Raw genomic sequence first — 121,896 nt, forward strand, 5'->3', positions numbered from 1 at the left:
TCTGCTCCAGGTGTTCTTCAGCCCTGCTCCTGTCCTGCGCCAGCTGGAGAGAGCACAAGGGTATGGGCATGGCACAGTCCCCCCCAGCCGGCCGAGCAGCCCCTCCTCCCAGCACCCCCCATGCCCCTTCCCCCCCAGGCCATTCCCAACTCCCAGACAGGAGCCCTGTGGGGCTGAGGTTGAGAGAGAGCCACAGGCAGAGGGGTCCCAGGCATGCTGAGACCCCTCCATCCTGCTGCAAGGCCCACATGGGCTGGGGTGTCCAGGTCCTGGGGCTTGTCCTCACCAAGCACTTGCAAATCCCCTGTGGCTGCCGGGTCTGCACCAGGTGCTTGAGTTTTTTCCACTTGAGGAGCTTTGCTGCAGCAAGGAGGGCTTCCCTGGAGACCTGCAGGACAGCAGAAGCTGGGAGATGGCACCACGGCCTGGGGAAGGAGACCTGGCGTCCCCCTCCTTTGGCTTTGTTCCTGGGGTGATCCTGGCCTTAGGAAGCTGGGACATGCCCTGGCCCAAACACAGAATCATAGAATCACAGAATCCGTTTGGTTGGAAAGGATCTTTAAGATCCTCGAGTCCAACCGTCAACCCAACACTGCCAAGGCCACCACTAACCCATGTCCCTCAGCACCACATCTACATGGCTTTTAAATCCCTCCAGGGATGGTGACTCCACCACTGCCCTGGGCAACCTGTTCCAATGCTTGACAACCCTTTTCGATGAAGAAATTTTTCCTGATCTCCAATCTAAACCTCTCCTGGTGCAACTTGAGGCCGTTTCCCCTCGTCCTATCGCTTGTTACCTGGGAGAAGAGACTGACCCCCACCTCGCTACAGCCTCCTTTCAGGTAGTTGTATAAAGCTAGAAGGTCTCCCCTCAGCCTCCTTTTCTCCACACTAAACACCCCCAGTTCCCTCAGCTGCTCCTCATCACACTTGTGCTCTAGACCCTTCACCACCTTCGATGTCCTTCTTTGGACTATTCTTTGGACATCTGGGGGTCTCTTGGGCACAGCCCTGGGGGCAGGGATTGAGGCTCAGAGCCCTGGCCTCCAATACCTGAGAAGCCTGTAGGGACGCGCGTGGCCAGGCCTCGGTGGCCACGGGCTGCTGCTGAGCCCTGCTTGGACCAGGGTAGGGCACGTGTTGGAAATGTCCATGGTGTTACCAATACTCAAAAATCAAATAAAATTCAATCTTAATAAGACAGGTATACTGGGAAAAGGGGTAGTGTGTTTGCTATAGAGTCTGTAGAGTTAGCCACAGGTTGTTAAATTTTAACAGGTTACCGTGGACACCCCATTAGGTGAGTTACCGGACCTTTTGTGCTGTTAAGAGACCGTCATGGACGCTAGTTGAATACAATAGGGTTAGCTGGACTTCTTGCTTTGGAACCAGCTAGAACTGGTCTTGAGGTTTGACCAAGAGCTAAGGTGCTAATACGCCTGCACAAGAAGGAGAGGTGAAAAGTGCACAGCGAGGAAGACATACGGCCTTCATCGCGGAGACCCCGGCCCACGACCACCAGAAGAAAATACGCATGTGCAACTAGGAGGAGTTAAAGGCGGAGACTATGGAAATGATTTCTTGGAACTCATTATAATAAAGACCACCTTTTCGGGGAAAAGTTATGCATATGTATAGGAATTCTTAGAATTATAATGAATATGTAACATTTTACTACACAAATACAGAATGATTTCTCAAGGGAGGTGCGCACGGCTTTGGAGGGGCTACCCCCCGTGCTGCCCAGCGCTGCAGTAAAGGTGTGCCTGCTTCTTAATGCTACATTGGTGCTAAGAGGTTTTATTCCCGATTTCGGTGACAATGGCAGCTTCTCTGCCCCTGCTCGCACTGGTTCTGCAGGGACCCCTCCTCTGGGCTGCGCTGGAGGAGGGCTGCCAGCTGCCACCAGCCCTCGCCCCTGATGCCCAAGCCACCCGTGTGGTGTCAGGACGCCCTTCCCCGTGTCACTGGCCAGCTTTGAAATCTGTACCTTGGCCACGCTGCTGGTCTGGTCGCTCATGTGAAAGAAGAGCGGGAGCAGGCCCCTTCGCACTTTCTTCTTCATCTTCTTCTTGTCACTCCCTCCCACTGACTTCACCACGTCTCTGAAGAGGCCCATGGAGAGCTCTCGCAGCTGGCTGGACTCCTGGTAGGAAGGGGGAAAGGTGGACTTGAGAAACAGCAACTCCCTGCCCATGATGAGCAGGGGCGTTATCGTGGCTGATGTGAGGGGAGATGCTCTGGGCTCAGATTCTGCAGCAGGGAGAAGCTGTGCTGGTCACCAAAGCCCAGAAGCCATCCCATGAGAGCCCTGGGGAGCAGACTCTGCGCCGAGTGCTGCTCGCAGGGCTGGGCTGAAGGGCAGCGTGTCCTCTCCCAGTGCCCATCTGTGGGGCTCAGGCTCCTACATCAGCCTTACGTTGTCAAAGAGGGGCAGGAGCTCCTCCACCAGCTCCACAGCGATGGCGCTGGCCTCCTTCCTCTTCAGGTGACCCATGATGTTTTGGAAGACCACCAGGGCCTTCATCTTGATATCGGTGTCACCGCTGCGGAGCACTTCCGTGATGAGTGGCAGGCCCACCAGCATTTTCCTCGCCTGTATGAAAGACAGAGTTTAATTTTTGTGACGCGCTCCGTGCCTGGAAAGCTCCCCAGGCAGCCCCCAGGCCCCACCGTTGCAGGGAGGGCGTTTGGAGCAGTCACCCCACCGCCTGGCTTCCAGCCAAGGCCAAGGCACCGCCTTACCCCCTGCCCCATGCCTCCCCTTGACAACATCCTGCTCACCACGTCAGGTCTCTCTGACAGCACGATGAGGCCTTCGAGGAATAGGGAGACTGTCACCAGGGTTGGATGGCTCTGATCTCTCTTGTGGGACTCGCCACCAAAATTCTCTGCCTGAAGCTCCCTGGAGGCCGTCGGCTGAAGCAAACACAGCAGTGAGATACTGGCAGAGCCTGCAGGGCTCATGGAGAATGACCAAGGCCTTTTCTGGTAACTCACAGCCAAGTGAGCGCTGCAGGCGTCCTTCGTGGTCGAGGTGATCAGGCTGCATGACCGGAGTTGCCTGAGGAGCTCCTTCAAAACGTTCTCCAACGTCTGGGGTGTGGAGAACATCACCTCCCACGTGGCCCAGGCAGTGCTGCAATCGGAGCACTCTGTCAGCAGGGCTGCCTCGGCCACAGCAGCGTGGCCTGGGACAGCCCTGCAGGACGCAGAGCCTGCCCCTCGGTTGGGATGCCCTGGGCAGCAGGAGAGGGCTGAGGTGGTGGTCCCCGTGGGGCTGGGAGGAGCGTGGTGGCGGGGCTGTGGGCTGGCTTTGGCTGGAAAGCGTGGTGGGAAGGAGGGCCCTGCTCCTCGGGGTGTCCTGCAGTATTCCTTGGGTCTGGCAACCCCCCTCCCCACAGGGAACAAGGCCTCATGGCTTTTGGGGCCAGTACCTGTCTCCTGGTGGCGCGATCTTCGACAAGCTGGTGACCGCTTGCATGGGGTAATGGTTGGTCAGCAGGAGAAGCAGTGACCCCATGCTCTGCTGGGCTGGTGTCATGGTGGTGCCTTCTAGGGTTTTGTGGATGCAGCCCATGATCTTCGGCACCTGGAGGGGACACGGGTGAGGATGGTGCTGCCCTGGAGTGCAGCCATTTCCTCAGCTGCCCTTCCCATCCCTCTCTGCTGCCTTCAGGTGGCTTCAGGTGCCCGAGACACCTGGGTTGGGAGGGAAGGGTGGAGGGAGGAACAGGGCAGTCCAGCCACAGGCTACTTACATCCTTCAGCCAGAAGGCCGGGTCTCTCATGAGCACATCCAGCATGGCTCTTACTGTATCCTTCTCAAAGATGCTGGAGTCTCTCAGCGCCTCGATGGCCACAAGGACGATGTCCGTCCTCTCAGAAGGTTTGAGGTAATTTGCAAACCTCTATGGGAGGAAGGAAGGGAGAGAAGACATGTCACACCGAGTGCCCTCGCGGCGCTGCTTAGCTGGGCAGTGCTAGCAGTCCTGGCGAGAGATGCCCGGCAGTGCTGGTGGCAGTGCCCGCAGGAGAGCTGGCAGCGGGGGCTGCCGGCACTGCACGGGGGAGGATGAGAAGAGAGGGGCCCCGGGGTGAGGGAGGGAGGTTGGGCTTGTGGGCACCGAGTGCTGGTGTACAGCGAACCGGGGCTTGCTGGTGGCCAGGAGGGCTGGAGCTGCTGCTGGGACACTGGAGCGCAGCCCTCACATGTCCCTGCTCGGGGACAGCAGGAACCCTCTCAGGAGGGACAGCCAGGCCACGCCAGCACCACTGATTCTGGATGCCTTTGCTCATGCAAGTGCCCTGCTGATGTGACGGAGAAGAGTCCCAGGAAGGGGGGAGCTCATTACCAGGTCTATGGCGGTGGTCAAATGCAGCAGGGAGGTGGTCTCAGGTTCCCAGTGCAGCTGTTCTGCTTCATCCTTTGGCATTGACCTGCCTGAACAGCGGAGGAAGCACAGAAGAGTCAGTAAGACACGGCAGCTCTGCCAGTAAGCTTACCAAAGCGCCCCGAGATCTGCTTGCAAGATGGCAGGACATAAGTGGTCAAGGAGATTTCTGGAGGGCATCAGGAATAGCTCCTTGCTGCAAGCACCGGAGGGGCAGGCGGGGTGATGCACAGATGGGTCTGCTCTTCGCTAACAGGGAAGACGTGGCTTTGGGACATGGTAATCAATGGTAGCTTTGGCTGTGGGATCCACATATCAGCGGGGTTCAAGATGCTGAAAGGAGGGAGGAAGGAGAGCAGCAGAGAAAAGATCCTGGACTTCAGGAGAGCACTGAGCTTCTGCAGCAAAATGACAGCTGGGCTGCTACGGCAAGCAGCTCTGAGGGCCGAAGGAGGCCAGGAAGAGAAGCAGAATGATCAGATGATGTCTGTTTGCAGAGGGATGAAGGCCACCACAACTTCTCTTACTTTTTTGCCTGCTGATGAAGCTTTCAAGGAGCATTAGAGCACCATAAGCTGCAGACATCGTTTCCTTGGAAAATGCAAAAAGGAGGAGACGTCCCAGCAGCTGCCCCAGGACTGGGATCTGGATGTCTCCATAGCAGACAGGAGTGTACATGTCTCTTCCAAAGCAGCGACAGACCTGGGTGAGGGAGGCAGAAGAGCAGAAGGGTTGAGGGCAGGCAGCTAGGGCCAAAGCCCTGAACCCAAGAGCAGCTGCAGGCTGCTCTGGTGTGCAGGGAGGGGGCGATGGCCTGGCTGGAGGGTGCCTGGCTCCCTACCTCCAGTGTGAGATGCTTGTACAGCAAACTGCTCAGCATCCTAATCCTGTACAGGGCTCTCTCCCGCACAGCTGCACTCTCAGAGTCAGTGACGTTGATCAGCATCTGGGAAGAGAGAAGCTGCTGGTGTGCCCCGGGAGCAGACACCCGCTCCAGCAGAAGCAGCACTGCTCAGCTCCTGGGCTGGACTCGCACAGGCCATCAAGGCTTCCTCTCATCTTGAGCAAAGCCTGTAGTGGGGTTCCTGTCCCTAAGGTCCCTCTCAGGCTTGGGAGAGATCCCCTGGGCCAACCCTGTGGCCAGGCAGGAAGGCAGATGCCACCCCCTGCAGCCGCTGTGCTCCAGAAGAGCCCGGAGGGCAGCCCCTGGTTCCCCAAGGGAGGTGGGCACCCTCCCTGCTGTATGCTGTCTCCGCATGGCTCTGGGGTGGGACCATCCACTCAGGAGTGGACAATCCCTTCCCTCCAGGGTGAGGAACAACCCCACTTATTGCATATGCCAAACCTGGAAGATGTTCTGCAGCTCCTCGCTGACTCTGGAGGCAGGAGAGCTGAGCACCATCGTCTGGAGCATGATGTCCATGGCAACCAGGGTCTGTAAGGGGGACAAGGAGTTGTGGCAGTGTTTCCTGCTGTCCCTCCCACCCCCACGAGACTGATCTGAACTCCCAGAGCCAAGCGAGGACTCCCACGCTGCCTTGTGGTGCCTGGGAGAGACCCAGGGGCGGACAATCTGCTGCGTGCAGAGCAGCCTGCAGCCCTGGCCACGGCCAGGCCCACGGGAAGTGGGGAGAGGGATGAGGGTGGGAAAGCAAAGCCGAGCCCCTGCCCTGCCTTGGATCTCGGGTGATACGGCAGCACGGGGTGGCCAGGGAGCAGCCCAGAGGGATGGGGGCTCCTGTAGCTCACCCAGCACTTACCTTGCCGTAGAGCTCAGTGTCCATGTTCTGCATTTCCTCTTCTGGAGGAAGGCACAAGACACTCGTGAAGCAGACACGTAGGAGGTTATTCTTTTTGCCCTCCAGCGCCGTCTCCCCTGAGCTGCAAAGAGAGAGAGGGGCCAGTCGGCCACTGATGCTGGGAGCAGTGCCCCGAGGCCTCGTGCAGGTGGACGTGGAGCTGTGGGGCAGGGGTCTCCAGGAGGGATGGGCAGGTACCTCAAGGCGGCGATGGCAAGCATGGCTTGCTCCCGCAATGCTGTGCACAGTTGGTCCCTGGGCTCCTCTTCCAGCAGCACCTGCAGAGCACAACCGGGATGGGACCTGGCAGCTGCCAGCACCCAGTGCCACCAGACCCTCACCCTGCCCAAGCCCTGTCCTCACAGGGTGCCAGTGCTGGAGGGCCTTGCCCCCTTCCCCAGAGCTGTTGAGTGTCCCCCCACCTTGATAAAGTCTGCCAGATCGTATCTGTGGCAGAAGTCATCCAGGCCCTCCGACAAGCCACGGCGCTTCGCAGTTCTGCACAGTTTGCAGATGCTCTCTAGAAACTTCATCTTCTGTTCCTCCTCCTGGCAGCCCGGGGACAGAGAGACAAACAGGGAGTGTGAGAGGGGGGGACACACGGCCAGCGGGACCGGAGCACTGGGGGTGCAGTGCCGTGTGGGAGTAGCAGCTCTGCCCGGCCAGCACACCTCCAGCAGCCCGGCAGCAGGCAGCAGAGGCCGGCACAGCCGCGCTCGACACGGCCAGGGTTACCTCTCGTGGGCGGCTGACAAAGGCCACGATGAAGTTCATGGCGTCCTGCTCCTCTTGGTACACAGGCAGCCAGCTGGCGTCTACCAAAGGGGGAGAGAAGGGAGGGCTGTAGAGAGGGTCTGGTGGCAGGAGAGCAGAGGAAGGAGCCCTGCCCTCCGCCCAGCCCCGTGCCCGCTGCCCTGGAACAGCCTTCCCGTGCATGTCAGGGCTGGAGGGTGCCCGGCAGACGGGCTGTGGTGCTGGAGCACGGCAACGGGGAAAGGCCCTGTGCATCAGGCTGAGGAACTCGCTCGCAGACGGGCAGGAAAGGTCCCCGTCCCCCAGCATCGCTGCCTCCGGCCAGCCCAGCTGCCTCGCGCTGCCTGTGCCCTGGAGCAGGAGCCGGGTCCCCTCTGCTCCCTCCGTCCCTGGGAGAGGCTGTGCTGGGGCCAGCTGCCAGCCCTGAGCAGCCCCGGCATTCGGGCAGCATCACGCCCACCACCCGCGGGACCCCCGCTGCCAGCGAGCCGGGGAATCGTGACCCCGGCGTCGAGCAGAGTGCGCTCGCTGGCCCCAGCCCTGCCCAGACCGACGGGGCCCCTCACTCACCGATCTGCAGTGGCTGCACCGTGGTCACCTCGTGGGGCTGTGAAGGAGCGCTGCTCTCCTGGGGAGCCCTGACCACCTCCCAGGCCACCCTGGGGCGGCTGGGGGGTGTCCTCTCCATCCTGCTGGACGGAGGAGAGGGCTGCCCTTGGGGGCTCCTCTCCAGCTCCTCGCTCCTGCCCTGTCTCTCCTCCATCCTGCGTGACAGAATTAAGGGGTAGGAGTAGGGAAGGGGGAAGCTTCAGCGAAATGCCTCGGCTCTGGGGGGCTGCCGGGGGCGGTGGGGAAAGACGTGGGCTGCGCTTGGAGGCTCCTCGCCAGCTCCTCGCTCCCACCCTGTCCCGTCGCCGTCCTGCCGGACACTGCGGGCTGGGGCCGCAGCCGTGCTGACCACGTGCGGTGCCGGGGGGGGTGTCACCAAGTGAGGTCACAAAGGGCCCCAGCGTGACCTTTGCGTGCACGGGCATGGCCATACGATCCATGGCAATGCCAACCCCACCCCATCGCGCTGTGCACGGGACACGACATTCCAGGTGATTCTCGCCCAAGTTGATGGTGCTGGCCGTGTTTGGTGGTAGGTCAGTGGGGCTTGCACAGCCTCGAGGCCTTTTCCTTTTCCCACGCTGCCCCCAGAGATTTCATCAAATCATGGAATTGTTTCGGTTGGAAAGGACCTTTAAGATCATCAAGTCCAACCATCAACCCAACACTGCCAAGTCCACCAATAAACTATATCGCTCAGCACGGCATCTACTCATCTTTTAAATCCCTCCAGAGATGGTGACTTCACCACTGCCCTGGGCAGCCTGTTCCAGTGCTTGACAACCCTTTCAGCGAAGACACTGTTCCTCATATCCAATCTAAACCTCTCCTGGGGCAACTTGAGGCCATTTCCCCTCATCCTATCACTTGTACCTGGGAGAAGAGACTAACACACACCTCCCTAAAACCTCCTTTCAGGTAGTTGTAGAGAGCGAGAAGGTCTCCCCTCAGCATCCTTTTCTTCACACTAAACCCCCCCAGGTCCCTCTGCCGCTCCTCATCATTCTTGTGCTCCAGACCCTTCACCAGCTTTGTTGCCCTTCTCTGGACTCGCTCCAGCACCTCAATATCTTTCTCATAGTGAGGGGTCCAAAACTGAACACAGGATTCCAGGTGTGGCCTCACCAGTGCCGAGCACAGGGGGACGATCCCTGCCCTAGTCCTGCTGGCCACACTAGTTCTGACACAAGCCAGGATGCTGGTGGCCTTCTTGGCCTCCTGGGCACAATGCTGGCTTATATTCAGCCACCATTGACCAACACCCCCAAGCACTTTCCAGCCACTCTTCCCCCAGCCTGTAGCGGTGCGTGGGGTTGTTGTGCCCCAAGAGCAGGACCCGACGCTTGGCCTTGTTGAACCTCATACAGTTGGCCTTGGCCTATTGACCCACTCTGTCGAGACCCCTCTGCAGAGCCTTCCTGCCTTCCAACAGATCAACACTCCCGCCCAACTTGGTGTCATCTGCGAACTTACTGAGGGTGCGCTCGATCCCCTCATCCAGATTACTGGGACCAGTTCTGTTCAATATCGTTATCAATCATCTGCACAAGTGACCGGCCGCCAACTGGAGTTAACTCCGTTCACCACAACTCTTCGGGCCCGGCCATCCAGCCAGGTTTTTACCCAGCGAAGCGTTTGCCCGTCCAAGGCATTTGGCTCAGGAGGGCAAGAAGCCGGGAGGGGACTTGGCCAGGACAGATGAGATGGGGCATAGCCCACACCGTGGGACGTCGTGCTCAGCAGCATCCGCTTGACTGTCCCCCAGGAAGGAGGAACCTTTGGGTGATGGGGCTTGTCTTCCAAAGCCACCACTACGTCTGAGGGAGCCCTGCTTCCCAGCAAGGGCTGGACATCCGCCTGCCAGGGTAAGCGGTGAATGAACTCCTTTTTTTTTTATTGGTAAATTTGTTGCTCGAGGACACACAGATTACAGCTTCAGTGTCCTGAGGCACGTGGCATTATCTCACTGTGACACTGCATCTTCAGATGCCTTTGATATCAGTCTCTTATTTCTGTAATGCTGCACGAAGTGTAATGTAAGTGGCCGATGGATGAATTATGTGAATGTGTCTGGTCGAGTCATTTTAATTAATATTGAGCAACAAAATGGTCATTTTGTTTTGAGGGATACGGTCAGGTCGAGATGGGCCCAAAGTGTAGGTTTTGAAATAGCTTTTACAAAGCCCGTGAGGAGCTGGTGACCTCAACTCAACAACATCCCCTCTGCCAACCTCATTGGTCGCATGATTTTTTCGTGTGTGTGTGTGTTGTTTTGATACTTGGCTTCGAAAGCAAAACAAAGAGAAAACACATTAATAGCTTCTATTTATGAAACCTCAAGAAATGGGATGGGAAAGTGTTGACACGAGAGTCTTATCACAGGCCTCTGTTATCTCACTGCGGATGTTCTACGTGTCCAGCACACAAGACTAAACAACCGTTAGTAGTGTGATAGATGTGTCTTCCGACACCCCAGGTGCGAGCCACTTGAGCGTGTTTACAATCCTCCTCGACAATCTTCCGTTATATCCCCCCACACAACAAGTATTTTTCCTCCCTGTGGACAGTTTCCAGTTATGAGAACACAGAAGAATTTTAACAGAGTTAAAGACAAGTCTGATACTTTCTGTCTGAATAGTTTAATTTAAAACCTTTGTATGCCATAGCAAGCTTGGGTGTCTCAACATGATTCACAGAAAAGTCATACAGAAAAAAGGGGTTTCACAATATATCGTCATTGTCTTCATACCGTCACAGAATCACAGAATCACAGAATGTCAGGGATTGGAAGGAACCTCGAAAGATCATCTAGTCCAATCCCCCTGCCGGGGCAGGATTGCCTAGACCATATCACACAGGAACGCGTCCAGGCGGGTTTTGAATGTCTCCAGAGAAGGAGACTCCACACCCTCTCTGGGCAGCCTGTTCCAGTGTTCAGTCACCCTCACTGTAAAGAAGTTTCTCCTCAAATTTAAGTGGAACCTCCTGTGTTCCAGCTTGCACTCATTGCCCCTTGTCCTGTCAAGGGATGTCACTGAGAAGAGCCTGGCTCCATCCTCATGACACTTGCCCTTTACATATTTATAAACATTAATGAGGTCACCCCTCAGTCTCCTCTTCTCTAAGCTAAAGAGACCCAGCTCCCTCAGCCTCTTCTCAGAAGGGAGATGTTCCACTCCCTTAATCATCTTCGTGGCTCTGCGCTGGACTCTCTCTAGCAGTTCCCTGTCCTTCTTGAACTGAGGGGCCCAGAACTGGACACAATACTCCAGATGCGGCCTCACCAGGGCAGAGTAGAGGGGGAGGAGAACCTCTCTCGACCTGCTGACCACACCCCTTCTAATACACCCCAGGATGTCTCACCTGTAAGAGCTCTAGCCCACAAGTCCTACTTTTTAGACCTTCCAGAAGAGGGTTTGCTGCTAATGTGCACCTGGGGAGAAGTACTTTCAAGCTATTACACTCGTACCCTAACTGAGAATGCCTTGCATCCTTCTCTGATGAAAAAATGTGCTCTAAATGGCCCAGGAAATTTGAGCGTGAACAGAGGGAAATGTGAGGAAATAATCTGAGTGTGAGAGGAATTCTTCAACTCAGTCGTGAAAGCATTTGCGCATAAACGGCCACTGGAGAAGCCTGCCACAGAAATGGAAAAACTCGTGGGCAAGAGAGCTGCGCACAAGTCCCTGTGAGCCCCCTGCCTGGTTGCTGGAGGGAGCAGATGGTCCCTTTACTACTGCACTGCCTGGCCTGGCACAAGAACCCCCGTCTTCCCTTGATGCTACGAGGCTTTGAGCCGATTACACGTGAGTAGACTCAGGCCCTGTGTCACCACCAGTCAGGCCACACATAGTGTCACTTCCCCTGGGGCAAAGCCCAGCTTTTCTGCGCTCAGTGTCCCGAGCACTTGGGCAGATCGCCTCTGACCTTGTGCCGGGGGTGATCATTGTCTCGTGTGCCCTCTCAAGGGCTTGACTATCTTCCAAACCGCTCCAGACTTAAACACAGGCATTCCTGTTATAGAAATTTTCACATAATTAATGTAAAAGTTCTTATGAGTTAGAGAGACAAGAATCAATAGGGGTGAAATAGAATAGTGAATAGAATAATTAATATAAGTCTATCTGAATAAACACAGGTGGGCTTTCACAGTCCACGAATATTGTTCTCAAAGCTCCTTGTGTAATCCTGACCTAAGACTGAACAAATCATCAATCAAAGCTTAATGAGTAGCAGGAGTAGGCCTAGAAGTATTACCTTCTGATGATTTTAGTAAAGGGGATGTATGGTTAACCTTTTCTTTACCTTAAAAGAAATATAGGACACTTAGAAATAAAAATTAGTACAGATAAGGTTTTAAACATAACTTCAGTTGTTTTTAAGGTTGAATGTTTAGGAGACATTGGGGGTGGGAACTGGACTCTGATCAACCTGGATCAGGACGGGACGCTGATCACGACAAGAACATTAAGGACGGGGTGTCGGCCGGAGTCGGAGCGGAACCAGAACATAAAGATCAGCTAAACAATGGAAAAGAATGGACTTTTGTGGACTCTTGATGAAGGAAGAAAGAGGAATTGAAATAGTTAGTGGATTGTTAACAGAAGCTTATGAAATGTTTATGATGTAATTGATTATTAGTTTCTATATAAACCGGTAGTGAATTTGAGTCAGGTACCATTCACTGCGGTGGTGGTCCAACTCTGAGTTGTTAATAAAACCAGCAAACCCAGAGACCCGGACTCTGCCAATTTTCTTTAACAGAATTTGGCACCCCAGATGGGACTCTAGGACACTGCTCCGATTCTCTGAGCATTCCCGTCTCCAACGCCTAATTGCCGGCATCAAGGGTGAGTTCACCTGGTGGTCTTGGGAGCGGGTATACTCAGACACTAGGAGCCCGTGTGTTTAAAATTGCTGAGGAATTTTTGAAACAAAGGTACCCCGGAAATTAAGGAAAAGGTAAAATGGGAATTGGACCCAGCATTGAAAGGGGGACGCCCCTTGCTGAGGTGTTGGAGAACTGGAATAGAATCCCGTTGACCGGGACATGTGGGAAAAAGAGATTTATTTTGCTGTGTCAAGAAGAATGGCCATTTTTAACTAGGGTCCGAGGTGGAGGACCTAGAGACATCTGACCCTTTAAAGGGACCTTTGATGCGCATAAATTGAGATTCTTAAGGGTAATCCTCGAGGATGAAGGGAGTCAAGATATTGATTTTTGGTATATTTGGTATTATTGGGCAAATGCAAAGAAAGGCAAAAAGAGCCTAAACAAGTGAAACCTTCCATTCCTTCAGCGCCCGTGCTGGAGGAATCGAATTCTCTCACTGACAAGGGATTTGGCATGTATCCCATGAGGTTGGAATACATCCCAAACCCTAGAGCTGGACCTGGAGCTCCACCAGAGGTTCCACCAGTCCAAGCTGTTGTGAGACATGAACCTTGGAAACAAGGAGATTTAGTAAACTGGCAATCAAAATGCCACGCATCAGAGAGGATGCTGAAAAATGTGCTGAGATGCTATCTGGCATTTTTACTGATTATTCTCCAAACTGGAATGATGCAAAGACCCTCATGAGAGAGCTCTTTACAGCAGAAGAGAGGGAAAAAACCTTACAAAAGGATCGGGAAATTGCACAAAGAGGTCAAACTCAAGGGCTACAGCCCTGGCCCGATCAAAACCCAAACTGGAATTTGGCCACTGAGGATGGCGCCAGACTCCAACGAGAAGCCTTACAGCAACTGGTGGAGGCTGTTCGGCAAGCTGGCGAAAAAAAAAAAATTACTAATTGGACAAAGGTAATGGAATGTAGGCAAAAACCTGATGAACATCCCAGTGATTACTGGAGTCGGTTAAAAGCTACTCTCCTGAAATATGGAGGAATGACAAGGGACAATTTTCAGGAACCCCTTGCAATCAGTGTATTTGTGGATCAATCTGCACCTGATATTAATAAATATTTCAAGAAACATATGCCAGGGTGGCAAGGCGAAAGCCTCACAAAGATTCTTGGTATTGCCACCTTTGTATATGATGGGAGAAGTGAAGAGCAAAAGAAACAAGATCAAAACAAAGAGAGAAAGGAACGAGAGAGAGAGATCAACCTTTCGGCACCGCAACTACTCAGAATTACCAACACGGCAGGGGAAGAGGTTTTTCACAAGGCTGTGGAAGGGGAGACCGAGGAAGACAAAGATTCATTCCCTCTCGAACTGATACTCTGGAATGTTTTTTTTTACTGTGGTAATTTAGGGCACATCATCCGGTATTGTCCTCTGAGACCACCTTCCAACAACGGTGGGAGAGACGGAGCGGAAAGACGGGGGCGTCCACATTCTCGCTGAGAAATGTATGGATCGGGACTCTGGGATTAAGGTAGATAACGAGGGACTTATCACAGCTAAGGTAAATGGCATTCCTGTTAAGTTCTTAATAGATACTGGTGCAACTTTATCATTGTTAAATTTTCATGTGTCACAGCTATCTGATGAATTTGTAAAGGTTACTGGGGTTTTGGGTGAAGAGAAGTTGCCGCTTTCTCTTCCCCTTCCTATTGTTTTTGATGATCGTTTGATATGAGGTTGATTTGTTATTTTGCCAACTTCTCCTATTTCACTATTTGGGAGAGATTTATTACAGGAATTGGAAACATGCATAGATTTAACTCCCAAAGGAATTTGATTGATCATAATGGAAATGCAAACTATAGAAATTCAAGAAGGTGAGCTTAAAATCCCAAAAGAGTTAAAGAATGTACCTTAAAAATTATGGAGTCTCTCCGGAGATGATATTGGACTGTTAAAATCTGCAGAACCTGTAGTGATTAAAACAAAAGGAGGGACTCCCCCATCTATTAGGCAATACCCAATTGTGGCAGAAGCTATCCCAAGTACTGGAAAACAAATAAAATCATTTTTGGAAAAGGGGATTTTAAAAGAATGTCAAAGTTACAAAGATGGGGATCCAGAATATAGATTTGTATTTGTAATTGTTCCCCATCCAGTAGTACCTGATCCAAATTTGATTGTTACTCAAATACCTATTTGGGGAAAATTTTACACTGTATTGGATTTGACTGGAGCTTTCTTTAGCACAGCTGTGGCTGAGGAAAGCCAGCACATATTTGCCTTCACTTGGCAAGGGAAACAATTAACCTGGACTCGGTTACCCCAGGGATTTACAAGCTCACCAACTATATTCTCCCAAATTTTGAAAGGGAATTTGGCTGATCTGTTTTTTCAGTGTAAGTCTGAATTGATACAATATGTAGATGAGTTATTGTTAGTATGTCGTTCAAGGAAGGATTGTGTTACAGACACTCGGTATTTGTGTAATAAATTGGTTGTAAAAGGTCACCGAGCATCTCCATCAAAATTGCAGTCCATCAAATGGGGTCTGGAGAGGCAAAAAGCTTTTACAACTCTGAAAGGTGCCTTAATGCAAGCACCAGCTTCAGGTTTACCAGATTATAGTAAACCTTTCAAATTATATTGTGATGAGCAGAAGGGAAATGCTAGAGGAGCTCCTGCCTGCTTGCCCAGCGTCACGACTCTTTGTGCAACGCCAGGGCGGGTCTGGCCCTCTCCTCCCCTCTGCTACCGTCGGGCGTGCGGACGATGCCGCTTGCAGGGAGACGAGCGCGTGGAGGGGAATGGAGACTCCCCGACCCTCCTGCGACACTGTGGCCACTGTCCCGTTGAGGGGACCCCAGGCCTGGCACGAGGAGGGGGCTGGAGCCCAGGGCGCACACACAGGGGGAGCCGGAGGGCAGTCCCGGTGCCCGAGGGGCAGCCTTTCTCTCTGGCAAGCAAAAGGGCCCCCCGGCATGCGGCCTTCTTGGCCTCATGGGCCACCGTCCCATGAGCCACTGCAGCTTCCGTTGGCCACCAGCCGTCCGTTACAGAAGCAGGCACCCCTGCGGCTGGCCCACAGCTCGCCGAGCAGCTGCAGCTTCTCACAGCAAGCGTGCTCGGGAGAGGAGGACCCGGCAAAGCGAGGCGAGGGCCCACATTGAGTGGGACGAGCGAGAAGGGGGCACTGGAACCACTCAGGATGCCTCCACATCCCTAAAACGCAACTGGGCTGACGGGGAGAGCAGCACCAGTGACAAGCAAGTGGTGGCTGGCTCTCACCCCAGCACTGATGTCCAGCCCATGGAGGTTGACCCACAAAGGCTGTGAGCCCATGGAGGTGGATCCACCAGTAGAGGAAGAGCCCATGGAGGTGGATCCACCGGTAGAGGAAGAGCCCATGGAGGTGGATCCACCGGTAGAGGAAGAGCCCATGGAGGTGGATCCACCGGTAGAGGAAGAGCCCATGGAGGTGGATCCACCGGTAGAGGAAGAGCCCATGGAGGTGGATCCACCGGTAGAGGAAGAGCCCATGGAGGTGGATCCACCGGTAGAGGAAGAGCCCATGGAGGTGGATCCACCGGTAGAGAAAGAGCCCATGGAGGTGGATCCACCGGTAGAGAAAGAGCCCATGGAGGTGGATCCACCGGTAGAGGAAGAGCCCATGGAGGTGGATCCACCGGTAGAGGAAGAGCCCATGGAGGTGGATCCACCGGTAGAGGAAGAGCCCATGGAGGTGGATCCACCGGTAGAGGAAGAGCCCATGGAGGTGGATCCACCGGTAGAGGAAGAGCCCATGGAGGTGGATCCACCGGTAGAGGAAGAGCCCATGGAGGTGGATCCACCGGTAGAGGAAGAGCCCATGGAGGTGGATCCACCGGTAGAGGAAGAGCCCATGGAGGTGGATCCACCGGTAGAGGAAGAGCCCATGGAGGTGGATCCACCGGTAGAGAAAGAGCCCATGGAGGTGGATCCACCGGTAGAGGAAGAGCCCATGGAGGTGGATCCACCGGTAGAGGAAGAGCCCATGGAGGTGGATCCACCGGTAGAGGAAGAGCCCATGGAGGTGGATCCACCGGTAGAGGAAGAGCCCATGGAGGTGGATCCACCGGTAGAGGAAGAGCCCATGGAGGTGGATCCATCTCCTGCAGGACTGACGAGGCACTACACCACCACGGCCAGGGTGCCTCCAACACCATGGTGACCAGAGCTCCACAGTACCGCCGGGGGCTCTCAGGGGCCCTCCAAACAGCCAGCTCCCACCAAGCGGCGCCGAGAATAGCCCCAAGTGGACCAGCCACACTCACAGCCAGCAGGCTCATCAGGAACATCACCTGGCTGTCAAGACACAGATGAGCCCTGCCTTCCCACCCCCACACCTCATCAAGGCGGGGCATCTCCTCTGCTCTCAGCCCTGGGGAAGAGGCAAGGAAAGCGGCTGCCATCTTCTGCTGGGACCTCAGCGAGGGGCTGCCATCTCCGGTGGGCTCCAGTGGGCTTTTTTTCTGCAAAGCATTGAACAAGGAAGTCACTTAAAATAGCAAAATCACAGAAACCCTTTAAAACTACTTCTAATACGATTTTTTTTTAGCTTGGTGTGCTTAGCTTCCTAATTCTCCTGCTTCCAGAGACCTCATTTGGAAGCAAAGGAAGTCACATCAAAATAATCCCCGTCCTTGCAGCAATAAGAGTCTCTCTGACTCTGCTCTGGGTCATGATTTTTGTTCAATTTCTGTGTTGTTAAATACATAAGTAGGCTGCACTCAAAGCTAGGAAAATCACATGCAGCTGCACTTACCTGTCTCTCTTGGCTCAGTACCATCCCAGTTAATGCTCAACTTTAAGCATTTTCATTGCTGCACTTGAAGATCATCAATGTGTATTTTTTGGCAAGAAAAAAAAAGACTTGGCAACAAAACTAATATCCTCGTGTTTTGTAGGCAAGAATACACATAAATTTGAAACAGGCAAATACATTTTGGATAATAGTTACGTTACATTTACTGTAACTTTATTAGATGTCTATTTTTTGAGTTTTAAACTAATTCCCACTGTTATTTGCATTTTGCAAAGCGGATGACTTGCTACAGCAACCAGCCTTAAAGACTTTCTAAAACCCTAGGTGACCTCCATAATATAATTTAACTTGTTCAAGGGACTAAGCTTTTTTAATAAACAGTTCCCTTTCTTTTTGGACTTGATGAATACAGGATTGTCTCTTCTGTTCATTTTGTTACTATGAATCAAACAAAAAATTAATAGTTGGTTCAAAACGGATTTCAGTCATGTTTTGAAAGGCAAACAGTCATCATGTCCTCTCCTTTACTCAGGATTTAGCAACTTTTTTTTGCAGTAGTAGCAAATGCATGTGTGTATGTACGCATGTACATGTCTCAAGCCATAAAAGCCTTTCTCTTGTCATATTTGACAGAGATTTTTTTCTTTCATGTCACACTTGCACAGAGAGAGGAATTATTTCTCTGAGACTCGGATTCACACATCCTTTTTGTTAGCATAGTGGTGCTGGTGCATGGATATCCACCTTGGCAGTGGTAGCAGCTACTCTAATCTTTCAACGGTGTATGTCCTCAGTGGGTATGTTGCCAGTCAGCAGAGAAATCTGCCCTGTCTGTGCCGCTCTTTTCCATCTACAAGATGGGGATAATACCAATTTCAGGACAGAAAGGGAGAAGGGAGTGAGGCAGTCCCTAGCCGAGGGCAGTTCAACCACGCAGCACCTCTTTTCCACCCACCAACCACCACCATCCACAGCGGGCTTGGATTACACAGGGCATAAAGATTCTTGGGTCTGTGCCGAGAGCAGGACGGGGTGCAGCAGGGAGCAATTCCCAGGGCTTCCTGGGCAGAAGTCGGGGGGTTCCCGGGCAGGAGTCAGCTCATTAGGCCTGGACAGACATATGTGCTGCTTGTACAGCTGTAGTTCTCACTCTTGTGTTCAGGTCCGTGCATTATCTGTGTGATTCTGTATTAGGCAGGTTCTTTTTTCGGAGGTCTGTCTTTAGACACTAGTTTGCTGTGACGTAGCAAAACCAACAGTCACAGGTTCTTTGTCTGTTTGGCTAATAACTGGCTTCTGTAAGCTTTATGGGTGATAAATAGCAAAATAGAAACTCTGGCTGGACCATTTTTTCAGTTTCTTCCCTGAAGCTTTCTGTGATTCTTGATACTTCAAATCATTTTGGTAGTTTCTAGGGAAGAACTGTCTTAACTTTCCTTGCAGCTCCAAAATCAGTAGGCACCAGTCTGGAGGTACCCAATAAGGAAGTGTTAAGTGCAGCACATAAAGTTTAACATGTTTTATAAAAGCAGTAGAATTTACAAACATAAGATACTTACAGATGGACCTGACTGAAATAAACGGGGCCGCCCTTCATTCCAGCCACACGCCAGCAGTGACACCCCAAAGGGACAAACGCCGCTCCAGGCAAAAAGAACGCCAGGCTGAAAAAATCACAGTTGGTGTGTGAGATGTACTCAGTGAAAACTAAAGGTGACTAAATTATTTTGGATGTGTTAACCTTTCCCCAAATGCTTCCCACCAACCCCGAGCTGTGATCAGGAATAACTAGTCAAGCAACAGTATAAAAACAAAAGTGTGCTTCCTTGTCTGACACGTTCGTTTGCAAGATATGAAGACCCTACTTTACCTGCTGCCAGTCAGTGCTCCTCCCGCTGGCCCACTTTCTGTGGACATCCTCCACTGAAAAACTAACTGCCTTTTTGACACAAAAAAATCGAAGCACCAGGTAGTTGTTATTCCTTACATTCAAACAACGTAATCTTTCTAAGCAACTTCAAAATTCAGCAAACCACATACCCAGGTTGCATGTATTCCTGCATCACAGAAGCAACTCTCTGTACTAGCTGAGCTGTTGGAATGGGGTCATGATAAACCAATTAAAATTGCTGGCCAGTTTCCGAGCTCTGTGCACAAGTACTCTAAAAACAAAGACAAAATTAGTATGTCAAGGAAATTCCAACCAGCTGTTACAACTAGAACTCAAAACTCATAATACTGTGCTAAGGAGTTATACACCTGGCATAACACCAATGTAAGAAAACATAGACTAAGCTGGCTTATCTTTATCAACTGAGTAATCTCTGAAATACTTAAACTGAAACTAAGGCTGAATTACACGGCTGTTCATTCCCTGCTCATTCTTGAGACAGAAGGTTATTTGACAAGGTATTGAATATATTAAGAAAAATAAAGTGAATTTCATATACAGTGTAATACACTATAATATTACGCTATACACTTAGAAAGAAACAGCTGATTTCTGTTTCTTAAATTGCTTGTATGAAAATGCACCTAAATGGCAACCAAACAAAATTTTTCAATACCTGTAATCTGGACCCATACCACTGTACGCCAAACCTGTATGTTTGGTAATTGGTTCTGCTTTGTGGACACTCCTTTCACCATAAAGAATGGTTTCTGTTGCTTCTCAGTTGCCAAAACCACTCCATTTGCAGCTGGAAAGGAACAAGGTTGTTTGGTGTTTTTTTTATATTAATCTAAAATGATGGAAAGCAGTCAAAACACAGAATAAGTTTATCGGACTGTAAAGAATTTTGCTCCTCCCTTTTTAAAAAACCCATCAAGTTTACAATCACATTAAACAGAGATACTTTGGTGAATCCACCAACACATCATTTCTCATTTTAAATAATCACACAGCTCCCATAATCGCATTCTGAATATTCTGAAGCACACATTGATAACTGAGCAGTTACTTCAGCTTTTTGTGTAATTTCTATATAGATGGACACACAGCTGGAGTTATTTACTTAAGAGACAGGAACACTCAAAAAAAAAAAAAAAAAAAAAAAGACGTCTACTTCTACCAGCTGAGTGTCTCCAAAATCACCCAAGCAATTTTCTTCTCCTAGCATGAAGCTCTATGCTCCCTGAGTTGCAGAAAAAAAATAGGAAATATTAAACCCACTAAAACATGTGAAAACCCACCGAAAGAAAAACAAAATATGTAATAGAAGGCAGGACAAAGAAAGACCCAGCACATAGTCCAAACTACTTTAGTGAAGGATTCAGGATTCTGTATATCATTTGAGAGAAGTAAAGTAGTTATTTTCTGCATATACCTTTAATCCCAACCGATGGAGCTCCTGCAGCCACTGCAGCCAAAGCATACTCCATCTGAACAAGCTTTCCAGAAGGACTAAAAAAGAAAATGCAGAAGTAAGCCTAACATAATTCCGATACGCTCAAATCTTTCTGACAACAATCTGATGCTAACTTGCTTTTTTAATCCTCTTTACACCCAGCATCAGCACATTCTAATCAGAATTTTAAAAATAAACAAACCCCCACAAGTCTGAAGATTCGTAACAGCTTCTAAAAGAACTGGACTGATTCAGCACAGAATTCACTGCTGCACAGTGCTACTGGGGTACTCACACAGCACCTGCCCACAGCCGTGATGAAAGCTAACGTGTCTTGGGTAGGGAGCAGCGACTGGGATGCAGGCTGAAGGAGGACAAGTCCATTCTCCAACTTTATACCATTTTAAGCAAGTTTTCCACTCAATGAGAAAAATCTTGGGAGCGTGCCATGACTCTCTACTGAAATGGCATTATACGTGAGGCTTGCAAAAGTTTTCAAGACACTGATGTTTGCTGAAAGGTACGAGCAAAACACAGCTCCCTTTTTGACTGATAAGCACACATCAGGTCAACAGCACAAGACAGAAACAGCTCCCATTCCATCCCCAGGTATTCCTGGTGCAGAATCATCAGAACCGAGCTGCAGGCGTCAGGCTGACAAAGTAACTTGTCCAGAATGAGGGGGATCAAGGGGTCCATCCTCGATCCCCAGGGAAAAGGACAGCACAGAGCCAGTCACTCATTGGACAAGTGATTTTGCAAGTGGGGTCTATTCTCTGGGCTGTATTTCAGATACTGCTGTTATAATAGATGCAGAAGTAAAATAGAAAATTATGTAACTCAGTGGTTAGAGGAGTTAGAAAAAACAAAGCAAGCAACAAGCAATTTGTGTAGTTATTTATACACTGAGCAAACAGCGTATAAAGGTGACAAAGTAATAATTCTAGCTTCTCCACTACAAAATACTAACAAACCAGAACAATAGTTTCCTATGCCCGCAATTAAAATATGCGGAACATTAGCAAAATATTAAAAAAGTAAGCACCAACTAAAATAAATAATTTTCAGTACAAGGAACAGGTGAATAAGGTAAAGCATAAGTAGGTGTATTCCCTTCTGTGAGTATAAAATCAAATGGCTTCAAGTTCCAGAGCATGCAGTGCTTCTGTACAGTACAGGTTTGCAACTCCCTTAGGAAACCATTTCCAAGAGCTAATAATGACTTCAATCCACTTGAGAAAAGCAGGCACGTTTGGCTGCATCCATCCATTAAGAAGATTCTTTTCCTAGTTTTAGACTGTGAACTGCTTCACTTGCTTAACTGCAACAAGCCTCTAGTAACTTACTTTGCAATTACACAGCCTTGCTCTCCTCTGAGATTAAGGGGGCACTTTACCAAAAGCAGCACAAAGATTCTTGCATTCAGTTTTTCTTTTTATCTGTACAATATAATTCTGGATAGCTTAACAGTTTCATCAAAAAAAGAATGGAAAGGAATTTCCTTTTCTCTGAATTAATCTTAAGTGCATGTATCAGAGCAACACGTTAACAGATACCACTCCAAGAGCATATTCATTCTGGGTGTGCAATCCTCCTGCATCTAGGCTGTGCGCAACACGAAGTGCAAGGAGAGCAGCGCCTGCAACGTGCAGCAGGGGGGAAATAAACTACTTAAAACTCACTTCCAACTAGCTCAGAACTACAGAATTACTACCCAGCCTAAAACGTGTGTGTGTATGCGGGGACCCTCAGTTTGCGAAGCCGTTTTACCAAGCACTCGCCAAAGACAAGACGGACGTTAAGTTGCCCCCACAGCGACTCCGACTTACAGCAACGAGAGAAGGTACAAGCAGCGACTGCACTTGGGCCCGCGGTCAGCGACGGCGATCAGGCGGGACCCGGGACTCACCTCCGCCCCCTCCTCTGTCCCCGGCCGCGCCTGCAGCCCTTCAGCTCACGAAGGCTCCTGGCAGCTGAGTGTCCCCCTCAGGCAAAGCCGCCTGATCCCCGTCGCCTTCCCCACACCCGCCCCTTCTGCCCGGGTCCCGCCACCGCCGCTCCCGGCGCTCACAGGCCCGGCTCTGCGCACCCGCCGGGGACGCGATGACTCTGTAAAGTCACCGCTCCGTCCTGCCCCGCCGCCGGCAGACCGCTCCGCGTAGGCTGTGCGCCGCCTGCCCACCGAGCGCCCCGGCCTGCAGCCCTCTCCCCGCCGAGTACCTGAACGCGGTGACGGTGTCCGCCATTTTGGAACAAGCCCCTCCGCGCCCCTCCCCAGCCCCTCTGCGCAGGCGCAGCCGCTCCTCCCGCCTCCTGCGCGAGGACGCAGCTAGCGCGCTGATTGGCGGGGAGGCGGAGCGTGGTGGGAACGCGATTGGCGAAGAAGCCCGCGTGAGGCATGCTGGGAGCTAAAGTCCCCGCGCTCCCCTCTCGCCGCGGCGCCCCCCGGCAGCGAGAGGAATGCTGGGAAGTGAAGTCCTGGTCTCCGCCCCTGTTGCGGCGGAGGGGAGGTGGAGGGGGAGAGCGCGGGGCTCTGGGGACAGTGGTAAGCTTAAAAGACATTGTAATCTTCAAAATACTTTGTGACAGGTACATTCATCGTGTGTGACAGTAGTCTCTGGTTAAATAGTTTAGGTGCAAGCCAGTAAAATGTGAATTTTAGCTAACAGTATAAATGGAGAAGGTCTGTACTTTCTGTGCATCTAATTGAGTTGATAGGTCTTCAGTCTTCCAAACATCAATATGCAAAATGATTTAGGTATTGACTTCATAGGCTGTTTTTAGTAGTAAGCATTTGGCATAGCAGTACATTACAGAAAAATTACTTTACATAGAAGAGTAAATTTTGAAAAGGCAATTGAATATCTCTGCTATTTCATTCAACATTTTTAGTACGTTGTGATTGTTTCCTGTTTCTTTTGTTGCTATTGTTCAAATTACAAAGTTTCCTATTTTCCACTGTCCTTTTTAGAGGAACATAGACATTTGTCCTGAGTGCGGAAACTTGAAACAGAAACACATCCTTTGTGGCTATTGTTGTGCAAAAGTCAAAGCAGAAACTCGACTGATACAGATGGAAATACATAAAAAGGAAGGAGGACCGTTTAATGCTCCAGCTGTAGAGACTGTCGTCCTTTGTGATGGAGAAAAGCCCACAAAAAAAGATGAAGGCAAGTGGATCATTGAAAGAACCAGGAAACGTCCATCTTGGTTTGTTCAAAATTGATGCTGTAGAACTAATGCGAACAAAACCAGTTGCTACAGCAACAAAGATGATGATTTTCAAGAATGTTTTCCTTGTTTTATTCACTCAATGTTGATACAGAAAACCTATGAACTTTTGGGAAGCCTGCTTGAATTGCACGTCATGCATTGTGATTTTGCAGTCGGGTGTTGTTTCTATAGCACGCAGTGGGAAATGCTTCTCAGTGATACATCACAGCGGTCAACAATTAAAGAGAAATCAGAATCTACCTTGGGTTTGGACATCTGCATGCAGTACACTGAATAATTAGTATACTGATGTTCTATGCTGGTTTTGTAAATAACTTCTTTTTAACAAAGGGAAAACATTCACAGATGTAAAATAAAGTATGTTACGTTTCCCAGGGAAATCTGCCTTCTGTTTTTGGCTGCTGCTCTTTTGGAGGGGGGGGGGGAAAGGAAAAAAAAAGTTCAAAACCAATGTTGATTAGATACAAAGGGTATTTATAAGGAAATATCCGGTTACCTGGTTATGAAGAAAAAATTTCTTGCACTGATACCAAGCACAGTAAAACTTTGGTTCAGAAGAAATTTGTATGAATGGAGGATGCAAAGATGGGTTTAGAAAAAATCTTAGCTTCAGTTGGGATACGTTACTGGGCATATTTGTCTTTGCTTCAGGATACAACTTAAGCTCTAGAAGACTTCTGAAAAATTGATGTGTTTAGTAGCATAGGGGGGAAAAAATCCACTCCAAGAGGATGGTTAAAAAATGCTATTATATAAAAACACCTGTCTAGAAAAATGAGGTGAGGGGCCAGCAGACGGCTGCAGGCTTGTTGTGTCTTTTCCTCGGTCTTCAGCCCTTTTGACAGGCGGGTGCAGAGACAGGGCATGTTGCTGGTGGAAGCTGCTGCTCCCTGCAGCCTCACAGCACTCCTGGTCTGTTTTTGGTGAGCAGATTTCCCCAGGGATAGGTCAAATGCAAGACCTGTGGGAGAAATGAGTTGCCCAGATCCTTAACTGCATTTTAAAACTTGCATTCTTCCCAGCTGTGGCACTGCAGCTTTTCTGTCCGGGGGTGCAGCTCATGAAGCACTGGGGAAGAGACAGGGGAGGAGAGGCTGGGATAAGGGTGCTGAAGGGTGTGTGTTCCCCAGGGGAGGGGGTACAGCCGCTGGAGCAGCAGCGCTCCCCGTGCTCTTGTCTCCGTGTGCGGGGAAAAGGCGTTAATCACCCCTGCAGGGACTGTGGCGCTAGCGGAGAGCTGGCGGGAGGGCTGCAGGCCCGAGCGAGGCGGCGAAAAGGAAAACAAGGTGATTTTTCTGCCTCCACGCCCGTGTGCAGTGTGCGGTGAGCCGGGGCAGCTGGCGGGGGGCGGGCTGCGGGCGGCGGTGTCCCGGCGGGACCAGCTGCGGGGGGCCGGGTGCTGTGGCGGGGGGGGTTCGAGGGGAGGCGGCGGACGACCCCCGGGGAGGGGGCGGGCAGTGTCGCGCCTCGGCCCGCGCCTGCCTGGGAGGAGCGCGGTGGGTGCGGCGCGGGGGCCTGAGGGGCCGGGGAAGCCGGCGAGGGCGCGGCCTCCGCCGGGCCCCCCGCGGCCGGCAGCCACCGGCCCCTCCCCAGGCGGCCGGGGACGCCGCCGCGCCGGGCGGGAGGCGGCGCGCTGAGGGGCGGACCGGGCCGGGCCGGGCGGTGCTACCGGGCGCCAGTCGCGGCGTGTGGAGGAGGAGGAGGGAGCGCGGCATGAGCTGTGCCCAGGCCGGCATTGTCCAGGTACGAGGGGCAGGTGCCGCCCGGTGAGGCGGGGCGGGGGGGGGGTGTCAGCGGCCCGGCCGGCGGGAAGGGCCCTGCCCGGGGCCGGCGGCACCTGGCCGGCCGGCGAGCTGCGGAGGGGCCGGGGGTGTGCGCTGCCGTCCGCGCCCGGCTGCGCGGGGGCCCGCCCTTGTGCGGGGGAGCCGGCCGGTCCGTGCGGCAGCGGGACCCCGCCGTGCCCGTGAGCGGTGCTGCGGGCAGGGGGCGGCTGGGGCGGTTCGCTGCCTGTGGGGCGTACGGGCCGGGGGGTCACCGGCTCAGCTGCCGGCTGGATTCCACCAGCGAACAATAGTGTGGAGTTAGGGTGAGCGACGTGCCGGCGAGGGGTTGGCATCGTTTGGGGTGCGGATACGCGCGATGAGTCCCGCGCTGAATTCTCCGTGGTTCCGTCCCTTCCCTGTGACAGCAGCAGCCCCCAGGTTTGGTTCTTGGCTCCTTGGCAATGCAGCGAAATTTAAAGCACAAACTGCCTTTTCCCCCGCTCTGCTGCTGTGAGCCAACCTTGTGATTTCACGTGTTGGTTACTACCTTGTGTTACTATGTAACTGCATTTTTTTGTTAGCAATTAAATAAAATAACTTATTATAAGCGTGCTGAGAATATTGCCTGTAGCATTGTCAAATACTGCTTTTTTTCATTTTGCACCTTCATAGACAGTGGGTTTGTACTGACACAGTCACATACGATTCGTTTTGTTGTCTCTTGCATCGGTTCCTGTGTGTTTCTCTATAGTTGCAGAAGAAATTACTTAGCCTGGGTTTAGATTTTTGCATCCTCCTGCGGTGGTGCCTTTTTTTTAACGCAGAAGTGCGTAGTAAGGCTGTGCGGCAGTCAGCGAGGCCGTGCTCCTGCCCACGTACTTTCCAGCACTCCCTGCTCGTTTTGCGGGGCACAGTCAGCAGTTTGCTGTGTGAACAGGGCAGCAGTCAGGGGCAGGGTGACACTCTGCCAGCGGTGCCATGCAGCAGGGGGTCAGCTGTGCCTTCTGATCAGCGCTCATACGAGGATTGCAGTTATTATGGTAATTTATTTTAGCTTGGGCACTGCAGAACATCAAAATAGATCAAACAGCACAAACTTGAATTCCGTAAAAGGCAAGGAAAGCTTGGAAGCAAATAGAGAAATAAGTTACGGGAATTGGAATTGGTCAGCCTCTTTGGAAGGTGGTGTGTAAGGCTGATGTGGTGCACAGGGGCGTAGCATCTGATTTAGTTCCTGTGCTGATCACACTTTCAATTCATTTTTATGTTTAGTTTTAAGTGGAAAATTTAAAAACATTTTTGTAGAAAAATGCATAAGCTGCAGTTCTAAATTTATGTAAAAATTCACTGTGATGTTTCTATAAACCTGCCATACGTTCTTTATTTTAAATAGACAGCTTTTGTAAATCACTGAGCTCTGCTTAGACAAGTGGTGTCTCCATGGTTGAATTTATGAGTGGATTTGAATAATAAATGCACATTTCAATGAACATATTTTCATTAAAACTGTAAGGTTTATTTTACTGCACTTTTAAATAATGGCTTATTATGGAAGCTATAGTTTAAATTCATGCAGTACTTGAAACTTGGAGAATGGTTACAAGGAAGAGAACAAAAAGAAAAAAGAAACATAAAAGAATGGTAATTCCTGGCATAATCCTAAAATAGTTTTGTAAGGTTTTTTATGAAAAGGCAAGGGTGTGACTGGACAACAAAGGTTAAAATTAATCTTGGGGAACACGGGCGTTGTATTTCAAACCTTTCAAAGTATTTTACTGTAACTGCAGTATTCGTGTGTACCAATAACTCCTGTCCTGTCACTAACATAGGTATTGCTTCAGCTAACATCCAACTTTGAATGCAGTGTTAAGTCTTTAGACTTAACTCGTGTTCACATGGCCAGAACAGCTGTATAAGCCCTTCACATGCCCTCTTACGGTACATAAAACTGAATAAAACTAAGGGGGAGGATGCCGATGGAGCTCTCTTTAGAATTCTTTATGCAACTGTCTGGTCAAGACATGTTTGTTATAATTGATGTGTCCATTACTTGAATTCTCTTGTAATTATAGTCAATAAGTCTTGTAAATGTGTTAAAGCTCACTAAAAGCATACAAATTCAAGAACAAAGTAAGGCTAATAATTTAAAATAATCAATGTAGGCATTTCAGCACTTAATTTCCCTTGTGTGTTGATAGCTGATCATTCTTAATCCATTAAGATTTATTTAGTCGTTTACGATGCAAAATAGGTTTGCACTGGTCACTTGTGCCATTTGAAAATGTCCACCAGGTTAAGTGCAGAATGTAGTCCGTTAGTCTGCCTTGGCTATGTGTATTAATTGCATTGAAAATCAAGTTAATGTGGATGTGAAAGTGAGGTCACTGTCAATATATGACAAAGCAACCCTACTTACCTAAGTTACATCACTGATTGTAACATTCAGTAAAAGTACTTAATAGAAAAATAATGTTTTGAAATACCATTAAATAATGTAGGAGATTTTCACATTGCAAATGAAAGGGAAGCTTTGCTAGAGAGGAGATAACAAGTAAGTCCATCACATGTTGACAAGTGAAAATGAGGAAATGTAAAGAAAAATAAAAGGAGTGGTAGAGGTGGAAGACTTTTTAGTTTGCAATTGATGCAGGTCTCATAAACTTAATTAACAATCGACATCTGAGGAAAAATCACCTGCAACCACATCATCTTTCTTTCATTTCTCATCAGATTTCTCAGTTAATGGAAGGTTTGCCCAGTGTAAGTGTGGTATCTTACTCCTTATGTCCTACACATAGAAGAACACGGTATGATGATGTTTCGTGCGGCTCTGCTCACTTTGCCTTGGGCCTGAGCTGGGGACTCAGCTGTGCTTGCAGGTGCAGGTGATGTTGCCTTTGGCTGGCTTAAAGCTGAGGCAGTGAATTTTTGCTACAGTTTTGGGTGTCTTAATATAAAATAAGGACTATGAAATCCATTTTTCTCTGTAAAACAGTAGCATGGTTTATGTCTGTCTGATCTGAACTCTAAAATTTAGTCTATTTTCAATTAGTTGTTTTTTTGATTTTGTTTTTTTGTTTTTTTTTCCCTCCATTCTCTTGTTAAGAGCTTTATTGTTTACTGCTGCCATCAGAAAATGTACACTTTGTTTCCATGCCATAACTTGTGGGCAAAGTAATTCTGTGGCTTTTTTTTTTTTTAAGTCATTTGGTTGGAAAGATGCTATATTTAAAGTATTTTTCTCATTCTTCTGTGAACTAAAAGCCAAGTGTGAATCCAACAGTATCACATTTAACACAGCATATGAGAACTATTAAAGTTTGTGATAATATAAGTATGGCTAAGAAATGGTTAATTGCTTCAGCATTGTTTCAGACAGCTTTATGGTAAATACAGATTTTTTTCCCCATTAGTTTAACTCTTAGTCCAAGAGTTAAGAGTTAAGAGATACTTAAGATTTGAAATGTCACCAAATTAATGATTAATTTAGTTTTATCAGGGTCATTTAAATAAACTGGGGTTTTTCAGTGTGATTGATAGAATGGGATTGCTGTCAGCTGCAGTCTCAACCTGCTTTTGACATTTAAACTTATAAAGCTGACTAGATATAACCATTCAGGTGCTAAATATATTTTCCATCTACTTCCAACAGTAGAAATGGAAGTATTAAGAGATCTGGCTTCATTGTCATTAAACTGTGAAATATTCAACCTTGTCTGCCTGCGCTTAGTACTGTTGACTTTTTTATTTCAGTTAGAAGATTAAAATTAAATGCTTAATTTTTCATCAGCTCTTGGGAATTAAATTGAAATTTAAGACTCAAAAAATTTTTACTAAGATCCTCAATTTCACCAATGGATTCTTGGAGGATATTCTGTTTTCAAGGGCCAAGCAAAAAGGTTCATCGATCAAGTATGATGTAGTGCAACATTTTTCTCATCAGAGCTCTTTATGTATATTTATTAAAGAACACATATTTCATATTATGCTTAACTGTATTGGAAAAAGTACTTCACAAAACATATACTAAACATAATATGGAGACTCTGTGACCATATTGTACTTACTTTAAGTGCAGTTCCATGATTTTGATTTATTGATTTAAGGATTTAGTGGTCAGAAAATTGGAAAGTGCTACAGCATGCTTTAGAATGGTGTTGCTGCATAATAACACAGGAACTACTAACATGTGCCCAATTTAACTATTTCAGTAAAAAAACAAACCAGTTTTTCCATCCTCAGGAGAGGATCACTGTTAGTTAAGACAGACAAATAATTTGACTTTTTTCTGAACGGATGTGATACAAGAAGTAGGCTGGTACTTCTTCCTTGGAGAAATAATTTCAGAGTTCTTTGGTCTGCAGTAGACATTTAATATTAAAGTTTGTTCTTGAAATAAATAATAGCTAAAATGTCAATACTTCTGGTTTGCAGAATAATCATAAATTCTTGACCATAAAACAGTCATAAAGGCATAATATTTTATCCCCTGTATATTCATACAGTGCATGACATTACAATAGCGAGGTGATGAATCATTTTCTGTGTGTGACAGAACAAATCTGAAATACCAATGCTAATGTGAAATCTATCCAAAGTCAGAAGACTTGTAAAATTACTTTGCTTTAAATGTATTTGCTTAAAAAACAAGTCCATTTTGCAGTTTACACCAATATCAAGCCACTTACCTGAATTTCAGCATTTGGAAATGGGGAAAGGGGTAGAACAACTTTTGCCGTCCTGCTGAAAGGTTATCTACCTACTGTATTGTCTTCTCATTTTAATATTTTGTGGGGTTTTTAATTAAAAAAAAGAGTAAATTATTATTAAGAGAGTAGTTGCCATGATCTTGAACTTAAGGATACTTTAATGAGTAATGTGTAGCATATACTGTGTCCTGGGAGTTATGGATTTATGTACAAGATACTTTTTTTGTTAGGCGAAACCCTCAAACAGGTTAAATGTGGGATAGGCTGTTTTAAAGGTTATTTTTTCCCAGGGTTTTTTATTTCTTTAACCATGGGCGATATATTATTCTAATTCAACTCATATCTTATGCTAAATTTTACTTAGGATCAAAGCCATTCGAGTTCAAGATATGCCACTTTGCAGCAGCTCAGCTCGGAGATGCCAGAAACCATGTCAAGAGGCACCTTGGGATGAGGGAATACAAGTGTCACGTCTGTGGGTGAGTAAATTGAACCAGTCTCCACCATGGTTAACCAGGAGGACAGTGCAGGACATGCATTGTTTCAGAATTGAACACTATGATGTGAGCAAGAGTGGCTAAAATTATGCATGCATATCCTCCTTCCCATTGTTCTGGTAAATGCCTTAAATGCAGTTATGACATTCTTTTCCCACTTCTAATCCTGCACTGAAGATGAGCAATTTTATGGGCTACAAGGTCAATTTGAACCTGTAATCTGTAAATTGACTAAATTATAGGATGTTCATTCACATTGCCAGGGAGGACTGTAAATTCCATTTAAAGACATAAAAAATATATAATATAGACTTCACTGTGTGGGTTTTTTTCTTTTGCTATACTGTTATAATTTTAGTACCATTAACAGATTTCTGGACTCCATTAGGGTTTTCATTCTTTACGAAAACAAAACAGAAGACTGATTTTTCAAACAAAGGGATCTAAAATATTGCAGGCCTAAGACTTTAAAAATAAATCGAAGTCTTTTATGTTTGCTTGTGTTCTTGTTTGTTACCCAAAAAATCTTGTTTTTCTTTTTTACTTAATCGTTATTTCCTCAGAAGGATCGTTCATAATGTTTAATTGTCCTTCAAATGTGTTGCATTTAATAGGAGGCATTGAGACTCCTTAATGCAAAACTAATTAATTTAGCAGAAATGTTTAAAAGGTTTTAAAATGCCATGGCATACATGGTACATCATAGGACATTCAAAGTTGGATTTTTAATACCCTAGTTCTGATTAAAAATATATTTCAATGTTATTACGCTGGAGAAATTAACTAATATATGCATCATATAAAAACATTTTACTCCAACTTATGTAACCTGCTCTAGCAGTCTTATGGCTAATGTGTAGAACAGCACAGGCTCAATTAGATGATGCAGTGCACACATGAATGGTGTGATGTGATGTTGGGGCTAATATTCAGCAGGAGGGTTTTTTTTAGCCTTAGTATACTGACCTACTGCAGGATAAAGTGAGTTACACATTTTAAAGGACAAGGGAATCTTCAGCTGAAGATGCAGCTGAGTGATTTTCACTGGTTCATCTCTGTTTTTAAAATAATTTTGCATGCAGCATTATGAGATACTTTGGATGTTTTTACTCACTGAAGAAAATTAATTGCTGACTTCTTGAAACAAGAAATAAAAATGTATGAGCCTAATTCTTAAGTCCACTGGATATCAGTAGTAGAATAACTTGTGCTACTCTTTATTTTGCAGCACATTTAAAATGAACATTATGCGTGGTAGGCTATTTTATGTTGTTTGGAAAATCTTATTTACTACTTCTGCTGCATGAATTGCTGAGAATTTGGCGTGGAAGATAGTTAACAACTACAGATCCACAAAACTGTTCAGCTAAGGCTAAGCTCTGTTCTTTAGAAGTAGTCAACAAACTTGGCAATGGTTCTTTATTCAATTCCCTTTTAACTTAAACTGAAAAATCATCATATTCAACTATGTTATCATGAGAGGAAAAGTAAAAAAATCTCAAAATAGTTAATACCTTATCTTCTATAAAAAGAGAATTAAAATTGTTAGGATTTGGCACAGTACATATTTTTTTCAAAAACTCTTTCCTTCACTTCAGGATTGACATATTCTCAGAATCTGTCTCAGAAATTACACAGCTCTCAGTTGCAATTCATGATGGTTATGCAAGGGAGAGAGCAAAACATGTATGAATGATTTAAACTGTGGACTTGAACGTTAGTCACCTTGCTAAGCTGATTGCTTTGCTGTATGTTGCTGACATGTCGTACCTGGTAGCCAGGCAGGTACTCATTTTCCATTTCTGTGTAGTAGTGTGGAGCTAATTTTCATCAACAATGTGAAGCTGTGCTATTTAGATATGACAAAACAATCACCTGAAGGGACATACGCCACAATACCCTGTGCTCACAAAAATCTGATTTATATACCTGTTTAAATCATCATCACATTTCACTTAATGTGCACCAAAATTGTATTTTAAGAATGATACATTAACACTGATGTGATTGGAAAAGGCATTTTTGTGCTATAGCTAACAGTCCTGACGGATTGAGCAGGATTTGAGGGAGGAATGACCACAGCAGTTTGACCTGTAGTCCAAATAATGAATATTCCATCCTTAAATGTGGAAGAAGATAAAAGAGTGTAATAGCCTGTGCTGTATTTCTGCTATTTTAATTGAAAGGATTGGGTAGTGTGTAGGTTAAAAAAATAAAGTAGCAACATAAAAAAACCCAAAATTGCTAGGATTGGCTATCGGATTAGTGGCACTGTAGAGCATTGGTACATTAACACCACTGACAATGTCAATTCATTATCGTTGATGGCTAAATAATCTTAGAAATGCTCAGTGGACCTATTAGTTCCTGAACATAAGCAGCTCATGCTGCATTTCTTCATTAGCTTTAATTGCTACAAATTTTACCTTTTTAAAAATCATGCTTTAAAAGGTGAAGTGATCTTTCAGGAACATTAACTCTGTAATTTTGTCACAAACAGAAGGTCCTGCACTATGTTTTATTTTCTGCAGTAGTTAATATTCTATCCTCTGACTTCTAGATTCATAGTAATAAGCCCTCTGCTAGTTGTGAGGATAAATTGTGTTTCAAAAGCTTTTGAATCTGCTTGGGCACTTTTTAAAGGTGAAATGTCAGTGCAACATCGTGGTGTAGTGTGGTCTCAAAATAACACTTTTTTTTTTTTTTAAGACAAATACTCTGGAAATTTTTGTCTTTAAGAAAAAAAAAGCAAAAAGCTGTATCTGTGGTGGTGTTGTAGGAAGGGTTTGCTGTGTCTCAGTTTTCCAAATGATCCTCATATTTACATGATACAAAGTACACAATATATATTTCACTTATCTGTTGAAAAAGGCAGTAATTTTGCTGTGTTATTTTATTTTTTTTTCATTGAAGTTCAGGGTTTGTTTTTCTTCAGCTGCACAGCAGAAACTACATGACACAGAAATTGGACATTGCTGATGTTTTAACATTTGGAATAAACTGTCTGCTACTCATTTCCTTATCGCAGATGTGTGTTAGTGGTTTTCTTTTCCATACCCATGGCTGTAAAATATCCCATTATTTCAGAGGTAGCAGCTATTTTCTGTGAGTAGCAAACGGCTGCATATTTGAATTTAATTTTTGAAAGTCTGGCTCTGAAATTGGCTGATACCCTGGGTTAGATGAGCAAATCTTGGTTGCCCAGCATTTAAATTTTTTTTTCATCCATCTAAATCAGAAAAGGACAGACTTAGGGAAGGAATTTATAATTTTTGCCTCACGCCCTGTCATGTCGTAATGTGATAAACTAAACTGACTCCAAATAATATCTAGTGACCTTATAGTAATTATGCCTCACAAAACATTTTGGTTGAAAACTTTTAATTGCTTACATTGATGCCAGAAACTACACGTTAACAGACTCTGAAGTTTAATTGTGTTCAAAAGAAAGCAATATAAAATTCGTGTTCCATTACTATTCCAGTTTAGGTTTATCAGAGTAGATACTGTACGAGGTCTTTTACTTTTTTCCTTGTGATCGTGCCTCTCTCTTTTTTCTCTGTTTTGCTCTTTTTGTACGCAAGCCATTATTTTTAAAGGAGAATGAATATGTGCCTCAAGAATATAACTTTTTTTTTAAGAAAATCTTTCTAAGTTCAGCAAAACCAGTGGTTTGTGAGTGGCATCAGTCCAGTTTTCTTCCTTTTTGCAACTTGAAAAAAAATACCCCCCTAAAATACGGGCCAGAATGGTCTGGCATCTCTCTCCCTGTGAAAAGGACAGTTTCAGGATTCAAAACTGAAGCCTGTTTATATTTGCTAATTTCAAAGTAGAAAAATATTTTTTTCCAAGAAGAAGGGTTTACGAATGTTTACTGATCACAAGAGGAATTGTAATGAAGAAGTCAATATGTGTGATCCCTTTCCATGCAGTACAAGGTCACACTGTTGGGTTGAGTGCAGGCTGCATTCCTTTTCAGAAGGTCAATTTGCTGTATGGCGTGCAACAGCAAGTCTCTTCTGAAAGAGTCATTTTGTGTTGTGCACAGAGTAAATTCTGTATTGATGCCTTCAAATAGTATTGACTGATTAGAAAGAAGAAGAAATGCTAAGCACAGTAACTTAGAAGAGTATTATCATTTTCAAGTAATTGCTTTCTTCCTAATTATTTAATTTCTTTTGAAGAGACAAACTGATAAAATGAGTTCTTACATATCCTTTAAATTATTAACACTATAAAACTGGTGTTGTGACATTATTTTCTAAATCTTTTAAAATATTATTTTCATAATAGCAACAGAATAACATATATGATTTCAAATATTGTAGAGTTAAAATAGACTTATTTGCTGAATTTAGAGGGCTGGTTTTGGGGGGGTTGGTGGGTTTTTTTTTGTTTGTGGGTTGTTTTGGGTTTTTTTTTAACATTTATTTTAAGGTCTGGTCGTTGTTTGGAAAAAAAAATATAAGTCTTTTCAGTTGTTTTGCTTTTTGTGTGTTTTTTACTGAACGGTTCCTGATGGACTCTGACTTTTCCTTTTATTTCTGTCAACCCAGTTACAGTACATTAGAGCGCACCCTGATCCTACTTGTCTGCCTGTTATGCAGTGTATATGTTTAACTCATAACCATGTTCATTGAGAGATTTCAGTCTGATCATGCTGAATGTCTTGCAGCAACACATATCGATGTCTACAAAGCATTAGATACTTCCAACCTTAGTTATTCATTTTAGAAATTGTAAAATGCAAATATATATGGTTTTGATTACTTATGAGCTGTCATAGCCAAAAAATCTAATTTCCCAATTTGTTGTTTCTCTGTAAAATTCAGTTGTTCATTATTATGCACTAAATAAATTCAGATTTTAATTGGAGAGAATTTCATTCATTAAAACCAACTTGATAGCCTTTTATGAGGACGTAACCCGGTGGATAGATGATGGTAAAGCTGTGGATGTGGTCTATCTCGATTTCAGTAAAGCGTTTGACACGGTCTCCCCCAGCATCCTCGCAGCTAAACTGGGGAAGTGTGGTCTGGAGGATCGGGTAGTGAGGTGGATTGTGAACTGGCTGAAGGGAAGAAGCCAGAGAGTGGTGGTCAATGGGACAGAGTCCAGTTGGAGGCCTGTGTCTAGTGGAGTCCCTCAAGGGTCGGTACTGGGACCAGTTCTATTCAATATATTCATTAATGACTTGGATGAGGGATTAGAGTGCGCTGTCAGCAAGTTCGCTGATGACACAAAACTGGGAGGAGTGGCTGACGCGCCGGAAGGCTGCGCAGCCATTCAGAGAGACCTGGACAGGCTGGAGAGTTGGGCGGGGAGAAATTTAATGAAATATAACAAGGGCAAGTGTAGAGTCCTGCATCTGGGCAAGAATAACCCCATGGACCAGTACAAGTTGGGGGCAGAGCTGTTGGAGACCAGCGTAGGGGAAAGGGACCTGGGGGTCCTAGTGGACAGCAGGATGACCATGAGCCAGCAGTGTGCCCTTGTGGCCAAGAAGGCCAATGGCATCCTGGGGTGTATTAGAAGGGGTGTGGTCAGCAGGTCGAGAGAGGTTCTCCTCCCCCTCTACTCTGCCCTGGTGAGGCCGCACCTGGAATATTGTGTCCAGTTCTGGGCCCCTCAGTTCAAGAAGGACAGGGAACTGCTAGAGAGAGTCCAGCGCAGAGCCACGAAGATGATTAAGGGGGTGGAACATCTCCCTTCTGAGAAGAGGCTGAGGGAGCTGGGTCTCTTTAGCTTGGAGAAGAGGAGACTGAGGGGTGACCTCATTAATGTTTATAAATATGTAAAGGGCAAGTGTCAAGAGGATGGAGCCAGGCTCTTCTCAGTGACATCCCTTGACAGGACAAGGGGCAACGGGTGCAAGCTGGAGCACAGGAGGTTCCACATAAATATGAGGAAAAACTTCTTTATGGTGAGGGTGACCGAGCACTGGCACAGGCTGCCCAGAGAGGTTGTGGAGTCTCCTTCTCTGGAGACATTCAAAACCCGCCTGGACGCGTTCCTGTGTGATATGGTCTAGGCAATCCTGCCCCGGCAGGGGGATTGGACTAGATGATCTTTCGAGGTCCCTTCCCCGCCTCGGTGACATTCGGGTGCTCCAAATGACGTCATCACCACCCAGACCCCTCCCCGCTTTTCATTCACCCCAAAAACACGCACTAAAGGAGGGAAACAGCCCTGACCGCCACCTCCTTACTTTAGCGACGCCATTTACGCGTGTACGCGCCCCCTCCCCAAAAAAGGGGAGCTCTGCTAGAAAAGTAAAGGGAGGGCACCCCTCCAAACGGCTGCCCCGTCACCAGCCCCGTCCCGCAGCCTGTCCCCCCGGCAGCTGCCCCACGGCACAGGGGCGCCGTGCCAGAGGACGGTACCGCAGTTCTCGCTCTGCCACGTTCCCCCTCCGTTTCCGCACCGGGACGGGCTCCCCAGGGCCACCGACGCCCCCGGCCCCTCTTGGCCCCGGATCCCCCCCACCAGACACCCCTGGCTGCCGCCCCTGCGGGGCACCTGCTGCCCCCACAGCCAGGAGCCTCTGGACACCGCGCTGGTCCCTCACCCTCACAAACGCTTAACGGCCTGCGGGCAAACCTGTGCCAGGGGTGGCCACCGAGCCTCACGACACGCTTCCTGGAGCCCAAACTTCAAATTCCAACTCTCTGAATCCTAATCCTAAATCTAACTCCTAGCCTGCAAACCAAACCCCCTAAACCCTCATCTGAATTTTAATTCCTAACCCTTAAACTACCAACATTAACCCAATTCCCAAACCTGAGCCCAAGATCAAACCCCTGACTCTAACCCCAGCCTGAACCCTAACCCTGACCCAATCCCAAATGATAACTTCAACACTTAACATCCTAACTACATTCCCTAATCGTAAACCCCTAACTCCAAACCCTCACCCTAACCCAGAGAAGTTGTGGAGTTCCCATTCTTGGAGATGTTTAAAAACCCTAATGTGCTGAATCCAAACCATAGCTCTAGATTCCATCCTCCTCCTCGTAATCCTTCTATCAAAGGGAACAGTTCCAAGATATGTTTATTGTACATTTTTTTAATCTTAATTGTACAAAGAAAGCCAAGTAGGTCAGAAAACAATTATCTCCCCTTTACAGTGATTTCCTCTCCCCCTCCCCAGTCTCCCTTCCCATAGCTTCTGACAAAGGCACATACACTGCTGGATTGGTCTTTCAAGGAGCACGCTGGCTGCAGAGCCAAAAATCAGTTAAATCATTCAGTAACAGATGAACAGAAACATTAAGAACAGCACACACATCTGCAGCTTAGTGTAGTGATAGCATGATGTGTTTGTCTATCACAAATGTCATAACTGCATCTTAGCTAGGAAATGTTCCAGCACTGTCAGCAATGACAGCTAAGGAAGAACTAGTTTTCTATAATGTCTATTAAAAATAAATTTAACTCTGCTTACAAATATTCAGGATTATGATTGAGAATGTACTGTGTACATGCCCTTCTCCTTTATATACATCAAGAAGATTCTGTACAGTGTGTATAGCATCTTGCTGCAACACTGCTGGCAGCTACAACTTCTTGGTCATTTCTTTAATACATCAGCTGCACTTACAAAAAATAATTTCCTAAGAACTAAAAAGATTTTTTTCTGTAGGTCAGATGATAATTTAAATGCAGTTTTACATGTCACTGACCCACAAAACTTCAGGAGACTGAGGACTTGTAACAGGTACAGGACAGGTTTAACAGAGTCTTGAAAAAACACCTCTGCCTTCCTCAGTCCAAAGGGGCGGCACAGTCCAACAGCACACTCCCAACAATCCTCTGGAGAACTGAGCCTTGTTTGCCAATACCCAGGCTGTGATTCCTCCCAGAAGCTCTTAAGACTGCAGGTGTGTATGTGACAGTGGGACCTGGAGTATGAGCCCACCTGGCAATATGTTGGCACCTGCTCTAACCATGATCACTCACTCTCTCAAGTTCCAGTGACAATACTGACTAAATCTTCCTTGACACAGATGAAAGCCTGGACACTGTTCAGTATACGTACGTACATCACAGAAGCTTTAATATAAGCACGATTAAGTCCACTCTAGAGTCATCTTGTTACAGGTCTGCAAGTTCTTCCTCCTGCACAGGAAAAACATGCCCAGCTATGGCACAGGCCAAGTTCTGCTGAACTTTCCCTGCATTCCTCTTTCTGGTTCTCTCTCCAGATTCAAAGGAGCTTCTGGTTGTGACCTTACTTAACGTTAGTGAACAAGACAGAGCTTGCTCCATTTCTATCCATGCTACATCACTCTTCCCATCGTGTACAAAGACACAGACTCGTCTGTGGCGGCGCTGATCTAGAATATCAACTTCACTCCAGTATTCACATGAACAGCAGAATTCACACGTCACCTTGCTGAGTTGTTTCTTTTGCTTCTTAGGTTTTCCCCCATGAATAAAAAGAAAGACCAATAAAGGATGTGTGAAGCAACAATATTAGGATCATCTTCACATACTTCATTTATTCAGTTTTATGAGAGGAGAGTAGTAGGAAAACAAGTGTAAAAAAAGATTTGACCTCTCAGGTAATTCTTCTGCTTTGGGAAACTGAGTAGCATATTTTCTTTGGTTACAGAAGCTGCTCCTAAACTGTTGACTTGCTTGGTAAAGAGTTCCTTGATCACAGAAAGCTGCAAACAGCAGCATTACTGACAGCGCAGCTGGAAACAGATTTGTCATTATCAGCCTTAAAGACTGATTTTTCTTTCAGCTCTTGAGATCTTATGAGTAAAGCTACTTCTGTAGAGACCACCAAATCCAAGCACATCTGGTATGGACAGACATGCTGGTGTTTATGATCTAATACCATGAAAAGAACGGTGGAAGTTACATTCTTTTGATAGTTCTCTACATTGATAAGAGTTTGAAGCTCTCCTTTTGTAGATGTCAGAAATTCTCCACACTCCATCATCCAGTTCTGCTAGTGCTCTTCACAAAGTTAGCGTTACTTTTAGTCCATTGCAAAGTGACAATCTGGGACACAGAATAAGGAGGAAATTTGTGCCCTGAAACTTGGCCTTTAATTTTTAGGAAGTCAAGTCAAATACTGCCACCCAGATCCAGTTTTTCTGAACCTGCCCTGCATGTATGTTGCTGAGCTTCAGTATTTGTAGAGGAACATGCACTCAGATACACAAATATAGCAGTGTCCTTCTGTTCCTACTTCCATATGCATGTTTATGGAAACTTTGTTTGTTTTAAAAAATGCTGTCTCTCCTTTCTGGTGTGTGTACACCCTTCGGTCTATTGGCACAGCGTTTTCTCCCAGCGTGATTTATACACTATGCCGACGGTTGTTGATCATGGCCACAATGTGTGACAGGTCCAAACTTTTCATCATAACCTCCATGAACTCCTCGTCTTTCCTTGCTCCCTCCACAAATTCATCCAGAGAAAGTTCACCTGTGCCAGAGACAGACAGAAGGCATCAGAATCATGCCAACCCACCTTCGAACAGGAAAAGGAGTTCAGTAATCTAACTTTAGAGACCACTTATTTTACATGCACTGTTCTAAAGCACCAAGAGGCCTCAAATAGTCTTTTAAGCTTGCATGAAACTTCCTCGATATCCAGGCAACTCCAGCTTCCTTTTTTTTCACCACACAAGGGAAAGGGAACATAACAAAGAACAGAGGAAGCGCGTAGCTAAGGAGTGGGATCGTGGCCTCCTATAAATATGTGTGGATTGGCTGCCTCCTTTTTGGCCTAACCTGTCATAGTCCCAACCTGCCCCATACTTGCTGGCTTTCACGTTTAAAAGAAGTGACAGAAGGAAGCTGTGACAGGCAGAAATAGGTTTTCTGTCCTAGGCCAAAAAGCCCTTGTGCAGGGAAGCAGCTTGGCAGAGTTCTTCTGGAATAACAAAAGAGCAGGTCAGAAGGTAATGAGCACATGAAGTAGCAAGGAAAGAAATATCTCTCAGGGACATAGAGCGACTACAGGGGTGTTGACCAGCTTCTGACTGACTGGTCCGTAGCACTGGATGTGCTTGCTGTACTGCCTGTAGCAGACCCAGTGAAGAAACTGAACTTCAACATTAAATTCCAATTCTTCCTTTCCCTGCTGCTGAAATATTTAGGAGCAGCTGGGGCCATCTGTTAATATTTCCCTCATCTAACTCTGGCATAAGCTACACAGCAACATACAAAAAAGCAAAAAAACCCACCCACTCCATAACCCCACTACCAAAGTCATGTGGACAGAACACAGCTGAGACAGTACAGGGAACAAGTCCTGTCATACTGATTATGTATGATGCAAGGAGAAAAATGCCTTGGCAAAATTCATGGAGAATGCACTACTGGATGAGAATTCATATAAGAAGCAAATACAAAATGAAGAGGCATAAAGTTCAATCAAGAAAGGAAGATATGGGTGTCTGTCTGTAGCACAGAGACCATCTGAGTTGGGTGACAAAGACAGGAATCTTACCATCTCCATTCACATCAATTTTGTCGAAGACTCGGTTGGTGAACTCTTCTGCACTAGTTTCATGGTCGCCACCATTAATAGCTCGAATAGCCTAAAAGAGAAGAGCAAGAACAGGAAGCTGCCTAATGGCTCCCCAAACAACAGACTGATTCCAGTGCAGCCTGTCAATGTAGACGCAGAACAAGACAGTCGTGCCTGGTACCTTCCCCATAGACATGAACCAGCATCACAGGAAAACACAGCAGAAATCATCAGGCCTTACGGCTGGCACTGAAGGGTGCAAAGAGGGCATGGTTCTGGGGCATGGAATGAGCAGTAAAACCCAGAGGATCACCCTAAATCTGCTTAGTCAGAGATTAAGCACTGCAGAAGTGGCAGAATCAGGATCCACCTAATTGATCCGCTCTCTATTACCCTGTGGTTCACCAAGCCCAATAGACACTGTCAAACACCCTCTGCATTTGACATTATGAAATTCCTTTCTTATATGCTGTGGTCATTTTTTTCTGTTCTTGCTTTCCCTATTTCCATTTATATACTGCTTCCCGTGCGTCCTGCTTCTCCCTAAGGCTCACTGAAAATTATTGTTCAGCTTGAGAAAGTTTAAGCATTATTCACTACTGTTTACTACAATTAATCTTATTCATAACCATGTAGTGCAGGGTTCTCTTTTCTTTCCATGCCTAATTGTTTCCTTTGTTTAAGGATGTCCATGAAATATATGATTCCAGAGCCTTCATACTGATTCTAAGACTATTCATTTTCTAGTTTTTACCTTCTGATATTGGGTAAGTTTCTTTACTCTTTTTCACATGCCATTTTACTAAAACTAATTATCACCTCAGCAGCTTCCTAAGGCTGCCAAAAAAGACACTGAACTACACCCTCAAAATTCAAAAGGCAGTAAATTGGTTGCCACCATTTATTGCCCACAGGACTTGTTTCTCAAGGGCTCTGTGTTAAACAATTACTATCTGTTGCTGCACTGTGATGTCTGAGTATTTCTATTGCAGGTTATTAGTAGGAGGCTGTATATTAGTACAGTTATTGATTTGGTTTGATCTCGTCAATGCCCAGCACTAAAATTCATATCCAGGTGAGAATGCATTACTAGCATCTTATTAGTGGTTTTATATGTGGACAGCTCAGGCTTCAAATCTTTATCAAATCCATTTTCTGACCTTTCTTATTCAGAAATGTAAATTATTTAGGGTCATTGAATCTTTCCTGCATCTTTCTAGTTTCCCAGTCTCTACAGAATAATCTGAACTTCCAGCATAATTCATTCTGAGATATTCATAATGTCATGTTTATGCCTGTAATTCCAACACCTTCCACAACAGCTCTTTGCACACAGTCTTTTCTATTGACAGTCATTCTTCTTCAAACTATTTGCCAGAGTCAGAAACGTTTTATTACACTGTCATGTAGGAGCTGGTTCTAAAAAGCAAACGGGGAGTAACTCTCCATCTACTATTTGCATGGGGAAAGGACATATGAAGGACACATTGCAGAGACCACAACTGACAGTCACGGAGTCTGAAGTCTTGGAAAGTGCAATTTAGGTCCTAAGCAGCTAACACAATTTTACGGAGTTAGCTGTGCTGTAACGTACGTGGTGGGGGCAAAGAAGAGTCTGTCGAGTCTGCTTACTGGACTAGGAGATTGTGGGGAATTCTGCTAAAAGCAGAATGCTGTTAAAGAAGGTGTCACCCATGATCATCCATATGGGGAACAGCGAAAGTCTCCCTTCTGTGGTGGAATTTGTCTTTAAGGAAAGAGGAAAACCCTGGAGACTCACCTTAATGATGTTGAGCAATTCATGTCGATCAATGCAGCCATTGCCATCTACATCATAGAGCTTGAAATACCACCTCAATTTCTGCTCCATCTTCCCGCGGAGAACGAGGCTGAGGGCAGCCACATATTCCATGAAGTCAATATATCCATCCTGTGGGAAAACCAAAACCAAACTGTGACAGGAACAAACTGAGGGAGTTATGGCTCTGCTGCTGTTTTACCTTATTGCTCTTTAGATTCACAGCTAAAAGAGAAAGAAAAACAAATGGCACAGAGACTTGGGCTTAGGAAAAAGCTTTAGTACGCACACACACAGAGCCACCTTTAAGATCTCCTAAATACCCGGATTCCTAAAGTCCAGGCTACCCTGTGCTAGCTACCGGCAGAGATGGAAGCTGTACTCCTCATGGCCATGTGCTTGAACCCCTCTCTGCCCACCAGAGCTGACCGCCCGTGGCCTGCTGGCAGAGAAACTGATCCAGAGCCCTGGCTGCAAGAAAAGTGGAAGATCATTCTAGCTTAGCTTTTCTGTACTAGTCTGCTTGGTCTTTGTGGGGAAACTGCTGCTATTTCAGTAAGCCATAGATCTCTCTCTGCATTCTCTGAAAAAAAAAGTGACTGAAGGTATTTTTTAAAACACATAGAACATGATTTGACAGCTGGAAAAATTGTTCTGTATTTAGGTTTTTAAACATTCAATTTCTTGAATCTACAAAGAAACTCGAAAGCTCTTGTTTCCTCTGCAAGAAAAATGCCAGACAGTAAAGGTTCATAATCCCTAGATTTAACACAGACTAAAATTTGAAGTGGTTAAAAAGAAACAACAAATAAAGTGCATATCTCTGTCAAAGATTCTGAGTAACTACTTCAACAAATTACAGAGCAAAAAAAAAGGAAACTTTCACTTGCTGAGGTATTTGAACAAAGTCAGGTGCCTTTCTAGAGTGGTTGTAAATAAATATATGTAAAAGGCAGATGTAGGTGGACTAGCAGAGTGCTACTGTTTTACAGCAAGGACCACAACATTTTAAAATGCTCATTCAGGTTCAGTGTAGTACTGCCCTTATGTGAGTTTTTCATAACTTCATTGAGCAGAGTCACCGAAAACAAAGACAGCCAGCTCTAAAGGTGGGAAGGAGGGCAAGATTGCAATTTATAAAATAATTCTACTGAGAATTTATCGTCTTTGTCCTCAGCAGAGTTCTCAGAATCTGAAGGTCCAGAGAACAGATGATTCCATCCATTGTCAATGTCTGTATTACTACAGGGTGCCTTTTCCTCTGGGTGTTCTTGTTCCTTGCCCTGGTTTATAAAAGGAGCTTAGATTAAGTGGCTAACTATTAACAGGCTAAGATTAACTGATGTAGGTTCATCTCCACTAGTTGCCACACTCTTACTTCATTCCCCTTGAGATCACTATCACTTTATTTAGAAGATAGATTTTTATTTTTGTATGACCAAATTTGAATGTGAGAGTTGTCTTAAAACATTGTTTACTGCATAACATGGGGCTCACAGGAGAACTTTTGAATGCACAATATCCTTGAACAAATTTTGAAGTCTTTAACATCCCAAGAAATGACAGAGGTAAAGACGTGTGCAAGAACTGTAAACGTGCTGGTTTAGTTTATAAAACTGCTTCTCACCAGTATCATCACCTGGGCACAGAGAACTTGAGGATGAGACAGGATATTCTTTGCGATTTGCAGTCATTTCCAGTCATGACATCCATCACAAGACCTCAGCTACCCTAATGGAGCCTGGCTGCTCCTCTCTTACCTTTAAGAATTCATAATATTCCTTAACTCCTTATGCCTTCTCACGTGTCCAAACCAACGTTCTTTGCTCAGTCCCTGGGCTTTCCTTCTCCACAACTGACCCTGTGATTCCCCACCTGTTTCGCATGTCTCTGGCACTAGCTCCTCCTTGACTCACAGACGTTTGCTCCAGCCATTTCAGACCAATGCTGAATTTTCCCAGGCTGCCATAAAACCAAATTTCTTTGTCATTGAGATTACAAGCCTGCAAGCACATGCTTAAGTATACGTGGATTAAAAAAAACAGGCAAAAGTGAGGGGCACTGCATGCGTGTAGGAATTACGGGGGCTGCTATTTCTTGCCTTAGAGACAGCCAGCGGTCGCCTGTGACAGTGAGGAATCCCACCTACCTCCTAGCTACTGCTGTGTGCTGTGGCTCCCAGCGCTGAGGAGAGCAGCACAGGTTGTCTGCCCATGCGGTAACCTGGAAATTACTTCCTCTGAATGTTATAATGATTTCTATTGTGCTTGATTCCTGTAGTCTCTACTATCTAATACAGATATATTTTTGAATAATAAGAGTAAGAACATATAAGAATAATAATGAAATCTCCTTCCATTAGTATTTTGCTAGTCAAACAATGCCAAGTCAATTAATATACAATACAGAATTCTCAAAATTCAAAGACAAACTTGCACAAGGTAGTTAGATAATAAGGTATTATTACCTGTGGTTATGTTATCTATGTCATTATCTATGCATATTAATTTGCTCCTTGCACTTAGCTACTTTACCTTCATGACCCTCAGCAGCTTTCCACACCAGTGTTTGTAAGAGAAAACCAAGGTCTCTAAAAGTGCAGGAGTTGGTTCGCTTTTAAGCAGTAAGACGCAGTTAATTTCGTTGCCGGAGAACTCACCTTGTTCATATCAAACGTGCGGAACATCTGCTCAATGTACTCATTGGCCTCTGGATCCAGCCCTCGAAGCCCAAAGAACTGTTTAAATTCATGCTCCGTCAGCTGTCCAGAGGGACACTCCGTCATGAACTTTTTGTACCAGTGGTGGATCTCAACAGCCTGCAGATCATCCACTGTGGAGCTGCTGTTGTTCCCCATGCGTATGTGTGGTCAGAAGAACGATACTACAGGAATGATCCTCTTCCTCCTGTTGCTCTTACAGCACTGCCTGTCTGCTCCTCTCCACGTTCAACATTAGTGTCAGTTAAGGGAGGGATCTTACTTTCTACAAGCCAATTATATATGTTAATCTGCTTAGAGGCTGACTTACAAACCTGAAAGTTGCAATGATACAAACAGTCATCTTAGAAGGGAAAGGAGGTGCAAGATAATCTAGCAAATCACTGCTATTTCAGGAGCCAAATGAGAAAGGGAGATAAGGTTAATCAGACGCTGGCATCAGGAGCTATCCTGGTTTGGTACACTACCCTATTTTTAACCTCGATATAATTATACCTGAAGATAAGAGGAAAAGGCTACAAGATGTGGAATCTGAGGTGAAGTAAAGATCTGCAACTCTAACTGGATTTGAGAGTCTGTTTTCTCGAATAGAAATGTTGGATAACTTAGTGTACAGGACCAGAAAGAGTTACAGGAGTAGCCCATCATAAATGTTAGGCTGTGTGGGAAAAAGCTCATCTCCACACACTCAAAGGGGCACAGAGGAACAAGGGCAGGTGGGGGAACCCAAACAGTCCCCTGACCTGGCTAATCCCAGAACCACCACAGAATTGCAGTCAACCCATAAAGGGCTCATCTGCACAAACAGGAAGGAGCAAAAAGAGACAACCACAGGCTGGGGAACCCAAATAACCCAGTAAGAGAAATGAAACCCCTGTCCCGGCTCCTTCTAAGGCTGTCACAGGGGAGCCATCAGCCCCATGGGCCTGGAGGTGACACCCATCACACTGCGTCAATGGGAGTACCTTCCAGACTGAGTGGGGTTACTGCCTAGGGGTATGGAAAACATTGTGGGGTGCAGGGGAAGAGCACAAGACTTACAATAGGCTGTTTAGGTGAGGAGACAAAGGTGGGGAGAGGGATGGGTCTAGATGGTTTAGGGATGAACAAGCATGGGAAAATGGAGGGAAAGGGGATACAAGGGGCTGGTTGCATGTAAAATGGTTGTTGGTCAGTATGAGTGTCTCGCCATGCCCTGTGCCCGATCAGCAGAGTCTTTCCTGTCTTCTAACATTTCTGTTTTTCCAGCTGTGCAGCTCTGTTCTGTGTGCATGTGTGGGCATGGGGATTTAAGTGCCCACAACTGGAGTGGGGACCATGGGTCACAGCAGCCTGCATGTATTTGGTGCCAGCAACTGGAATCAGTGGGGATCTAAGTGCCAGCAGCGGGTGTCAGACCATGGATTACAAGGTCCCACATGTCTTGGGTGCTAGGAGCGGAGTGAGTGAGAGTATGTATGTCAGTATGTGATCACTAATGAACATTGAGCCAGGCTAGCCAGCAAATAGGTTAAGTGGTTTGGGAACCAGGTGTGTGTAAGTCTCTGTTAGTGAGACAACTGGAGTTGACTATCAGAAGGACCAGTGTTCCAGCCCAGCTGCTGGAGAGACTGTAAGGTGTGGGGTTGAGGGAGCCCCACTTGTCTGTGTGTGATTCTCTGCGCAGGAGACAGACGTCTGGAGAAAGGGAGGATCCTGAGAGCCTCATCACAGGTACTGGAGGGACCGACAGCGTACATGTCTGTGTATGTTGGCGTGCTCAAGGGGATCTGTACCAGCAACCGTAGCGGGGCTGTGGGCCTTGGGGGTCTGGCACGTCCCAGGGCCAGCAGCTGGGGAGACTGGGCAGCCAGAGACAGCTACTGGGTAGAGTGAGTGTCTAAGCCCCGCTACTGGAGTGATCTGCATCGTGCATATGTGTGTGTTTCCCATTGATGGATCTTCATCCCGATCAGCCAGAGAGGGGGGTAGGATGCAGCCATCAGCGCTGTCCGTGTTTGTGTGAGTGCTGGGTGCTTCTGTCTGTGTTACTGGCTGGGTGCATGTGTGTATGTGTTGTATGTATGTGTTTGTGTGTGTGCCTACTAAGAACACATTCTCAGGTTTGCAACTGGTTGGACCGGGGGCATGGAGCTGTAGCAGCCTCACCTCTACCAGGCCACCAGATCTGGCAACTCCTAACAATAGCACAGCTAATCACCATCTTCACTTAGGAATGGTTTTCATTCCAACATTTTATCCTCACAAACCGTACCTGTTAAAACACAGTAATAGCTTATTTTTGTAGCATTAAAAAAAACCCCTCAAACCCATAAACATTTTATAATAAAACAAAGAGAAGTAATTTTAGATCCTGAAACAATGAACCTTGCTAAACAGTCCATGTACTCATCTTTTGTGGCAAGCATCATGTAACAATGTAAGTAGTACCACCTCAAATTCACTTTCTCAAGAGCACATTAAATCAATGCAACTGTGTATCAAAAATGTTTCAGCTACTTATATTGAAGCTGCAGATAAACATTAAGACCATTAAAAAATTGTTGTGTTACCGAAATATAGTGAGATACTAGCGTAACTGAGCCTTGAAAATCATCACGATTAATCCATTTAAGAAGGACAGTATGTAAAGGAGATGGAGGATTTCTATCTCTGTTAGACACCGTTACAAAACACTCTCAAACTAAGAACTCACTGCGTTCTGGTTTTGACTGGGATAGAGTTTTGGGTTTGTGCTGAGGACAGTGTTGATAAGGCAGAGATGTTTTGGTTACTGCTGAGCAGCGCTTGCACGGCGTCGAGGCCTGTTCTGCTCCTCATGCCACTCTGCCAGCGAGCAGGCTGGGGGTGCACGAGGAGCTGGGAGGGGACACAGCTGGGACAGCTGACCCCAGCTGACCCAAGGGATATTCCATATCATACGACGTCGTGCTCAGTGTATAAAGCTGGGGGAAGAAGAAGAAAGCGGGGGATGTTCGGGTGATGGCGTTTGTCTTCTCAAGTCACTGTTAGGGGTGATGGAGCCCTGCTGTCCTGGGGATGGCTGCACACCTGCCTGCCCATGGGACGTAGTGAACGAATTCCTTGTTTTGCTTTGCTTGTGTGCGTGGCTTTTGCTGTACCTATTAACCTGTCTTTATCTCAACCCACGAGTTTGCTCACTTTTACTCTTCTGATTCTCTCCCCCATCCCACTGGAGGGGGAGTGAGCGAGTGGCTGGCTGGTGCTCAGTTGCTGGGGCTAAACCACGACACAGTGTTATGTTCAAAATCTTTTTTATGGACAAAGAGGAAGTATTCCTTACATACAGAATCATAGATCATAGAAGGGTTTGGGTTGGAAGAGACCTTAAAGACCATGCAGTTCCAACCCACGGAGGAGGCCACGGAGATGCTCCGAGGGCTGGAGCCCCTCTGCTCTGGAGACAGGCTGAGAGAGCTGGGGCTGTTCAGCCTGGAGAAGAGAAGGCTCCGCAGAGACCTTCTAGCACCTTCCAGTGCCTGAAGGGGCTACAGGAAAGCAGGAGAGGGGCTTTTGACAAGGGCATGGAGTGACAGGACAAGGGGAAAGGGTTTTAAACTGGAGGAGGGCAGGGTTAGGCTGGACATCTCTACAAGCGTTCAAGGCCAGGCTGGACGGGGCTCCGAGCAGCCTGCTCTCGCTGGAGATGTCCCTGCCCGCGGCGGGGGCTGGACTGGGCGATGCGCACAGGCCCTTTCCCGCCCGAACCACCCGGTGTCCGGCACCACTCCCGGCGCGGCCCGGCGGCCTGGCCCGGCCCCGTCCCGCCCCTCGCTGCCACCGCCCCCGAATGCCTCCGCTGATTGGCCGCGCCTGGTCCTCGGGCGTGTCCCCGGCCCTGCTCGGGATTGGTGGTTTTGTGCCATGTTGCAGGATAACCGTGGCGCCGCGGCGGCTGCTTCGTCGCAATTGGATGACGGTCATGTCTATCTTCGTGTCTCCGCAGCTGATTGGCTGCTCTGCTGCGGGGAGGCGGGTCCACGCCGGAGGCGGAAGCCTCCGCGGCGTGTTCCGGTGCTGAGGTGGCGGGGGCGGGATCGGTGTCCGGCGGCGGAGCCGTGGCTGGGGCCGGCGACTGTGGGGCTGGTGGCGGGTCCGTGCCTCCCCCGCCGCTCGGTGCTGCCCTTCGCTGCGTGGGGCCGGCGGCAGGTCAGTGACTCCCCCCGCTCCGTGCTGTCCTTCGCTGCGTGCGGTCGGCAGGGTCGCCGCTGTCGCCCGGCTCTCGGCGGTGATCCCGGGCCGGGCTCCTTCCGCCGGGCCGCGCTGGGACGGCGCTGCCAGCCCCTGCAGGGCCCAGGGAACCGGGATCCAGGGCGGTGAGGAGCAGCGGCGCGGGCTGGGCCGGCGGCGGTCCTTTCTGTCCGGGGCTCCGTGGCCCGGCCCTGCCCCACCGCGCCGGTGCCCACGCTGCGACCGTGCCGCCGTTCGCCGGCGGCCTGACCGCGGTGCCCGGGGGTAGCCGGCAGCGGAGCCCGTCCCGGGAAGGTCCGTGCCCTGAGGCCCGCCGGCGCACGGCGGTCAGCCGAGCTCCCCTCGGTGAATCCGGGGAGCGGCGGGGCAGCCGCGCGTTCCTGCAGCCGCGTCGGCGCTGGCTCCCCCGTCCCGCGGTGCGGGGTGTTGCTGGCTCCCGAGGCCCGGGGTTGCGGGTGACAGCCACGACCTCTGCTTTGATCCGTGTCCTTTTCCGAGCCCCTCTGCACAGCGGGAGAGGGTTGGTGCAGGGCTTGTGTCCAGCAGCAATGCCTCCGGTGCCTGTTTGCCTTCAAACGGAGGCAAATGCAAAGAATTAAACTCAATTCGTGTGTAGTAAACTTATAATGGAATAAGTTAGGGGAAAAACAGTGCCAAGTCTTTCTTCCCTGTGGCTGATACTTAGAAATGTACGGATTTACACACTGCTTGTTACGCCTGTGCAGACCGTTCTGGGACTGGTTATGGACGTAGGCTGTTTGGGTCAACAAGGGGAGTGTATCTCGGAGTAAAGGAGCCTCTTCTCCAACACCACTGGTAGTCCCAGTGCTCAAAGTAAAGTCTCGTGAGCAAAGGTTTATTAGTCATAGGAAAGCTGAGGAAAACATTATTTTCAGCTACAGGCAGAATACAAACTCTACCGGCTTACATCGTGAGCACAGCGCAGGTATTTTGTGTTCTGCTATTAACTACCAAAATGGAAATCCATACCAAAGTCAGTGTGACCCTGGAAGAGCAAGTCTTGTCTCCGAGAGCTGTGCTGTTTGCTTTATTTGGGTGAGGCAGTGGAACACAGAGTAACCTCTGTCCTTTGGTGTTTGTCTCGTTCTGTTTATGAGGAAACTGGCCAGCCTTGTATAATGTTTTCCTGCTATAAGCTCAGAAGTAAATACAAAGTGCAAGCACCAGGGTATTCCTGCCCAAAGTCCTTGAGGCTGATGCATAAGACATCTACCATCTTGTGTGCAGATTGTTGGCTTTGGGACAGTGTGTAAAGCTAAGTTATGCTTGTTCCTGGATTTATTCTCAGTGAGGTTTCAAAGAGGACTGAACTAGGCTCTTTACAGTGGTGTCCAGTGACAGGACCAGAGGCAACGAGCACAGACTGAAGCACAGGAGGTTCCCTCTGAACATCAGGAAATGCTATTTTACTGTGTGGGTTACTGAGCACTGGCACAGGTTGCCGAGGAAGGTTATGGAGCCTCTGTTCTTGGAGATACTCAAAAGCCATCTGGACACGGTCCTGGGCAACTGGCTGTAGGTGGCTCTGTTTGAGTAGTTTGGACCAGATGACCTCTGGAGGTTTCTTCTAACTTCACCCATTCTGTGATTTTTGTGGTAAGATCCTCCTTGAACCTTCTCTTTGTTGTCCTTCACTGAATTTGCTCCAACAAGTTCCCACCTCTCTTGTCCTGGGGAGCCCAGAACTGGACACAGTACTCCATGGAATCATAGAATCGTTTTGGTTGGAAAGGACCTTTAAGATCATCAGCTCCAACCATTAACCGAACACTGCCAAGGCCACCACTAAACCATGTCCCTAAGCACCACATCTACGTGGCTTTTAAATACCTCCAGGGATGGTGACTCAACCACTTCCCCGGGCAGCCTGTTCCAATGTTTGATAACCCTTTCGGTGAAGAAATTTTTCCTGATCTCCAATCCAAACCTCCCCTGGCACAACTTTAGGCACTGGTGAGGCCGCACCTAGAATCTTGTGTTCATTTTTGGGCCCCTCACTACAAGAAAGACCTTGAGGTGCTGGAGTGAGTCCAGAGAAGGGCAGAGGGGCTGGGGAAGGGTCTGGAGCACAAGAATGATGAGGAGTGGCTGAGGGACCTGGGGGGGGTTTAGTCTGGAGAAAAGGATGCTGAGGGGAGACCTTCTCGCTCTCTACAACTGCCTGCAAGGAGGGTGTAGCGAGGGGGGGTCGGTCTCTTCTCCCAGGTAACAAGTGACAGGACAAGAGGAAACAGCCTCAAGTTGTGCCAGGGGAGGTTTAGATTGGAGATCAGGAAAAAATTCTTCATGAAAAGCGTGGTCAAGCAGTGGTGGAGTCCCCATCCCTGGGGGGATTTAAAAGCCGTGTAGATGTGGTGCTGAGGGCCATGGGTTAGTGGTGGCCTTGGCAGTGCTGGGTTAATGGTTGGACTCGATGATCTTAAAGGTCCTTTTCAGCCAAAACGATTCTATGATTGAGGCTGTAGGCCTTATGGTTAGCTTGTTGTCCACCATGATTCCCAGGTCCTCTGCAGAGCTGCTTTCCAGCTGGTCCGCCTCCAGCATGAGGTGCATGGGGTACAGGAGTTTGCACTTCCCTTTGTTGACCTTCGGGAGGTTCCTGTTGGCCCGTCTCCCAGCCTGTCCAGGTCCCGCTGGATGGCCTCACACCCGTCTGTGGGGTATCAGCCGCTCCTTCCAGTTCTGCGTCAGCTGCAGGTGCTGAGGTGCGGCCAGCTGCCTCTGCGCTCCTGGGTGCGTCCTGTCCCGCCCTGGGGACCTGTGTGTGACCACTTTGTGCTCCCTAGCCTGGTCCTCTTCCACACAGGGTAAGTCGTCTTTGCTCCAGACTGTCCATCGGGTGTCGGTGGACTGGGATTCCTGAAGCCTGGTCTTGCCACTGAAACCTGAGGGACAGGAGACAGCGCGTACCTCGGCCTTTTCTGGGCCAGGTTTAGCAGCGCGCCTGTATTTTCCCTGGGCTTCCTGCTGCTGTTTATGTAACTGTAGAATCACTTTTCATTCCCCTTCACATCCCTTGCCATGTTCAGCTCACCTGAGAGTGTAATTTAAAAGTGAGTTAAAAAGACGTGAATCTGTAAGACTCGAGTTCAGGTTATTACAGTCCACGAGTCCACGCCTGTGCAAACAGGTGCAGAGGGGCCTCAGTTCCTGTCTGCATTCGGAGGAGCCCAGCTGTGAGCCAGCCCAGCTGTGAGCCAGCCCAGCAAGGCATGTTAGCCTGGGTTCAGTATCAGCCTGGACAAAGGCCCCACATCGTCCATGTAACATGCTTGAAATTGTGATGCCTGTAGTGCACAGATACGTGCTGAGCCCCGTACATATTTCTGGTTACAGTGGGTGTCTGCAGATGCCTGGATTCTACTTTTTTCCATATTTCTAATACCACTTTTAATAATTCATCTATTGGTTCTATCAGTCCTAAATCATGTTATTTTATATTACCTCGTGTCACGTCTCAACCCCACATTGTGCATTTGTGACTTGAAGAAGCTGTGGCCTCATGCTGAGTAGGAAGATCAGATCCATCCTCTTCAAACGCTGGTGACAGTCAGAAACAGGCGTTTTTGCATTTAGATGACTGTTCCCTAAAATGTGCTTTTACCACTGCCAAGACAGCAGGTTCTGTTCCTCACTGGGGCATTGTGGGGTTGGTGGTTTACAAAACTATAAATACTTTAATTTCCTTGTAATGAACCAGGGATTCCAGGTCTTTAAATGAGTCTTTTATATTACCAGCTTGGTGGACAGTTGATGTCGACAGAAGATAGTTCTCTATGACGAACTGTAAAGCTGTGTTGTTCTAGAATTCCATGCCTCAGCCTCCCCAGGGCCAGCTGAGAAGTAAGCGAAGTGCTGGTCCTTTTTCCCTGGCTGTTGTGTTGATGCAGAACGTGGCCAGTCCCGGCTTTCTGACAGTGTGCTGCTGGAGCAGTTTCATCCTCTAGAACTCTTTGCAGGAGGCGGAGGTCTGGCTTCTTGCCTCATGTCTTTTCGCTTCACTAACTGCTTCTCGAGCATTTTATTCTGTGGGATGAAGAGTCTGAGCTCATGCCGTACAGCATAAGAAACCAGGGCACGTCTCTGCAGCAACAGGAGAAATGCAGTTTCCCGAACAGGGAAGACTTTTAACTTTTTATGCTTATTGCAAATGACGAACTGTAATGATCCCAGAGTGTACTGTGTAGGACAGAGAATGGGCTGATTTCTTTACAGTTGGATACATTATTTTCCTCTTTTTTTTTTTTTTTTCCTCTGTCAAGAGTCTTGGTTCATTCAACCTGGTGGTACCCAAGAGATAAAAAAGAATGGCGTGAAGGACCTGTGTGTGACTGCTCTGTCTTGGAAACCTCTTCACTGCTGAATAAGCAGACCTATGAGCTACTTAGTGCATGAAGGAGGTTGGTGTTCACATGCCCTTCTCTGCTATTGATACTCTAATGTGCATTGTGACAGGCTGGGGGCCGATCTACTGGAGAGCAGCTCTGCAGAGAAGGACCTGGGGGTTCTGGTGGACAACAAGTTCCCCATGAGCCAACAATGTGCCCTTGGGGCCAGGAAGGCCAATGGTGTCCTGGGGTGCATTAGGAAGAGTGTGGGCAGCAGGTCAAGGGAGGTTCTCCTGCCCCTCTACACGGCCCTGGTGAGGCCACATCTGGAGTAACTGTGTGCAGTTCTGGGCCCCCCAGTTCAAGACAGACCAGGAACTACTGGAGAGAGTCCAGCGGAGGGTACGGAGATGGTCAGAGGGCTGGAGCATCTCTGCTCCGAGGAGAGGCTGAGGGAGCTGGGGCTGTTCAGCTGGAGAAGAGCAGACTGAGGGGGATCTTATCAATGCTCACAGATACCTCAGGGGGGGTGTCAAGGGGATGGGGCCAGACTATTCTCAGTGGTGCCCAGTGATGGGACAAGGGGCAACGGGCACAAGCTGAAATATGGGAAGTTTCATCTGAATATGAGGAGGAACTTCTTTGGTGTGAGGGTGGCAGAACCCTGGCACAGGCTGCCCAGGGAGGGGGGAGTCTCCTTCTCTGGAGATATTCAAACCCGCCTGGACGCGACCCTGTGCGACGTGCTGTGGGTGACCCTGCTTTGGCAGGGGTTGGACTAGATGACCTCCAGAGGTCCCTTCCAACCCTTAACCATTCTGTGATTCTGTGATTTTTCTACTTCTGCAAAATCAGGTGATAAGAAGGTGTGACAGCTACAGAAAAATAATGCACTACTGTTCTCTCCATTGTCAATATTTTCACACTTTAAGTGGCAATCTGGGAGCAAAGATTTTCTTACTAAGATAAAGGAGGTCAGGAATGACTGGATCATTGTAGCCAGCTTTAGAAGCCTACTTCTAGCCAAACAGAGACATCTTGTCATATTAAAAGATTCCATTTGATGGAGATAATTAGTGTAATGTAAACTTGATCTTATGGCTGATGTGAGTTGCCTAGTTTCATTTTGCAGTAGTGGAGCTGCTTTTACATTTGTATAAATTATTTTGCCATTTACAGGCGTGGACTTACAGTTGGGACAGATCTATAGCTTTTCTGTTACGAGATGTGCCAAGTGTCACATGTGACCTTTCTTCATAGAATACTAGAATGATTTAGGTCTCAAGGGACCTTGGGAGTTCACTTGGTCAAACCCGCTGCTCTTAGCGTGGCTCACTTCAGAGTTAGATCACGTTGCTATGAGCCCACTCCAGTATTTCTTATCTTCCCTGTGCATAATTTTTTTTCTAATTGAAATTTCTTATGCTGCAACTTGTGTCCGCTGCCTCATGTCCATCTGCTGAGCACCTCATAAGAAGTGTCTGGCTCTGTCTTTAGCTACCTAGTAGGTGATTATAGGGAAGACAGTAATTATATCCCTCTCCTTACCCGCTGTTCTCAAGGCTGAACAAGCCCAGCATTCTTAGCCTCTCCATATGTCTTGTGATCCAACTCCCAACCATCCTGGGGGCTTCCTGCTGTACTTGCTTCAGTTTGTCCCTGTCATTTTTGTGTATCAGGGAGCTTGAAAGTGTACCCTGCACTTCAAACGTAGTCCTACAAATGCTGAATAGAAAGGAATAATTGCTTCCCTTCACCTGCTGGCTGCAGTCTTACTAATACAGCTCAGTACATAGGTGACCACCTCTGCTGTGAGAGCACACTGCTGACTCGTGTTGAGCTTATCCACCAGCACCCCTAGGTTGTCTTCTGCAACACAGTTTTACAGCCACTTGGTCAGCCACTGTACTACTGCGTGTGTTTGTTTGAACCCAGGTGCAGGGCTCTGTATTTGCCTTTTCTGCACTTCATAATGTTTCTCTCCGTCTGTTTCTCTAGCCTGTTGAGATCCCTCTGGTTGGCAGCTCTGTGCTTTGGCTTATTAACTGCTCATTAGAATTTGGTGAGCTTACTGAGGTGGATTGGATCCCATTGTCTGGGTTAATAATGGAGAACTTAATTTGCCACTCCCCCCAGAATGGCAGATTATGTATTGCTGGCTGGTACTGCTGCATTTTTCTGGTTCTTCAGCTCCACTTGCAGGATCAGTTTAGCTCCTCAATTTCAAGGAAAGAAGGTATGCTAAGCAGCAGCCAGGAAATATATGCCCTCTACAGACTATTCCCCTATGTCAAGGTTCTGTCCTGTCCCATATGTGACATGCAGAGGTCTCATCATCTCTCTAACGTGACACACTTGCATCTATTAGCAAATGTCAGGGCTGAGTTCACCATTCCCACTACTTATTAATGGAAAGCCTCTTCTATGTATTGGCCTGTGAAGAGGTGACTTCATTTAAGAATCACTTACTCTTCTTTTGAGTAAACTGAACAGATTATGGTTCTGTAATGTCAATGTTAGGAAAGATGAAGAATGAACTATGAGGGTGACTTGAAATTTGGTATAAAAATATATTTTTCAATCATACGTACAGAGTGATGAAGGTATCTTCATGTGTCTTACCAGTGCATCCTCTGTGTTTACGTTCAGAGAGTCTGGCTGCTTTTGTTAACTTGATCATTTCTTTATCCTTGAGGTTTTACTTTGGCTTTCCTGTCTTGGCAGAGGAGATGTCTTCCCTGTAAGCCTGGTCACCTGTGTAACATCAGAGATCAGCATGAAGGGACGCTTATTCTGCTTAGCAGTTTTGACTGTAACTGTGTTCTGACTCTGTTTTGTTTTAGGCTGAAGATGCTGAGCCGTTTGTCAGGTTTAGCAAATACTGTTTTACAGGAGCTGTCAGGTGATGATGGAGATGCGGTTACTGAATCCTCTATTGCTGTAAGTACCGTGTTATCTAAAGACTTTCAGATCTTATTGAGAATTTGGGGAGTGGGAATCATTTGACTGCAGTGAGAACTGTTTCCTGCTTCTTCATTACTGAGCTGTCATTCCACTCTGCTTCTCCTATATTCCTGACCTCTTAAGTCAGCACTTTTGTGGGGCAGACCGTAATCTCCTTAGTTTCCACATCTCAAGGTGATCCTAGAAAACAAACTAGAATTAGGGTGAAGAAAGACTTTTAAGAGAACTAATAATTCTGTGTGGCAGAAAGGGGAGCTCTGCATCACTGGGTGACAGTGGAAGTCTTGATCTGTGTGTTGCCCTGTGGCACTTGAGACAGTGGATGGTGTGTGAGTGGTAGAGTCCCTCCAGTGCCACTCGTTTCAGATTTGCTGGTCTTGTGTTCACCAAAGGTGCTTTTTTTTTGGTGTATTGGCTCGTGGGCATCCTGAGCTGTCCTTCTGGGTTCACCTGATTGTGTATAGTTCGATAGGCTACATGAAATGATTGCAAGGAACAGAGTGCAGCATTGAGGAGTGGAGCTGAAGGTATAATTTGGATGCTGTGCTGCAGTCTGTTTAGACTTTTTTCCTCCAGAGCACTCGTTTCACTGTTTCAGGTACAACCTTTAGAGCCAGAAGCAGAAAGCATGGAGGAGGCACCTGAGGAGCTGTTGGAGCGCCTAGCCCAAACAGAAGAACTAGTTGTTCAGCTGAAGGATTTGATCCGAGAAAAGGATGCCCTGCTCCAGCAAAAAGAAAATGAACTCAAGGTATCATTTCTTTCATGGGGACCTGGGAGCAAGAGTAAAATGCTGCTTCAGCTTTCTGTGCAAGCCAGTGTCTGGTTTCTTTTGAACGTTTGAGACACCTGCACTAGTAAATGCATCAATTCCAGAGAATTGCTGGAATCCAAAGAATGAACCCTAACCCAAGAGATGTAGGATAGCTTCTGTTCATTTTGCCGAGGGGTATTTGCTTCTAGAGTAGATAAGTTACATCCAAGTTATGTAGCATTTTGTCTTGGAGCTCCTCAAAGCCCGTGGAGATTCCTGGTGGCTCTAATAAATACTAATATCTTTTGTGTGAAGTTTTTCTTTGCCCACTTCAGAGTGTTTGAGACAAAGAGTAGGCCGTGCTGCAGTCACCCAGCTGTCCAGTGGTTTTATGACATGTAACCAAAGATAAATATTCCGTACCCTGAGGCATGACATGAGAGACAGTGCTCTTACTTGAGATGGTATTGAGGGACTGCGTATAGTAGAGGAAGTCAAACTGAGTTTCTGCTGACTGCTGGGAGAAGTCCCTTGAGTGATCTGTCCCTTGAAGAGAAAGTACTAGAGCAGACGCTAACTATTTTGCTGTGTATAGTATTTCAGAGCAAATTTGTTTCCTAAATGTGTTTTAATTAGCACTGTTACTGGGGAGGCAGGTTTGGACAAAGAATGGCAGACTGACAAATACTGTAACTTTCCCAAGTGGTGCTTTCAGGGTGTAGCACTGGAATTTTAAATGCAGTCAGCTTGTATCCTTCTTTTTCAGGAAGAGCGAGAGGCTGCAGATGCTAAGCTGATGAAGCTTAAACTTCAGGCCAAAGCCAAACTGGCCTCGCTGAACAAACGCATTGAGGAGCTGACAGAGAAAGGATCACCGTTGCCTGCACAGACCTTATCAGAAGAGCAAGTGTGTCCCAAGGTTGGGAGAACAGCGCTTCTTAAAAGATGTTAGCCTCTACTGACAATCTGGTGCCACCCTCTGTTTTAGGTCCCAGTGAGCTAGCAGCTCTTATCTCTCTTGTTAGCAGGACATTCATAGTTCCAGCAAGGATGTTTATGCTGTAGGAAGCTGGTCTGCCCAGCTTCCTCATACTTCAGATGCCCTTGGAGTGCACAACTTGATCTCCTCAAGAGTATGGGCCACTTTCACTTTGCATACCTTCAGTGATCTGTTGTAGCGAAGTTCTTTCCTGCAGAAATCACATGTCTGTCTGAGCTGTAAGTTTCAAAATGTCATGTGAGTACAGCAAAGGAGAGGGAAGGTTGGCTGAAGTACAAGAACAAGGAGGTAAGGAGGTCATTAAAATTGAAAGGCAGTAACTTAAATGTAAAAAAATATAATTATATATATTTTCCAGCCATGGAGTTTCCTGTGCCACCACAAAGTTTTATGGTTAACGAGCCATGATTGTGTAAAGCTAGGTAAAAAATGAGGGGAAACTGTCCTGTAGCAAGACATTAAAGAAGCTATTAGCTACTAGCTAGAAACTCCCATTGGAGCTGGTAATTTTTGAAAACTTCAAATTGTTCTGCTGACCACATAGTTTTGAGAGAAGTGTGATAGAAGTCCAGACAGATCGCAGGACATCAGATGATGCTCATTAAACCAAAGAAGATAAGGGTTATTTGAAACATTGGAAAAAAAGATCATAGGAAGCATTAAAAGGTGAGTGTGAGAGCTGTCAGGTGAGAGGTGACTACTAGTGGAGTAAAGATTGCTTCCATGACTTGTGCTTACTATTTTTGATTGATGGCATCATAAAATCATAGAAATGTGCTACTGTAATTCACTTCACAATACAATCTTGAGAAACTTTCTCAATGCAAAGCAGCATTTGGTTTTCATACAGGAAGAACTGGATGATCTTGAGGATTGACATAATATAAAAACAAAGCAAAATTTAATGAGTGCAAGATCAAGCACTTGTGGTATTCTGCCACTGTATGCTGCAAGGCCATGAAAGAAATCCCCTGGCTGCAAAGGACCCCGAAGGCTGTTTGACTGTGTCACTTCGCATGGCTGTCCTGCTCCCGAGGCTGCTTTTAATTTATTCATGTGTAGCACGTATAGACCTGTGTGCTGTTGTATTACTTTGTGTAGACTTGCTGTTATGCACTAATTAGTGTTCTTGCTTCAAAATTCAGATTTATCAGTTGAAGAAGGCAAAATGAGAGAGCTTATCATCAGTTAGTCAGGGTGATGTAGGTTTTACATAAAGAGAACCCTACTCTTTATGTAAGGCAAGCAGTTATCCTTCCAACTACTGTACTAAGAATGGCAAGGCCCCATGTGAAGTGTTGTCATGTTCTGTTCACTTGGAATTAGGAAAGATGAATTCTGAGAGCAGCAAAAGACTTTCCATCCTCTTCTCACGTTAGTCGCTGCTTTTATTAGACACCAAAGTAGCTCGGCTGCTTAGTCAGCCAAAGGCAGAAAGGAAACATCATTTCTTTCTGCAGTTGTAAGAGGAAGGTAAGCACCAAGGAAGGGGGAGAACTGTTACAGTGAGAGGACAGTACTGACAGGTGAATGGGTGGGTGTAAATTAGCCATTAGGAAAAATGGCCTTCTAATTAGAGGAATGAGGTCTTGATACAGTCTCCAGTGGAAATGGTGCAGACCAGAGCCTTATTGGTTTTGGGTGAGAACTTCATTTAACAGAAATGGTGTTAGGGCAGTTACCTGCAATATTACGTATTTGACCCAGAAGGCACTTTCTAGATACTTTGTTGTAAGGGTCGACCTACTGAGAAGCTACAGATTCCTCTATTTATTTATAATTATTTCCCCAAGAAGATGGTGTCTTGAGTAACGATGATATTTCCTAGACAGATACCCTGTCATTTGAAGATGAAAAATTTAGGTTAGGCTTGCATGTCGTGCTGAGGCATTGAACATCAGTGGTTCCTTTTGGAAATCATGAGGGATAAGTATAGCCAAGGGCTTTTTTTTCCTCTCCATGATGGGGGCCCATGGGAAGGCTGTATTTTAAGTATCTCATTGGTACTGTTACTTTCTGGGCTTTTAACAGAGTGCCTCATTTTCAGGAGAATCAAAATATCATCTTATATCTTTCTGTTAAGTGGTTGGTATGTGTACACAGAACAATTGAGGCTCCTCTTAAACTTTCAAAGCAGGTAAACAGGAATTATGTTCAGATAAAAGCATTTATACATTTTGGAAAAACTTGACATTTGAAAACTTGAGCTCTGGGAACTTTGTGACTGTGCTACTGTCCTTAATTTGGTACTCCCTGTAGTGGCCAGTGTGCAAGGACTTTATCAGAAGCTTTTCCAAGTCCGACTGTAAATATCAATCCTGAAAGCTAATCCCAAGTAAGCAAAAACTAATCCACCCATCTTTACCCTCTAGCAACTGCTTTGCCCCAGCCTAATAAGTTATGTATATCCCTGGCTGCTTAAAGCTTCCCGCGCTTCTGTTCTTTCTTTTTTTTCGTGTTCTACTTCTAAGCTTAAGTGCAATTAAAGCTTTCCTTGTCTGTCTGTTCTACCTGCTTCCAAAGACCTTCTCTGTAGGTGACACATCCTTTGAGGAACAGGAGCTTCTTACTTATTCTTATTACACTGACTTACAAGTCCTTCTAAAAGCCTTCATAAATTTTTCAGAATGTGTTTAAAGGACATAAATACTCGGTAGACTGTAACAAGGAAAAGGAAGGATGCACATTTTATAGATATTCAGTCAAAAATCCCCAGCACTAAGTGCTTGAAGTAGTTGGGAGTGCCGAGATGATGATAATGGAAGGATGTTTTTCCTGCTTCTCAGTGACAGTGTTGATATGCTGGACGTAACCTCTGTGTTAAGTAGGTGTACAGCTGTGGTGTTGGAGAATTGCCTGCTGTACAGATGGTCTTTGAGAGGAAAGACAGAGTGCAGATGTAGTGTGCTAGTGTGTCTGAGCAGACAGAGCTTCAGCACATGTTTTGTGTGAAATGTTTAAATCCCAATTTAAATTTCGTGCTCATAAACATGGGATTTTAGTGCCTCAGAGTACAGTAGAACTGATAATTGTTTGCATGTTCCTTGGCTTATTTCTATAAATCCCTTTAGTCTAAAGAGATTTCCATGGGCATTTTCTGTAGTCTAGAATGTTTAATGTCTGCCTCTTTATCATGTGGAGAATATTCTTGCTAATTAAAAAATATTGCTAATTAAAAAATATTTCATTTCTGGTATTAGAGAAATCTGAAATGAAAAAGCCTCACAAATCAAGGTGGTCATATTGTAGATTATGTATTATATTTTATTTAATGATATGATTTACCTTAGTTGATATGGTAAGCATTCATGGTAAGCTGTTCCAAAGTGATTTGACACTTCCCAATTAAAGACGTCTTGTGCATATCTACACAGAAATAGGGAAAATAGTTACTTAATGTAGGACAACTTCATTTAAAGAAACAAAGAAAATATAAAGTTAAGAAATGAAGAAATGTAGTAGAAATAAGCATCTGTTTAGGCGTCAAGAGTGCAGTAGCATTATAATTTTTTTTTAATTGACCAGTAGTACTGATCAGTTTACTTTCTTCTGTTTCTTTTCTTCCCACTTATTTCCTCTTGCAGTGTCAGAATAACCAAAATACAAGTGAAGGACAGAGAGAGGAAGCGGAAGCACTAAAAGAGCAGCTCAGGGACCGAGAGGAGACTGTTCAGGACCTGAAGGAACAGCTGGCTCTAGCCAAAGGGAATCTGAAAGATGCTGAAATCAAGTATGCAACACAGGTACACAAAAATTTCTCTATTCATCAGTCTGTGTGTGTGTGTCTCTGTTTGCCACCCCACCACTTACACTAGCATGATAGAATAGGATGGTTCAGCTGGAAGGGACCTACTATGATCACCTACTCAACTGCCTGACGGCTTCAGGGCTGACCAAAAGTTGAAGCATATTATTAAGGGCGTTGTCCAAATGCCTCTTAAACACTGACAGGCTTGGGGCATCGCCCACCTCCCTAGGAATCCTGTTCCAGCCTGTGACCACCCTCTTGGTAAAGAAATGTTTCCTAATGTCAAGTCTGAATCTCCCCTGATGCAGCTTTGAGCCATTCCCATGTGTCCTGTCACTGGATGATTTAAGAGGGACAGTTGTTCCTGAGGACGTGCTCCTGCTAGGGAATGTGGCTAAATCCTGTAGCCTGACAGAGGCAAGGTTGCCAAAGCTCCATGCCCCCTAGTCCAGCCAGTAGCATGGCTGAGAATGTGTTCCCAGCAGGCCAGCCACGTACGTAACACAGACAGAAGCACCCAGCACTCCCATGAACACCAACAGTGCCAACAGCCTGCCCCTGTTCCCCTCTATGGCAGCTCAGGTGAGAGCAGTAAGAATATGTGCAGATGTACGTTGTGGATCTCACCAACAGCTGTGCTTAGTCTCACCCAGCCTGCCCAGTAACTGACCCCTGGATCCAAGTCTCCCCAGTTGCTGACATGTGGACATGCGAAGCCCCAGGGCCCACAGCTCCACTCCAGCTGCTGGTGCAGACCCACTGCTCACACACACGTGTGCACAGAGCTGGCTGGGACTCCTCTCGTCACTCCCAGAGCCAGCCCCTCTGTGCTGGCTCGCTTTTAGGAAAATGTGGGCATTAGTGCATGTGTGCACAAACACCCTCTCCCCGCCATCACCACCACGCCTGCCCAGGGCTCCCCTGCCCCCTTTCAGTAGCCAGCCTGCTGCGGTCTTATCCTTAGAGACACAGACACACACATGCACCCTGACCAGGACTCTCCTGGCCCCTCTGGTAGCCAGCCTCCCTGTGTTCTCACTCTTAGAGACATGCAGGCATGCACACAGCTGACCAGGACTCTCCTGGTCTCTCTAGTAGCCATCTCCCTTACAGATTCACACATACACAAAAGTAGGTTTTGTCCTTAGGGACCCCCAAGACCCTTTGGTACCTGGCAGCTGGCCAGAACTCCCCTTGTCCAGTAGCCAAGTCACCCTTGGGCGCCATCTCCTCTCTGTCCTGGCACCCAGGCTACTTCACCTGCTTGCCAGCTAGTCCAGCCTGATACTCGCTAGTGATCATACATTCACTTGCACACTCACACTTGTTCCAGTTTCTGGCGCCATGTACACACACACCTTCTGTGTTGTGGTCCCGCTGCAGTTGCTGGCACTTAAGTTCACTTGCCCTAATCTCCACTTGCTGGCACTGTGGAAACACAGGCCCATTGACCTATGGTCTGATTCCAGTTACTAGCACTTAGACCCCCCCATACACACACAAATGCACACTGAATAGAGACCCTCTCCCGCAATGAAAGGGTTAGAAATGGTGTTTAGTAAGAAGACAGGACAGACTGGTGCAGGGCATGGCCAGACAAGCACGTTGAGCAGCCACTGTTTACACAACTGGCTGTTTTTAATTCTCTTACCCTCTATGTTTTTGGTTTTGTTCCTTCCCACATCACCTAGGTTCATCTGTTTCCCTGCCTTTGGTTCCTCCTCTAAACATTCCATAAGTCTTTTGCAATCCCCAAATGCTCTTCATCTGTGTCCTGTACCCCTAGGCAGTAACCACCCTTGGTGCAAAAGGTGCTCTGCAGTTGAGTCATCTTAATGGGTTTCACACTTGGACGATGGGACTGACGACTCTGAGGATGGGGGGAACAGATGCTGGAAGGGCCTGGACGGGGTGTCCCTTCCTCAGAATTTGAGTTCTTCCCTGTCTACTGTTGCTGTTCGGTGATGGGCTTTGGGAAGAGTATTCTTTCAGCTCCCAGACCTGCCATTGGCTCTGTGTTCTACTGTGGATGTGCAGAGGAGCTTTTTATCACTTACTGTTACATTGCATTTATTTATGGCAAGTTTTTTGTTAATACTGTGAATTGCAGGTTTAGCTTTTGATCTGTGGATTGAGCTGCATCCCATACAAATAAAAACTTAGAAGTTTTATGAACTTGTAATTATATAGTAATTATATTTTTTTATCATTCTGCATATTTGTAGATGAAATTCTATGGTTTTTTGCTTTCTGAATGTCCTGGTTTGGCCTCCCGGGGGGGAGGTGGGGGGGGAATAACAGAGAGCATCTGCCGCAGGTTTAATAGCCGGCCCAGCTTTAAACCCTGACACTGGGATTTGAAATATTATCAGTTAATATATACATATTAGTAGGATAAAGATATAGAATCACAGAGTGGTGAGGGTTGGAAGGGACCTCTGGAGATCATCCAGTCCAACCCCCTGCCAAAGCAGGGTCACCCAGAGCATGTCGCACAGGGTCATGTCCAGGCGGGTTTTGAGTATCAGAAGGAGACTCCCCACCCTCCCTGGGCAGCCTGTTCCAGTGCTCTGGCACCCTCACAGTAAAGAAGTTTTTCCTCATACTCAGGTGACATATAGGATTATCAAGCTGAAGACCCCATGACACACATAATATGCTGGTGCATGTTGAAAGCAAGCCTGCATGGCTGTCAAATTCATAACCATCTTGTTTTGGTTTTTTTTTTTGTGGCCTATGTTTTCAGCTGAGCTCCCTGCAGGAAGTGATTCAGGAGAAGGAAGCTCTCCTAGAAGAGCAGGTCCAACAGCACCAAGCTGAATTACTCAAGAGAGTGGCCCAGTCAGATCTGGAAGTAGAGATGCAGCAGGTATAGTTGATATAATAATCTTTTTGTAGGAGGAGAAAGAAAAAGAAATTTTACCAGTCTGAAGACACCCTGAGAGAGCAGTTCTCATCGAAGTAACTCAGAAGGGGTGAGAGGAGGTGTGATTTGATTGTTTGGGTTTTTTGGGGATGCTAGTGTGGACATTCAGAGTCCTAGCTTCAATCAGCTGATTTACTATCAGTTGAAAAAAAAGAACAGTTAAAAAGAAGTATTAAATTATTGTGCTCCAGTTCCCTATTTGTGAGACAACGGTGAGCTCTCTGTACTGCACCAGGGCTCCAGAATAAGTGTCAACAAAAATGAAATTATTCAGGCTATTAAAGTACTCTGTTATGACAACTAGGTGTATGGATGAAACCAGGAAATCTGGCCGCCTTATGTTAGCTTCCCAGATACGGTATAGCACTGTCTCTCTCACAGAACCTGTGTACGCTTCAGAGAAAGCTAGAGGAGCAGGAAGGAGCTCTACTGGGACGAACTCAGGTGGTGGAATTGCTGCAGCAGGAATTACGTGCTGCTGAACAACAAAACCAGGTACCTTTTCCATGGTTTGCTCATTGCCTTACTCTCATGTGTAAGTGGTGGATGGGGCCTTTGTCACTAGCTCAGAACTTACCAGGTTAGCTTGTTTCTGGCACATGAGATCAGCTGGGGGGCTCCCTTGGGTCAGGTCTTAGAGCTGCAGGTTTGTATGCAGAGCTTATAGTAGATCCAGCCAAACAACAGGGATAGGGATGGTGCAGCAGCCATCTAATGACCCAGATTGTGGGCAGGTGGACAGGGACAGAATCTGTCCATACTCCATACTGCTGACTGATGCATTCAAAGCCATCAAATACACAACGCTTTGCCTAAGACAGAAGTGCCTAACACGGTGCTGCTGCAGCTACACTGTTTCTGGACTGCAGTATCCAGGCCAGATCAGAGTGTAGGCAGATATTCTTTGGTTTGTCTTGCTGAGAACTTGGTAATATGATGACATAGTGTCCAGAGTGGTTTTGGCTCTCACTTATCCTTTTGGAGTGTAAGGAGAATGACATCGAGTCTGTGCATATATGACTATACGTACATGTGCCCTTGAGACAGGGGTTAGTATGCAATCACTTAGAAGGCTTGTTTGCAGATATAGGATGAGTGTATTTTTAACTTTTTTCCAATATCTGAACTTCTGAAAACTGTTCTCCATCCCTTTAGAAGAGACTTACACTGTATCAGTCTCACGTTAGTAGGCTGCACAGTCTCCAGCCAGCCTAGTGCTGAACCTCACTTTGATAACTTTTACACACTTATATACCACTCTATTTTCTTCTCCTATGTCCCAGCCAGGCACAGTGGTGGGACCTCTTACCACCAGGAAGAGGTGAAGAACCTCAGTGAGCTGACTTGTACTCCCTACTGTTTACATTGCTCACCAGGGTGTTTCATGGCGTGACGGCATCATATCTTCATGGCATGGTTGTTGGGGTCCCCTGACTCCTTCTCTGTGTCTTTGACTCCCCTCATACACATTATATGGTCAGAGGGAGACCTCGGTACATGTATAAACTTGAGGCCACGTGGCTGAAGCTGCTCTTAGTACCCATAAAGGGAGCTCCTCGTCAGCCTCCTCCTGAAACTGGCTGTGCTGACTGTCCACAGCTCCAGGAGGAGGAAGTTTGACAAAAGGAATTCTGGCAAGTGTAGGGTCCATTTCTCTTCCTTGGTTGTCTTAAATCTCTGTCAGTGTCAACCAGCTTTCTTGGATCTTTCTTGAAGCAGTGAGCACTGTGTGGAGCACTCTGTTACATCCAGTTTCCTATTTCAGCATTTTTGACTCCCTTTCACATACACACTTTTGTTCTGTTTTTTAATTGTACTCTGTAATTGTTGAGTTCCCCCTCTTCTGTTGTAGTCCTTCCTCCCCTTTTTGGGAAGCTTTCTTTCCTCTAAAAGAGAACTTATGACCACTGTTCTATTGTTTCTTTCCTCTACATTGCCCTCCTGTAAATTAAGACTTATCTTTTCTTTACCAAAATTGAGAGTGCTTGTTTCTCCCAGCATTGCTTTCTTGGAATTTGTGGATAGTAGGGCAGTTTCTTTCTAACAAATTCAGATTTCTGCAGTGTTTATTTCCTCCTTTATGCTACTTAGATATTTGAAAAGAATTTAATGGCAATTTAAAAATATAATTCAGGTACTCTGCTTTGGCAATGTATTGAACTAGTTGAAAGTTAAATTGATTTCCATATCCTTTTACAGACACTCCTAGATCAGTGCCAGAAGATGGAAGTGGATCTAAGCTCCTTGAGGGATGTGCTAGATGCAGAGAGACGGGAGTCACAGGATCTCAGAGAGAAGATGGAGCTGGAACTAGCTGAGAGGAAGCTGTCCTCCCATCGCTTGCAGGAGGAGGTGCAGGGTCTCTTGGAACAGCTGGAAGAGGCAAGAAGAGCACAAGCTGAATTAGAGGTGAAGTATAAAGACCTGGAGCAGGAGCAAAGGCTGGAGGTGGAAGAGAAAAACCTGCAGATCAGTTGTCTTAAGGTGGCTGAGCAAGAGCTGCAATCCAGCCATGCTGCCCTTGTAGCTGAGAATGATCAGCTGAAACGGGATGTTGACCGGCTGTTGGTGGTGTCTGCCGAAAACAGTGCTACAGTACAGAAGCTACGGGGTGAGCAAGCACAGCAGTGTGGTCAGGCAGGTTCTCAAGAGCCTGAGGATCATTGGGTTGCTGTCTATTTGGCTTTGGTTTTGTTAATAGCTCATAAGAAAGTCTTGGTATAACAATTCTTCATTGCATAGCAACACGGGAGTGGTTGTACTGTATCAAGCTAAAGCTCTCTCTGGTGCAATCCCACCTTTCTGTCTTTGGCAGTGACCAAAGCCAGTTGCAGGAGGAGGAGCATAAGAGTAGGGCAGCATATATGGTGCTTTCCTGTGTGCTGTCCCAGTCCACAATCTTTTGAAGCTTATGGATCTCTTAAGCCAGATGTATTTTTTGAATTAATTTTAATAACTTCTTGGATTTTTTCCATCAACTTATGTAAGTTCTTTTTAGACGTGCCACATTCTTCAGAGTCTGAATTTCTACTGAAATTATAAGTAAAGCAACCAAGGAAAGCAAACTGTACCGTTTTCTCTGTAGGCTTGTATTATAACTAATAACATCGATCTTGCCTCAAGCTATTATTTCAAATTGATTTTCTTCCAGCTCCTTTATGACCCAAAACTGAAGCAGTGACTGAGAGATAAGGGATCTCATATACCGTTGTGCATATGTGTAAACTGTATATATTTCAGCAAAAAAAGGCAAGAACACACCTTAACTCCCCTTTTTCCCCTCCATTAGATGAACTTGTACAGAAATCTGAAGAATTTGTCTGCTGTCAGAATGAGCTGAAATCCCAGTCAGTAGTGCAGGTCTCTGAGTTGAAGAAACAGGTATGATCTTTTCATATGAGTCTCCTGAAATTTTCCCATATGTTGAAGGACTGATGCTGGATGAAATGCTTGGAATTACATTTTTGTGATGTGTTGCCTGAGAAAGGCTCTTATGGGTTCTCTCAGCTGATGGGCAGACGTTATGACTATGGAAACCTGGGAAAAATAGGAGTCAATTTGAGTAATTTAAAAGTTGCCCATTGATTTGTTGAAAGGTTAACTGAAAAATCAAAGACTAATGTGTATGTACAAACTGTACTGAAATTTATCTTTCTCCTCTCCATCCTATGTTTAAACAGGATGAAACAACTTCACAGGAAAAAATAATACATCAGGAAGATCAGAATGGAACTTCACTCCTACCCACAGAAAATTTGGAAGGACAGAAGACTGAAGGTGGTATGATTATCTTATCTATTTTAATATTCTTAAAACCATAGAATCATGGAATGGTTTGGGGTGGAAGGGACCTTAAAGACCATCTAGTTCCAACCCCCTGCCATGGGCAGGGACACCTTCCACCAGACCAGGTTGCTCCCAGCCCCATCCAACCTGGCCTTGAACACTGCCAGGGAGGGGGCAGCCACAGCTTCTCTGGGCAACCTGGGCCAGGCTCTCACCACCCTCACACCAAAGAATTTCTTCCTCACATCTCATCTCAATCTCCCCTCTCTCAGTTTAAAACCGTTCCCCCTCGTCCTGTCACTCCAGGCCCTGTCAAAAGCCCCTCTCCAGCTTTCCTGTAGCCCCTTCAGGCACTGGAAGGTGCTAGAAGGTCTCCCCGGAGCCTTCTCTTCTCCAGGCTGAACAGCCCCAAGAATGGTAGAGCAAATTTTGTGTTCCAAGAGACTGTGCAGTTGCACATTCTTAGATTGTACAGAATAAGATATAGCTGAAGTAGTAGCTCCTCCCTGATACAAAATGGTGCCAGTCTGCAGGTGCTGCTTCTGGGGGGTGTATTTTTGATAGCTTTTGCTGGAACAGTGAAGGACCCGTACATATGGTACATTAAAATAAAAAGACAATTAGTTTGGTTTTAAGTGCCTAGACATGTAGACTGGTAGCAGTAATATCACCACTCCATCAGAATTATAGTTTAAAAAGATGGGTTCGCACAGTTGTTGACTTTAGGGTATGGTGCACTATGGCAATAGGCTGTCTCGATTTTGGCAGAAATAGATTCCTTTTGCTTCCTGTCATTCAGAGATAGACCCTCTTTGTAAGAATCCTGATGGGGGAATAATCACCAATAAACCAGATTCCTGCAGTCCCAGAACATCTCCCTTCTCTCTTTTTATTCCATGAACTCAGAAATGCAGGTCTTTAATGGACTTCAAGACATCATTTAGAATCATAGAATGGTTTGGGTTGGAAGGGACTTTTAAAGATCATCTAGTCCAACCCCACTGCCCTGGGCAGGGACATCCTTCACTTGTTCAGGCTGCTCAAAGCCCCATCCAACCTGATCTTGAACATGTCCAATGATGGGGCAACAGACAACTTCTCTGGACAACCCAAAGAGAAGAATCCCTCTTGAAAGACTGTAATAAGGCCTTCGTGGAGCCTTCTCTTCTCCAGGCTGAACAACCCTGACTCTCAGTCTTTCTTCATAGGAGAGATGTTCCAGCCCTCTGATCATTTTCGTGGCCCTCCTCTGGACTCACTCTAACAGATCCATGTCTGACTTGTACTGGGGGGCCCCAGAACTGGACACAGTATTCCAGGTGGGGTCTCACAAGAGTGGAGCAGAGGGCGAGAATCGTCTCCCTTGACCTGCTGCCCACACTTCTTTTGACGCAGCCCAGGATATGGTTGGCTTTCTGGGCTGCAAGTGCACGTTGCCAGCTCCTGTCCAATTTTTCATTTACAAAGTCCTCCTCTGGAGACCTCCTCTCTATCCATTCAACCCCTGGTCTGTACTGATACTGGGGTTTGCCCCAGCCCAAGTGCAGCATGTTGCACTTGGCCTTGTTGAACTTTATGAAATCCACACAGGCCCACTCTTCAAGCTTGCCAAGGTCCCTCTGGATGGCATCCCATCCCTCTAGTGAAGCAGCTACACCACTCAGCTTGGTGTCATCTGCAAGGTTGCTGAGGGTGCACTCAATCCCACTGTCTATGTCATGAGTGAAGATAGTAAATAGTATTGGTCCCAGTATGAACCCTTGAGGGACATCACTCGTTACTGGTTTCCACTTGGATACGGAGCCATTGGCTATAACCCTTTGCACACAGCCATCCAGCCAGTTCCTTATCCATCTAACATTCCATCTGTCAAACCCATATCGCTGCAATTTAGTGGCAAGAATGTTGGGGGGGACCATATCAAAGGCCTTACAGAAGTCCAGCTTTTAATTCTGATATCATGCCCTGAGTTAAGATTGAGTATATCCAAAATGTGCCTGGAAGGCTTTCATCAGCTTGCTTAAAAAGCGGGTCCTTCCTCCACTGAAAGGAATTCCACCTGAAGAATGCAGGGACTTGTGGAGCTTCACTGTCATGTTACTTAAAAGGTCTTTCCCAATGCGTGTTTACCTGCATGTTTGCTTCAAAACAAACTTTTTTGGTTGTAATTCTGTTTCCAGTGGCTGTGTTGAACACTTGGTTACTGACATTTTCTAACATTTAAACACTGGGAGACGTAATTTCTTAATAAAACACCAAAAGATTAAATGGAAGCATGTAAAAAATCATCATCTTTCAAACCTCCTCTAGATTCTGAATACTTTGTTACTCCTCTTCATCTCCTGATGACTTAGAGGACAGGCAGGCGATCGGTCCCAGTCAGCATGGGTTTATGAAAGGCAGGTCGTGCTTTACTAACCTGATCTCCTTCTGTGACAAGGTGACCCACTTAGTGGATGAGGGAAAGGCTGTGGATGTTGTCTACTTAGACTTCAGTAAAGCCTTTGACACCATTTCCCAATGCATTCTCCTGGAGAAACTGGCTGCTCACGGCTTGGATGAGTGCACGCTTCATTGGGTAAAAAACTGTCTGGATGGCCAGGGCTAAAGAGTTGTGGTGATGGAGTTAACTCCAGCTGGGGGCCGGTCACCAGTGGTGTTCCCAGGGCTCAGCGTTGGGGCCAGTTCTGTTCAATGTCTTTATCGATGATCTGGACAAGGGGATCGAGTGCACCCTCAGTGAGTTCGCAGACGACACCAAGCTGGGTGGGAGTGCTGATGTGCTGGAGGGCAGGAAGGGTCTGCAGAGGGGTCTGGACAGGCTGTATCGATGGGCCGAGGCCACTGTGTGAGGGTCAAGGGCAAGTGTTGGGTCCTGCCCTTGGGGCACAACAACCCCCCGCACCGCTACAGGCTGGGGGAAGAGTGGCTGGAAAGTGCCTGGTGGGAAAGGCCCTGGGGGTGTTGGTCGATGGCGGCTGGATATGAGCCAGCAGTGTGTCCTCTTCGGACACCGGCCATAGCAGAAGGGGGCAAGACCCCCGTGATCCCCCTGCTTTATACTGAGAATGATGTATATAGGATGCAATACCTTCGTTGGTCAATTTTGGGTCACCTGTCCTGTCCGCTCCTCCCTGGAGATGCGAGCCTTCTACGGCTCTGCACTCATAAATAGTGAGGAATTTAGGAGTGACCTTGGTTTCTCTAAGAACAAGGACAGCAAGAGCCTTTCTGCATAATATCCCTACCGGTGCCTCAGTGATAACTACAAACTTGGAGCGTTATCATCAGTCCTAGAAGCAGACACTGTCTGCAAACATGCAGTTTGTTTCAGAAAGTGCAGTTACCGAGAAGAAGCTTAGCTGAAAGTAAAAATCACTGAAAGGAAAATTGGTTTTGTTTTAGGCCAAACCAGGACACCAGGGAGGTGGCGGAGTCACCATCCATGGAGGGATTTAAAAGACATCTAGACGTGGCACTTAGGGACTTGGCAGTGCTGGGTTAATGGTTGGACTTGATGATCTTAAAGGTCTTTTCCAACCTAACCGATTCTATGATTCTATGACTTGATAATTTGTCAGTATTATTTGAAGTGTGGTGCCTAAAACTGCCCACAGTACTCCAGTCCTAACTGGAGTGGAATGAAATAAGGACTTACATACAGTTACCGTATATTTTGCAATTTCTGATGATTTTTAAGCAGACCTCAACAAATGCTTCCAAACTGCTTAATTATAATTTTCAAAAATATAAACTCTTTTGTAATCTTTGTAGTCTTTAAATTTTCATTAGCTTAGCAGTGCATTATACCACTATATCTGTTGCTCTCTTTACTAGCCACGTGGATTCCTTAAACTTTTCTTGAAGCAGCTCTTTGAGTGATTGCATGTCTCTCCTCCTGCTACATAAGAGACCCTTGAGTTTGCCTTTTTCTACTTTCCCCTCTACACTAGGAAAATAGACAAGAGTTAGGTTAACAGTTGGACTTGATGATCTTAAGGGTGTTTTCCAATATAAATGATTCGATGATTCTGTCACCTTCAGGAAAAGCCTGTGAAGTTCAGCCAGATTCAAAGAAATCAAACATCTGGATTGAGAGCTGGAGACTGCTTTTCAGAGACACTGTGTAGATAATTTAACATTAGATATAAGGCTTTCTCTAGTTCACTTAGTGGAAGGAAAAGTTGTTGAAAGACTACAGTATGGTAGATCCTGAGGGGAGTGAGGGAGGAGAATAACAGAGGTACAGATTCTAGACTTCAGGAGACCAGACTTCGCCGTATTTGGGGACCTGGTAGGTGGGATCCCATGGCAGACAGCTCTGAAGGGCAAAGTAGCTCAGGAAGGCTGATGGGTTTGTAGAGACAGCACCCTCCAAGCGCAAGGACAGTCCATCTCAACGCCCAGGAAAACAAGCCAACGTATCAGGAGACTGGCTGGAGTAAACAGGATGCTCACGACAGAGCTCTGGGGCAAAGCAGTGTTATATAGGAGACAAAACCAGGGACAGGCTGCAAAGCAGGACTTACTAAATCTGTTTCCATGTCAACCCACGAGTCTCCTTTCCTTTTCCTGATTCCCCTTCTTGGTTGGGGAGGAATCTTTGGGTGATAGAACAGCTTGTTATTCTTTAGCCCCGGATGCGGGTTGAATGGAGACACCAGATACCATTTTGTGTAGCCAGTTTTATACAGAAAAGAGTTTAAAGGGGCACAAAAGAAAAGCTTATATTCTGTTATTTCTCTCTGATGCTCTCCAGAAATCTTGTAGATTGCTTGCGTTCTGATGTGTTACCCTTCCAGCAGATGTCAGGGAGATTAAGGTCCCGCAGAAGATTCAGAATCTCTGGCACAGACTTCCTCAAAAAAGGTGGTCAAAAAGACAACCTCCTCCAGGCTCAGGAGCGATGCATCCCGACAAAGAGAAAGGCAGGCAAAAACGCCAGGAGGCCTGCAGGGATCAACAAGTAGCTTCTGGATAAACTCAGGCACAAGAAGGAAGCCTACAGAGGGTGGAAGCAAGGGCAGGGAGCCTGGGAGGAGTACAGGGAAATTGTCTGAGCAGCCAGGGACCAGGTTAGGAAAGGTAAAGCCCTGATAGAATTAAATCTGGCCAGGGATGTCAAGGGCAACAAGAAATGCTTCTACAGGTGTGTCAGTGATAAAAGGAAGAGTAGGGAAAATGTGGGCCCTCTCTGGAAGGAAACGGGATACCTGGTTACCGGGGATATGGAGAAGGCTGAGGTTCTCAATGGCTTTTTTGCCTCAGTCTTCACCAGCAGGTGCTCTAGCCTCACCACGCAAGTCGCAGAAGGCAGAGGCAGGGACTGGAAGGATGAAGAACCACCCACTGTAGGAGAAGATCAGGTTCGGGACCATCTAAGGAACCTGAAGGTGCACAAGTCCATGGGACCTGATGAGGTGCATCCACGGGCCCTGAGGGAACTGGTGGATGAAGTTGCTAAGCTGCTATCCATCATTTTTGAGAAGTCGTGGCAGTCTGGGTTAGTTCCCACTGACTGGAAGAGGGGAAACATAACCCCCATCTTCAAGAAGGGGAAAAAGGAAGAGCCGGGGAACTCCAGGCCAGTCAGTCTCACCTCTGTGCCTGGCAAGATCATGAAGCAGATCCTCCTGGAAACTATACTGAGGCACACGGAAATCAAGGAGGTGATTGGTGACAGCCAACATGGCTTCACCGAGGGCAAATCGTGCTTGACAAATTTGGTGGCCTTCTAGGACGGGGTTACAGCACTGGTGGCTAGGGGAAGAGCAACTGATGTCATCTACCTGGACTTGTGCAAAGCATTTGACGCTGTCCCGCACGACATCCTTGTCCCTAAGTTGGAGAGACATGGACTTGATGGATGGACCACTCAGTGGATAAAGAACTGGCTGGATGGTTGCACTCAAAGAGTTACGGTCAACGGCTCGATGGCCAAGTGGACACCAGTGACGAGTGGCGTTCCTCAGGGGTCAGGATTGGGACTGGTCCTGTTTAACATCTTTGTCGCCGACATGGACAGCGGGATTGAGTGCGCCCTCAGCAAGTTTGGGGACAACACCAAGCTGTGCGGTGTGGTGACACGCTGGAGGGAAGGGATGGCATCCAGAGGGATCTAGACAGGCTGGAGAGCTGGGCCAGAGGAGGGCCACAAAGATGCTCCGAGGGCTGGAGCCCCTCTGCTCTGGAGACAGGCTGAGAGAGCTGGGGCTGTTCAGCCTGGAGAAGAGAAGGCTCCGGGGAGACCTTCTAGCACCTTCCAGTGCCTGAAGGGGCTACAGGAAAGCTGGAGAGGGGCTTTTTACAAGGGCATGGAGTGACAGGACGAGGGGGAACGGTTTTAAACTGCAAGAGGGGAGATTGAGATGAGATGTGAGGAAGAAATTCTTTGGTGTGAGGGTGGTGAGAGCCTGGCCCAGGTTTCCCAGAGAAGCTGTGGCTGCCCCCTCCCTGGCAGTGTTCAAGGCCAGGTTGGATGGGGCTGGGAGCAACCTGGTCTGGTGGAAGGTGTCCCTGCCCGTGGCAGGGGGTTGGAACTGGATGACCTTTAAAGTCCCTTCCAACCCAAACCATTCTGTGATTCTATGAAATTGTTTAAGGACAGACATTTACTGCCAAGTAGCCAGTGTGGAAGCGAACACATTTTCTCTCTTCCCAGGTAGTGAGAAGACTGAGATATGGTGTCTGTCAGCATCAAATGTAAAGGGAAGCTTTCTTCCTGTAGTAATTAATCAAGAAAGCTATATAATAACCATAATTATTACTTTCAGACATGATTTTTTTTCTAGGTGTGGTATGGGACACTTTTTTGCCTGTCTTCTGCTTTGGAGTATCAAAATGTCTTGAGTATCATAGAGTGGTTGAGGTTGGAAGGGACCTAGAGCCAGTGCCCAGGACCATGTCCGTGTGGCTTTTGAATGTCTCCAAGGAGGGAGACTCCACAGCCTCCCTGGGCAGCCTGTGCCAGTGCTCAGTCACCCTCACAGGGGAAAAAGTGTTTCCTGATGTTCAGAGGGAACCTCCCATGTTTCAGTTTGTGCCCGTTGCCTCTGGTCCTGTCACTGGGCACCACTGAAAAGAGCCTGGCTCCACCTTCTTTACCCTCCTTTTTTGGGTGTTTGTGCTCGTTGATGAGATCCCCCCTGGGCCTTCTCTTCGCCAGAAGAGTCCCAGCCCTCTCAGCCTTTCCTCACAGCAGAGATGCTCGTGTCCCTTCATCATCTCCGTGTCTCTCCCTTGGACTCTCTCCAGCATGTCCATGTCTCTCCTGTGCTCAGGAGCCCAGAACTGGTCACAGTACTCCAGGTGTGGCCGCACCAGTGCTGAGGAGAGGCACAGGAATACTTTGCCTAGTGCAGCCCAGGATGCCTTTGTGGCCAGGGCCCATCGCTGGCTCCCGGTCAGCTCGGTGTCAGCCAGGACCCCCAGGGCCTCTCCTGCAAAGCTGCTTTCCGGCTGGGTGGTCCCCAGCGTAAACTGGTGCAATGGGGTTGTTCCTGCCCACGTGCAGGACTTTGCACTTCTCCTTGTTGAACTTAATGAGGTTCCTGTCAGCCTGTTTTCCTGTCAGACAAGACTGGACATGGCACTTAGTGCCCTGGTCTAGTTGACGTGGTGATGTCAGGGCAATGGTTGGACTTGATGAGCCCAGAGGGCTCTTCCAACCTCATTGATTCTGTGATTTCTCCAGCCTGCCCAGGTCCCTCTGGATGGCAGCACAACCCTCTGGTGTATCAGCAACTTCTCCCAGTTTTGTGCCATCTGCCAGCTCGCTGAGGGTGCAAGCTGCCCCATCACCCAGCTCATTAATGAAGGTGTTGAACAGGATTAGACCCGGTGTTGACCCCAGGGATACACTGCTAAGTTACTGGCCTCCAGCTAGACTTCATGCTGCTGATCACCACCCTCCTGGCTGGCCGTTCAGCCAGTTTTCAGTCCACCTCACCGTGTGCTCATCCAGCCCACACATCAACAGCTTCTCTGAGAGGCTCTTAGGGGAGACAGCGCCAAAAGCCCTATTGAAGGCCTTGATGATATCCACTACTCTCCCCTCATCTACCAGGCCACTTATTTCATCATATGCAGTGACGTACCTATGATAAATGGTGTTTATACGCCAGGCTACAGAAATATGTGTAAAAATACCCTGAGACAAACAGCAGCTGAGTTCTTGTACCCATCTTGACTTGGACAGTGGCCCTTGAGTGTTTTATTCTTCTTTAATTTTAACGATTTCTCATTTCATTTTTATCCAAATGAAATTTAAAACATTTTGCTACAATAGTTCTTTCTTTCCCTTCCTTTATAAAAATGTTTCTTAAAACCTGAAACTCTGTCAGCTGTCCTTCAATTTTAGTCTGTATAACGACAATTGTTCTCTTCTAAAAGGTGCTTAAAACAGCATGTTTTGGTGGTTTGCCTCTAAAAAACCCAAAACACATTATCCCATGACAATGTTCTATATCTCCACTACCTAAGCGTTACTAACAGCCATCTGCCCTGTTCCTAAAGCTTCTGGAAGAATATCCCCTTACTCTCTAAATAAGAGTTTTGCTTTTCAAAGAAATTGTTTGTGTTTGAATGTTTCAGAAATACCACACTTGCAACTTGTTCTCCCAGAGCCCCAGCAGGAAGCTGTGATGGCCGCAGAAGATGCAAAGCAGGTAATGATTAAGCAGCTGAAAAAAGCTAGAACTAAAACAGGTCAAGGACTGGCCTTAAAACAGCTAAGCTGTTATTGCCTTTTTAACAATCCTCTTTGGAAGGTTATTATTAACTGGATTAATGATGAAAGACAGAAATAGCTTCCAAGTACTGCTTGTACTGTGTTCTTATCAGACTGTATTTCTCTTAGCTGGCTGTAAGGAACTCTTGTGTCCTTCATCCACCCAATCCATACTCGTGCTGTTTTCCACCTCACGTGAGTTAGTTCTTCAGCAAAACCAGAGGCTGAGCTGAGGCAGGTCTCGGGGAATACAATTCCAAAGGTTCAGCTGTCATTACAGAACACCTTTCAAACCAACCCTATCCATTCCCACTGCCCTGGTGGGGTTCTGGCGGGTTCTGGAGGAAGCTGAGTTCTCTTTAAGTGGAGACAAGTGGACTCTATGCTTGTACACTTCCACCGTGAACAGCTGCAGGTACAATTGCAGTCGCTCTGTTGGTGAGACAAGTGCAGGATTAGATACCTGCTTGACTTCAGACCCTTACATTCCAACTGCCTGTAGTCAAGGTGTGAGCTAGTGGAGCAGTGGGTGCACACACACACACACACAGTCTTTTGAAGGGCAGATATAGGCCTTTGAGCTATTTTCTAGAGCCCCGTTATAGACAGTGGAGATAACAGGTTCTTTAGCATATGATTCACCTGGACCAACGTGGATGTTGAAAATGGGTCAATGAATCCAACCCTGGAATTGTCCATTTCAATTTCTTAGTTATAAGAAGAGTCTAGCTAAATAGCTTGCATGTAAGTATTTACATGTGGTCAGCTGTATCATGCCATTTGTGCATCTGACCCTTGACTTTAGGCCAAGACACGTGTGAATCCAACCCCAGTTCAGGGGTTTGGGTCATGTGCACAGGTTATTTGGAGGCATGCCATACATTCCATTTCAGTGCCTGGAGCTTGCAAAGGCAAAGTGCTCTACAACTTGGGGCTGGAGATCATTTCCTGATGACTCTGTGACCTGTTAGTGCTCTGTATTTACATTCTAGGTAGTTACAGCAGATGTTAATTCTGAACACTATGTTTTGTTTTCAGTTTTGCCATTGTTGGGTTGGGTTGGGGGTTTTTTTACTTGCTTTTTTTGAGGTGGGAGGGAGTAGCTTTTTTTAGAGACACTTTACTCAGTTCTGACTCATAGTCTCTGTACTCTAGTTCAAACCTTTTGCCACAGAAGTAGTACTAATCGTGCTAGTTTGTTGTGGTGAAAGACAATGTGCGTTGGGAACTAGCCAGCAATATTGCCATTCATTTTAGGTGCATGTTAACTTGTAAGTGGACTTTTCAGAGCGAAGAAATAAGTAGATGAATTCTTAGTTATTGTATGGATGTTAACAGCAAACTAACCAATTTTCTGGGCTTTATTCAGCATCTTTGTGGGGGCAAAAAGAGTTTGTGTCTGTGAAATAGCAAAATCTCTCTCTTCCCAGTGTGTTCCGTCTTCTTCAACAGTCAGGTTCTGTCCCGTGTGACAGAGAAGTGGGAGACGAATAGCAGTTAATGGAGTGTTGTGAGGTGGTTGGTTTGTCTGTGTGGTGGAGCCTAGTGCAGCTTTCCTGGGAAGACTGCAGGTTCTTTATCTGCTGGAGTAGTGAGGCATACAGTGACAAACACGACTTCTCACCGTCTCTGCTTGAGTGGTTCAGTGAAAGGTTATGCATCTATAGTTGGTCCCTTTGAAGCAATGAAGGTGGAAGAGGAAGCATCTCAAGGTGGGAAGGAAGTTATTAGAATCATTGCATTCATTGATATCCGAATCTGCTGAGATATGTCTTAGTCTCTTGCTTAACATCAAAACCAATCTACCTTTTTTTTTAATTTATTTTCATTAGGCATCAGAGTTGTGTTTAAAGTTAGGACTGATAGTTTTTACTTAAAGCTTGGCAGAGCAGCAGGCAGCTAAGATAGCTGTCTTCTAATGCAAACATTGTGGCTTAAAACTAAGTCTTTTTTCTTCAACCAATAGAACAAGAATGTTGGACCTGAGGTGAAACTGCAAGACTTGCAGACTCTGGAAGCTCCAGATTCTTATGTAGACTGCTCTTCTACTTCTACAGGTGAGGACACGAATAAGGCATGTGACAAGAAAATTGGGGAAATCTGAGGAGTTTCAGGGACAAATCTAAGGTGATTTGGGAAGAGGAGCTTTGAGGTCAGAATCTAAAGATGTGCAGGAGATAGAAAAGATGCACGTGACGTAGAAGAGAACATTCTAATGTGGGATATCCATCCCATTCTAATGTGGGATGGATAGGATATGTCAGAAGAGAAGGAGGAAGTCGTTCCTAAGATGAGAAAGGGTTTGAAGGACAGTGTGTTTGTAGATGCAAAGGCTGATATGTAAGACACAGAAGAGAATTAAGATATGATGAAGAACTGGGTTCCTCTCTGCAAGCTAGTACTTTTTTTTTTTTGGTGTGTCTGGAAATACCACCCCCACCCCCAAATTCTTGAAAAAAAAAAACCCCAAACCAACCCAAAACAAAACAACCTGTTGCCTATTTCACTTGTCTCTTTGCCTCTTCACTCTTGTGTAGAAGTTAGATATAGTGTAGACTTGGGTGATGCCAGCATGCAGCAAATGCAGGAGGTTTTGCACACGCAGAGCTATTGGGGATGTCTGAGTGCAATGCATAGGCTCAAATTTTTCTTGTTTTTTTTGTCTGTCTTACCTTGTAAACTGGAGAAGCTCCAGTCCCATGTATTGTCTCTCCACTTAACTACTGATTTTATATGCAACTTGTTATGCTGATGGTGACCAGTGTACCTTTTATCACTAGGTGTGTCAGGAGAGCTGGTGAATTCTGAAGTGCAAAAGCCTTTTGATGACACTTTGGTGCTCTCTGAGGTACAAATTTAGTCCAGAACTTTTTTCCCTCTCAGTACTGTATGCCTCTGTGGGTATGAAAGCTCTAATTTAGTTACAAAGCCCCAAAGAGTTGTTTTTTTAACATCCCGTAACTTAAAGTGGTTGTTGCAACACTGCAACAGGCTGTAAGAGAGAGGTCCCTTTTAATAGTTCCCCATAAATTGTTCCTGCCCTCCAAACTGGTGAACGGACAGCCTTTACAGCAAAAGGTGTTGACTTACTGGTGGGCTGCTGATCCATGCTTTCTGGGAAGGATTTGTGACTGCTTTTCTTTTGTAATCTGTTTTTGAGGGCGAGAGGGAACCTTAAGATAGTAGTTAGGAAAAAAGCCAAGCAGTTTGGTCCAGATGCTTTGTCTAGTGCTCTCACTTTGGAGATGGGCACAGACTAGAATATGGGCTTCTACACTGTTTCTCTGCCTGTTAAATGGACAGATAAAATAGGGGACAAAACATCCTCATTCAGAGACTATGGATAGGATGCCAGGAAAATGTGGCTGGATAAGTACACTGGAGGAATTGTGAGAATCACAGGAGAACGGAAACACTTCAGAATCATTCTGTCTTGTAATCAAGAGAGAATGGGAAATAAGGAAGAAGTTCATTTATGGTCTAATCCTAAAGACAGAATCTTTCATGCTGGAACTTCAGAAACTGAAATGAACAGAAATTACCTGAGGAGTCCTCCTCTTCTTAGTGAGGCTACTATTTATTGCAATAGCCAGCTCAAGAAAGGGTATCCTTAAACTACAAAATGTGGCAAGCAGATAGTTCCGAAAGTGACCCTTTCACAGGATTCAAAGGAAAATTGAAACCTATTATTTTCTTTTAGGCAAGAACAGATGGCTTTACTAGTGGAAGCAAGCAGTTTACTGAGGAAAGCTGGCCGCCTGGAGTCCTAGAATATCTTGCTGCAGAGAAACAGAAAGAGCTGTCAGTTTTGCTGCTGGAACTGAAAGAAGCCCAAGAAGAAATAACTTTTCTGAAAAGTCAACTCAGGGGCCCCAACGGCCAAACTTCTACAGGTAACCAAACTGGAGAAGAGGCTAACGAGCTGGAAGATAATTCCCAGGTACTGCTTCTTGAGAGGCAAGAGCAAAAGGCCTCAGACACACAAAATGAGTTGGGCAGTAACTCATTACTGAGAGAAACAGAAATGCAGAAAATTGATTCTGTTTTCCTGAAGCACACCAGTCTTCAAGAAGTGCCCCAGGGGAGCGCTGTCCCCTGCAGAGGGGAGATGGAGGCAGTGCAGGAAGTCTCTCCAGCAGATCCAGAGCCTGGCACCTCTCAATCTCAAGAACTGATAAAGTTACAAAACCAAATTACAGAACTGCAAATAATTCTGCAGAAATCAGAAGAATCCTATAAGAAAGATCTAGGAGAAAAAGGTGCAGAAATAGATAGGCTAAACCAGCTGACTGAGGAATACAGAAGAAAAATAGAGGATTCTAAGAGTGCTTTTTGTGTTTTGACTGAAGAACGAGATCAGCTCCAGTGTCAGATGAAGGAACTTTCTGCCATAACAGAACTGAAAGACCAAGTGAAGCAACTTGAGGAAAATCTCGCTCTTTCAGAAAAGCAGAGACTGTCAGACAGTCAAAGCAGTCTTCTGAGAGAACAAATCCAGAGCCTTAAAAATGAATTTAAATCCAAGGAGATAAAAATTGAAGCTTTGCAAAAAGACTTGGATGGAGCGCAACTTCAGCTTTCTGACCAAGACATGCAACTGAAAGATCTGAGAAGCCAGATTGAGAAGAAGGAATGTGAAGTACTTGATCTAGAGCAACTTTTGAGGAAGAATACAGCTGAGAGAGAAGAGCTTTCCCAAAACTTAGCCTCAAAGGGACGTGAAGCAGCAAGCCTAGAACAGCTTGTAGCTGAACACACCAGGTCTATAGAGAGCCTGCAACAAACCTTGGTGGAGAAAGACCAACAGATGACAGAGATCAGTGTCAGCATGTCTGAGAAAATGCTCCTGCTGAATGAAGAGAAATTTTTTCTAGAAAATGAGCTGAAGAGTCTTAAAGAGCAAGCAAGTCTATTATTAAAAGCCCAGGAAGAAAAAGACCAAAACATAGAAGCAAAAGGTACATATCTGAAATGTGGGGCGTCTGAGCAGCAGAATGAGACAGAGGCAGCAAGTAAAGAAAGTGAGGTATTGGTAAATGAACTTGAACTTCTGAAAAAAGAAAATGAGCAAGTAAAGCGGAAGCTGCAAGCAGCACTTGTTAACAGGAAGGAGCTTCTGAAGAAAGTTAGCAAATTGGAGAATGAATTAGTACAACTGAGAAGAGAACACGAATCAGAACCCTCAGTGGCTCAAGAAGCTGAAGGGGAAGAAAATGTGACAAGCATGATAAGCAGAGAAGTGAATCTTGAAAGCCAGCCCAGTGAAGAGTATCTAATTCAACTGCTTTCTGAAAAGGAATCCGAGTTGCAGAGCGTCCGGAAGGAACTGCTGGATAAAGAAACTACTGAAGCACAACTGCAGGCAGTGATTGAGGAGATGAGGCAAAGCTTGCAAGGTAAGACAAACACTGTTTCAATTAAAGATGAAATCATGGAGAGTCAGTCAATTGCTGACAGAGTAACTGAAACCAATAAAAGCCCAAAAGATTATGAAGAAAATGAAAAAAATAGTTCAGCAGCTACAGATCTTGAAGAAAACCAAAATTCTGCTCTGAAAGAGAGGATTTCAACTCTTGAACAAGAAAAAGAACAACTTCAAAAAAAACTTCAGGAAGCCCTGGTGGCTCGCAAAGACACTATAAAAAAGGCTCAAGAGAAAGACAGGCATCACAGAGAACAGCTGAAACAGCAGAAAGATGACTTCAACATCCTACAAGAACAATTTGATAAGCAAAGCAAAGAGAAGGAGAGCATCCAAGCTCAGCTCAGACAACTCCAAGAACAGAAAGGGTCAACAGAGAGTGTTCTTCGGAATCAAGGTGAGTTGGATTCTTCATGCATGGAAGCAGAAAATACAACAAATAACGAGCTTGTACAAGTTGTGGATGTTTCTGGAGAAGAGTTTAAGAAAAAACTTGAAAAATTGCAGATGGAGAAAGAAGAATTGGAACATAACGTTAGCCATATGCAAAGTGAACTTGCTTGCAAATCAGAATTAGTCTTTCAGTTGCAAGAGCACATAGCACAGTTGTTTCTGGAGATAGAAGGGCTGAAGAGAACCTCTGACCAAGCTGAAGCTAAGGCAGCAAGTCTTCAGACAGAATTGGAGGAGAGTCGAGCAAAAAATTCTGGAGAGGGCAGTCTGGAAGACCTGAGAACACTTATGCACCAAAAGGATGAAGAAATTGAATTTCTTAACTCACAGTTAAGGGAGAAAAGTGAAGTTCTCAGTAACGTGCAGGCACAGTTGCTAGAAAAAGAGGATTCAGTCAAGAGACTGTGTAGTCAGTTGGAAACTCAGGCTCAGGTACATGAGGAACAAAGCAGGCGACTGCAAACAGAGTTGCTTGAAATTCAGGAGAAGCAAGATGATGGTGCAGAAGCAGCTAAACAGAAGAATCAAATGCAGAGAAAGTTGCAAGCTGCACTTATCTCTAGAAAAGAGGCACTAAAGGAGAGCAAATCTCTGAAAGAGGAGCTGGCTAATGCTAAAACTACAATTGAAGATCTTTGTGTCAAGGTGACAAATATGGAAAGCCAAATATGTGGCCACGTTAAAGAAAAAGATACTTTAACAGAAAAGTTAGCGGGCCTCACTGAAGAGCGAGAAAAACTTATTGCAGAAGTTGATAAAGTACTCACAGAAAATCAGAATCTTGATGGATGCTGTAAAAACCTGACGTTTACTCTAGATAGAGTTGTTCTAGAGAAGGAGAAGCTGGAGAAGGAGATGGAATCCTTCAAATGCTTTCAAGCCGCTGAGAGTTCTGAGTGGCATGAGAAACACAAGGAGCTTCAGAAGGAATATGAAACTCTCCTGCAGTCGTATGAGAATGTGAGTAACGAGGCGGAGCGGATTCAGCGTGTTTTGGAAACTGTTAGGCAGGAAAAGCAGGAAATTTTTATTAAGCTGAAAAGTGTTGAAGCAAAAAAAGAAGAAACAGACAAGCAGCTACAGGAAGCTGGACAGGAAATTGACGGAATGAAGGAGAAAATGAGGAAATTTGCAAAATCAAAGCAACAAAAGATCCTGGAACTGGAGGAAGAGAATGAGAAGCTTAGAGCAGAGATGCGTTTTACAGATGGAGATGTCTTTACGAATACTAGCCTGAAAGAAGATCTGGAGAGCTCTAGAGATTACCAATCTCTTTCCACTCAGCTTGAGGCAGTAATGGCTGAAAAGGAGTCTCTTAATCAAGAGATCACTGACTTAAAGTGTCATCTACAGTTAACAGAATCTAAGCTGAAGGAAAGCAGAGAACTAGTAGACAAGTATGTTGCTCAGAAGACAACAGGGGAAGAAACAAATCAGGCAGTTGCTACACCACCACCAGTGGAGAGGACTGAAAATCAAGTGGACGTAAGTTTTAGACCAGAGTCTCCTACTGCAGAGCTGGAACAAAAAGCATTTGAAGGTAGTAGCCCATGTGAAGATCTTTGCATCTACATGCAGCAGATAGCTGAGCTCACAGAGCGAATCACAGAACTAGAAGATAATAGGAGGGCTTCAGAGCAAGAGCTGGGTGACATCCGCATGTGTGTTGAGACTCTAGCAGGTGAGAAAAGGGCTTTAGAGACCCAAATGGAAGAGAAAGTCCATGAACTGAATGCTCTTCAAGGCACAGTAGCAAAGATGGAACAAACAGTCCAAAAAACCAAAGATGACCTTGTCAGGATGACAGAACTAAAGGAGGCGCTACAGGCTGAGAAGGATGATTTGGAAGAAAGGCTCATGAATCAACTGGCAGAACTTAATGGGAGTATTGGAAACTATCAGCAAGATGCAACAGACTTCCAGATCAAAAATGAGCAACTGAAACATGAGCTTCAGAGTCTGCAGAGAATGATGCATGAACTGGAGGAGGAGAAATGTCAGATGGCAAAGGAGAAAAGTAAAGCAAGTTCAGAAAAGCAAAAGGAATTTGTAGAAAAGCTGAAGTACAGTTGGAGGGGAGACAGCAGCACACATGTAAAGGAGCTTCAGGAACTGCTGAAACAGAAGCAGCAGGAGATTAAGCAGCTGCAGAAAGACTGTATTAAAAGCCAGGAAAAGAACAGTAGTTTAGAAAGAACTGTTAAAGCTCTGGAATTTGTGCAGAGTGAGTCTCAGAAAGAGGTAGAAGCAGCCAAAGAGGCTTTAGCTGAAGCAGTTGAAGACACCAAGAAAGCCCAAGCAGAGCTTGCTCGCTGCAGAGTAGTATTGGATGACACCCAGAGCGAGGCAGCAAGGGTTCTAGCAGAGTGTGTCAAAGTGAAAGAAGAGCTGCAGGCAAACAAGGAGAATATTAGAATTCAAATGAAGAAAAAAGATGAGGACTTTGAGAGAAGACTGGAACAGGAAAGAGACAAGCACTCAAAGGAAATTAAAAACATGGAAGAAAAGCTGGCAACTTTGCAGAGGGAGAAAGACTATATGGAAACAGCTGTTGGTGATCTTCAAGACTCCTTGAAGACAAAGGATCAAGAAGCCAAGCAACTGGAAGGCAGCCTAAACAAAACACTAGCCCAGCTTGCAGCCTTCACCAGGAGCATGTCCTCCCTTCAGGATGACAGGGATAGAGTGATAGATGAATCAAAAACATGGGAGAAGAAATTCACTGAAACTATTCAAAAGAAGGAGGAAGAAATACGTTCAAAAGAGGAAACTTGTGTTGTGCTGAAGGACCAGATGAAGCAGATGACCATACGTGTTGAAGAACTTCAGACTCATATATCCAGGTAAAGAAGGTGCTAATGACTCAGCTGGTATTCTTGTATTTCCCTTGACAAAGCAGCAGCCAGAGGTGAGGTAGGATTCCCCTTTCCTTTTGCAGTATACCAGAAAGAATGAATTTTGCGTATGTAAATATGCTAAATGTGGCATGTGATTGGCAAAACTAATGAATGCCTAAGATGGAGAGCAGAATTAGTCTTCCTAATAAAGCCATAAAAACAAGGCTCATCTGCTGGATCAATTATGTTTGGATAGAAAAGAGGTTTGGAGTTATGTTGTAGGGAGTTACTACGTATTTGTTGTCTGCACAAGGACGCAGGGAGATTAACACTGTAAAATATTCCTTCTCATCATTAGGGTACCTGCGTTAAATCTGTTACCTGTGACAAGCAGTAGCTATCTGAGTCTTTATTGATCTGAAATTTGAAATATAGATTCTTTTGCATAGAGTTGTTGCATTCAGAGATTAAACTTGGCAGGTTAAGAGGACACTGGGATACGTAATGCCAGTTTAATCCCAAAATAGATTTTGAGGGAAAGATGGAGCTATGGAAACGTACCAAAATGTACATCTGGGCATTTGCAAAATTCAAAACCAAACTGTTCTTACATGAGGAAAATTGTTCTATAAAGTTTGTGATCAAAATGCTATATTTTTGCATTCTGGAACATGAAATTAACATCAAGCATATGAGAACAGCAGTTTCATTGTTTTTTGGGTTTTTTTTTTGTTAGCTACAATGGATGAGAGAAATAAGTATTTTAATGAAAAGGAGGTGACAACATTCAATGTGTAACCTCCTCAGTTTTTTCAGTATCGACATAAAGATTTATCTCACTGGACAACTTTTAAAAAATATCCCCCCAGCACCACCCCCTTCAGACAGTGCAGTCAGAGCTTTAAAAGATGCCTTAAATTTTAAATTGAGGGAAAACTAATCATCTGGATATTTCCAGCTGACTTTTTTAAAGTAAAACTGACTTTGTGGCTTTTCTAAAGTAGTATGATCAATGAAAACTGTTACTCTGGTTTTGGATACTGCGATACTTCATTGATTTGTGATTGACTTTCTCTTCTCTCTTTTCAGGCTGGAACGCAACAAGAATGACTGGGAGTCTGAATCCAGGAAGGAGATTCAGCATCATCAAAAGGCATGTGAAACGTTGCAGGAGGAAAAAAAGGAGCTTCTGACTCAGCTTGAAGCATCTCAGAAACTGTACAGCAAGTCTCAGAATGAACAGCAGAAGCTGGAGTCAGAAATCATCAGCCTGAGAGACCAGCTTGCTGACTTACAGAATTCCTTCACTCAATGTGAATTGGTCAGAGAAGAGCTGGGGAGTATGGTCAAGCAACAGGAGACCGGTATCCAGAATTTAAAATTAAGCTGTGGACAGCTTGAGGCTGACCTGCAAGCTTCCAGGGACCTAACAAATAAACTGCATGAAGAAACTAGTGCCAAGGATCAAAAGATCATCAGTTTGCTGTCTGCCAAGGAAGAAGCAGTTATGGCGGCTCTAGCTGAATTACAGCAGCAACATTCTGAAGAGGTGAAAGAGTGGGAGCGTAGGCTAAGTAAGGAGGAAGAAGATAAAAAAGCCTTGGAAAATGAGAAGAACAAATTTCTTGACAAACTTGATCGTCTCACTGAAAAGATGAAGATAAGCAGAGAAGAAAGTAAGCAGCAGAAGGCACAGCTGGACTCCTTCACCAAGTCCATGTCATCTTTGCAAGATGATAGAGACCGCATACTGAGAGACTACAAGCAACTTGAGGAACGTCACCTTGTTATAATCTTGGAAAAAGACCAGCTAATTCAAGAGGCTGCTGCTGAAAACAATAAGCTCAAGGAAGAAATCAGAAGTTTTCATAGCCGGATGGATGACCTCAACTCTGAGAATGCCAAGCTGAATGCGGAGTTGGTGCAGTATAGAGAAGACCTGAACCAAGTGATTTCAATAAAGGACTCCCAACAGAAAGAGCTTCTCAAAACACAGCTTCAGCGGATCCAAACTCTGGAAAAGGAGAAGGCAGTCATAGAAACACAGCTGAAGGAGTCCGAGCATACTCAGGATGATCTCAGGAAGTGCATGGAAGCCTTGAGAGAAGATAAAGTCAGTATGTCTCAAGAGATTGAAACCCTTACGTCCTCTCTGTCTCAGGTGCAGAGTGAGATGACAGCATTACGTGAGGGGGGTCCTATCATGGAGTGTCAAGCACAACTGAAGGCCCGAGAGGAAGAGGCACAAGAACTAAGCTGTAAGCTTTCCCTCTCACAGAAAAGGATAACAGAACTTGAGGGGGAGCTAGTATGTGTTCAGAGGGATGCAGCCAAGAGAGTGGGAGAAGCTGAGGACAAGCTTCAAAAGGAATTGAAGCACCTACATCATGATGCAGGGATAATGAGGAATGAAACAGAAACAGCAGAAGAGAGAGTAGCAGAGCTGGCACAGGACTTGATGGAAATGGAACAGAAACTTCTTGCGGTCACAGATGAAAACAAAGATCTCAGAGCTCAAATTCAGTCTTTTGGGAAGTCCATGAGCTCTCTTCAGGATAGCCGGGACCAGGCCAATGAAGAGCTTCATATTTTGAAACAGAAATACGCTTCAGACTTAGAGGAACAAAAGAGTCTAGTGCAGAATCTTCAGAAACAGATGGTTCAGCTGCAAGAGGAGCAACATTCCACTGCTAGGGACAGAGATACTGTGAGGTCTGAGCTGACAGAACTGCAAAAAGCCACTGATGAGAGAGGTCTCTTGGCCCAGATTGAGAAACTTAATCAGAAGCTCAGAGCCAAAGATGATGAGATTCTTCATTTGTCTTCGGAACTGGAAGGCTCCTCCAACCAAGTCAAATCTTTCTCCAAGGCTATGGCAAGCCTGCAGAATGAGCGAGACCGTCTGGTGAATGAATTGGACAAAACACGTAAGATTGAAGAAGTGAAGCAACAAGCAGAAGGGAGCACTTCCACCACTCCTTCAGAAGTGCAGAGTCTTAAGAAGGCACTGTCTTCCTTGCAGAATGACAGAGACAGAGTAGTAAGTCCTTGTTCTTCTTGCTCTTACTTAAAGCCCCACAGGAGATTTGGATCTTCAGATCTTAAAATTCAGCACACTTAGATCTGGTATTTGCAATGCGAAACTTTGATCATTGTCTTCACAGAATCACAGAATAGTTGAGGTTGGAAGGAACTTCTGGAGATCTTCTAGTCCAACCCCCCTGCTTAAACAAGGTCAGCTGGGATAGGTTGCCCAAAACAGTGTCCAGTCAGATTTTGAATATCTCCATTGGTGGATATTCCACAAGTTCTCTGGGCAACCTGTTTTTTCATGTATCTGGAAATGGTTTCCAGAATGAGTTGCTTCATCACCTTCCTAGGGATGGAGATGAGGCTGACCAGCCTGCAGTTCCCCAGTTCCTCCTTCTTGCCCTTGTTGTAGGTAGGAATGACATTTGCATTTTTCCAGTCTTCAGGAACCTCTCCCAGTCACTGTGACCTTTCAAAGGTAATTGAGTTGCCTCCCGATGACCTTAGCACTTGTGGGCACGCTCCATCAGATCCCCTGGATTTAGTATGTGCCATCTATGTTATCTTCTCTGGCATACGGAAGCTGTGATTTCATTGTTAACTTTGCAAGGTGGTTTCTCTTGTTAGCTTGATTTAAAATTGATAGAAATAAGATACGGGTTCCCTGTTAACCTGCTTAGTCCACATCTGTGGAAGCTCGTGCATTTGATTTGTCTTAGATTTCTGGAAGAGACTAGAGCAAAGACTTGGGCCTGTTTCTCCTCTTGGCAGCTGATTGTCAAGACAGGTACAAGGCATTGCAGCTCCATTTTGACATCGTTGCTTGCACACTCAGTGTGTCTGTGTCTGTATAGTCTGGCACCGTGCGGCTCAGCAAGGTTCACAGTTCTGGTTGCTGCTCAGATGACAGACTTTTACAATAATTTTCCACTGTCGCTTAGTCTGTCTTAGTTTTCCCTTCTGTTAATTCGCAACAGGCTTTGTGATACTGTCTTAAACACATCTTCCTCCTTGTCCATTTTATAGCTCAGTTATTTGTAGATTTATGTCTCCTCTACTGCTGGTTTGTTGAACTTGCATATCTGTAGCCCTGCTAATACTAACACAGATCCTCAGTAGAGGGATCTCCTGACTCATTAAGTACTTCCCTGTCTCCAGAGTCAGTCAAGTCGTCTTGTCTCTGAAAACTGATTGCAGTGATGGATGTGTAATGACAACTTATTTCTAATTCCAGTCTGAGTGGACTGTCAAAAGGATTTCAGTTCCTCAGCTCCCTGGTTTACAGGAAATACCACCTTCAAGAGTTGTTCTTAACCAGCTCCTCCTGTCTCACTTTGTCTTCCTCTGAATAACGGAATTAATATTGCAGTCTGGGGCCTTTCTGTTAATGTATGTCAAATCTTCATGGAAGGTCTCAAAACTCACTGCTCTCGTTAACAATAGAATTCTCTGAGGTTTTTTTTCTGAGCAGTTTTTAGCAGACTGCTGTGTTCACTGACACAATTTCTGGCTTCTCTGTCATCTGAATGTGACTTGTTTTCTCCAGATGCCACAGTGAGAAATGCTCTTAAACACTTAAGTAATAAACCTAGCTGCTTGCTCAGTTGTCACACTCTGATATTTCCCTTTAATTAAAGGTAAGAGAGCTGAAGAATCTGCAGCAGCAATACATCCTAGTCGGGGTAGAATCAGCTGAAAATTCTCGCTTAAAAGCACAACTGCAGGAATATCAGCAAGAGGCAGATGAACAGCACCGTCTCCAAGAACAGCTGAAGCAAGAAAGTATTTTCTACCAGCAGGAGCTCCAGCAGCTTAGGTGAGAGAATTGTCTTCTCAGTGCCTCAGAGATGCAAACGTGCCACTGTTTCCTTCATTCAGAGAGCAATTGTGGGCAGAAGGCAAAGAAGCCTTTGGGAGCCTCAGCCTTACCTGTGCCAGCTGTCACTAAACCACTTTGCCCTGTTCAGGGCTGGGCACACGGTTCCCTTGTTCAGCTTTTGCCTCAGGCTTCGGGTGAAGGGTTACAGCCCAACAAGCTGGAAGGAAATGCCTGTGTGAAATAGATCAATGACCTTTTAATTTTTATTGCCTTCATCCAGCGGTGGCCAGTGTCATCTGTTTGAGAGGAAAAGGCTGTTTCTTGTATTGGAGCTTATGTATATAATTACAGAACTCTCCATTACAAGCTGATGATGAACACCCTTTATTATCCCACTGATGTTACTGCTTAGAAAATACTAATTTTGTATGACTGTCTAGTCCTTTGTTTCACTTCCTTTATGTCTTCTATTTTTAAAAAAGGCTGTAATTCAAGTCTAGTAAATTGTCATCTCCAACTGGACTAAAACTAGTCAGACAGATACGCGCTGTTCTAAAAATGGGGAAAAAATCCTTTCAGGTACTTCAGAGATCCATCTAAGAATGATTGAACCTGGAGTGAAAGTGGTGGGGTTTTTTGTGGAAAGATGTATGGTTTATATAAAAACTTACAGTGCTCCTTCCCCCAATCTGACCCTCAAACGAACACTTCAGATCTTGTAAAGTTTGAAGCAGCTTACAAATTTTATTTATCTCCTGATAAAAGGAGATGTACTTCCTGTGTAGGTTCTACAATGTAAGTGAAGCTGAGGCCTCCAGCTGGCACGGTGGGATCAGTGCTGTGCCTCTGGTGCATATTGGACTGAGGCAGTGATAAAGTTATGGTGACAAGTGGCATTGTCAGTGACTTGCTCGACAAAACTCTCTGTACAGCAAGATCAAAACAATGTCCAGGAATACCAGAAGTGTGAGCAGTGAACAGTCTGCAGTGTTGAGCCAAATCCAGAATGCTTTCTTAAACCTGCTTTTAAGGTTCCTGTACTTAAGTGGGTTGTTTTGGTTTAGTTATAAGACTCCTTTTCTGGCATGGGGTAATGATGGGAAATAGAATCATCCTCAGCTCATTCTCAGCTGGATTCCTGGATATCATAACTGATACTGATAACTTCCTGGTCATTTCCTTTGTGTTGTACTGGGCAGAGAAGAGAAAACTACCTGGGAGAAGCAGAACAGCAGCATAAAGGAGCAGTACCTGATGGCCATAGCAGAAAAAGACAAGCAACTGAGCCATTTACAAAGGATCACGCAGGAAATGAGACTGCCCCTCAGCACGTCGCAGGTTGTAGAGGAGCAGCACCAAACGAAGGTGGGTGGAAATACACGGATTCTGTCCTGCGTGGAAATGTGAGGCTTGAAATTCAGTCAAAGTAGCATGTGTTGCTTGTACTTAGCTTGTACAGACTGCAGTGTCAGATTTTGTTGTGTGGCCTCCAAGGACTACACCAACAATGCAAGCTGGATCACTGAAAACTTTTAGAAAACTCTGGCGTACCCTTATGTGCTCTTCCCTTAGTTCGTGGTTCCTGATGTCTCAAGAAAGAGAGTAAAAGAGAGAGGGCTTCCTAGGCACCTTAGGTCCTTGTAAGCAGCATGGAACTTCCCAGTTCTTTCTTTCTGGCTATTTTAGAATTGCCTCTAGCACTGTGTTTGAATCTAAGATCTTCTGGGTTAGTTCTCTTACTGCCACATTCTAATTTTTAAGTTTCCTATTGAATTTTTGCTGCGGTTTTTACCATCAGAGATCTACAATCCTGACTCCAGTGCAGAGAGGCTGAGGATCGAACACAGCACTTTCTGCCTTCTTTCCCCTGTATAACAGTCCTAAAAGTGGAGTGGGATGTGTTGAGCGTTTTGCTTGGTCTAGGGAAGGACACTTGCCTGCTGCATGTACAACAGCATTACATTATGGGCAAGGAAAGAACTCTGCTGCCCACGTCTGTAACGTTCTAGTGAGAAACTGTTACGTCAGTGGAGGAGGGAGGAAATCTCCCCTTATCCCTTTGACACACACATGCATATGCGCAAAGAAAAAGCTAGAACAATGTGTATGTGATGCTTTCCAGGAGAATGTTTCAGTGCCAGCCTTTTAGTCTGTGTTAAATGAGAGCCCTGTGGACATTGCTTGGGTTTTTCGTTTGTTTCTCTTGTTCTCATTCATACGCTTTCTGTATGGTAGACAGCTTTAAGGCAGTGTTTGAGAAGGACCATCGTATGTGCAAGTTCAGTGATCTTTCCTAATTGTTTGAATTTTCAAATGACTTTTTGGATATTTCTGTTAATTCCCCATTTGCCGTTTTGCTTGAGCAGATGAAGTTCCAGGCCTAGGAATGACGTTGGGCTTTGACCCTGGAATACTAAACAGAGGGCATTAATATGAGAGTGGGTTGTCACGTGTACAGTGTATTTGTCATTCTTCTTTCCCTGGCAGATTGCTTCAGAAGTTCTGAGAGGGGACTTTTCAAGCCTAGAAACAGAGACAAAACATCTCCAGGCCCAGCTAAATGACAGCCTGAAAGAACTGCACCAAAAAGAGCTCAGAATTCAGCAGCTGAACAGCAAGGTACCGGTTATATCTTGTACTTGCTTGTAGAGTCTGGGATGAGGAATGTGGGGAAGAGGGTAGGCTTGAACAGGGCTCGGGGAGCAGGAATGAATCTGTTCTTGTGGGTATTCGATGGAGTAACACACAATCAGAAATACTAGTTAGAAGAGACTTCTGGAGATGATCTAGTACATCCTCTGCTGCTCAAAGCAGCACTGTCACCAGCATGAGATCAGGTCAGCCGTGACTTTGCCTAGCTGAGTGGTGAAAGAATGGATTCCAGAACTTCTCTGGGCCTTTGTCCAATGCTGCTCTACACTTCTAATGCACATGTTTTTATTAATGTCTAGTCTGACTCTTCCAAGCACAGTCTGTGGCTGTGGCCCCTTATTATATTTTCTGCCACTATCAAAAGAGTTTGGCTCTGTCTACTTTATGACTCCCTTTAATTTAATTGTAAGCTATTGTAAAATGACCCTTTATCCTCCTCTTTAGCAGGCTCAGGCAGCCCAGCTCTCACAGGCACCATGTGCTCCAATCCCTCGATGATCTCAGCAGCCTTTTCCTGGACTCCTTCCCATTTCTCTGCCAACTTTAGAAACATTTAGGTTGGAAAAGACCCTTAAGATTACTGAGTCCAGCCATTAGCCTAGTACTGCCAAGTCCTCCAAGCCATGTCCCTAAGTGCCACGTCTAGACATCTTTTAAATACCTCCAGGGATGGGGATTCAACCACAGGTCACAGCTGGGACAGCTGACCTGAATGGGCCAGAGGGATATTCCAGGCCATGTGTAGATCACATGCAGGAGGATCAGTGACAGCAGTGTCTGAATCAGCAACTTTTCTGCCACTGAATTTTAGTGCCCTTTCTCTAAAGTGACCAGAGAGAGAAAGGAGGAGGGAAGAGGACAGAGGAGGAGAGGGAGAGGGGAAGAAAGGAAGAGAGGAGAGAAAGGGAGAAGGAGGACAGACTGAGGGGGGGCAATGGGGGAAGGATGGAGCGGAGAGAGGGAAGGATGGAGGTGGGGGGAGAGAGGGAGACCAGACAGAGGGACCAGAGAGGAAGATTATGTGAAGAAAGTTGTTTCCAAGTTCCGTTTCTGTTGTTGGGAGCTCTTTCTAGCCTCCTGCTTTTTAGGCTCCTGAAGGAAGTCCCTCCTTCGGAAGCCATGCTTGTGATCTTCAGTGCTGCCTGCGGTCTTCAAAAGGTTCCTGTATTTCAGTGCAGGATCACAAGCAGTTCAGTTCCCACACTGAAGTGGAAGACTGAGAATTTAGCAATCTTCAGAAAGAGGGTGGCATTCAAGGAGAAAGCAAGAATATAAAATCACAATTTATTGATGATATTTCTGAAAGGTTTAGGTCAATCTTGGCACTTTAGAAATCTTGTTTTCGAAGCGTGTTATTCTGTACAACATGTTGATGTTTTGGGACTTCTGTTCTGGAAACCTTAGCCCAAAGCTACTGTTGGAGATTATCACTGGTCTTTGGACCTTAGTAACGTGCAGTGTGGCAGTTCCCATGTTCTCAATAGAATTCTTACCCTCAGTTACACAGAGAACAATTTTGCTTTCACAAAAATATGAGTTCTTTGCTTAGCAGTTGTCTTCTCTTCTCAGCTGTCTCAGGTCTTTGAGGAGAAAAATGCCCTCTCCCTCCAGCTGCGCGGTAGCAGTCGGAACGTCTGTGAGAGCCATCAGCGCTACAATGAGGTTCTGAACCGCTGCTTGGTGCTTGAGAGGCAGCTCCAGGAGCTGCAGTCTGCAGACAAGAGCGTGGTAAGGGTGGTCTTCTTGGTGCAGGGGAGGGAAAAGCTTACTACAGATGCCTCCACTAACTGTGCAGCATTGTAGCTACTTTCTATCCTCTCATTCAGTACTATCTGCCATACATTCATGCTTTCTTTCAGGAGCTGTTTGCAACAGATGCTGCTCCAGGAGCACCCCAAGAGAAGAATGAGCCTCAGAGAGGCAGTTACACACCAGAACTGCAGGAATTGCAGCTGAGGTAAAGAAAGCATGAGAAAACGGGTGGGGATGTTAGTCCTGATGGAGGTCTTTGGGCTAGTGATGAGCCTATTTCTGTTACTCTCTGTCAGAGTGCTGGAAAAACTCAGTTCCACACTAGGACCCTGTGGAAGTGGAGGAAATGTTACATGCACTTGACAGCTGTCATTAGTTGTCTTTTTGGACAGAACTTCAAAAAATGAAGAGACAACAGACAACATGCAGCAGCAATTCCAGTTGACCATCACCCGCCAAACTAGCATCTTTGATTTGATGGGCTGGGTCCTCAGTAACTGCTTGATGGTCCTGGTCTCAAGGCTGTTAGCTTGAGAGTGTCTGGAATTGAGACCTAGCACACGATTCCTCATAACGTTCTGGAACTAGTATCTAGCACATGATTCCTCATGCCCTTTCAAAATAATTTTCAGAAGATGGGAAAGTGGATAACAGAGCCAAGGAACTCCTTCGTGATGTGACACAGAAGCTTCAAGAGATTTATCTTCTGTCTTGCTTTCCAAATAATTTAAATATATTAATAAAAGCTAATAAGTCTTCTGTGTGAAGTGGAAGGGGATTGGAGTCTGTTCACATACTGCATCAGTGAATACAATAGAAACAGAATAGTCCATGAATTAGCCTTTTTTTGGCACATGCTTGGTTATTTTCTGGCAGGTTGTCCGAAACAGAACACTTGCATAGCAGCACAAAGCAGGATCTGAGGTATTTGGAGGAGCAGCTGGAGGAAGAACGGGACCATCGTCTTGCTGTAGAGGAGGCGCTCTCTGCAGCACAGGATCAGATCAGGAGGTGAGGGAGCTTGAGCAAACAGTATCACCATAAAAGTATGGTGATCCTAGCTGTGTGTTTGTCTGCACTTCATTACATCCTTCTGTCGAATGTCACTGGGGGCATAGAAACGACTACACCATGTCTATCCCAGAATGGTTGAGGTTGGAAGGGACCGCTGGAGGTCATCTGGTCCGATGCCCTGCTCAAGCAGGGCTACCTGGCGCCAGTTGCCCAGGACCATGTCCAGATGGCTTTTGAATATCTCTAAGGATGAAGATTTCACAACCTCCCTGGGCAGCCTGTGCCAGTGCTCAGTCACCCTCACAGTACAAAAGTTGATTCCTGATGTTCAGGTTATTCTTCAGTAGTAGACAAAGATAGAATGAGACAACTGACTAGACACTGGCACAGATTCTGACTAGAAATGAGATGCCAGCTTTCTCAAAGAGTTAAATTAACTACTGGAAAATATAATTTGGAGACTGGGAATTGGGTGGAGGCAGAAGAGGAGTTTTCATACTTCCAGGAGATTTGTCTCTTCAGTAAGCACCTGTTATGGGCAAAACAGTCTTGACTTGAAGAATGTCACTCAATTTTAATGTATTGCCAATTAGCATAAACTTTTAATTAATTTGGGTATTGAGAAACAATTAAACATTTAGGGAAAATACTTCTCCCTGCCTTTCACAGGCTCACCTTCAGTCTAGACACCTCTCCTCCCCCGTTCCTAGTGTGCAGTCCCGTTGTCTGCACTGCCTCCGTCCCTTTGGTGAGGCAAAGGCAGCGTAGGAGGCTGGGGTCAGTGTGTGGTGATTCCTCTCTGCTGCCCCTTGTTTCTTACTCATTTCCTCCTCCCCCTAGCAGCTGCCATCCTTTGTTAAATACGTTTGAGCAGGGGCACCGTATGCTCCTCTGCTCATAGTTTTGGGGCACGGTGAGGCATCACCCATTGCCGAGCCAGCTGGAACCAGGCGTGGCTGGTACCGTGCTGCCACACAGCCCTCCCTTGCAGCTCCCTGTTACCAAAACCTTGCCTTTTATACCCAAGACACTGTATCTCGGGTCGCTTGACAGATGCCCTTATAGTCAGCAGAGACAAGGAGGCTGACCTAGACTAGATGTCAGGATTAGGATGCCATGAGTCGCACGTTAGAGATGCCTGTTTCTCCTCATTGACTGTAGAAGTGGGTTTTATCACGTAACTTGATTGTAGACACTTGTGCTGTGCATTTCCTGGTAGTTAAAATAAACCTCACTATTGGAGTCTTTTACATGAAAACAATGGCTTGCTTCTGACACACATGCTGCTTGAGCCAACAAAATAATGGTCTGTGTGGGAGAGTTCTGGATGATGTTCCCTGGGAATTGCTACACAACTCGGACAACTGTAGCCCCTTCTAGCATTAAAGTCTGTGCAAGCCTCCTACGATTGATTTCTCTCCACTAATGCCAGCTTGAAGATTTGACAGTGCTGCTTTCACATTTCATCCTTTAATAGTATCTTGTCAATCTTGAATATCTGTCACTAGAAAACAGAAAGAACCAGCACTACTGGGACCAGAGCTGGCTTCCAAAATAATTTCATAGAATTTAAAATACAGTTAAATCATCTGCCCTGGCTTCTTTCAAGTCACACACTATGAAATTTAACTTGGAAGCCCCCACGTAGAACACAGAGACCTCAGTTAAAGCGTTTGAAATTCCTGAAAGACAAAAAGGAAAAAAACAGCACCAAAAAAATAATGAGTTTTGAAGTGATGGGTTATAGACTAGGTAAGAAGGGACTCCACTGCCCGCAGCTGAGCTGCCCTTTCTACTGGAGAGGAATAGTAATTACTATAATTAGTATAAAATAGTAATAAATAGAACATCATGCAGTATGGGAGTTGTACTTTTCTCTCTGACAGTGGCTATGACTGTGGGCACAGGAGCGGCTGGCACTGAGCAAGTACAACCTGTACAGAGAGCACCGTATGCCTCCTCTGCTGCGGTCCCACCAGCCTCCTCGTGCAGGAGGGGGGCTACTGCTCGTTGGGTCACCCAGCCCTTCTGCTCAGCGTGAGCTCAGGAGGGCCCCGCAGTTGTACAAATTAAACCAGTTCTTGCCAAGTGAGGCCGTGGCTTGCTTGCAATGGTTGATCACTTGTTGAAGAAACACCTGCTTTCCTAAGCTTGTCTACAGCGTTGGTCTGGGGCATCGTAAGAAACTGAATTTAATTTCATGTTTTTTGCGGCAGGTTGCAGTCGAGTGAGTGGACGTCTTCCTCAAGTGCTAGCGTTGATGTGACTGCAGGTCATGAACATTCCTTGCTGATTGACTCCACGGATAATAATTTCAGCAAAGTAAGAATTTACATTCACAGCTGTTAATTATGTGAGCCCTGGCTGATGCAAGAAAATGTTAACTGAAAACTGTGAACCTAGAGCAGCTAAATCCTTCTGTAGGCACATTGAAACCTGTGCAAGTTTGTGGAGGTTTCTGCTCGTCTTGCTCTGTTTGCCATGCCAGAAGCCACATACTGTTCTGATGGTGGCTCTGCTACAGTCTGCATAGCCAGACTTAAATTTCAGAGGTCACTAAAATGCAGGCCAGCATTGTCTGTGCCTGAAATGTGGTCCCAGGTTCCTTGTGGAATATTCAAGGCCTCAGTGGTGAGCAAACAGGCAAAGCCTGTGCAAACAGTGTGCAATCTCATGTATAAGAAGTCTACGTGTTAGTGGCCCTCGCATCTGTGGTATCTGCAGAGCCTGCCCTTGTAGCAGCCATCGCAGTTCCCTCACTTTCAAACCTCTGTCAGTCAGGCTGGGAGCCAAAGGGGAGAGCTGCTTTGTCGCTGTACTGAGTGACAGCCTGGCAGTCACCTGTCCTGTCGTGCTAAGGATGAAGCCCTGCTGAAGAGTTTCCCCTCTGGTCTCTCTTGGGGGTGGTGCTCTCGAGAGCAGCATCAGCAGAATTATGGCAAGAGCCATAACTGGATGCTACTCTGTGCTCATGCTTGGGGTTTGTTACTAGAATAGACAGATTTTTCTTTCTACTGGAACTTTGCCATTGTCTGAGGACTCCTGGAAGAGCCCCTGTAGAGTATGGTCACTCTATACAGCAGCTTCTTCAACAGCTTCAGAAGTCCTTTCAGCTGCAAGGGTGGAAGAACACAACAAATAATTTTCTTCTTCTAGGCCAGAGAGTGAATCAGGATTCCTCGTAGCTCGAGGCCCTAGCAGAAAAGTGTCATAGAATCATAGAATGGTTTGGGTTGGGAGGGACCTTAAAGCCCATCCAGTTCCAACCCCCTGCCACGGGCAGGGACACCTTCCACCAGACCAGGTTGCTCCCAGCCCCATCCAACCTGGCCTTGAACACAGCCAGGGAGGGAGCAGCCACAGCTGCTCTGGGCAACCTGAGCCAGGGTCTCACCACCCTCACAGGAGAGAATTTCTTCCTCAGATCTCATCCTCAGATCTCATCTCAATCTCCCCTCTTCCAGTTTAAAACCATTCCCCCTCGTCCTGTCACTACTTGTCCTTGTCAAAAGTACCATTGATCCATTTGTTTGTATTTCGCTTGGAGGGGCTAGAAATTCATAGGGACCAAACGTTAGAGGGAAACGCTCTGCATTCTGGTGCCCTTTCCCAAGCAGAACTGGAGAGCGCTGGTTCATGAGAACCTGCAGAGAGCAGGGGCAGGGGAACATTTCACTGAGGATTGGCTCTAGAGGTTGAACCTGACAGTGGAATGGGTTTGGGAAGGTTCATGCTCATTAGCTTAAACAAGCTTATCTCTATGGTCTGGAGAGCTCTGGGTGAAGGCAGCTGGGGCCATACCCGTTCCTGGTACTGACTGGTCTCTCTTTTACTCTTCCAGACCCGGAATATCCTTGGACTACGACGCCTGTTACGCTCTCTGTTCCGTTCCCGGACCCACTTGCCTCTGCTAGTGGCCATGTATCTGCTTGCTCTCCATGTCCTGCTCTTCCTGTGCTTTACAGGCCACCTATGAGTAGGAATAGCAGCCTTTTCTTGAGCCGCAGCCCTCTGAGTAATCCCTGGGCCTGCATTCCCTGTCCACAGAGTAGCACTTCACCCAGCTGCCTTCTTTTTCCAGATCAGCCGTTAGGAGCAGCTGCACCCAGCAGCTTGCACCGAGGTTGCTTACTGTCTAAGTATGCAGCAGCCAGTGCTGATGCTTGGGATCTGTTTCCAGGACATCTGCCATTCCTGCGGTGTTTCTAAATCAACATTTTCTGAGCCGGGGTCCTCATGCTACAAGCTTCAAGGACAGCATCTGTTCCTGTACCTGGAGGTAGCACCACTCATTTTATATAGTATTGTGCTGTGGTAGGAAATAAGAAAAACATTCTTGAGTTGCTGCAGTACTTCAACACTTCCAGGAACTGCAGGATCTTCCCCCTCTTGGACTGAATCAGTGAGTTGGGCTGGGGAAAACCTCTAGCTAGGTATAGGAAAGAGAAGCTTCTCCCCTTTATTCCATCCCATAGATTTGCTCCGTGGCTCAGTGCTGTTTGAAATGCACATCCTAAGGGAGTTGTGGACACTTCAAGGAACATGAATTGAATCTCAAAATCATGTTTCCTGCTCAGTTGCATCTCCTACTGAAGAAAGGCCAAAATTAGTACCCCTGGACCTGCTGAGTATTCCATTAAAACCAGTCATATGTCTGCCCTGACAAGCCTGTAAAGTAATGTCATTTAGTTATTGAAAAGGAATAGGAAATAAGAAGGTTTTAGCTCTAAGTTAATAACCTTGCTGTTCATAGCATTTGTGCACCTCTCACGATGGAAGGTGCTTGCATACCTCTTGTGAGAGGTACCATGCTCATGCATTCTCATCCACTGAACCCTTGTCACAAGATTAAACCTGTACAGGCTGTGTTGAAGGGTTCCCCAATGTGGTATGTGGGCCCAGATCAAAGGCAGAAGCTCCAGAAATAAACTGTGCCCCTACACTGAAGAAGGGAACAGACTTCTGAAACCTCTGGCATCTCTGCTTTAGGAAAAGCCTGCTGTAGAAAGCTAGTGCTGGTCATTGGACTTGTCTGAATCTAAAGCAAATGGATGCAAATGGACCTGATCTTATCGGATATATGGGAAGCTGTGTTTTCTGAAGAACTCCTGAGTATGTCCTGGGATGGAGACTGCCCTCTTCCAAAGGGCGAATGCTGAATGCAAAGAAGATCGTTCCACTCGAGTTCCCTGGCGGAGACTGAGTGGTCATTCTGTTCAGAGTACTTGCCAGAAGGATTGTATCTGCCTCTTGGTAGAGCGTTAACAGTCACATTTTTCCCATGGGAAAGAGGTAGTTCTTTTGATATTGCTGGTAAACTAAGACTCTCTAGACGGTGAACAAAGCCGGTTTGAGGATGGATTGATTTCATCAGAGTAGCTGAAATAACTGGATCTCTGGCAGGTCCAGAACATTGGCACTGTAGATCCATTTGTGCACTACCCTCGATTGTCTGTGTGGACTTCCTCAGCTATACAAAATTCAGTGACCAAATACTTTGCCTATAGCTTCCTGGGGCATGTGCTCCTGTATATATAATAAAGATTATTTTTCAGATGGAATTTGTGTAATGTTGTCACATAAACATCACAAGTCTCTTGAGGGTATAGTGCTGCTGTAGGATACCTTTTTACAGGACCACCATGGGACTGTAGGTCACTTCTGTGTACACCTCCTTGGGTGTTGAGTGCAGCAGCTCTGTTTCTTCACGTTCTCTGGATGCCTCTGGAGATGACCCGTTTCCCTGTCTCACCTCTCAGCCTTTTTCAGCTTTTGCTGCAATGACAAGGAAACGGCACCTTAACAGTGAAAGCAATTCCACTAAACCAAGATCTGCTCGGGTTTACTTTTCTTTACGTTGAGGCACATTGGACTGGACACTGCACCCTGTTGGAGCCGTGCAACCCCAGGAAAGACGGGAGTTAGCAACAGCAAGGTGGAAGCATGCTGCTGATTTAGATGGGACTAGTTAAAACATACTGGCCTCTTCCACCTTGCTGTGGCCAAAGACAGGTACCTTTGTTCGTATTCACTACTACAATCCACCACCACCCTTAGAGCAAAAGCTGGTAATGGGGTGTTGTAAGACATAAATAAATAATGTTTCCACTGTATTTAATAGCAGTAAGGATGATAAGCAAAGTATGTTTCCTAAAAGCACATGATGCAAGTTTTCCTGAACTGAAATAAGACAAGCTTCTCCTGGTTCAGAGACGTTTAAATAATTTATACCTTCAGATGGAACAGTTAGTTACAGCTTAAATTAAATATAAAAATAAATAAAATAAACCCCCAGAAGGAGCTCCTGACCCTGATAATCATATAGTCTGACTTAACAGCTTGTGGTGGGACCTAATGAAAGATGTAGCATTTTAGCTGATGTTTCCTGTTTCAAACATTTCAACTTGTTGTTTCTTCTCTGTTTGATGGACCTGTCCTGCCTAGTTTTCTGATCTACCTGGAGCCTGAGGAGGAGACTGACCAGTGGAGCTGTGCTCTGCCATCTCTGGTACACACAACCTGACTCAGCATGGCCACCACTGCGGCAGGTCCGGGGTCTGGGTTTGTGCCAGGAGGAAGGCGGTGCTACCGGGGACAGGGAGGAGCGGAAGCAGGGTACTGCATGGGGCTATAAGAGGAACCCTCCTTATCCTCTCAGCTACCTTTCCAGAACAGGTATGAGGCTCGGGGTGTGGGAGGCAAAGCGCATGATGAGATAGAGGAGGAGGAACCTATGCAAGTACTCCCACCAAGGTCAGATCAACCAACCCCTTGTAACAAGAGCTGCGTTAAGACCAGTGCTGAGGAGAAACAACAGTGAGTTAGGACATGGGTGACTCCCTCCTGAGCAGAACGGAGGCACCCGTTTGCAGACCAGACCCTCTTCTCAGGGAAGTTTGCTGCCTCCCTGGGGCCTGAATCAGGGATGTCACATGACAACTGATGAGCTTAGTGCAGCCTTCGGACTATTACCCACTCCAGCTCTTTCATGTGGGTCTAATAAGTCCAACATTGATAAAAAGAGATTTCAGGGCCCTGGGAAGAATGCTAAAAGATTGAGGAGAACAGGCAGTGTTTTCCTCAATCTGCCCGGCAATGGAGAGAGACATGGGACGAAACAGGTGTGCCCAAGACATCAATACCTGGCTCCAGGACTGCCGCCTCCACCAGAACCACGGGAGAGTCTTTAAAACACAAGGTATGCTGGGGCCTGGTCAGGCACAGTCAACATGGGTTCACAAAGGGAAAGTGCTGTTTAATTAATTTGATATCCTTCTATGACAAGGTCACCCACCTAGTGGATCAAGACGAGGCAGTGGATTTTAGCAAGATTGCTGGATTTTCGTAAGGCTTTTGATACTGTCCCTCACAGCATCCTTCTGGACAACTTGTCCAACTGTGACATGATCAGGTAACGCAGCGCGTTGAGTGAAGAAGTGGCTGAATGGCAGGGCTCAAAGGGTTGTAGTGAATGGGGCTACACCTGGCTGGCGACCAGTCATCAGTGGTGTTCCTCAGGGCTCAATTCTAGGGCCAGTTCTGGTCAATATTTTTATCAATGAGCTGGATGCAGGAGTTTGCTGGTGATAATAAACTAGGAGGTGCTGTTGACTCTCTCAAGGGACAAGAGGCCTTTCAGAGGGATCTAGATAGACTGGAGCATTGGGCAGTCATCAATGCCATAAAATTTAACAAGATCAAATGCTGGATTCTGCATCTGGGACAGAGTAACACTGGGCACAAGTATAAATTAGGAGAGGAGGGGCTGGAGAGCAGCCATGCAGAAAGGAACCTGGGGTGCTGGGTGGCAGCAGGCTCAAGAGTAGCCAGCCATGTGCCCTGGCAGCCCCAGGGCAACCCACATCCTGGGCGGGGGCATCAAACCCAGCAAGACCACCTGGTCAAGAGAGGTGGTTATTCCACTGTATTTAATGTTGGTGTGGTGTCACCTTGAGCACTGTGTGCAGTGCTGGGCCCCAGCGTTTGAGAAGGATGCTCAGGTCCTTGAACACATCCAGAGGAGGGCAGCAAAGTTGGTGACAGGGTTGGAAGGCATGTCCTGTGAGGAGCAGCTGAGCACTCGGGGTTTCTGTAGTTTGGAGAGAAGGAGGCTGAGGAATGACCTCATGTCTGCAGCTTCCTGGGGAGGGGACATGGAGAGGGAGGTGCTGATCCCTTCTCCCTGGGATCCAGGGACAGGACCCCTGGGAATGGGTCAAAGCTTCATCAGGGGAGGTTCAGCCTGGACATGAGGAAGCATTTCTTTACCAAGAGGGTGGTCAAACCCTGGAAGAGGCTTCCTGGAGAGGTGGGCGATGCCCCAAGCCTGTCTGTGTTCAAGAGGCATTTGGACAACGCCCTTAACAACATGCTTCAACTTTTGGTTAGCCCTGAAGTGGTCAGGCAGTTGGAGTAGGTGATCCTTGTAGGTCCCTTCCAACTCGACTATTGCCCTCTGTTCTATTTGAAGCCCTGTACATCTTGCCATTGTGTCAAATAGAAATGACTACGCTAGGAGCTTTGCTTGCGTCACTTGACTCATTTAGAAAGGAAGTTATTCTGGTTTGAGATGTTTATCTAGTGTCAAACTAGTGTGATTCGTGCTATTCGTTGCAAAATTGTGCGCTTCCCAGCAGTTAGCAACGTACCAAAGAGTCTGATCTTTAAGTACTTAGGATTCTTTAACTACATGCTTTCCATCTTCCCAGTTGTCTCCGTTCAGCCGGCACCCAGGTCTAAACAACAACCGGTTGTTCTGTCACCCGCTGTCCCCTCCCCGACCGAGAAAGGGAATTGGGAAAGGGAGGGAGACTTGTGGGTTGAAATTTAAACAGATTTAATAAAATAAGAGAACCAATATCAATGCTAATACAAAAGACATGAAATTATACTTAGCTGATAGTGGTGGCAAGTCCCTCTGGGGACAGTAACCATTGAGAAGGGAGTAGAAGGAGGGAGAAGAGAGCAGAGCCAAGAGCCCCCATCCCCAGCACCTCTCCCGTTTATAGTGCCCCTGAGGTCAATGTCCCAGCACACACCTGGGCCAGCCTGGGGCAGCTGCCCTGGGTTTAACTGCTCATGGCCTCGGGACAGCATGGAGCAGAAAAGGGATTTGATAAACTTTATCCCCCCAAAACCAGGACACCACTTCAAGCTATTTACTTTTTTTTTTTGGGGGGGGGGAGGGGGCGTGTCCTGGAAGAGCTTTTATGTATGTATGTGTATGTCTGTGTGTGTTTTTATACATTTTTAATTGTGCTGTAAAGTACTGAGTCAATTTCATAACACGTTCTGTAAGCGGTAGCTCGCTTGCTTTGGCTCTCCTTGCAATCCTCAAGCCCAGGGGCTTCAGCCTTTTTACATTTTTGTACTCATAGGGCAGAATGGTTTTTTGGAAGAGATGAAAATGGAGATCACAATCTGGTTTTGCACGCTAAGAAATGTAACTGTGCCCCATCAAGCGCTACTCATGGAGCCACCGGTTTGTCTGCTGAGTCCGTGCCTTGTCGGCGTCCAGCGCCCCGGCAGCGTGCGGGGGACCCGCCGTGCTGGCGCAGGTTGTGGCACTCGTGGCTTGAGCAGAGCTGGGGCTGGGACGCAGGAAGTGAAGAGCTGAAGTTGAAACAGGAACTCGGGGCACGCAGCGGGCCGAGAGCTCTCGCCAGCGACAGGGGCCCGAGCAAAAAGCAGTGAGTTTGCCAGCAGGAGCCGAGGAGCCCTTAAAGGTAAGAAAGCTGAGCGGGTTTTGGGAGTGGAAAGTGAGAAAAAACAACAACAACAATGCAGGGTTTTGGTGGGCAAGGAGAACTTGCTGACCCAGCATGTGGGAGTTGATAGTGCTTGGCGTTTGCTTCTCAGGCTGTTGTTTGGCCATCGCTGTTGCTCTTGTGCTTGAGGCTCTCTCAAGATCCATGTTTCCAAATCAACCAGCACAACTGTGCCAAGTGTGGCAGCCCTGTATTCGTGCTGTAGTGGATGCTTTCATGGGGAAAAATCAGACAAACCAAAGGGCTGAGGGGCTACTCTGGCTGGTATTTCTCATTACAGAGGTGTCTGGAGCGTTGTGGTGTGATCACAGCCTGTGGTTTCTCATGGTTCCCAAGGTGCTCGGTGGGTGGCTTTGGGGAGTAGGTTGTCCAGAGCCATTTACAGCAGGATTTAAAACCCTGAACCACCTGCACCTGAGCCAGCTACTCAAGCCAGCTGCCCTGTCGAACAGCCCTGTGCTAGTGGGTTATTGCTGCTGGTTTATTGTTAGCAAAAATGAGCCACAAACTTTAAAAGCCTTTGGAGTGAGAGATGCCGATAAACTGTGGAGGGGGAAGAGGAGATGAAAGGCTTTGTTAGATTGTGCTGTGTCGTCCCTGTGACCCTTCCTGCTTCCCCTGCTTCCATTTGCAATTTGTGATATTCAGTTTGTCGTACGATTCCTGCTGGCGCATACAAGCACAGTGGGGTATGTCACAGACCTGCTCTGCTCTCGAGTATGACAACTTTTTTCTTTTTTTTTCCCCCCGAGGCAGCTTGGAGAAGGCCTAAAGCCTTCACAGTAAACCTGCCTTGGTCCTGCATCCTCTCCCTTAGCTATCTGGATCTTGTTTAACACAAGAAAGGCTCATCCCTCTGTGCCCTTTTAGTTTCTGTTGTCTCTGCTCCCTGGCCTTGCAGTGCTGATTCTCCAGACAGTGGGTAAGGGCAGCCTGAACCCAAACTGAGCACTGCACTGTGCTGACCTGGAAGGTTATTCACATATCAGCTTTTTGTGTAGTACGGTTAATTACTTATTCAGCATAAACGTGTTCCTTGCACTGAAGGCAGCTGTCCTGGACGCCTGGGGCCAGTCTGTAGGCTGCTGTATGGCTGTGGGATGGGGGGGTTAGTGCTGTTGGGAGGCACACAATAAAAGCACGCTGTTAAACGAGGATCCATCCCCCAGCAGTTCTCCTGGCACCTGTTGGTGTGTTTGCAGGTTTGTGTGGTGTTTGCAGCGACGTGACACAGGGCTCAGCAGCCCAGCCCTCGCTGCACGTTCTGGTCAGTCTTTCTGCCCCAGTCAAAAGCTGCTTTAGGCAACAGTAAGAACAATTTGGGGCTCCTCAAACCACAGGCAGAAACAGGTGGTGGGACATGAGAGCTCTGCTGAGAATGGCTGCTCCGTCGTGTAATCTTTCTGCTGTCTCATTTTGTAGAAAATGTGTTGTTTGGGAGGGGCTCTTTCATCCTCTTTTTTCACGGTCACCTTGAAAATGAAATGCAGGAGGTTTAGATTTCACATAACTTTTACTTAACTTCCTCTTCCTGGGCCTGTCGCTTCCTCCAGGCCTCACTGGGCAGCCCGTACCCGCAGCCACCGCAGCGCCGGCCTGTTCAGCCCTGCACACCTCATGGTTTTAGCCCCGTTTCCTTCTTTTACCACACGACAGACATAAACACCTCACCGCGCACTGCCCAGCACGCAGCTTTTCTCTGGACCTGCCCTAGCACACTAGGCAGCGATTAAAAGGTTGGAAAACAAAGAGACTTGAGGAGTCCAACCTCAAGTAAACAAGCATTGCATCACGGTGGCCTCCTGAGCCGTGACTGTGCTTGACAGAAGGGAGGTTAAAGCAGGAACAGCCTCCCCCAGCACGGGACATCAGTGTATGTTGGAAAAGCAGAACCTGGAAGGTGGATGCTAGCGCTAATTTTCATTAAAATAAGGCGTGCATTTTAACTGTGGAGTCAGTGTGCATGAAGACTGTGGTTTACACTTAAAATCCCAACGTGTTTTGCTGAATGGGGCACTGGGGCTCAGGGGCAGCTCTTCTGGGGTGCTCGGTGCTGCATGAGGGACAGCGAGATCTGCAAGGGTCCCTTCCAGCCCGCGTCAGGCTGCGGCTGTGGCGCTCTGACGTGACCACGTGAGCCACCCGCCTGCTGGGCTCTGGGTGACGCCGTGCTCTCCCTGTGCAGATGTGGAAGGCAGCCGTGGGACACGACGTGTCGGTGAAGGTCGAGGCTCAGGGAGATGACTGGGACACTGACCCTGATTTCGTGGTGAGTGTCTGGTGTGGTAACCATAGAACTGGTGGTGTGTGAAGGGTTCCCTGGCCCTAGGCCCGGGGTGAGGCACGGCAGGCAGCACCGCTGTGGTGCAGCACCAGCCAGGCCCCACCAGCCCCTCGCAGGTACGGCCAGGTCGTCTGACCCGTGAGCCATTTCTGACCCGTATCTACGTTTAGTCTCCAGAACTTCCTACATCGCTGTACCCCACAGCTGACTACACCTAATATTGCTTAAGGAATATAGAATATTTAGTTTCTTTTAAACCTGCTCCCTGGTAACTTCACCAAGTCCTCCCCACAACTTCTGCTACAAGAAATAGCGAAGATTGCATTTTTATCTTTCCCACACTGTAATTCTACAGGGTTCCAGCATTGCTCTCATTTGTCTTTTTTCCAGATGGAAAAATCCTTCTCTATTTAGAGTTACCTTGTGCAGATGCAGCTCCACGACTCTAAACAGCCTTGTTTTCTATCCAGTCCAGTTCTCTAGGCGAGATGGTGACAGAATAGATGGGCTCAGCCTGTGGGAACCCCATGCATTCATACAGTGTCATGGTTTTCATTTCCTATTTGATTCTCTGTTCCTTTTCTAAGTCACTCACACTTTGGCTTTTTGGCCAGTTCTGTATTTGCTGCTGTTCTATATAATTGCACATCATTCTGTATTTCATACGTCCTGAATGGTAAATATTTTGGAACCATTGTTGTGCAGATATGCTTTAATTTTGTACTTATTAACACTAACCTACATTTACAATTTTATCACCCAGTGATTTGGCATCACAGGATTTTTCTGCACTGCTTTGTCTCCTGTATTTGGTTAACCTAAACAGCCCTTCACTAACTCAAGACATTGACATCTCAGTCTTCATACCCTTTTTCTACACCTCTTAGGAGCACATAGCACAGGAGAAGCCCTGCTCCTCCTGGCACCAGGGAGTGCCAGCCATGCTTTACAGCCACGGGTCCCTCTGAGCTCTGAGACTTTGGTTTCCTTTCCAAGACAGTTTCTTGATGGACAGTCTCTTCTGTTACATGAGTCCTGTGTTTTCGAGGTTCAGTCTTGCCTAGTTATTTCCAGTAAAAAATTCTAGTTTTGGACAGAAAAGCAAGTGCCCTCCTCAAAGTTCCAAATTATTGTTTAAAAAAAATTCTATGCTGTCAATTTTTTTTTGTTTTTACTTCATTTCTTCTATTTGTGGAAGCATTTATAGAATCATAGAATGGTTTTGGTTGGAAGGCACCTTAAAGATCCCTGCCTGCCGCCCTCGCCCACCCCGGCCCGGGCCGTCTGGGCTCACTCGGGCCGGGCCTGACCCCGCGAACCGGCACCGGGCGGCGTCCCCCGGCGGGGCGGCGGGGGGCCGGAGCCCCGTTCGTGCCGCTGACGGCTGCGGTTCGCTCCGCAGAACGACATCTCCGAGAAGGAGCAGCGCTGGGGAGCCAAGAGCATCGCGGGCTCGGGCCGCGCCGCGCACATCGAGTGAGTGCGGGCGGGGGCTGCGGGGGGCTGCGGGCGTGCGGGGCCCGGGACTGCGGGCGGGCCGGTGCCGGGGCCGGGAGGGGTGGGGGCACCCGCTGAGCCGGCCGCTCTGGACCCTCCGCCAGCCCCCAGGGCAGCACCGGCTCCTGCACGGTGCGGGGTCTGTGCGTGTGCCTCCACCGCGCAGAGGGGCCTGGTGTGGGCATGCGGCGGCTGGCAGCGGGTGTGTGTCCTGCTTGGTGCTGGGCTCTGGCTGGTGCGGTGGCACGGGGATGCTCTGGCTGGCTGCGTGGGTCTGCACAGCCCCACGGTGACCTGTCCTGACTCTCTCTGTCTCGCCAGCATCCATCAGCTGAGGAACAAGGTGTCAGAGGAACATGAGGTCATCAAGAAGAAGGAGCTGGAGACTGGCCCCAAGGCCTCCTATGGCTACGGGGGCAAATTTGGAACAGAGCGGGACCGAATGGATAAGGTAATGGTTGTAGAGGGCTTCTTTGGGCCCCAGTGGAAAAGTCTTTTTCTCATAAAGGAAAGAGCATCCCTGTTTTCTGGTCTGACCCTGGAGGGAGAGAATGGAGAGCTGGCATGGCTGCGCAAATTCACACGTGCCTAGGTAGCCCATAGTCTGTCTCCAGGGTCTGTTTGAACCCATTTGTAAGCTTGTCTCTGCAGCTTCCTTGCAACACTCCCCTTAGCTGTGCAGAAGGACTTTCTGTGGTTTGTTTCTGCTGCATAACACATCAGGTGCCTCCCTACTTGTGCTTGGAGAACTGATGAATGATTCTCTCCTCACATTCTCCGTTACAGACCTCTGTCATCTCCCCAGGGTGAAGCCCTACTTCATATTCTCTGTTCTCACATTAGATCTGTTTTGTTTTCTGATAATCATCATCATGCTTCTTCCTGTACCCTTCAGCATTTAAGACTTCCTTTTTTCTCAGACGTGGTAAGGTTGCAGTAGCATTCAGTATGTGGGGTCACTGTGGGTGTGCATGATACCAGGATGGCAGGGTGGGAAACAGACGTTGCCCAGAGGCCAAACTGGAGCAGCCATGCTCAGACCCTTCTGCCCGAGCAGAGTGAGGATGTTTTTGTCGAGCAGCTCCTCAGCCTTCGTCCAGTCTTACCAGGACATTGCAAGTGTTCAGCCTCTGGCCCTTCTCCTGAGGGGTGTGTGCCATTCCTGGCCACGCCACCTCCTGCAGGGAGCAGGGGCACCCTGGCCTGCCCTGTGATCCCAGTCAGGTCTGCTGACCCTCAGACACAGAAAACAGGGAGCAGGTGCCAGCCCTGCTGCCTGTGGGCTCTCAGTTGTGCACGCCTGTGTGCACTTTTCTCCTCAGTTCCCCCATATGATTGCCCACCACTCCACTGGCATGTGGGAGCAGCGGGTGCTCACCATCCCACGGCTTGCACGGTGAGCTGGCAGTGGGGCCGTTTGCGTGGGGTGGCTGCCCGTGAAGCTGCATCACAGGTCTCAGAGCAGAGCTGGCCCTGGCAAAGGCTGTGCAGGTGGTATTGCCACCACCAGCACGGCCAGTTTGGACCTGTCACCTCGTGGCCGCCAGCGTCTTGGCAGCGGGGCAGAGCAAGTGTGTGGTGCCTGTGTCCGTCCACCCTGCTGGTCTGACCGAGTCACGCTGTCTCTCTTCTCAGTGTGCAGTGGGCCACGAGTACGTGGCTGACGTTGGGAAGCACTCCTCGCAGACGGACGCAGCCCAGGGCTTCGGGGGCAAGTACGGAGTCCAGCGGGACCGAGCTGACAAGGTGTGTTGGACAGGGCAGCTGAGACCTGGAGTGCGTGGGCTCTCACATGGGCCCGTTCTGGGCACACGTGGACAGCAGGGTGGTGTGAGAGGCTGGGGAGGCCCATGCCAGCCGAGGAGTGCCAGGCGCCTGCATGTTGCAGCACAAGATTGGGAGCAGGGTCCCAGCCTGGCCCCTGGAGGAGGGCGGGTGAGATGTGGCTTGGTCCTCGGGATGACTGACGTTCCTCCCCTTCTTGTTTCAGTCAGCACTGGGCTTTGAATACAAGGGTGAGGTGGAGAAACACTCGTCCCAGAAAGGCAAGTCCACGGGCATGTGTGGCCCCTTGAGAGTTTTCTCAGCCTCTCTCCTGCTCCCAGTATCCTGTGCTGTCTGCTGTGGCAGTCGCCTTTGTTGTCCTCCTCCTGTCACTTGTTTCAGATTCCTGTTCCCAGTCGGTCAACCCTGTGGCCCCATTCCCTGCTGTCCTCTCACCACCCTTCTGTTGTACGTTCTGCTTGTCTCTGTGTTTTGCTTTGAGGGAAGCTTCGTCATGGCTGAGCAGAGAAGACACCCCCACACGCACCCCCAGTGGATGGCTGATGCTCCCTTTCCTCTAAAAGTCCTTCTGGGCAACTGCTCCAGAGGGAACCCAAGCACTGTGAGAAGTGACTTCTGGAAAAGTGGCATATAAGAAAAAGCACAACAGTGGATATGGAAACAAAAGCCTATCCAGCACCCAAACGTTTGCGGAATTTTGGAGGTGATTCAACCAAACTTTGACATGTGCATACAAGCAGCTATATTCATGGAGAACATTGCAAGAACTGAAACTAAAGATATTTTAAATATCGTGCAGCCAAGAGAAGATGAGAGGGCGAGGCCTGTTACTGTTTCAGATAAATGTGAGGAATACTGCATCACCAAGAAAAGAACTGAATAATGTTCATTTCAGAGGAAACTATAAAAGAAGGAAGATATTTTTAGACATTCTTGGTTGATCTTAAATTAATGAATCACATGCAGTTGTGCTACGTTAACATATTGCTGTATAAGAGATTTTATACTAGATTGGAGATGTAGAAATTCATCAGGCTGTGTAAAACCACAGAAATCGCTCAGGACAAAACAAAAATGTTAGAAATAGGGTGTTTGGATTCTTTTTCATAAAAATGTGTCCATATTAGAAACACCGGCATCAAAGTAACAGTCAGAAAATCTATATTTGCTGAAAACAGCATCCTAAAATGTCCATTTCATAATGGCCCAATGGGTAAATAATAGTTTATTCGAGGTAAGTTTAAGAAATTTCTAGGACTTACGGGTTCATCCTTAAGTGATTGAGCTTCTATGAGAGCGCCGTTCTGGAATACAAAATGTTTTCATGCATATTTCTCTAGATCACAATCTTCATGGCTTGATAAGGCTGAATTTGCTGGAGAAGCCCCAACTCATTCCTGTGAAACGCAGACCTGTAAGAATAGGGTCAGGGAACAGAGAGAGGTGACTGTGAATTGCTCCTTCTGAAGAGTAGGGTTTGGAACCAGAGCTGGCGGAGCAGGTCTCTGACAGGGAAGTGTCTCTGTAGAGCCATCAGCTAGGAGAGAGCTGGAATGTCACAGGAGAGCAGCCAACAATAACAGGGTAGTCCTTGGAGAATAACTGAACACAGCTGAAGCTGGTTTAGAAGATGGAGAAGGGGGAGGCATAAAGGAGATGTGCTGTGCCTCTGTCACAGCCGAGCGTGCCAGGGACAGTCTGGGGCCGAGCTGGAGCACGTCTCCACAGACGTGGGTTTCAGCCTCTGCTGCAGCATCGAGTCAGTGGTTTCCTTGTAGAAGCTGAGGTTCCACTGTAGCAAGTGTGAGCCGTACAACAGGAGTTCGCTGTTTCTTCTGTGCTGTCAAGGGCCCAACAGACTTATTCACAGACCTTTGCAAGACTGGCAGGCCACAGGTTGAAAGCCTTGCGCTGGAGATGTGTGAGTGGGTGGGTGCCCAGGCTGCCAGTGCCCAAGTCTTGCCTTGGCTTTGATCCTTGGGTGGCCGAGCTCCCTGTGCCTCCCCAGCTGCCCTTGGCACGTCGCTTTTCTTCCTCGCCCTCTCTGCCTGCTGTGTCTCCTGCTGCCCGTGGCCCTCAGGCTCTCTTGCTGCCGTGACCCATCCTGTGCACCCGTTCCCATGGGCCCTCATCTTCAATGGCCCTCGTGCTGCTCCCTGCCATTCACTCTGTCCCCTCCAAACCACTTGCTTTTTCTGGTGCTTTCCATTGTCACTGCTGCTCTTCCTCCTCCCCAGTGCTGCTCCCCATCTTTATCCCCTCCCCTCACCAGCCCCATGCTCGGGGCAGCATTTCACTCCATGCTCCACCTCAGATTACTCCAAGGGCTTTGGTGGCCGTTACGGTGTGGAGAGGGACAAGGTGGACAAAGCGGCGGTGGGATTCGACTACAAGAGCCAGGCAGAGAAGCATGACTCTCAGAAAGGTGAGCTGGGGGAGCCCGGTGCAGCAGGGAGTGTCAGGACTGGGGCTTGGGACTGTGCCCACTGGGGCTGTGGGGCACTGGGCTTTCTCAGCCTGCTGCATGAATGGTGGAAGAGCTCTGGGGAGCTGTTGGGTGCCCACTGCTCGCAGCAAGGGCATGGGGCAGGTGAGGACACCATTGCGTGGTGCATGACTGCTGGAGAAAGTTCAGGCTAAATGAAGCAGAGCAGCAGATTTCTGTGGGCACAGCGCTCTCTTGGGCAGTATGTCACCAAAGGAAGGGTGCAGGGGAAGGCAGGCAGGTGCTAATAGCAGGTGACATGTCCCAGGGAGGAGGGAGGGCTGTTGCTACAGCCACCAGTGGGGAAATTTGGCCTTGCTCCCTGTCTTTCTCTAAGTCCTGGGCAGGGCTTGAGCTCACAGTGCTGCAACTTTTCCCTTTCCCTCCCTTGTCTGCTCTCTTCCATGCCATCATCTGGATCCCTGTGGCTGAAGACTATTCTGTGGGCTTTGGTGGGAAATTTGGGGTCCAGAAGGATCGTCAGGACAAGAGTGCCCTTGGCTGGGACCATCAGGAGGAAGTGCAGCCCCACGCATCCCAAACAGGTAGGGCCTTGCTGCCGGAGGTGGCACCACAATTTCCTTGGAGCACACCAGACCTAGAGCTAGTGGTTCACACTTGACAGAGATCCAGCTGCTGAAAACCGAGTGTGTACAGCGTGGTGTGGAGCAGCTGGGGCGTTGTGACCCCCCAGAGCATGAGGGTAGCTCTGCCAGAGCAGGGGCATGCTTGGATCAGTGGGGACATGGAATGCAAGTGCCTGAACCAGGCTTCCCACACCATACTGTGCTCTCTCGGTGAGGAACGTTCCTGATGATGAGCTCATTCAGGAGGTGAGCCCATGGGAACGATGCAGAGCAGTTCCAGGAACGGCTTCACTGCTGTGTGTTTAACCTCAGTGAACAAGGCAGCATCACACCCAGATGGCATGGCTGGCTCCTCACCCCGGTGCCTTGGAGGCAGGTTTGCCAGCGTACAGCACTGAGCACCTCTGCGCTTCGCTGAGAGGAATGGAGGGTTAGTCTTAAAAGCTGCTGCCCACAGCATTTCTGTTCAGCTCCATGTGTGATAAGATGCAGACGAAGCTAACTCATGTCACTGGTCGCAGCATGCTGAAGTCAGAGGTGCACAGAGAATATAAAATATTATAAAATAGCCTCATTTTTTTCCATACAGACTATGCCAAGGGGTTTGGAGGCCATTACGGGGTCCAGAAGGACAGAGTGGATAAGGTAAGTGTGCGCTGCAGCTGCCGTCGCTTCCTGCTCGTCGCTGCTCTTTGTGCTGCTGCAAGAGGAGAGACTTCCCGGGTGGAGCTGAGGTCCCACTGCTCAGGGCAGAGCCATTGCGAGGGAACTGGCCCAAGGTAAATGCCAGAGGGTGCCGGGGAATGCAGCCCGGGGAGACCACAATGAAAGGAAGAAAAAGGCCTTTTCCATTCTCAGCTGCGTTTGAATCATTCCACTCCCGGGCTGAACAGTCGTACACCCGCTGTCTCCTGGGGCCGGGTTGAGTAGCAGAGCCAGTGAAGAGCTTTCTGAGGGCATCAGTCTGTGCCCTCCTGGGTGTCCAGCACCATTCGAGATACTGGGAGTGTTCTGTGTGGCTGCTGGCCGTCACTCGTACCAGCGCTGTGTGTGCCAGCAGTCGGGATGAGCAGGGATAGCTCCTCGGGGGTGAAATTTTGTGAGTGCAGCCTCGTGAGAAGTCCGAGAGGCCACAGGCTATTGCACCGTTCAGGAACTGTCTCTTACACAGGAGAGGTGCTGGCTCAGGCTGAAGGCCCCTGTGGTGTCACGTCCCCAGCACTGGCTGGCAGGTGATGCTCGTGCAGAGAGCGGTATGCACACAGAGCGGTTCTTGCCTTGGGCTACCTCCAGCGAGAAGGTGGAGTTGCTGGGGCTGCGTTCCTCTCGCTGTCGTACTCGAGGCGTAAGGTTTGTTAGCAGGTGTCACACGCACGCATGACCCAGGAGAGCAGAGCTGCTCTCGGGGCTCCGCTGACAGCAGCAGGAGCTCGCCCACTCAGCCCGTTGGTGTCACCTGCAGGTAGAACCCTGGATGTGGCTGTATGAGTCTGAAAGCTGGATCTGACCTGCAGCTTCCTTTTTGTATGAAATAGTTTTCTCATGAAAGTAGATAAACCCCCTCTATCTCACTTTCTTTTTGCTGCAAACACTCCATGGAGTCACCATCTCTGGAGGTGTTTAAGACAAGACTGGACATGGCACTTAGTGCCCTGGTCTAGTTGCCATGGTGGTGTCAGGGCAATGGTTGGACTCGATGATCCCAGAGGGCTCTTCCAACCTCATTGATTCTGGGATTCTGTGATTCTGTGATGCTCTTCACACCTCATGAAGCCAGAGATATCTCAGATGTTCACACACGTTTTCACCCCGATGCTTTCCAGCCTGTACTGCTGTACAGAGCGACCTGCTGAAGGGACACACGTGTCTCATGGCTGGGCAGCTGCAGCTGTGCATCCCGTAGGGAAGTGCTTCCATGCCTCATGCCACGGGGCGTGCAGGGACGGGTGCATTGGGTCCCTGGACCTCGGGAAGTGGTAGACTGCCAGGCTCTTTGCCGTGTTGCCAGTGAGCGCCTCTGCCTTGAACACTCAGCCTTGCTGTCCCATGCAGCCTCCTCTGCTTGGCTCCACGTAGCCCTTCCAGCTCTCGGAGCACCCCCCCAACAGGAGCAGCCCTTGCCGGGGGCCGGAGGGCAGCAGGCACTCCCGCCGTGCAGGGAGGCATCGGGAGAGCAGGGCTGCAGCCAGCAGCCTCAGCAGGGCTGTGGCGGTTGTGCAGATGAGGACAGCAAAGCTGGTGGTCACCAGTAGCCAAACCCAGCTGGGGTTCTCGGCACTGGCCTTGCCTAACAAGCTGGATGCTTCGTTCACTTCCTCTTGCAGAGTGCTGCTGGCTTTGATGAGATGGCAGCTCCCACCTCCTCGTATGAGAAAACAAGACCACTGGAGGCAGGTGAGAGAACTGAGCACCAGCCCTGGGCTTGGTGGGAAGCTGTGGGCCCCACGGTCCCTCTGTGGCAGCACACTGGCCGGCATGTGCTGTCGTGGGATGGGGATTTAACCTGTGTTGAGGGTCTGGAGAAGGTGGCTGAACTGCAAGTTTCTCTGGGAGAAGCAGAGGTCTGGGCTTCTCCTGGATGCTTGGGGTGGTGGAAGGGAGCCATTGGGCAGGCTTGATCAGCTGTCTTCTCCACAGGAGCTTCCACTGGCACCAGCAGCCTGCGGTCACGGTTTGAAAGCATGGCCAAGTCAGCAGAGGAGGAGAGCAGAAGGCAGGCAGAGGGGGACCGGGTGAGGTGGCAGGCTCGGGAGCGCCAGGCGGCTCAGCGGAAGGTGAGCCGTGGCCATCTTGGCCTGTCCTCCAAGGCTTGCAACGCAGACCTTTCCTCAGGGACTGAGGGGATGTGGTGGCTTTTCTCCAGCAGGAAATCCCCCAGAGAGAGAAGGACCACACAGAGGCAGCCCCTGCCACCGTGCCAGCAAGGGTGCCTGGGAGTGCTGACCGAGGCGGGCGTGTGTCACAAGGAGAGCAGGTGCCAGGCGGGCTGGGGAGAGCCGGGACGGGGAGCAGGAGGGATGGGGCTGTGCAGAGGATGATGCTCCATTTGTGTCACGGTGGCACTAAAGGCCCCTGCAGCGGAGCGGGCTCCCTTGTGTTGGGTGCTGTGCGGTTGTGGGAGAGCTGCCTGCAGTGGATGGTTTGCAGGTGACTTTCCTGTCACTTTCTCACTTCATGACAGGAGACAAAAAGGGAGGATGAGGAGACACCACCCACTTTGCCACCAAGGCCAGCAAATGTGGGTGAAGAGCTGTGCAAGATCCCCAGCCAGGATCAGCCCATCTACAGTGAAAGTTTGGATGTTGGTGGAGACTATGAGGAGCTGCTGGAGCCCCCTGGCTACTGTGACGGTACCAATGGAGGTGCTGACTATGAGGAGCTACCAGCACCCTTGGGAAAGCTGGATGCCATCTACGATGATGGAGGAGAGGACTACGAGGAGATCCTTCCTGAGGAGCCCAGCCAGAGCCAGCCCCACCTGGGTGAGTACTGATGGAAGCGTCCATGTCTTGGGGAGCTTGTGTCTGTCCGCTCACCTCACTGGATGTATGGGACAGACTCCAGAGGGAATTTGTATCCTGAAGTTTGCTGTGGTCAGGGTGGTAGCCCATGATGAGGGAGACTTGATCGTCTCCCACTCCCTTGCCCCAGATCAGCTGCATGGGATCCTGGGCCAGGCAGCAAGTATCCCTGCTGGAGCAGGACTCAGGCAGGAGGACCAGAGGGCTGCTGTGGGCTCTGAAGAAGCTGGACGTGGACTGATGCTCTTGGTGCACTTCTTCCTGGCAAGGGGGTTCCCTCTGAATTCAGCCTGTCGCTCAAACGGCTGGTGCTCATGAGACCTGATCTGGTGGTGTCTCCTGGGTGCGAGCAGTGCAGGGTAGCCTGTCTCCAAGCACATAAGCAAACTGCATGGGCTGCTGTTGATGTGGCTGTCATCGCTTTGCTGGTACTGGAGATGGTAACTGGGGAGGCTGGAGTTATGTCTGGCCTTTTTCTTGGGAGAGGAACGTGAAGCAGCAGGACCCCACCTCTCTCCTTGTGGAAGGGGAGGGAAGTCATGCCTTGCTTTGAGCCACGGTACAGCTCTGCCTGTTAGTAGGGTTTGGATGTGGTTCACCCCACGGCTGACAGCTGGGTGGAGGGTGGCACTGACCAGATCTATGTGGCTGCTGTCAGCTTCTTTCTCATCTGCCTGTCCTGTCTTCCACAGGGGAAACAGACAATGTTTATGAGGTGGAGAGCAATGGGACCTGCGCAGTGGCTCTCTACGATTTCCAAGGAGGTGGGTCTGCCATCCAGGCTGTGGGGAGAGGCACTGGGAGCTGGCTGGGGCGGTGCGACAGGGAGGTGGTGGCTTACACCATCAGCAGTGCTGAAAAGAAACTTGGTGGTTTAAATTTCTTCTTCTTGGAAAGCCGGGTGAGACCTGACTTGGGAACACAGGAACTTCATCTTTGATCTGTGAAGTCTTGCTCCTTCTCTGCTTTATGCGTGCTGTTTGATGGAGATGGATGAGAGGAGCTCTGAGGGTTATCAGAATGCTGCTTCTGTATTCTCCTCCTGGCAGGGTGGGAGGGGGGGATGTAAAACCAGCTCTCTCTGGGGCTGTCTTTGCATTGTGACTATCTTTTCTGAACGATTTTTGCAGATGGAGATGACGAGATTTCTTTTGATCCTGACGACACAATCACACACATCGAGATGGTGGATGAAGGCTGGTGGCGGGGGCAGTGCCGGGGCAAAGTAGGCCTCTTTCCAGCGAATTACGTGAGGCTTCTGCAGTGAAACCAGTGCTGGCCAAGCTGCTGCCTTCCAAACTGTTGCCTCTCTCTGCTTCAGCCTTTTATGTGTTAATTAGCTTAATTGGGCTCGGCCTGGCGTGTCTACGTGCAAAAACCAGCAAGGAGCAAACTGGCAGTGTCTGAGGGAGTGTTTTGGCCTGTGCCCAAGAGGACTTTGGTTCCCATCCACTTCCAGATGGGAAAGGTGGGATGGTTTAAGAGCATGCGAGTGTGTTATAAGACGTCTTGTCTGCCTAGGCTGTCCCACATGTCACCCAGCAAGCTTGCAGGAGAAGGGTGTCCATTCCTGTCCCCAACAGGGCGATTCACAGAAAACAAACGCCAGATCTAATCCAGCCAAGGCAGAAGGGACGTGACCTATGGGACCTTTTAAAGTTGCTGTGGCCCTGGTTGTCCTCCTGCCCAGGGGTCAAGGAAAAGAGCACTGTGAAGGCCAAACTTGCCTTTGTTCCCAGGAAGGGTTTCCTCTTGCAGGATGAACCGTGCTTGCAGCATGGGGTAGAGAAACACGAACCGGGTCTGTCTGGGCAGATTTGAGGGCTGGGGCCTGGGAGTGTTTGACCATCACAGTGAGCGCTGCTGACTTGTCCTGCACACAGACACAGCGTGGCTGTGGTGAGCTGCTCCATTAAACAAGAGAAATGCGAGCTGGCACAATGAAAACGTAGGAGCATCTTGCTAAGGTAGGAGATCACTCGCTTGGTTTTCCTCTGTGTGCCAAGAACGCTGTTGGGAGACGTGTCATTGCTGGGGTAAACCTTGAAAAAGGAAGTGTAAAAATTTGATTATTTTCTGAGAAAAATTGTTCTGGAAAATCTGTTGTTATTTACAGTGTCCTGCTTATCTGACACGGTTTGGTGAAGAATGAGTTGCATAACCCAAAGGTGTATAAACTCTGTAACTGCCCCATTCAGGCAGAGTTCCTGCCAGCAGTGTCTGCCACCCTGCTGCGCTGTGCTCACCCTTGTAGCTCCAGTAATTAATAAACTGCTTCTGTTCTGGCCTGACTGAAATTGTGCCCCGGTTATTCCGTGACAGCACGTCCCTGTGTCTGTTGTGGGCTCGGTGCCTTGCACAGTGAAGAGGGCCCCTCCTTCTAGCCCACCTTCATCACACGTGTGGGGAAAGGGCTGAGCAGGTGGGAAGCAGGACAAGAGGAAAGTTTTTTATTGTTAATGTTTAAAGCAGTTTTCAATAATAATCTGATGCAAACCGAAGCCCTCCCTTGAACCAGTATATTCCAGGCTAGATGCTCAACGTGCCGCTGTGGGAGTTGGTGGTTGTTCCTCTGTGGTGTGCAAGTGCCATCACAGCAGGAGTAAATCAGAGACAGGCTGAGCAGATGTGAGAAGCTGCGGGAGCACACCCGTGCAGTGCCAGCAGCAGGGGTGCAGGGGGGGACACCCGGTGACACCCTCAGAGTTCAGTGTGGCTCACGGCTTGGTCCTGGACTGTCGTGCACTTGCACAAGA

At 47.3% G+C, this 121,896-nt stretch overlaps 3 protein-coding genes across 7 annotated transcripts; 2 read left to right on the forward strand and 1 right to left on the reverse strand.

Annotated features, from left to right (window-relative positions):
* Window positions 1–24,874: 24,874 nt before the first annotated feature.
* GOLGB1 (golgin B1) lies at window positions 24,875–102,775 on the forward strand. Of its 5 annotated transcripts, XM_068400600.1 has the most exons (26): window positions 24,875–24,906; window positions 25,007–25,077; window positions 30,628–30,742; window positions 54,264–54,401; window positions 57,173–57,269; window positions 57,892–58,044; window positions 58,814–58,966; window positions 62,632–62,790; window positions 65,542–65,664; window positions 66,103–66,216; window positions 67,921–68,332; window positions 69,011–69,102; window positions 69,402–69,501; window positions 78,100–78,173; window positions 80,202–80,292; window positions 81,016–81,083; window positions 81,936–86,953; window positions 88,037–89,987; window positions 91,615–91,793; window positions 92,996–93,161; window positions 94,284–94,415; window positions 96,018–96,176; window positions 96,308–96,405; window positions 97,077–97,211; window positions 99,431–99,536; window positions 101,056–102,775. In XM_068400600.1, exons 5-26 carry the CDS (start codon window positions 57,180–57,182, stop codon window positions 101,188–101,190), a joined length of 9,708 nt encoding a protein of 3,235 aa, XP_068256701.1. In that variant the 5' UTR covers window positions 24,875–24,906; window positions 25,007–25,077; window positions 30,628–30,742; window positions 54,264–54,401; window positions 57,173–57,179; the 3' UTR covers window positions 101,191–102,775. The 5 variants fall into 5 exon arrangements, with proteins under 5 accessions (XP_068256701.1, XP_068256699.1, XP_068256704.1 ...); XM_068400598.1 differs by lacking the exons at window positions 24,875–24,906; window positions 25,007–25,077 and adding an exon at window positions 25,468–25,534; XM_068400603.1 differs by lacking the exons at window positions 24,875–24,906; window positions 25,007–25,077 and adding an exon at window positions 25,468–25,534 and having other exon boundaries at window positions 69,402–69,498.
* LOC137664144 (guanylyl cyclase-activating protein 1-like) lies at window positions 40,074–45,906 on the reverse strand. The gene is made up of 4 exons (XM_068401925.1): window positions 45,709–45,906; window positions 43,032–43,181; window positions 41,231–41,321; window positions 40,074–40,201 (listed from the first exon to the last, which is right to left on the reverse strand). The coding sequence occupies exons 1-4, from the start codon at window positions 45,904–45,906 to the stop codon at window positions 40,074–40,076; spliced, it is 567 nt and encodes a 188-aa protein (XP_068258026.1).
* Window positions 102,776–106,859: 4,084 nt separating the features above from the next.
* Window positions 106,860–121,420, forward strand: LOC137663674 (hematopoietic lineage cell-specific protein-like). The gene is made up of 15 exons (XM_068401135.1): window positions 106,860–106,939; window positions 109,167–109,250; window positions 110,668–110,741; window positions 111,084–111,213; window positions 112,398–112,508; window positions 112,753–112,807; window positions 114,862–114,972; window positions 115,467–115,577; window positions 116,209–116,264; window positions 117,944–118,013; window positions 118,257–118,393; window positions 118,486–118,593; window positions 118,801–119,101; window positions 119,833–119,904; window positions 120,271–121,420. Exons 2-15 carry the CDS (start codon window positions 109,167–109,169, stop codon window positions 120,405–120,407), a joined length of 1,557 nt encoding a protein of 518 aa, XP_068257236.1. The 5' UTR covers window positions 106,860–106,939; the 3' UTR covers window positions 120,408–121,420.
* Window positions 121,421–121,896: the final 476 nt, after the last annotated feature.

This window comes from Nyctibius grandis, chromosome 5 (genome assembly GCF_013368605.1).
Source record: "Nyctibius grandis isolate bNycGra1 chromosome 5, bNycGra1.pri, whole genome shotgun sequence".
Classification (NCBI taxonomy): Eukaryota; Metazoa; Chordata; class Aves; order Nyctibiiformes; family Nyctibiidae; genus Nyctibius; species Nyctibius grandis.

Coding starts and splice junctions, on each gene's coding strand:
- GOLGB1 (XM_068400600.1), top strand. CDS start 57,180: ATGCTGAGCCGTTTGTCAGGTTTAGCAAATACTGTTTTACAGGAGCTG. Junction 68,333..69,010: donor TACAGTACAGAAGCTACGGG/GTGAGCAAGCAC, acceptor CCCCTCCATTAG/ATGAACTTGTACAGAAATCT. Junction 89,988..91,614: donor AGAATGACAGAGACAGAGTA/GTAAGTCCTTGT, acceptor CTTTAATTAAAG/GTAAGAGAGCTGAAGAATCT.
- LOC137663674 (XM_068401135.1), top strand. CDS start 109,167: ATGTGGAAGGCAGCCGTGGGACACGACGTGTCGGTGAAGGTCGAGGCT. Junction 110,742..111,083: donor GGCCGCGCCGCGCACATCGA/GTGAGTGCGGGC, acceptor CTGTCTCGCCAG/CATCCATCAGCTGAGGAACA. Junction 114,973..115,466: donor GAAGCATGACTCTCAGAAAG/GTGAGCTGGGGG, acceptor CTGTGGCTGAAG/ACTATTCTGTGGGCTTTGGT.
- LOC137664144 (XM_068401925.1), bottom strand. CDS start 45,906: ATGGGGAACAACAGCAGCTCCACAGTGGATGATCTGCAGGCTGTTGAG. Junction 43,182..45,708: donor GCACGTTTGATATGAACAAG/GTGAGTTCTCCG, acceptor GTTTTCCCACAG/GATGGATATATTGACTTCAT. Junction 41,322..43,031: donor AATTGCTCAACATCATTAAG/GTGAGTCTCCAG, acceptor CTTCTCTTTTAG/GCTATTCGAGCTATTAATGG.